At 33.7% G+C, this 120115-nt stretch overlaps 2 protein-coding genes across 3 annotated transcripts; one reads left to right on the top strand and one right to left on the bottom strand.

The window, feature by feature from the left end:
- Positions 1-7254: 7254 nt before the first annotated feature.
- LOC140433316 (hatching enzyme 1.2-like) lies at positions 7255-20891 on the top strand. Its single transcript, XM_072521346.1, has 4 exons — positions 7255-7699; positions 14521-14762; positions 18258-18391; positions 20647-20891. The coding sequence occupies exons 1-4, from the start codon at positions 7407-7409 to the stop codon at positions 20875-20877; spliced, it is 900 nt and encodes a 299-aa protein (XP_072377447.1). The 5' UTR covers positions 7255-7406; the 3' UTR covers positions 20878-20891.
- A 10006-nt stretch (positions 20892-30897) lies between these two features.
- Positions 30898-113516, bottom strand: LOC140434609 (uncharacterized). 2 transcript variants are annotated; one of them, XM_072522995.1, is made up of 16 exons: positions 113255-113516; positions 113000-113197; positions 104275-104468; positions 100768-101053; positions 99579-99718; positions 90192-90418; positions 83958-84037; positions 75662-75918; positions 72184-72472; positions 65757-71830; positions 52705-52978; positions 51775-52000; positions 47400-48143; positions 39333-39439; positions 32387-32631; positions 30898-31215 (listed from the first exon to the last, which is right to left on the bottom strand). In XM_072522995.1, exons 1-16 carry the CDS (start codon positions 113303-113305, stop codon positions 31188-31190), a joined length of 9420 nt encoding a protein of 3139 aa, XP_072379096.1. In that variant the 5' UTR covers positions 113306-113516; the 3' UTR covers positions 30898-31187. The 2 variants fall into 2 exon arrangements, with proteins under 2 accessions (XP_072379096.1, XP_072379097.1); XM_072522996.1 differs by lacking the exon at positions 32387-32631.
- Positions 113517-120115: the final 6599 nt, after the last annotated feature.

The raw sequence follows: 120115 nt of genomic DNA, 5'->3' as shown, positions 1-120115 counted from the left end.
GTCTCATTTAAAATTATCGTCACTATTACCTTACCTGTTATGACTAGTTGAGGCCTACGTCCGTTTATTCCCTCCCTCCAAATTTATAACCGTTAAAAGATATGAGTGAAAGAGTACTTTTGGCTAGCACTGTATACAACAGTGAATTCTCTAATCTTTTACAGACGTAAAAAACTTCAAAATTTGTATTGGTATAAAAACATTTAATTTAAAACTTGTTAAAAGTGTCGTCCAAAATTTATAGATGCATAACGTTTTCAATCTAGCTCAGATCATCCTCAGTGCCTTCTTTTGGTACTTGAAGCTAACACTAAAATTGCAGCGGAGACATCAATATATGGTTTTACATATTTAAATTTAAATTATAATGCTACTCTAGGTCGATGACAATGGTTGAAGATTTTAATACTTAAAGAGCAACATGTTTCTTTGCTCGACTTGAACACTAACTGTTGGTATGTGTCGTTTTAACTGACAAGAACCACGTGTTCAAGTCGAGTAAAGAAACATGTTGCTCTTTAAGTATTAAAATCTTTAACCAATGTCATCGACCTAGGGTCGCATTATAATTTAAATTTAAATATGTAAAACCATATAATTATTAATGTCTCCGCTGCAATTTTAGTGTTAGCTTCAAGTACCAAAAGAAGGCACTGAGGATGATATGAGCTAGATTGAAAACGTTATGCATCTATAAATTTTGAACGACACTTTTACCAAGTTTTAAATTAAATGTTTTTATACCAATACAAATTTTGAAGTTTTTTACTTCTGTATAAGTTTTTTAACTGTGATATACAGCCAACTACTAAGATTTTCCCATTAATTATTAATTTTCTAATCGTTGGCGCACCAACACATTCACATTATTTATCCAAACAATACTGCTCTCCTAAAATCTAGAGACACATACGTCATAGAAAGGTATACCGAAACACACCTGTACCATGTTCATAGGTGGAGCGGGACACGGAGAGTTGCACCAAAATCAAAAAACTACAAGTAATATTTTTTAGACGTCCAAAGGCTGCTATACACAACAAGCGGAAGAAAGAATGAACCTCAGCCTATGATGAGATTGATTTAGTTTCAGCAACTAGATCAGATACCTCGGCATAGTGCCTAGCAGAACACAGTACTGAGGACCTGTCAGGCACAAGCTCTAGACAGGGTTAGACTATTCCAACTGTTTCAAGTGTTCTTGATCCATTTCATCTGATCAGCAAAAATACGGCATTCTTAGTTCTACCCACTACAATTAGATCATCCGAATAGTCTAGAGCACGAAATCCTTCTTTTGAGTTTTACTATTTTTTGATAATTACTTTATTTATTGTTTTTTTTTCTTATACTTCCGATATGTATACTAACTTAAGAAATATTTTTATGCTTTGAATTATCATGTTTTTGTACAGTATTAAAAATGACTTTTGTACAGTAATTAATATTTAATATTATAATATTGTTTTAAAGTAATTGTGGTATTTGTCACCAAAACATTTTTTTGGGTCAGTTGCTAAATTAAAAACTAATGATCATTTTAATATTTTAGTTCTGTATGCCGTTAAGCTGTGATTTATCTACAAATGAATTAAGAAAATCAAACTTATTAAATCTGAATTTAAAGAATGCTCAAAGTCCTTATCAGCTGATAGAAACTTTAAAGGAAGAAGTCCTCCAAAAAGAAAGGGAACTGAAAAAAGCCGAAGAAGTTAACAAAAATTTTGAAAAAATACTTCAACTTGTGAATATATTGGGACAAGTAGATTTGTTTTTGACTGACAGAACAAAGGCGATGATTAAAAAGCTTGCTATGCTTATAGAAGCTGATGATGGAACGTTTTCCAACGCATTTAATAGACGTCATTCTGAAACAATATAAAATCGATATTTTAAATAAATGTATAGTTAATAAATTATTTTTATTATTTGGTAATAAATTTATCTAAATCAAAAGCTCGTGCTTGATCTTTTAACTTAAATACCATAACTTAAACCTCATACGTTGTTCTGTGTTATGTATCCTCACTATGTTAACTTTTTTGTTTCTATATCTTTGCTTTTATTTTTATTAATTTGCACTTCGTTTCTTATTTGTTTATTCCAAGAATTCTTAGGTTTTGATTTATCATAATTTTGTTTAATAACGTTGTTTCTATTTGTCATTCTCGTAGCTTTTGTGGTTCTCTCCAAACTCTTTAGAGTTCTTTGTGGTCCCTATATGGTTATCTCTGCAAAAATTTACCCCAAATGTTATCTATTTTTGTCACTTGCTTTTCCTTATATATATATATATATATATATATATATATATATATATATATATATATATATATATATATATATATATATATACACTCATGGGCAAAAATATCGAATATTTTGGAATTTTCCAATTTTTTTTGTAGTCGCTATTATTTCAAAATAATTTTAGATTACTGATAATACTCATATAGTAGGCTGATGTACTCAACTGGTTTGATATATGTTGATGTTTATTTTGACGTTTATTCAGTGGTTAGTGTCATTCGTACATTTTATCATAAAAATCCTTCTTCACGTAAAGGAAAAATCATACTAATTCGGTTATTTTTAGTTTTATAATTACTAATTTACTAATTTATTAAGTTTAATTAAATATTGTTTTGATTTAACTAAGTTTAAAACAAGTATCCCACCAATTCGGCACTGCGATGAAGTCCAAGTAGCACATATTGTAATTTTGTACGAGGAAGGATATGCACAAAAAGGTATCGCACGACGTCTCAGCAAAACTGAATCTATAGTTTTAAATACTCTAAAAAGGTACCGCGAAACAGGAAATTTTATACGAAGGCCTGGTCAAGGACGCCCAAGGTGTACAACCGCAATTTATGACCGATTTTTGGTTCTTAATTCTACACGAAATCGTTCATTGACATCGGTGCACCTCAGAAATGAGCTATTAAATGTTAGACAAGTTAATGTGAGTTCACAAACAGTTAGACGGAGATCAAAAGAAGCAAACTTAAAGCCCAGATGCCCCGCCAAAGTTCCACGTCTTCCCCAAAATCATAAAGCTCATCGTTTGGAATTTGCAAGAACGCATATTTAGTGGAATATCGACAACTGGAAAAACGTTCTTTTCACCGATGAGACCAGAATCCTATTATGGAAGCTAGATGGTCAAAACTACGTCTACAGAAGAGTTGGAGAACGATTCGCCAGCTGCAGTGTCGCCCAGACCGTTAGTTTTGGAGTTGACGGCATAATTCGTTGGGAAGGTATTAGTTGGGAGGTACGTACCGCACTTGTGGAAGTGATTGGACGGATGACTGGTGATTCTTACCTTTAAAACATCCTGCAAGATCCTGTTTTGTCATATGTTGGTTACATTGCATATGAAAGATTCACGTTAATGCACGATAATGCTCGACCACCTGTCGCTGCCATAGTGAGTAATTATCTTGATGAGGTCCAAATTCGAAGATTGGATTGGCCACCGTCTAGCTCGGATTTAAATCCAATAGAGCATATGTAGGATCATCTAAAACGCAGCATACGACAAAGAAATCCCGTTCCAAATACGATAGAGCAGCTTCGGCTTGCTGCACAGGATGAATGGAATGCAATTACCCAAGGATATGTCCAAAATTTACTTGCAAGCATGCTGAGAAAGATGCAAGCAGTAATAAGAGCTAGAGAGGGAATACTCGTTACTGATCATACACTTCTTTCAGTTTAAACCAGTTGTTTAAGCAATTTAAATTATCATTTAAGTTTAGAGTAAAATAACCTTATTTACCTAATATTAAATATTTATTTTTTTCACAATTTTCTCTGCATAAAAACTTAAAATTGTTCATTAAACATTGTTAAAATAAACTCTATTTTACAATAAACGACTTGTTTGACCAGAATTTATTTTGAAAAAACAAAAATTTGAAAATTCCAAAATATTCGATATTTTTGTGAATGAGTGTATATATATATATATATATATATATATATATATATATATATATATATATATATATATATATATATTCCGAAATATTTCTGTGGTTAGTACAATTAAACCTAGAGCTAAGATTAATACTATTACAAGAATTAGTATTAAACTAAACAGTCTTTCGACATCCTCTTTGATGTCTTCTTCAGGTCTTCCGAGGTTTCAGTCTCCATGAGCCCCCAGACACTGCTACACTGATAATTAATCAATGCATTACTGTATCAGTAATCTGCAATCAGTAACGCATTGGTTAGTAATCAGTGTAATAGTATCTGGGGGCTCGGGAAACTGAGACCTCGAAAGCTCTGAAGAAGACATCAAATAGAATGTCAAAATACTGTTGAGTTTAATATAAATTCTTGTAATAGTCATTTGTTCTGCTTACAAGGAATTAAATGTCCTAAAAAATCTTTCCTACCTCTTTTTGCAAACTGCAAACATCTCTTTATCAGCATTTCTAGTCTAGAAATTGCAACCACTTTTTAAACTCTTACTCATAAATTACTTTTACACCGTTTAAAAAATCTTTAAACTGCCGGGGCTAGTTCACTTCTCAGGATTCGATATTCTTCTTTCAAAGGTCAGCAACAGATAACCTCCTTCTCTGCTTCTAAAAATCCATCAAAATTAAAATTCTTCTTCCACCCTCTATTTTTCAATCAACGATCTTTTTAGTCCTTCAAAATCTCGAGTTCTCAAAAATTACTTTTCCCGGTAAACAAAAGTGACAATGGATCTTTATAATGATCTTTCTACAAACTTTCACAGAGTTTTTAAAATCGGTAGGAGGCACAATAAAACAATAACAACCGTCAACCGCTTATAATGATTATAAATTATAAAATAACTTATATACATATTATACTTCACACTGAAATATATACAAAATTCACACTGACATTCTTCATTTTCTTCTGGATCTATTCCCGCACATGCTTCTGGGTCCATTTCAGATAGAACGAGCAACGTACCGATCCTTCTTCATCGGCTGATAAGGAGAACTACTTGGTACAGTAGAAACATTCAGAATCGTCATAATTGCTTTTAGCATGTACTTTGATGGTTACATTTATTTTTTTTCTTTCCCTTGCTATCTTTGGAAGGACAAACTTTTATTTTTTGTTAATTCTTTCACTATCTGTGTGTTTATCATCATTTATTTTTTCTTAGCTTTTCCTTTTTCTTTGTTTCTTTTGCCTCCCTCATGTTTATATGACTTTCTTCCTGACTAGATGTCAGTACAGATTTTACTTCACTTTGGTAGGGAATGAATGTCTTTAGGGTTGTTTGCTCCAAGTGAAGTTGTTGCTATATTGTCTGCAGGGGAAACTGTCATCTGAAAATCGTTACCGGTATGAATCTTTGCAGTTGACGTTAAAGCAATTGCCTCATCTTGACTTCGCAGTGGTAGACTATAATTCTCCAAATCTCTTTCAGTTGTAACAGCTGGTGCCAAATTTAGGTCTGTAAATATATTGGGATCGTAAGGAACTGTCCCACATTTTTTAAAAAAGTTAATAGCAGTCAAGGGCGTTGCAGCTTGTAAGAGAGCCTCACCAAAATTTTTATAGATTTGGAAATCCGTTACCACTTTGCCTGGGTTGTTAGTAAGAAACTTTTTTAATGCCATATCATATGGCAACGCACATCGGTTGGCTGCTTCGATGGGTGAAATGTGGATGTAAACAAAAAATATGTACATGTTTCTCCCTAGCCAAATAAATTGCTTCTATGTTTTTTGTACGGCTGCCGTGTCCATCCAAAATTAATAAGATCGGATCGTCTTCACTTGGTTTCGATTGTCGAACAAAATTTTGAAACCATATTCAGAAAAAAAGTTCAGTATTTATTCAGCCACTATCGCTATAGGCGAATATTGAACCTGGAGGTGCACCAGCTTGGAGTTGGACTTTCATTCTCTTCTTTGAAAAGATTAACATCGGCGGTATGAAGATTCCTTATAATGACGCAAACAACGGCTGTTGTTAATCCACTTCTATCAGCAGAAGACTACTGGCTAACTTGTTTCCTCTGTTTATGCGCCAAGATTTTACTACTACATTTGGGGACTGTACCTAGACCTGTTTCGGTACAGTTAAAACATGCGTTGGATTGATATGTTTAGAATCCAAAGTAGCTTTATACAAATCAAAAAATTGTTTAGCATTGTAACGATTAAAAACTACAGTCCTTGCAGCAGATGTTGATTCGGGTTTACGTAATGAAAGCCTTGGATGCCGTTTTCGAAATCCGTACACCCAATTTAAACCTGCAAGTTTCTTTATTTTGTTGTATGGATATTATATTTTATTTATTTTTTGTTAACTGGAAAGCTGGGTGACGAAGTTCAAGAAAAGTAATTCCGTATAAACGCTTCTCCATGCCTAGGATATAATTATATAATTATTCCTACTGTGAAAAACCATTTTGTAGAAACCTAAATCCTTTTCGTTAGGAGAAATTCCCGTTATTTTTTCTTTGTATCTGCGAATTAACGTTGCTTTCGGAATACCAAAAACTTTACTAGCTTTTAAATAGCCCATCAACCTAGCTTTCACAGCCCGGATAGCGTTCAGACCAGGATTGTTGGTCAGTTTTTGTCACGTAATTTCGTACTATTTCTAACTGCAAAAGAAGATTATAGATGATAAAGTGTCAAGAAAATATAATCGTGCGATGTGAACTACTCCTAGTCCACGTTGCCCAATGCGTAGTACACATTCAAAATATGGAAATTAACGTAAAATTTCACAACGCATCAAAAAGCAAATCTTAATTATTAAAAGTACATTTCATAAGCGACACCAAAGTATAAAAAAGTACTACCACAGTGTACCTCCTTTTTCTTCACTTTTTATCTCTTTGACCTTTTCTTCAATTGCTTTTTGTATTTTTCTTTAAAAGATTATTATTAATAAAAATTCTTTCATTCTTTATATGTCTCAGACCATAAAAGAAATTATGTCAGATATTAAAAAAAAAACTAAATAATCAACCATGTTGAAACTATGAACTTTTTGTTTGGGCCGTTTATATTCATTATTTTTGTTCGACATTATACATTTTATAAATATTAGATAAAACAATACGTACTTAGATCGCGCACGAAGGACATAAATTAAATGCTAATCTATGTTTATCAAATTTTCAGATATTTGCTAACCTAAAACTTAAAAGTGTCTTCTACTTTTAGCGATAACATTATTTAAACTGCTTACATTTACATACCCAAGCGATTTATTCGTAACAGTTGATATCAAACCATTCAATCATACAAGAAATGTACTGAATACATAATTACTTTCTATAGTGTTTAAATTGCTAAAAATCGCAAAAACAATAGCACAATAAAAGTAGCTTAACTTAGTTACACTTAACTAGATAAATTGCTTAAGTATAACAAACATAAGTAAAAATGTATCAACATAAAGTCCCGTTTGTTATAATGATGTTTACTATATATAGTATATTAAATGCTGCTCCGTTGGATTCATGGGATGAATCCAATTCACAAAATCCTGAAGAGTTCGGGGAGTACTATGAAGGCGATATCTTCATGCCACATGGTGGAAGAAATGGAATAGTTGGAGAAGCTTTACGATGGAATAATGGAGTAGTTCCTTTTGAAATATCGGGATATTATAATTCTAAGGATTTGAATCTCATAAAAACAGCCATGGATATTTATCATAAATATACTTGTATTAGGTAAGCAATTTTGTTATTTATTTTATGGCACATATAATATTATCTTGGCATTAAGTACATAACATTATATTACTAGCATCCACAAATTGTATATATATATATAAATATATATATATAATATATATATATATATATAATATATATATGTATATATATATATATATATATATATATATATATATATATATATATATATATATATATATATATATATATATATATATATATATATATATATATATATATATAGGGTAATTGGGGTATTTGTGGACGGAATATAAAAAGTTATATTTTGCAGTTACTTATTAAGTTAGTTGGGTTTCAAACCACTTTCTTTTTCTTTGTATATATATATATACAAAGAAAAAGAGTATATATATATATATATATATATATATATATATATATATATATATATATATATATATATATAGGGTAATTGGGGTATTTGTGGACGGAATATAAAAAGTTATATTTTGCAGTTACTTATTAAGTTAGTTGGGTTTCAAACCACTTTCTTTTTCTTTGTAGATATGCATTAGTGATCTGTTAGTATGTTCTCTTTAATAGAAATTAAAAAATGAATTGAGAGTATTAACATTCTTTTTTCACATATAAGGGTCCACAGTTACCCGTTAATTTAGGAGAACTGTGACGGGGAGACTGTGATCTGCTTGGTAAACTTTTCTTTGTAGTTATTATAATGAAAAGTGTAACTGGATAAATTTCTGAAAGAAATGTATCCAAGTGTTGCTACGCCACTGGTAGTAATTAACTTACACGTCTTAAATTCTACCTAGGTAAATTCTCCAGCAAACATTCTCATGAAAGCCGATAATGTATTCAAAAGATATTTTTACCCATAGATTAACTTTCTCCGACCAATTCCAAAAATTTCCCTGTTAGACAAGAAACCAACAAAAGGTTGGTTTTACCTACCTCTGTATAGAAATATCGAAGTTGTCCCCCGACCCCCGCAAATCCCTTGCAATAGTTAGGTATTGAAAATCGGAGTTTTAGTCAGTATAACATTGTATCCCAGCTTAGCTGGTCGCTCTAGCAGATTAGTGTTTAGTTTCGTATTCGATTAAATTCGACCCATTTCTGGTTTAAGAGTTTAGACTCTCGCGTACAGTATCAAATTGTATCCCAGCTAAGCTGGTCCCTTCTTGTTTTAGAGTTTTATCTCTCGCATTTTAGTTATCGTTACATAGCTTACAGTTAAAAGCTGAACGCTCATTATAAATCAAGTATATTCATATAAAAGAAAACGTTCTTAGTTGAAGGGATAATTATTAGTAACATTTTAATCTATATCAGTGCTAGTGCAGTGTGTCGCGGACTAGTGTGGACAGTGATCGGCTGTTTTCAATAATATAACTTGCGCTAAAACTTTGGCTAGATATTAATTTAGTTGTAGTAACATTCAATTATTAAACTACGTATTGTTTAAACTGATCGTGTTCTTATTTCCCACGCCAGTGGGTGGTCCTTCAATTTGGAAGTAATTACAAGACTTTTTCTTCTTCTTAAGGTGCCGTACATTTCTGCGTAGGCGTCCACCGTACATCGTCTTGACAGGTGAGATGTTAAATGGTCAGGATTAAATAATTCTGTTTTTAGCAGCATTGCGAAGCATTTCATAGCTGTGGATTCCTGTCCATTGTCGAATATTGCGCAGCCATGACATTTTTTTACGTCCCAGACCACTCCTACCCTCTATCTTCCCTTCGAGTATCAGTTGCTGAAAAGTATATCTTTCTCCTCGTAATATGTGTCCCAAGTATGCAGTCTTCTTACTTTTTACATAACTAAAAAGTTCCCTATCCTGTAAGCCCGCTCTTCTGAGTACTTTCTCATTTCTGACCCTGTCCGTCCATGATATTCTAAGCATTCGACGCAGGCACCACATTTCAAACACTTCAAGTTTGTTAATGGAACTGGCCTTTAACGTCCATGCTTCCATTCCATACAAGAGAACAGGCCACACGTAACACTTAAGCATCGGAGGTTGAAGTCCAATTTGCGATCAGTCAGAAATTTGCGAAGCCTCAAAAAAGCATTTCTGGCTTGTTCAACTCTGCTCTTTATTTCACTCTCGGGGTCCCAACCCTCGTTCAGCAAACAACCCAAGTATTTAAATTGCCTGAGCTGTTCGATTTCTTCTCCAGAGACATATATCTTTGCGTTGGGGTAATCATTTCTACTTATAATCATTGTTTTTGTCTTCTTGATATTTATTTTCAAACCCCGAGCTTCACTTGCAAGACTTAGTATGCTCTAAATGGTAGCAAGATCGCCATCCTAATTTGTTGAACAAATGTCCGTTAAATTCTACCAGTAACTGTGGTTTAAAGTTACGAATTGTTGTTTATCCCGTACAGTATTTTCTACTAAAACTACATCATCAACATACATTAAGCACCAGAGAATGTTACCCTGTAGTTTCCTTGTTATCTGATCCAACACTCACGAGAATAAATAAGGACTAAGTACCGAGCTCCAGTATAATCCTACTTTCACATGAAATCTACCCACAGTAGTTCTAGCACTAGTTGTTGCTGCGTCGTATGTCTCTCACAATATTTACATATTCACCGGGAAATCCTTTCTTATTGATAACCCACTACCAAATCTCTCGAGTAACTCGGTCATATGCTTTCTCAAGACCAATGAATACTTAATGAGCATTTGTTTCTTTATTCGTGTATTTTTCCATCACTTGCCTTATAATTAAAATTGTATGTGTTGTAGATCTGCCTTGCATAAAATCAAAATGATTATAGGATATTTCGGTTTCCTCACTCATCTGTTTAGATGGTGTGACTAAGTAGTTTTATGTCCCTGTAGTTTGTGCATCGTTATATATTTGTCCCTCTTTAATAATTCTATTAAGTAAACCTGTTAACAAACTTGTTCTTGTCTTAAGCCCAGCGATGCTCAAACAGTCGATCGCGACAGCTTCTTGAGTCTACCGCAAAATAATAATTAAATAGGTCCTGATCGAAATATTCCAGGCTTCTGAGGCAATGTGTCTGTTTCATGTGTACCAAGCTGCGGTGACTGAGCATTATGTCAGTCCTTATTAAATTACGACAAGTAGCAGTATTAGATGCTTGATTAGATACCTTAATTATATTCTATTTATAAGCATTTACAATACAAGTATTTTCAGAAATCTACGTATTTTAGTAATCCAGTCTAGTTGTAGTAGTCGGTAGTCGATCTCTTGTCTTTAAATTATTTTGTGATAGATCGCAGACGTTAGCTCAACTGGTTTTCTGTCAAATTCTTCATTTAATATACTGTTTTTAATATACAGACTCCGTTTAATATAACCCGCATAAAGTTTAAATTTGCATCTTACAAATATTCGAAAAAGAAACACTTAAGAAGTGCGTCTCAAATCTTCAAACGAGAATAATCAATCGTTTGTTTACATTGACAGATGCCTCTACTAGATGCCTCTAAAAAGTGAGTTCTGCGCGCCGATCAAGCAGTTTAAGGTTAAGAGGCGACAGTCTTAACCCCGCGGGGACATCAACACAAATTTATACACTTACAATTTACACAGTAACATTAATTCATACGCTTACTAATATCACATTCACACACATCATACACCTTCAAATTACACAATTCATATACACATAAATACACTCGTACACACACCACACAAACATGCCACGAACACGATCAAGAGCACGAAAACAAAAGAACCACCAAAACCACGAGACACAGAATCAGACATAGACACAGAAACACATTCTACAACATTACAGACACCACAAGTGTCTATCACTATAGATGGACACGAACCAAGGTCGCAACAGTAATGGGAGCAGGCTCTGACAAAACTGCCTCCAAAATCCTGAGGTGGCCAGCAAACACACCACACCAATCGTCCAAAGCATACACAAACAACAAAAAACATCACCACTCACACCCGAACAAATCGAAAACATAGTATACACATACTTCTAACAAACATCAGCCGACAATACACCTATACCTTCAACTACACCTTCACCCATACCTCCACCTACACCAACAGACATACCCCAAAACAGACACAACACACACTAATACTACATCACACTAATATCAAAAAAGTTTTCTAGCCATAGAAAATTTTACCGAATCCTCAATGACCACAACCTCCTCGGAGATATCCCATTCAATCTAGAAATGGAATCATCCAAAAACCAGGCCATACTCTACACAACAGGTCCTATTCCCAGCATAAGAGAGTGGGAAGAGGATCTGCAAGCCATCATAGATCACAGTCACATAGCCGTATCCAAGCGAAAACCCACAGAATACACAGACACAAACAACACAACACCAAGAATACTCACCACACCAAAGAAACACAATTACAGAGCTACACAATCCTATCCCGTCCACATCCAAAGCAGATACACTTTATTACGATCCTCCACCCCAGAATCCCCGCACCTACACGCCCTTACAAACAGAAAACACACTCTCACCAACACACACTCAACCAACACCATCACCCATACATACACCCACATATAGACGCGCCACCTCTCAACAAACAACACTCACACAACCATAAACAGCCAACACACAACACAAAACACACAACAACTACCACACACGATCCGAAATTACAAAATCGAGGACATCCCCCCAGATATCTCTCAGCAGAAACCTTTCTACCGACTCATCAAAGACCTTAACGTAATCCATCACTTAGACTCAATTAAAGTCTTCCCAACCCAAAAGGCAGCTTCCGTGCGAACTATCGAACTTCTAGATCTCAAAGACCGCACGGCAAAACTAAGAAAAATCACTCGATATAAAACTATCTCCATAAACTCAGGATTCAAACCCAGAAACTCCCCCAATCCGCAACCCGTTCCAAATGATCCACAAATCTTTCATCTAGTCATTGTCGGCGTCGACAAAAAATTATCCCAGAAAATCATCGAGGATAACTTATCCGAAAATAAATTTCCTTTCACTAAAATAGTTCGCATAATTGCCCGCTCCACAAACCTTCTTCTTCTTTGGGTGCCGTGTTTGTATTCAGACGTTGGCCGTCATCATGTTTACAATTTCCTGAAACCTTTCTCTGTCGGCTGCTGCGCGAAATAATTCTTCTACTGTGGAACCACACCATTGTCTAATATTACGCAGCCATGAAAGTTTCTTTCGACCAATCCATCTCTTTCCTTCCACTTTTCCTTGTATTATAAGGCGAAGTAGATGGTATTTAGATCCTCTAATTATATGGCCGAAGTATTCTGTTTTTCTCCTCTTTATGGTGTTTATGAGCAGTGTCCACAAACCAACCCACCTCTAATATCAGAGTTTTCACGAGCTCAGAAACTAAATTCGCCGATGCACTTTCGAACGGTATTAAGATCGAAGGAGAACGGCTAAATTGTGAAATTCCAAAATCAAGCAATTCCGTTCCGGTTCGACTGAAATACTGTTCGAAATGTTGCAAAAGCGGACATCTCAGCAACGAATGCACAGAAAAATCATTCATTTGTCCTTTCACTGTTCGAAATGTTGCAAAAGCGGACATCTCAGCAACGAATGCACAGAAAAATCATTCATTTGTCCTTTCTTTGGACAACAACATAGGTCTAATGCATGCCCCTGGATATCTGATCCAAAATGTCCAAACTGTAATGGAGGCCACCCAGCATTCTCACAAAAATGTCCACACCGCAGAATATAACCCAAAGATATGAAACAAACTCAACCTGTACACTCACAAAAACAAATCCTTTCATATGACCTTTCCTCAGACATGAAATCCTTAATTTATTTCACTTCCAGGATCCTTTTTAATGTCTTTCCGAAAAGAGGAGTGACTATCCGTTATCTCAACCAAATGTCCAACACACTCTATGGGTACGCCATATGTACCTCCTGCTATAATAACTCAATAAACCAAACCCAACTCCGCACATAAACACACAACACAACACTCACATGCACAATTCCGATATACACTTATCATTTACCCACGCATCATCCAGATATCGACTTATCATTTACTCACACTTTACCTCCATCAAGCTCACAATCATAAACACATAAACACCTAAAGAAATAAGCCAACAACACACAACCAACAACTACACATAACTATACCAACAACTCTACAAACCCACACATCCACAACACCACAACACCAAACAGTGAACACCACACACACTCCTTAAGAGTCGAATTCAAATCACAAAGACAGGGGGAGATTGATTTTCTGTGGTTTACCAATCTCATTGCACAACGATACCTGATCCTAGGTGAGGACACAGCCACAGCTATCCTCCACGTGTTTAAAACCAAACAAAACAAAAGGCCAACAATCTGAAAGGACCGTTTTCCCAATGGAACTTGTACTTAGTAGCGTGCTTGGTCCATACGGCGCCCAAAAGGTAGCAAATCCTTCTAGCACTTCTGCTTTACAGCTTCCACCCTGTCTCGGAGAGCGGCAACATGAAACTCCCGTTTAACCAATAAATAAATACCACCCTTGAAGAGGCACAATAGCCTAAACAAGGTTAAAACTTTGATCGATCGAACCCCCGGGTGGTAGGAAGATCTGCCGAGGTCTGGTGACCAGCCACTAATAATATTGGTATGCCTCAAATTTGATATTGAACCTCTTTGTAAGTAAAACTAGGTAAAACTTTTAGATATTTGTGTTTGCAAAAATATACGTTTGTAATTGGCTACATGAGCTCATGATTACTAAATTAGACAATATTCTTAATTAAGTTTTTATTACTACAATACATTGAGTTTTGTAATCGTTATTTGATTTTTTTATTTAGCTTTAGACCTAAAACTAAAACGGACAAAGACTACATTGCAATAACGAATCACCAGTCAGGCTGTTGGTCTAGTGTCGGAAAACAAGGAGGTGTTCAAGAAGTTAACCTTGAAAGTCCTCAGTGTACTACTAAAATTGGAACGTCTTTGCACGAACTTATGCACGCTGTTGGATTTTTGCATGAGCAAAATCGACACGAAAGGGATGACTTTGTAACAATTAACTGGAATAATATTAAAAAAGGTATCTAGTATGATTTCCTTATTACATTTGAAATATAGATAATAAATTTTAAATACTACTTAGTTTTTAAAAACAATTCTCCTTTTTCTGAAAGTTACATATAATCTTCTAAGAGATGAGATAAAGGTTGTCTCTTTCTAGGAGGGCTTCAAAGCTATTTGTTTTATGTCTTCAGACATATCTGAATTTCTATTTTTTCTTTTGCTATAGTTGCAATAATTATTTCATCAAGATATCCATATAAGAATTATTCTTACTAAATTAACATATCCAAGTGATTGGTTAAGAACTTTCCGTTGAAATGGGTCATACAATAAACGAAAAGCATAGAGACTGTGTTAGAGGAAGATTATGCATAGATAATGTGTTTGTGTTGCAATAATTAGTGTTACAACACTAAGTAAGAAAATATTTCTTGAACACCAGGTTTACATGGATTTTATCTATCTAGAAAAGTGGTACGAGATTTTCTTCGACGTAAACTATGGGGACATATACACTTAATTGTTCAAGAACTAAGATTAGCATAAAACATTTTTTTGTTAAGATGGTTATCAACTTAAGCTACTATCTTAAGCCTTAAAAAACGACGTAGCTTTTGTATGCCTGTTTAATCTGTATGTTAAGGCTCTGCTAAATAAATGGAGCAGACATTATCCAAACATGACAATACCAATAGAAGAACACCGATTGTTTAATTAAAATTTTTATATTGACCTAGTCATTCTAGTAGATAATGCCCTCGATCTAGAATTCATGATTAACGGGGCAAATAAACTTCCGAAGAAATACAGGAAAACCATGATGTGGTAAAAACGGTGGTGTGATAACCGGTAAATCCAATAAGAAGGCATCTGAAGACGGAAGACTATCAAGGAGTTAGGAAGCAGTATATCCAAAGATGTTACTGACACGTGTAACAGAAATAAATAAAAATTGAAACTATACCACAGCACACCTTACCTAACAACCTCTCTATTTTAAGTGTAATAACTAATAAATGTTTGTTCTACTCTGTGGGTTTTTTGTTATAATAGACGACTCATTTCTGTATATTTTATTTATTACAAGACACACTAATATCACAGAATACATAATTATCTCTAAAGAGCCATAAGACCAGTCTGTCGACTGTCGATGTCTGTCCTTCATTTGAATTGTTATTACTTTGAAACGAAATGTTCATATTTGGAGCCTTATGCAAAGTGGAACTAGCTGCTGTACGATTTTCATGCTTAACTATCACTTCAGTATTATGTCTGTATCAATTGTACTGACAGGCTTTAATATGTGTTCTCTGTTTCTACGATAATGTACACCTTCAGGTGTTCTGATGAGATATGATTTTGAAAAATGACCTATTTCTGTCACAGTAGCTGGTAACCACGGTGATGATGGAAACTTTTTATAAAATAAATTTTCCCCAACAAACAGACTTGGTAGGTTTCTTGCTGACCAATCGTGATATTCTTTTACTTTCCTTTCTTTTTCTTTAACAAATTTGTTATATTTATCCCTATCAATTGTTTTCGGTATGAGTACATTTCCACTAACAGGTAATTTCATTCTTAAATTATGTGACATTAATAATTGAGCTGGAGAATAACATTCTAATGTTGTATTTCTGTATTACAACATTCCCTGATAAGAATCGGAGCCTTAAAAATATTCTTGACAGTCTGAACTGTTCTTTCAATCAAACCATTACTTTTTAAATAATAAGGACTAGAACTATGATAAGTAATATCCCAATCTACTAAAAATGACTGAAATTCCTTTGATGAGAATGGAGGACCATTATCAGACATTAAGATCAATGGTATTCCGTGTCTCGCAAATATAGACTTCATTGTAGTAATTACCTCTTTTGCTGGCGGTTTTGATTCATTGTAGTAATTACCTCTTAAGGTAAAGTCGGTATTTCATGTGGTAATAGTGGTTCTGGACTATTTGATCTATGATATTTAATACATGCTGGATACTGTTCAACTTTATTCTTTATATCCACTGTCATTCCTGGCCAAAAACCACTGTACGTGCTTGCTGAATACATTTTTCATGTCCTTAATGACCTTCATGAATTATTTCCAATATGACTTGACGTAATGACTCAGGAATTATTATTTGGTTTCTTTTAAAGACTAGTCCATCCACAAGATGTATTTCATGATTATGTATGGTTTATGATTATGTATGTATTATTATGGATGTATGGTTTAATTTCTGTTATTATCAATTATCATTTCTTCAACTTGGACCTGGAACTTCACTTCTATACCTTGAATGATTTGAATTGTGACTCTTGTAACTGCTATTTTGATAAAAATTCGAACCTGGACCATCTTTATTCTTCTCCACTTTGTATACCACCACAGCTTCTGAATTTTTATTTAACTGTTGGGCTTGCATTTGGGTTATAATTTTATTTTGAGCAATTTATAATACCTTTCCTAACTTCAGATCTACTTCTTGCAATAGTTTTTGCTTAATTGGATGGTATTTAGGATTTAAACCAATAATGAACATTTCACACACCAAACTTTGTTTTAAAATTACTAATTCACATGTTAAACTCAAATTCTTTAAACTAGTCATGAAATCCTCAATGGTTTCACCATTTTTCTGTACTCTAGTAAGCAAATAATGTCTTTCTGCTGTTAAATTTTTCTTCGGGTTACAATATTTTTCAAATCTCTCTATTACCTCTTAATTTTACAGTATCCGTGTTAACCTCAAATGACTTGTAAATATTTCTTGCATCTAGACCAATATAGTGTGATAGTAGAGCTACCTTTCTCGCATCATTTTCATCCTCTAAACCTGTCGCCCTCAAAAATATTTTGAAATTCATGCACCATTCTTTCTAGTTGTAAGCCAAATTTCCCTCCATTGAAAAAGGTTGAATTTAATTGCCAACTACGTTACTTTTTATTTTTACAACGACTGGTTAGTTCTACTCGACTGCATCTTGTTCTTCCATGTCCATTTTATATCTTGACTGTTTTTAATAATAAATCTCTTTTTGCTTTTAACACCCCAACACGCGTTCTAAGGTTATGTTCGGCTTTTGTAACTATTAGAATGACTCTTCGATATTTTACTTACTTTTTTTACTTCTGACACCATGTTTGTTCTACTCTGTGGGCTTTTGTTATAATAGACGACTCATTTCTGTATATTTTATTTATTAAGACAAACTAATACTAATACATAATTTTCTCTAAACAGTCATAAGACCAGTCTGTCGATTGTCAATGTCTGTCCTTCTCTTTCACTCCCGGTCTTCTTCTATTTGACATGTCACTAATGTTAAGGTAGGTTTATAAATATTAAGGTATATTTACAACTTAACACAACATAACAATAAATTCATACATTCTTTCACTTATCCATATGATATTTTTTAACCAACTTATTATAAGATCTTTTATGAATATGTTCTAAGAAATATAAAACCACGACTATGTTTTCTAAAATAAAATCTTTATTTGTCAGGAAGAGAAAAGAATTTTAATAAAGCAGAGCAAAATAGCGCTGAAGACTTTGGAGTACCGTATGATTTTATATCTGTAATGCATTATTCCAGTACCGCCTTTTCGGCTAATGGCAAACGTACCATTAACCCTAAGGTAAGAATTTATTTATTTATACATTTATTTTTATGTGTAGGAACCTTTGAATATATTATATATCATGATATTCATGCATTTGATCATGTGATCATCTTTAGTAAAGTTGTTGTGCATGAGTCCACGAAGGTTTCTAAGTTGGTATGACCAATTTTCGACAGATGGCGCCAGTTTCATTTCAATGAATTTCATATATTGCCGTGACAGTTCATGCTAATTTGAATTGAAACGAAAACAGAACGATGACGTATATAAGAAAAGAATTGCTAATTGTGAAATTCATGTCCAGCTCACATTAAACAGACAATATTGTGCGGTTTTTTTATATTTGAGAGCGTTTTCGAATCGTTGTGTGCATTTCATTGTGAGTTAAACTAATTTAGATAAATAATTCAATCAAACTGAATTCCATCGGATATCATCGCGAGTGGAATTAAAATTGATTTTAACAATTCTCGAATATAAATTTTTTCAATTCAAATTTTTCTGAGTGATTTGGTGATCATCGATAATATTAACATTTCCATCTTTGTGTGAACAGCCGGTTCAATTGGATTGGATACATTGTGAGATTCGGATTGCTGATTGACATCTAATAAATTCAAACGCATTTTTTACGTCTTTCTCGTACAATTATGCCTTTAAAGTGGCAAGCAATTGCAACGAGCATTAAGGTTGGAAAATCTTGGAGTCCATGCCACTAAGACCCATTCGTCTGAATCATCTGAACAACGAGAAGTAAGATTGGAAGCTGATCGAATACGTTCTACTCTGGCCCGTTCGTCTGAGAAAACTGAACAATGGAAAAGAAGGCTGCCAAATGTTTGAATAAGCACCGATCGATCAAGATGAACACAGCACGCTGTTTTAAATCTTGGTGTATTCCAATATTACAGTAATAATGATCAGTCTTCATACGTCGTCCTAAAGTGTCGTCATTTTAAAAAGGGATAACATTTGCATGAACTATAGCGCCCTCAAATTTAAGAAGGAAACGCCAGAAATGTGCTGCGCCAGTGGAAAACTGCCACAATCCGAACCGCTATCAACGTTGCTATCAGCTGTTACACGTGAGTCGAATCCTTTCTTGGAAAACATTAGAAAATATAATTCATGTTTCCAAATGGCATCGTTAGATGTAACGAACAGCGTGTGCGAAAATTACAACATTTAGAGTCCAACTCAAACCAAAATTTCATGCTATAGGTTTCGAAGGCTCTAACAATGAAAACTCCATAGTGACCGGAGAGAAGAAAATGATAAATTTTGTTGACCTCATGAGAATCGTAAAAAGTGACAAAAATCGCGCAATGTTTATTTATTTAACACCCTTATAAAAACTGACTTTATTTGCAACAAAATACAAATTATTGGTTCGAATGTGGGCCTCAGAATGAACTTGACCAAAACTAAGTTTATGACAAATATGGTCCCCAATAACCATTTAACTATTCAAGACAAAGTGGTAGAACTGGTGGAGAAATATACGTATTTGGGTCATGAAATAAGAATCAGCAGGGATAACCAAACTTGCGGAATCCAAAGATGAATTACTTTTGCGTGGGTAGGGCCAACATCCTAATTAGCCTCAAAAGAAAAGTATTTGACCAATGCGTATTACCGGTCATCACCTATGGGGCGGAAACTATGATTCTAACCAAGACTACGGCTTTGAAATTAAGAGTGGCAGAGTGGCAGAGATGAATGGTATGGTCTATGCTGATTGCTGGTAGTGATGTTGCGGGTTCGAATAAGAAACGAAGATCTGCGAAGAAGGACGAGTATTGCTGAGCTATATTGATGAAATATTTTTTTCTATAGCGGCAGATTCTTGGTAAATAAATTTATCCGTTTCCCCTCTACGATTGGGTGTTCTAGTGGGAAGCCCGGGGTAAAAGTGGTAAACTTTTTTTAATCTGTTTTGGGGTCCAAAAATTGACATTCTCAGCAAAATTTAGCCTGTTCGTATAATTTTTAGAGGTTCAGTGGCATTTTCGTCTTTGGCGACTGGAATAGTAAGTTTTATGGTTCTGAAAATATGTTATGAGCGGGAGACTAGATAAGCACTGTATATTGAATTGACTAGTAAATATTTTACAGAACTGAGTATATTTTGTCGTATTATACTAACAGTACTGATGATTATTAACTAGCAACGAAATAATATTTGATAAAGTTGATTTTTTTTAATCTCAAAAGTTTACATCTCAAAAATTTACATATATATATTAATTTTTTACTTTTAAAAATTTCAGGATAATAAAAAAGTGGAAAAGATGGGACAACGGGAGGGTTTCAGTAAAGGTGATATTATAAAGATAAATACCATGTACAACTGCCCCGAAAAAACTCAGAAACTAAACTTAACGGGAGATATTACGACTGATGGAATTACTAATAACGAAAGTAGTGCTTCGGATCTAGATCCTTTTTTACAAGCTGCCAATAGTTTATTCTCGATATTTTCAAGAAGAAGATTGTATTAACTCATTAAAAAACTAATAATTATTATCGCCTTTTTCTTATTAGATCTAGGTACTCTTATTTTGATATTAATGTGTCTATAGTTATATTAATGACACAATATCTACTATACTTATCAAAATACTCTATAAAAATGCATGATGGTTATCATAAAAGGAATAAAATGTGGCTTAAACTTAGCGATTGGTTGCGCTTAGAGGCGCAACCAATCGCTAAGCATGAGCTTGATCATCTCCAGAAACTTGGATGCACTTGAAAACTCCACCATAACACTGAATACTAAGTCCATTGAAAGAGTGGGTAAATTTAAATACCTGGGATCGTGGCTTTTTGAAGACTGGGCATCGGACAGGGAAGTAAAATGTCGCATTGAGCAAGCTCGACAAGCTTTCGTAAAATTCAAGAAGGTACTGACTTGTTCAGAGTGCTACGTGTGGTCAGTGCTGCTATATGGCGTAGAGGGCTGGAGACTCAAAACGAGGGATATAAACAGATTAGAAGCTTTCGAAATGTGGCTCTATCGTCGTATCCTAAAAATACCATGGACAGCGAAAATCACAAATATAGATGTCCTTAAAAGAATAAACAAAAAACGCCAACTTTTCGAAGCCATCAAGAAAAGGAAAACGGCGTATCTAAGTCACATCATGCGAAATGAAAAATACCTAAAATACCTACTAAGGCAAGAGAGGAATGGGACGCAAGAAAATGTCCTGGCTCCGAAACATAAGGCAATGGACAGGGATTAACGACATACAATATCTGATACATATTGCAAGAAATAGAAAATTAATGGAAAATGTGATCGCTAACATCCATTAGTGGATTTGCATCTGAAGAAGAAGAGCGCTTAGAGGCACCTGGTAGAGATTTAGCTTAGCTAAGCTTTACCCAAGACAATTTGAAAATAAACATTTTTATTTTGTTTATTCTATTCGAAGAGACACTAAAGTGTTTTTCTTCTTCTTTTATGAAAAACTTTCGCCCGAATATATAAATGTAGGCAGCCGAATTAAAACCTTATACAGGATGGAATTTGAAATACGTTAAATAAAACTTTATACAGAACGGGATGACAAAATTGCTACACAATTATTTAGCGGATTCCACGTTGAATCGTGCAATTACAACTATGTGTATATGAAGGGGAGAAGAGGGAGACATGATTATGTGGGAGACTGGATTCACTCTTTAAAATTTCAGTAAATAAGCATCCTTTAATTTATAAAACCGGCAACAGCGTAGCTGTCAGTATGGCATTGGATCTTATGTAATTTAGTTTATGTTTTGTCCCTAACCAGAAGTGTTTTCAGAATAATTTTAAGTTGATTTTCTTTACTATTTGTTTAGGTGAGTTTTTCGTATAATTTTTATTTAACACCATAATCATTCAGTTTACGTTTTGCACAGTTTGCAGTGAGTTCTTTTTGTTGTCATATTGTTATAGACTGAAATATTAAAATGGCCTCTTGGGGGAGACTTCATTCTCTCTTCGAGAGAATCTGCGTGATATGATCCCGGGATCAAGTCTCCCAGAAACTCTTTATAGATGAGTGTTTTTTATTTTATAGATATGCCACGTCAATACAAAAGGAGGGAAGGAGCCAAGAAAAAAACAACAGTCGACAGCCAGAGGATAAAAGAAGCTGTTTTAGACGTTATTATTAACGGTGCATCTCTCAAGGGAACGGCAAGTCGTTGTCAAATAAATGTTATGACATTAAAAGATACTTTCGCCGACAACGATCCTAAAATGTTGAAATAACCTTCTCTCCTGATTACAAGAAGACTCAAATATTTACAAATGCAGAGGAAAATAATTTTAAAGATTATTTAGATGTTGCCAACAAATTACACGAATGCCTTACAACCAAACAAACAAAAGAACTGGCGTACAAGTTTACCGTAAGAAATAATAAAAAATACCTGCTTCGTAGAATAAACATAAGCAAGTCAGTTGCGACTGGTTATACTGCTTTCTGAAGGGGATGAAGACCTTATCACTACGCTCTCCCGAAGCAACCAGTCTTTATAGCGACTAGCTTCAACAGAAACAATGTATAAAAATATTTCGGAAATTGAAAGACAGTTCTTGAAAATAATGGAATTGGACCAGAAGCAATTTGGAGCATGGACGAAACTGGACTTTCAACTGTCCATAGGCCAAAGATCATTGCATGCAAAGGTGAAAAATAGGTTGGTAAAATTACGTCAGGGGAACGTGGAGCAAGGGGAACGTGGAGCAAGGGGAACGTGGAGCAACAGTATCCGTTTGTTATGCTATCAACGCAATTGGAAACCATATACCGCCTTTTATGGCTTTCCCTCGAAAACTTTTCCAAGATCGCATGATTGATTATAGCCCACCAGGAATCACCGGTGTAGTTTATAAAAGTGGATGGATGACCGCTTCTAATTTTATTAAATTGTTGGAACATTTTCAAAACCATGTAAAGGTGACTACCGACAATAAATGTTGAATCGTAATGGACAATCATGATAGCCACGTTAGTCTGGAAGCCATAACGTATGCCAAAGAACACGGAATAATTTTTCTTACCATACCACCACACACGTCGCATAAGCTCAGACGTTAGACATGAGTGTATATGGCCCTCTCCAGAGTTTTTATAATAGTGCCTGTGATGATTGGATGCTGACCCAACCAGGAAGGACAATTAATAATATGAAGCGAAGTTAGCGAAGTATGCTTAGCTTACGCTTTTTCCGTAGGTTTTACTTCACGTAAAATTGAGAGTGGATTCATGGTGTCAAGTATATGGCCATTCAATTTCAATATTTTTTCTGATGAAGATTTTATGTCGGCGTATGTTACCGATAGCGAAGATCCAGAAAACAATTCCACTTTATCTACGTTTGACGTTACACAACCAGCAATAGATAACAATAACCAACCCTCCACTTCTACTGGCACTTTCACCACCCATGAAATAATTAGACCACATTCCTCAACTGGATCGATTTCACATAATCAACAACTACAACAAACATCAATAGAGTACAATAACCAGCCTTTCACTTCTGCCACTTTTACTAGCCCAGAAATTATCAGACCTCATCCTAAAGCCGGCCCAGGACTTCAACAAAAAGTAGAAAGTGAGCAATTATGAAAATTCTCACAGCGACACCAGAAAAACTTGCGCTTGAAGCTGAAGTTAGGGCTAAAGAAGATACAAAATTAGAAAAGAGCAAACGGTCAAAGTAAGAGCACTAAAAAAATAATTAAACAAAAACTTAAGGATTTGAGGGAATCTTCAAGTTCGGGGGGCAGTAACATTATCCTTCATTGTCAGTGTCTGAATATGATCCTAATAATGAAATGCAAGTAGAGACACATACTTAATATGAATCAGAAGCAGAAGGTGACACGAGTTTGAATTGAGTGTGCAGAATTGGGTAATTGTAAGTTTTTGTCACCGAAAGAAACTTAGTCCATCGTTACGTGGGACAGATAACGGGAAAAAATAACGAGGATTTTAATATCAAATTTGCCCCAAAAAGGGATGACAAAACCTTTAAGTGTTCCAGAAGAAGAAGAAGACATGGGCGAGGTCGCACGTGAACAAATTTTAAAAAAGTTACCAAGCCCGACTTTTCAGAGCTACAGTAATAACATAGGATGTTTTGTCTTTCTTAAATCACTGAGAATGGTCAATACTCAACAATAATTTGTTATTACTTTTATAACTTTTTGAGTATAATTTTCTGCCAGAAAGTGTTTATACTTTTAATAATATTATTTGTTATAAGTCATGACTGAGTAAAGTTAGTTTTAAGCATCCAATTTTTGGTTTTATTTTAATATCGTAAATCTGGGAAAGCATAATCAGGTAGGATGAAGTAGTCGGTGCGTTTTGGTTTAGTTTGAGTTTTCTTACAAGCTCTCTCTGATGACGGGAAGACCCAGAAACACGTGTCAGGGAGTGGTAAGAAGCTCGAATTAAATCGAAACGCAACCATTTTCGTATATTAATCAAGTAGGCATAATCATATACACAAGGATGAAGTCTCCTGAAGTACGGGGAGACATGATTAGTTTCTCCATGTTACTAGATTCTACAACTCATTATTTATTAGCAGTATACTTTTCGGGTGTATAATACCCAAAACTATGATCAATTTGTAATGGTCCACTAAATTATCAAGGTTCTAGATTGGTTGCAAAAAAAGTTATCTGAAAAAATGTAACAGTGGGATCAAGTCTCCCTCTTCTCCCCTATCTTCTTCTTAATGTTAGATATATGTGCTATTCTCCAACTGCAGTATAAATAGGTACTGTAAAATTATACGGAATTTTAAGCGTTTAAGAGCCGATTGTTCGAACGCTAATCAAAACTTGATTGTAATCAAATATTTAATTACAATCAAATACGTCACAGCAGCTGTCAAAATTATTAAAAATTGCTTATTATTATTATTGATTTGTAAATAAAAACATGAAATTAATATCAGAAAGAGTTTAATTATGGTATTTTAAATTAAAACACAAAATAATAAAATTGAATAAAATCAATCAGTCAACATAACCTCAAAATGTGACGTATTTGATTTTAATTGAATCACAGATTAAATATTTCATTACAATAAAGTTTTGATTAGCGTTCGAACAATCGGCCCTAAGACGTATAGAAAAAAGATCTGTTCAAGCAATACATACAAATTCATTAACATCAATGGACATAATCGACAACTAATTCACAACAAATTTTAACAGTCCAATAAATACGCGCTGCTTGTCAAGTTCAAGTTGCACAACAAATATCAGTTACTATCGTCTGGTTAGGGTCACATAAAGGAATACGTATACGTATAAGATATAGACATTCTAGAATATCAACCAAAACATCCAGAGGTGGACATATTCTCCAATCACAACCCAGTTGTTTTGTCGATGAGAGTAAAACTAAAGGCTGTAAAGAGCCCTACTACCAAGAAAATCATGGTTACACGGTGGCTCAAGCAGGACAATATACGTGGAAGTGAAATTTAAAATAAACGAGAATATAAAAAAAAACTCAAAGATAATGCGGAAATTTTATGTCTTATTTCAGTTGGAAAAGAAAGCTTCTAACCACTTAGAGAAAAAGAAGACTTTAGACAACAGTAGAAAATATTTAGCTTTTAAAAGAACGAAGAAAACAAAGCAAAAGACCTAAATATATACAAAGAAACTCGAGAGGAAAAGAGAGGTGGTTCTGCGACAGATGCAAGGAAATAGATCTAGATAAAAAGTATGATAGCTTAAATTTTCATTAAAAAGTCAATCAAAGAAACGACAGGTTCTAGGACTAGCACAAGAACGAATATCCTTAAAAAGGATAAAGGGTATGATAATTACTGATGTGAAGGAGAAATTGCGTTAATGGACTAATTGCATTCAACAGCTATTTGATGATGGAAGGGAAGAGTTATTAGAAACGACAGAAGATACCAGACCACCAATACTACGCGAAGAAGTTATCTATATCATCAAAAGCACAAAAGACGACAAAGCTCCAGGACCAGATGATGCGCCAATCAAATTATTTTTTTTTTGTTTAAATTAAAGTGTCTCGGCAACTATTGCCATTGATATTGGTACAAAGTTTATTACAATATGTTTACATCATCATTCAATCTTCGCTTATCCACTGCTGGACATAGATCTCCCATCTATTTCGATCTTGTGCCTCTTGCATCCAATTCCTATGACAACGTTTTAGATCGTCAGTCCAATGTGTTGGTGGACGACCTCTGCTTCGGTAGGCATTATCTCTTGGTCTCCATTCCAGTATCCGCGTTGTCCATCTATTATCTGTCATTCGAGCCACGTGACCTGCCCAGTTCCATTTCAGTGTTGTGTTACTCTCTCTACTGCATCAGCCACTCCTGTTCTTTGTCGTAGCTGGCGATTTGCGATCTTGTCTCGTAGTGAAACGCCCAATATAGCACGCTCCATCGCCCTTTGACACACACGGATCTTTTGAACTGTTCTCCTTGTCATGGTCAACGTTTCCGCACCGTAAGTTAACACTGGCAAAACACACTGATTAAACGTTTTTCTTTTAAGGCATATTGGTATATCAGACGATTTGAAAATATGGTTCAGCTTGCCGAAGGCTGCCCAAGTCAGTCTTATACGACGGAGAAGATCAACGGTTTGGTTATTTTTCCTATGCGAATCTCATGACCTAGGTATTTATAGGCCATTACCTGGTCTATGGATCTTGTTCCTACGCATATATCTTCGCTGACTACAAGATTTGTCATCATCTGGGTTTTAGATATATTTATTTTCAATCCCCCTTCTAGCGAGGAAAGATAGAGCTGATTTAAAAGTTCTTTGGCCTCATCTATCCTATTAGCTATTAGTACAATATCATCTGCAAACCTTAGATGGCTAAGCTTTTCTCCGTTTATGTTTATGCCCTTGTCGGTCATTTTTGCCCTTTTACATATATATTCCAAAAAAAATATTTACATATATATTCCAAAAAAAATATTTACATATATATATATATATATATATATATATATATATATATATATATATATATATATATATATAGTTTATATAAAAGTTAGGATACATTAGCTACATTTTAATATAATTACACTAAAGTTCTAGCAGTCTCTTTGAGAATTGTAGTAGACACATCCTAGTAATATGTGATGGACTGTTAAGGAGTCATTACAATATTCATAGCGAGTATGGTTTTCAGAAGACGTCTCATATCTATGAGTAAGACGAGTGTGACCTATCCCCAGCCTTCTGATAATAATATTGTCTTTTCTACTTATTTTGTGCATGGTGATGGAGGTAACAGTTGGTTGAATTGTTCGTAGTTTTGTATTTTGCACGTGCCAGTGTGTTTGTCAAGTACTTAATACTGTGTTCTTTATACTAGTCAAGATCTTGGTGAAGTTGTATGTTTTCGAGATTGTGTTTTTCAAGAAATCAAAGCAAACGTTTATTTACCATCTTTTCTAGTAGTTTGCACATTGTGCATGCTAGTGCGATTGGCTTCTAGGCTGGAAGCGTAAGAAAATAAGTCATTTTTTTCTGATTGGTATGGTAAGCCATTGTGGCCAAAGACTCGAAAAGCTTTGACTAAAATATATCTTATTGTAGAGAGCAAGCAGCTTCGAGAGAGTTGCTATCTGTAGATGTTTGATGAAGATAGACGGGATGTCATCAAGACCTGCAGACGAGTTTTTCATTGATAAGATTGCCAAATTTAGCTCTTTTTCTGTGATGGCAAGGTTTATTGGATTGGTTAGGATAAGGATAGGTAGTGACTGATTTGTAGGATACGAAATGAAGAGTTCAGACTTAGTTTCGTTTTGAAAGTATTTGGCTACCGTTTCGATTATTTGGTTATCATTTTGTAATGCCATTATCTCCATCTGTTATTTTGGGTAATTTGCGATATGTGTTTAGACCTACTATTTGTTTAATTTTTGTCCACACTTGGGCGGGAGGGGTACCTGAAGTTATGTTGTTAACGAATTTTTTCTAGGATTCTTTTTTGCTTTCCTTCAGAATTCGTTTGGATCTTGCACGCATTTTCTTAAAATAAATAAAATCTTCGATGCTACGAGTTTTGCGATATCTATTAAGAACCTCCTAGTATCCTTTTATTGTGAGTTTACAGGAGTCGTTCCACCATGGGACAGCCTTTCTTGATGAATTAATGGTGCATTTATCTATGCATTGGTCAGTCGCAGTTAGAATGCAATTTGTAATTTGGTTAAAAAGTTCTTCAAGAGTATCACTGAATAAACCCAATTTACACAGGCGATTTTTATTTGGTTTTGACTTCTGCATCTTTGGTGATATGAATTGAGATTTAAATGGGGTAGTGATTACTATCTTATTAGTTATCTGGTGTTTGCTACTAAAGCAGAAGAGTGGTTCCAGAATCGCAAAAACTTAGGTCTACAGAAGTGGAGATTCCAGACTGGATGTGAAAATATGTGGAGCTCCCTGTATTCAAGAGGTTGATGTTATAGTTACTTATGATATCTTTGATAAGTTTTCCCCTCGCAAAGGTGCGCTGGGAACCCCATGTTGTGCTGTGGGAGTTAAAGTCTTCAACTAAGATGAAAGAGTTTGGCAGTTGTTTTATGAGGTCACTTAGTTCTGAGCTGATTAAGTTATAGTTTGGAAGAATATATACACTGCTCAACAATTGGTAAGAATCATAATTATTATTTCAAATATTTTAAAAGTTGGTTGACGGTATAGTATTTTTTGATTGGTATGTTAGAAAATATATAGTGCGGTACAAATGAAAGAAAAAAAATCGTTATTTCGTAGGACGGCGACTTTCAAGGAAAAATCCTGAAACTGGTCAATTTATATTAAACAGTATGTCCGTGAGGATACCCTTTTTATATACGTTATCGGCAAAATTTTTAAATGAAAATGAGGGTGTTGTAATACATTATTTGAAAGGTCTTTTAAATGCTTAATCAGCCACATTAATATGTACAGTAATTGGTTTGCGTATAGTCACAAAAATATTATTGATGCAGTTTCAACAGATTTAATAAAATTTATTAAACGTATTGGTATAATGTATTTGGACTCCCAAAAATAAATTTTATAAAGGCTGTCACTGGTAACGAAATATCTTTTCTACCTACTTTTTACATTAAAACTTGTCAAGTGGTTAATAATATTATTAAGTATAGTAATAAAATGTGGTAATGAAAACGTGGTTTTTGTCGACAAAAGACAGTGTCTTCTTTGAAAGACGTAAGACTCTCCGCCAGTGGTATGGACTCGGTACCATGACATTATTTAAGTCCGCTGCGGATAGAGTAAATCATCATTGAAGAAGACGATACAGTCATAATGACTGATAACAAAAATGATTTCCAGAACGTAACTTTTAATGAAGTTGCAGACTCCTTAGCCAAAGAAAGCGTTACAACTGGAGAGCATATCAACAACAATTTAGGTGGTCAGGAATATTTAATGATATCTAAGAGTAATTTTAAGGCAAAATGGGAATTGCATTGGAAAAACTATTGCTCTAATAACCTCACACGATATACACTATTACATCCAAGTATTCCGACAGATTTGTGGCACCAAGAATTTGATTTTACAAGAAATGATATTATGACCATTTGTAGGCTAAAATACGGACATGCAAGCTTCCCTCAACACTTATATAAAATCGGTGTAGTCAACACCGAACTTTGTGAAACTTGCAATGTGGTTTGCGACTTAGATCACATTTTTTATGCTTGTAGTAAATTTGAAATACAAAGACAAGAACTTATTAATAGTTTATTATTACAAAAATTATACCCCCCATTCAATCTACTTTATTTGATATCATTAAATATGTACAAGGTATATAAAATTATTCTTAAGTTTATTAAAATGTGTAACTTAAAACTTTAGTATAGGTGTTAAGCTCGTTACCTCTGTTGACTCGCCAAATATTTTACCTTTTTACCTATACTTTCCGTGGTCTACACTTTCTGTCTGTGAGTCATCTTGAATGACTTCTAGGTGCGAAAAGTAATCCTCCTAGTTCCTCTCCCATCGTAGTCTTCTTTCAATTTCCAGAATTGTAGTGTATTTAGTTTAGTTAGAATAGGTTAATTTAAGTGAACTTTATTACACATTTGCTGCTGGCTGGATGGGCACTTAGCCCGATTGCCAAGAAAAAAAAAAAAAACGTAACTTTTCTTGTTTCTCTCACCATATAAGATTTTACTAAACCCAGAGTGCATATGGAATAAAATATTTTGTATTTCCAAGCTGCACTACTACTTGATTTACTCGTATGTCTCTTTTATACAGTAAGTGTAAAATATCGCCGATACTGCCAAAATATATTGCTAAATCTGGAGCGATTAAACTCGAGCTCTAACATTGTTCTATGTTATAAACAAGTAATAATATCCCATAACATAAATAATTTTATTCCAACATATCTATACAATAAATCTATCTATCTATATATCTATCATTATAATTACTTTTATTTTAAACTGACTCTATTTAAATTACATATACATAGAATAAATACAATCTACCAGTTCATCATTTAACGAATTATGAAAATTAATAATATTATCTTCTTAAATTATGTAATTATTTTCATTTAAATATTATAAATTTATTTAAATTAGAAAAATGAGCAATTAAATATAACAGAAAAACTGATTCTAAATGAAACAAATTTTGTTAAATTTATAGACTTTTGGATATTTTGTAAATTTTTTCTACTTCTTTCTCATGCGTTTTCTGAGAAGGCATTTTCTTTCGGAATCCTTTTTTTCGACGTCCCTAAATTTTTTCCGGCAGTATTAGTTCCCTATAAAAAATATAAACTGGTATAGCTGAAAGTGTAACTTGTATATATATATATATATATATATATATATATATATATATATATATATATATATATATATATATATATATATGAAAAAGTAAAAAGTAATGGCATGTCACGCAAAACAGAAAACCCAAAATGGTATATCGATGGAAGGCAACCGTATATACGTATTTCTGACTATTGGTCGTCTTCAGTACATTGCAGCCAAGTTAGAAAAGGAGCATATTAACTTAAGAAAGGATCACTACAGGAGCAATGAAAGCAATTTGTGGCATTAGAGTTAGAAGACCCTGATGGTTTCCAGGGCAACAACTAACACCAACTACGGAGGAAGCTACAGCTACCTGGGCAAAGGAATGCCAAACGTTGAAACGTTTAAAACAAATGGAAAAGAATAATGCGAGTGAATAATAAAAGTAAAAAGTAATGGCATGTCTCGCAAAACAGAAAACCCAAAATGGTATATCGATGGATATCATCCATGGTTCCATTGAAGGTGGGAGCGTCAATTTGGATGATGTTGGTATAACCTGGATGATGCGTGGAGCTGCAGAATGACTGTTCGACAGACAAAGCACGCTGAGTGCTTTTGCTCAGAATCACAGCTACGCCATTTTAGTAATATGGGTCGTCGTTTCCAGTGTAATACAAAAAATGTTCACCTACGCAGCACTGCCCAGAGTCTGACCATCTTATATCGTTGATTTCCACCATGTCGATCTTTAGTATTTCCATTTCTTGGATGGTGTTGTGGATCTTCCCCCTCAAACATATTTCGGCCATTTTAAGTACAAATTTTTCGAACATTGTACGTGCACACTCTTTCTCCGTATTGAATCGACTATCAAAAATTTCCGAATGAGCCTTAATATCGATAAAACGAAGATATGCTAATTAGCAAAAATTCCAATGTAAATTACCGTTTCTCCACAAAACGATAAGACATTAGAAATAGTTCAGAACTGCTTACATTTGGGGGGACACTACACTACTTACAAAATGATCATTATCTCCGAATGTTTTTAAAAATGATAATGGACAGTTAATTTTGTCCAACAGTTTATTTGTAATTAAGCTAATATTCCTAACGGTAGAATGGAAAACGGTGAAATTATAAACACAAACTAAATAGTGGCACTATTCTTACCGATTTTCATAAAAATGGGGTTCCTTAGTTATCATTTCTGCGCATTTCTCAACCACATTTTTTCGGTGTGAAACTACCGACAAATCATTTGGATTATACAATTTTCTTTTTTGTCTAATAGTGCTATTGTTTCTCTCCGCAACACAACTTATTTTCAGTGGAAAACCCTCGTGTAATATTGGGAGAAAATTATTTTCTTTATCTTTGTCATTCATTTCTTCCCTTTTTTTCTTATCACCGATTTTCTATAAAATAAACCAAATAAATCAAGGACGGCTCTACCATTAGGCGCATGCCCGTGCGTGCCTATATAAAATACATTGGAAAAAGTATAAAAAAATAAAACTATTTCAAACTTCTAAATCTCACATTTAAATAATAACTAACATATTCATTTTATACCATTATTCGTCTCTCTAAATATCTTGTAATATTCAAATTATATCATTTGAATAATAATAATTTAAATCAATCATTGTTTGCCTGTACACACGTATGTACCGGGTTTCTCATTATATTTTGACCCCACTTATTTTCCTTAATTTCGGGAATACAAAAAAAAGTTTCAAATAAAAGTTGTATTATTTTATCTGTACCGACCAACAATGTAGCAACAGACCAAATTTTTTATACAAGGAGTGCCCAATAAAATGCATTCAATATTTCAAATGGGACACCCTGTATTTTTTTATAGTTTTGAGTAGCCCTGTATTTCCTGATTACCAATATATAACATTGTGTAGCATTAGTTTTGTTCTATAATGGCATATGGTACTACAAAAGAGTATCCATAGGTGGCTATGCAACTGATATTTCAAAATGAAACAATTATTAATTTATTATAAACTGTCAGTCCTCATGCCGAAATGGGTTATACTGCGGATGAAAAAGTAGATATATTCTCAATTAATGAAAAAAATAATAAAAACAAGCAAGCGACAAGAAGAAAATATAGGCTCATATAGGCCCCAGATCGATAGACTCCTTCTGCAAATATATTATATTACACAGTTATACCTATAATTATCGTCATGTCATAAATGAAAAAATGTTTGAACGAAAGAAACGCTATCGTAAGAAATGATGATGAAGATCTTAATACTTTGCTTTAGTTTGAAGGTAAAAATTAAATACTTAAATAATAGATTAAATCCATAATAACATTTTTATTTTAGAAAATTTCGAAATAAGTCTAAATAATGCTACTAATACATAGAGAAAAGCCGTGCGACGATACATAGAGTTTTAAAAAAGCACAACTATAAGCCGTACAAAATATTACCGGTACAAGAACTTACCGATGTTCATAAGAGAAAGCGTTTACAGTTCTATCAAGACATGCTTACAAATTTGAACAATGATCCTAATTATTTTTAGAACATTTTATGGACAGATGAATCAAATTTTTCAATTTCAGGCATTTTTAATAGAAAAAATAGGTATTCGTGGGAACAGAAAAATAATAGAAAAAGAAAAATTAAGCACATAAAAAAGTCAGGAAGAAAATCAATAAATGTGAAATAAAGTTATTACAGTAGTGGATGAGTTATTAAATCAAAATTATACACAAAATCAATTAAATAGTATGATATGGCAACAAGATGGAGCACCGCCACATAATGTCGTAGCCGTTCAAGAACATTTAAATAATCAATTTAATGTGTGGATCGGCAATAAGGGTACCATTACAACCAAATAGTCCCGACTTAACACCATGTGATAGCTTTTTATGGGGTTTAAAAAAAAAGTGTATCTCGATTCAAATACAAATATTAACACTAACACGGCAAAAGTTCGCGCGGAAATTGAAAATTTAAATGGTCATAATAATACAATATCTGACGCATTAGAAAATTTGAGACATTGGATAGTGCATTGGAGTGCATTGATAACAATGGAGGGCACTTTGAGCATCTATTATAATCATAAATGTAGTATTATATCTTAAATGTAGTATAGTACGTCATTAATTTTGTTGACTTTCTAAATATATTTTTTTCTTATCTTAGTTTAGTAGTATCATACATTATAGAACAAAACTAATGCTACACTATGTTATATATTTGTAATCAGGAAATGCAGGGCTACTCAAAACTATAAAAAAATACAGGGTGTCCCATTTGAAATATTAAAGATGCATTTTGTAACAACTTTATTTGCCCAAGGAACAAAATTTGCGATCCATCCAAAAATACGACCCATACAGACTTACAACTAACAAATTTTGTTTGCAGATAATATTTTAAAGAAAATGATATTAGAGTTGATAGTAATTTGTAAGAAAAATTCCAAATTTTAAAGAAAGTGTCATGATTGCAATAATGTGCTCATATATAAAAATTAATGAGAAAAGCAGCTCAAAAGGAAAATGGCTGGAGCAGGTTGAACAAGAAAATTTTGAAATGAGACTGCAAAACAGTCTGGAATCCCAAAACGGAGATTTAGATATTTTTTGGAATGCTATGGCTTTTATCATAGCTTCAATACCATTCAGATTGGATGTTAAGTAAAAGATGATAGGGTCTAAATCGGAAATCGAATGGCACTGGCATGAGGATATATAATTGTATCCACGTCATGCCAATTTGTTTAGACAGAAATCCCTTCGTGAAAACGATTTCCTAATACTCCATACTAAAGTAAAATAATAAAAATAAAATAGACGGTTTAGGATTGATTTCGTTACAGGGTACCACCATTCGCTGATATGCATATTTCTGCCTCTGGACTTCATCAGAGCAAACTCATGGTAAGCTCTAACTAAACAAAACCTTCTCCGACTATAAAAGTAAATATTTAAAAAATATTTGCAAACAGACGCTGCAGCGACAGCTACTAATAAGAATATAAGTTGGAAATTGAATTCAAGATCCAACCTAAATCTGTCTTACAGCGTACCACCAATCGCTGATATGCTAATTTCTGTCTCTTGGCTTCATCAGAGCGAACTCATGGCATGCTCGAGAGCTTATGAAATCAAATCTAAACCGTCTATTTTATTTTTGTGATAGGATTTATCTGTTGTAATTGTAAATCAGAATACTCCATAGAAGAATATATATGATAAATGTGAGTCAAATATTGATAGATCGCAGTTTGGCTTTCGGAAAGCACTTGGAACTAGAGAAGCAATTTTCGCTCTCCAGGTGCTTATACAGCGGTGTAGAGACGTTGATAAGGACGTGTATTTGTGCTTTGTGGATTTTAGAAAAGCATTTGACAAGAGCAAAAATTGGCAACGAACTCACTAAAAGTGTGCAGATCAAAAGAGGTGTCCGTCAGGGTTGTATATTATCCCCACTCCTATTCAATATTTATTCCGAAGAAATATTTAATAAATGTATGGAAAATGCAAATGAGGGCATAAAAATAAACGGCGAGTTAACGAACAATATAAGATATGCCGACGACACGGTGATCCTTGCCAGTACCATAGACGAATTACAGCAGGTAATGGAAAGAGTTTATTCAGTTAGTGAGGAATATGGCCTGAGCCTCAACTTCAAGAAGACAAAGTGGATGCTGATAAGCAAGAAGCAACAGCCTGCTCGACAGTTACGGATAAGTAACATACTAATTGACCATGTAGAATTTTATGTGTACCTTGGCACCAACGTAAATGCAAAATGGGAGCAGGCCACAGAAATTAAGGCGAGAATAGAACGAACTAGAGCAGCATTTAGCAATATGAAAAAGTTCCTCATACGCAGGGATTTGTCTCTTCCCCTAAAACTACGTCTAGTTAAATGCTACATTTTTCCGATCTTACTGTATGGTGTGGAGGCCTGGACGCTGACGGAGACGCTCACGAGAAAACTAGAAGCATTCGAAATGTGGGTGTACCGACGCATTCTTCGTATATCCTGGACCGAACATGTCACCAACACAGAGGTAATCCAAAGAATCGGAAAGGAGAAAGAAATCGTTAATACAATTAAACAAAGAAAGCTTGAATATCAAGGCCACATATTGAGACACGATAAGTACCGTCTACTGCAATTGATTGTCCAGGGAAAAATAGATAGTAAGCGAGGGCCAGGCAGGAGAAGACACTCGTGGCTCCAAAATCTGAGGAAGTGGTTCGGGCTCACATCGGTCGAACTATTCAGAAGCGCCGCAAATAAGATCAGAATTGCCATATAAATAGCCAACGTTCGCAACGGACAGGGCACTTGAAGAAGAAGAAGAATACTCCATATATTTTGTGCTCCTTAATAATCCTTTAACATTTAAATAAAAAAATTATCTTTTTCGTAGGTATTACCAGATGTTAGTGGGTACGGTAAAGAAAATTCACAGCTTTTGTTATAATCGAAGTTACATGGCCCACCAAAAATTGTGTGAAATAAAAGTTGGTATAGCAAGGTTCTGAGACTACTTTCTTGTGGCACGTCTAATTTAAATATTATATTTATATGGGATTTAGCGATAATTATTGGTTGTAATGAAAATCACGTTTTTAACCAACTAATGTTTGACGTTTCGCTTTCCCTCAAAATGTATAACCAGGTTATTTGTGATTGGGTTATGTCCTTTCAAAATTGATATACTTGGCCTCGATCTTGTAGGGAACAGCATGTAAACAACTGAAAAAAATCTGAGGGAGGCATTGTTACTCTAGGGATATCAAATTCTGACTGTTTTTTCTGTTTTTTTTTGTATTATGTTTATGTAAATTGTGCAATGTAGGTTTATGTTTTGTGTATTGTGTTGCATATGAATTGTCTATAAGATTGTAGGTGATGTTTTTCCACCTCCTCGTCCTCAGCTATTGTTGGTATATTCTTATTGTTGACTTCTTCTTTTAGTGTTGTCAACCAAAGCCTGCCGAATTATGCTGAAGGGTTTGTTAATTGCTTTTTCTTCGTTAAGTAGGACGAGGGCTCGTTCTTTGACTTTTTGTTTCATATCTGTTTCTTTTATGATTATTGATGCATCTTTTCATTGTGGTCTGTGCTCATTGTCACAGGCATGTTTGTAGATATATGTTTCATCCAGATGCAAACATGCCTGGGACAACGAGCACAGACCACAATGGAATGATGCATCAATAATCATGAAAGAAACAGACATAAAAAGAGTCAAGCAGCACTAATCCTACTTAACGAAAAAAAAAAAGTGTAGCAAACCCTTCACCAGAATATAGCAGGCTTTAGTTGCCAATAATAAAAGAAAAAGTCAACAACAAGAATATACCAACAGTAGCGGAGTCATAGGAGGTCGCAAAACATCACTTTCAATCTTATACACAGTATTCAATTCACGTGAGACAACTATAATTAAGATGCAGTTTACACAGACATATAATCCAAAAAACACACAAACAGATACCCTTAGGGTAAAAACACCAACCTCAGATTATTTTAGCGATTTACCTGCTGTTGCCTACAAGATCGAGGACAAGTATGTCAATTTTGAACGGTCATAACCTAATAACAAATAACTTGGTTATACATTTTTGCAGAATTTTTTATAATTATCTTTTTTAAGAACAAATTCTAGAGTGGAAATCGAAATGTCAAATATTAGTTAGTTAAAAATGTAATTTTCATTACAACCAATAATGGTGGCTTAATACCATATAAACATAATATTTTAACGTTGAGATGAGTATCCTAGTCTAATTTTCTTTAGTTTCTTCGGAACAATCTCTCTGCCACTGTCTACACTATTTTTTCTGCTTTCCTCGCTGATCTTCTTTATATCCCTCTTCTTTTATGGTAGACAATTGTTGAGGTTGTTCTATATCGGCTTAACACCCTTAGTAATGGTTTTTTCCGTCCTTATCATCATTTGCCTGCATTTTTTTTTCTTTAGCACTTCCTCCCAGACTGGAACCGCATATAGAACTGTAGAGTGTACTATTTCGAAATACATCTTTCTTTTGTAAAAAAAACTTTTCTTTTGTATTTTCTTTTATAGGAACTAGGCCCCCCTACATTTGGCATTATCTTTGGTAAAGCGGTGCGTCGGTCTTCTCCTCAGCTCTCTTGACAACCCACTCTCCATATTTTGTGAAATTAAATCGATCATTGAGTTAAACCTTCAGATATCTCACCTCTTTCTTGGTAGAATTTCAACCTCTTCTAGGTTGAACTTCATAAAGTCCCACTTTTCTTTTGCTTTTTAGCATGAATACCTCTATCTTCTCCGCTGCTAATGCTAATTTATTTTTTTTAACCCATATGGATGCTTTGTTCAGAGCCTTATTTCCGTTTTCCATGATCCTCCAATTTGAATTATCTTCCATTACGATGGCTAGATCATCTGCAAAAGCGACTGTATTCATCGCTTGTGCGGCCATCTTTAAATGCTCTCACCCATTTCCTTACCACTCCATCACTCATAATGTTTTGTCCGTCGTAAACTTCAACAATCTCACGATGAATATCGATCTTTTTTACGCCTTTAGCACTAAGAAATCGTATAACAGCCCGTACTTCACAATCAGAATGACTCACGATTGTTGGAGGCATCTTAAACACTGGAGTAAACAAGTATATAATGAAGAATCAGACTGTAATGAGTGTAGCGCTGCGGCGGCGGAATCGCAAAACGATACTTACTTAAAAAACATGCCTCGTATTTAGAAGCTTCACTCATGTATACCTAGTAAAAGCACTGATGATGGAATAATCATTCCGAAAACGTTCTTTAATGTAGCCCGAGAGGGTTTTTTATATTATTAAACCTACTATAAAGGATTACTAAAATTTTTCATATTTATGGCTTACAGGAAATTCATTTTCTTTGTGAATTATAATATTTAGCGTGGTTTAAAATTTACACATTTTATTTTTGACTTACTGAAACCCAACTAACCTAGATCATTGTACTGTTTTTTTACAAAGCAGGTTGAATTTTTGTGCCGTCAAGTCTTTGACGGATATTAGTAAATATAAAGAAAAATAAACAACTAAAAATATACATATTAAACTCAACTTACCTTAAATTTCCGTTTCTTGTTCGAAGAACCTTCCTCAGACCTATTTGGAGTAATACTACGTCTTTTTTGTGAAACATTAGATCTTTTAACTTTTTGGCTAGTATTTGCTGCAAGTAAACATAATCTTTTAAGTATATAGACTAGATTGCCAAACAAATAACCTTTTTCTTGACATTCATTGATTCAGGTATCTAACATCTGCTTTTGATAAATTTAGTGATAACAATATGTAATTAACAAAATATGCAAAAGATTTAACGTCATTTTTACTCCTAAATAATATATAAACAATATAAGATCGCTATTTGATTTGAAATAATAAAGGTGAAGGCCAATAAATATGGAAAAGTCACACAATTTTACTGAAAAACCATAGAATAAGAAAATTCTTAAAAATTAGAGTTTGTAAAGTTATTCATGTTAATTTGTTGCTTAATTATTGCAAAATAAGATTCAAAAGTCGATTTTTTAAAAATTATTAATAAACTTTCTAAAAATGAACAAAAATAATTTTGCTTGATAATAGGGACAATATTACACGTATTCAGCTATAAAAATTTCAAGAAGTTTCACTTAACAGTTATTGCAAAATTGAAATTGTTTATCCCCGAAAGTTTTTATCTACAACATTATTATGCGTAAAATTGTAAGTGTACATAAATTGTGAAAGCATCAAATTGAAAAGAGAGGCTTACTTTTTCAAATTAAATCATTTATTGATTAAAAAATTATTGCTAAATATTGTAAAATAGGTTTATAAAAGTGCTATGATTTTAAAATTATAAACCTTTCAAATAACTCAAACGCACCAACATATGCAATTAAAAAAGATTCATTGTCCTACGACGCTTACAATTCAAGTTAGCATTTTTTTATTTCTCAATTTTACTGTTTCAAAAACTGAATTCATAAATTCAAAATAAAAGTCGTAATATCTCTGGTTCTAATCAAAGAGAATTGATGTTTGAATTTGGTGTACCTCGTTGCATAAACTTGCAATTAGTATTTTTAAAAGATATTGTTTATAACTATAATATATAAATATTTAAGTTACCTATCTTTGCGCAACCTTTTCTACTATTAATTATAAGAAAAAGTAAAATTTTGCAAAATAAATATTTATTTTAAATTGTTTAAACAAATTACTCAAATTATCTAAATGCAGTTGTATGGTGTCTGCCACGAGGTATGCCAAATTAAGATTTGAGACAAAAATTTTCGTTGATTAGAAGTAGATATATTGCGACTTTTATAAATTTGAATTTATGAATTCAGTTTTTGAAATAGTAAAATCGCTTGGCTTTTAAACGCTTTATTTTTGACGCAACATGTACGGCTCATTTTTAAAGGAATCGTTTTTAGTTTTTTTGTCTAAACTTAAACTTTTAATGTTTCCAATGGTTCTTTTTAAATTGTTCATTGTTTATAAACCAAGTCCCGGTGAATTTCTAAAAAAAAAAGAGCTAACTCTGAATACGAATACAGAAAAAATAACTTCCTATACGTTATTGCATCTGAGTTAGTTTAACTGTTTATAAGCTTAAAATCACTATACTTTTGCAAAACTATTTTACAAATATTTAACATAAACTTTTTAATCCTTAAATAATTTAATTTGATAAAATAAGCCCATTTCTTCAATGACAGCTCAATGAAAAAGCTCGAGAATATACACATTCTATGATCATTTATATTCTGGATTACCAGAAGGCATTTGACTGTATATAAATCTCTTTAAATTCTATGTGAAATATATAATGAGAAATCACTTGACAAAGAGAACGGCGGTATCTCTATCGTAGGCAAAAAGATCTCAAACCTTAAATATGGAGACGATACACCTCTAAGAATTGCACCCGAAGAAGAAATTAAACCCTGCTGCAGCTAGTGGAAACCGAAAGCAAAATATGTGGACAAGATCAATAAAGAAAAATTATACTAGAATCGATTATTCAAACCATGATATTATAACAAACAAGATATGCGCATGATATCGTAACGAGAAAAAACCAGGGAACTTGTGTTTATTATATTTTGACGATGCATCATGTGACAACGCTGTTTCATTACTATAATTATATTACATCCTTGGTTGACAATTAATTTCGATTTCAAAATAAGAAAATGCTTCCTTGTCTAGCTTTGTTGTAGGCAACTCGTCATTACATTCCGAATCCGAAAATTGTTTGCGGTGCATAAAATGCGGAACATGTCCAGGACAAGTTTACATTGACGCCTGCGCCTTGGTAACTAATCCCGAACTTATTCGGAATATGTTCAGGATACGCTACGCGAATACAGCGAGTGAATACGAAACTTGAACTGTTAATGGTAAGTATACCTTGATGCCATTTCTTGCACTAAGGTTACTTTCTGTGAAAACGTGGTTTGAAAATGGACCGGTCATTTGTAAAATTAATTAAAGAAATATATGAATATATAAAAATTTGATTGTGTATATTACAAACAAAATAAATACTGCTACAGGACATAAATTAAATATACAAGCCCGGTAAGTATATACAATGCGGATATTGTAATTATCTTTAATATTTTTATTTAGCATCCGTACTTTAAAATACATTTTACATAAAAAGAAAGTAATTTTACATCTTCACTTACATTTACATGTGTTCCAGCTTCTATTAGGTTTTCAAAAAATTTTTAGTTATTTTAAATGTGTTCCACTTATAATTACAAAAAATATGTTCCAGTTAACTACATTTAGTTACAAATTCCAGGGTTGGTTTGAGTAAACCACCCTTAGAAACGTGGTTTATCCAAGTAAACGATATATCATTAGCGTCCGGAATATATCCAAGTATTTCTTTTTTTTTTTGTAACTTAAATGCAATGAAACCGGCTAAATTTTCCAGTCCATCCAGTTCCAGGTCTTTTATATCCAGGTTTAGTGAGGAAAGTATCTATTCAGTGACAATTTCACACCGAGCGATTGCCGGTATAAGCAATCCCACACTTACTGACCAACGGCTTCGGGCGGATGAGTTGGTAAGTGGTAGGCCACCCTTTTGTCCTGGAGTTGAGAAATCGGCTTCGAAGGCGGAGGAACTATCAAGTAGTCAACGGCATAAGGATACGGAAGGGAACGGAAAACCACTGTATTAAAGGTCTCAAATGACATTCCTAGAAAATCATAATGGCGTTTGCAGAAATCCAAAGACACCTTACTGATCATGGCAGTCGGAAACCAAGATCCGGCAGGAGAGGTACACTTGAAGAATATGAGGCCTCTCAGGTCGTCAGCAAGCGAAACCCTCATAATCAGAAGGAAACCAAGAAAAGCATTGGTTTAGAGAAAATAGAAAAAGGACGAACCCTAAGACTGGCCACATGGAACGTGAAGAGTTTATATCAACCAGGTAAGCTGGACAACCTAATAGCTGAAATGGATCGCCTTAAGATAAATATATTCGGTATAAGCGATGTTCAATGGCCCGATTCAGGAAAACTAGCCACAAACAACGGCATGATGTATTACGTTGGTAACAATTATCCAAGACAGTTGCCATTCTTGTAGACAAAGCGACAAATAAATCAGTAGTTGGTGTTACTCCCTACTCAGAGAGATTGATGATGATTCAATTGCAGACATTCTCTAAAAAGATAAACATTGTACAAATATATGCACCAACTGCCGACAAAGATGAGACCGAGATAGAGAGGTTCTACACGCAATTGAACGAAATCATAAGATCCACAAAAAAAGATGATATATTGTTGGTGATGGGAGATTTCAACGCCAAGGTTGGAAAAGGAAAAGTGGACGGATGTGTGGGGGAATTTGGCTTGGGAGAAAGAAATGAAAGAGGGGACAGACTTGTCGAATTCTGCCAAAGCGAGGAGATGGTAATAATGAATAAAAATTTTAAATTACCTAAAAGAAGACTTTATACTTGAAAATCACCTGCGGATTCAGAAGACAACATTGTTCGAAATCAGATAGATTACATTTTAATAAAATCTAGATATAAAAACGCTATAAAGTCTGTGAGAACATACCCCGGAGCTGACATAAATTCAGACCATAATCCATTAGTAGGCGTAATGCAGATAAAATTGAAGAAGATCCAAAAACAAACAAATATACGGTTTAATGTCTCAAAGATAAAAGAAAAACTTATACGTCAAAGCTTAAAACAAGAAATAAATGATAACTTAAAGAAAATCAAACAAGACGTGATAAAAACAACAGATGTTAATGATAAATGGAACATGGTACAGGAAACTTTAATAAAGGCAGGAGAAAAGCTACTGCAGACGAAAATAAGAAAAAAACAGTGATGGATGACTTCAGAAATCTTAGATCTAATGGAGGAAAGAAGGAAACATAAAGGCAGGAGTAAAGCAAAATACAAGGAACTACAGAGATTGATAGGAAAGAAAATAAAAGAGGCCAAATCCACCTGGCTTGCTAATCAATGCAGTGAAATAGAGGCATATGCTAAACAGTATGATAGCTTTAACATGCATAAGAAAATAAAGGAAATGACAAATACACTGAGAAAAAAGAAAGATGCCCTTCTGAAAGACGCAAATGGAAAAATCATTATAGAAATTAAAAAAATGGAAGACATACATAACAGATCTGTTTGAGGATAATCGACAAGAACCGGAAGAAATCGAAAGCGAAACGGGGCCAGAGATCATAATAGAGGAAATCGAACAAGCAATACGAAACGCAAAAAACGGAAAAACTGTAGGTCCAGACGAAATACCTGCGGAACTACTGAAATGTCTAGACGATGAAACGCTACCTGTACTTCTGGACCTATTTAATGAAGTATATAAAACTGGAAAAATCCCACAGGAATGGTTGGTGTCCACCTTTGTAGCAGTACCAAAAACAGTATATGCCAAAGATTGTTCAGACTATAGGACAATATCACTAATAAGCCATACCCTCAAAATATTTCTAAAGGTGATTCATGGAAATGGTGATTATATAGAAAACTAGAAGATGATATGGATGATACTCAGTTTGGGTTCCGCAAGGGACTGGGAACGAAAGAGGCATTGTTTGCTTTTAATGCCCTCTCTCAAAGATGCTTAGATATAAACCTAGATATTTATTCCTGTTTTATCGACTTCGAGAAGGCATTCGACAGGGTCCGACATGAAAAACTAATAGAAGTATTGAGAAACAAAGATATAGACAGACGAGACTTACGAATCATTATCAATCTGTATTGGAATCAAAAGGCCAATATAAAGATAGAAGAACAAAAGTCCGAAAATATAGATATAAAGAGAGGAGTAAGACAAGGCGGTGTTCTGTCACCATTACTGTTTAACGTGTACAGTGAAGCCATATTCCAGGAAGCGATAGCAGATCTGGGTGATGGAATCTCTGTAAACGGAAGAATAGTAAATAACATAAGATTCGCTGATGACACCGTTTTAATGGCAGACACCCTGGAATCGCTACAAGAATTGGTAAATAGAATTAACCATTATTGCATTAGATACGGACTAAAAATAAATAAGAGAAAAACTAAATTTATGATTGTCTCAAAAACGCAACATGGAAATGAAAGATTAATGATAGAGCAAACCCAAATAGAAAAAGTAGAGACATATAAATATCTGGGAACCTGGGTTGATGAGAAAAATGACCAAAGCAGAGAAATCAAAGTCCGAATTGAAACTGCAAGGCAAGCATTTGTGAAAATGAAGACAATACTTACCAACAGAGACCTTCAGTTGCATCTCAGATTGAGGGCTCTAAGATTTTACATATTTTCTATCTTACTATAAGGAATGGAAGCTTGGACATTGAAGAAACAACACATAAGAAAAATAGAAGCGTTCGAAATGTGGTGTTACAGAAGAATATTAAAAATTCAGTGGGTTCAAAGGATTACCAATGCTGAGGTACTACGGCGTCTAAATAAGGAGTTAGAAATTATGAACAGCATAAAAAGAAGAAAACTAGAATATTTGGGTCACATAACCAGAGGAGAAAAATATGAGCTGCTGAGAATTATTATGCAAGGAAGGATCCAAGGAAGAAGAAGCATAGGAAGAAGACGCATCTCCTGGCTGAAGAACCTTAGAGAATGGTTTAACTGTAGTTCACTACAACTTTTCAGAGCAGCAGCCAACAAAGTGACCATAGCCGTTATGATATCCAACCTCCGATAGGAGATGGAACTTTAAGAAGAAGAAGACAATTTCACAATTAATTACATTGTTAATAGTAATATTAGCCGACTCTGATACATCATCGTAGAAATAATTTCATCGTTTCTACCCATTATATAGTTTCTCAATCTATACTTAAAATTCATAGTAGTTGGAGGATCATGTATCATGTTGGATGATCATCATAAAATTGAAACTAATCCTAGAGGGTCCTAATTAAGATTATAAGTTAATATATATTTTACATCAAAGAGGTTTTTTAAGTCAAGAAAAAGTCAAGCTGGAATGGAAGTAAAGAGTTGGATCCAATTTTTCTTACAGCTAATATTCTTTTCTCCATGTTATTTAAAATTTTATTTTGTTCCTTTCACTGTTTGGCACCTTGGAGTTAATAATATCAAACCAATCAAACAGTTTTGAAGAAATTAGAGCATTAAAATTAGTTGTTTTTATACAAACCTAAAACTCCTAATCTAAAAATGGCTAGAGAAATTGTGTGTGAAAATAATTTAGTAGCAAATTTCAACTTTTGACGTTAAGCACCTTTGGCAGTCAAAAAATCTTTATTTACTCTGCGAGAAATATTTAAATATAGTTTTTCATTATTATTAAGTAACTCTATTTTAAGAAACTTATTAAGTTACTGTAAAACCGGATTCGATTTAAATATTAGGCCATTTAATAAAAAACTAGAGTCAAGAAAATGATTCCTAACAATTTGATCATAAGTATGTGGCGTATCCACAAAACAAGCATTTTTTTTCTACGAATGTAATTTTCAAACCACGTATTTTGTTCATTTATATTTAGACCACTCCAAAGACTTCTATTACTATCACCCAAATATCTATTAATCGCGTGAACTTGGTATCCAATATTTTCCAATTTCGTCACAATTTCGAGCAATATGTGTTTTGTGATTTTACAATTATAATTGTAAAATATGAACACAGTAACATGGACACAGGTAGAGCATTCAACATAACGCCATCAAAGTTACCTCTGGTTTACGTCACAGGGGTGCGAGAAAAATGCAAGAACATGCGCGTTGACTTATTTTGTTTTGTTGTAGTAAGATGATTCAAACTCACTGCAAACAACTGGAGCTTTGAAGCAGTTTGAAAAGGTTAACGAGTTCAATTAACTAGGATCCTACATTAATAAAGTAGGCTCTTGTGAAACTGAAATACTAGGAGAATAGCCAAAAATGCTATGGATTGGTTATAAAAACTATGGAAAAATCGCTCTTTGTCGGAGAACACCAAAATGAGATTGGTATTTACTTAAATTTTTCCCATATTTAGTTACGTGTAACAAACATGGACAATGGAATAGGACGAGCGAAAAGGAATTGGCACTTTCGAAATGTGGTGCTAGAGGATAGAGAATATTTCGGATGTTATGGACAGAGCACAGAACAAATCCACTCAATCCTCCAAGAGCTTAACATTCAGACTCGAGTCTCCTTATTTGTGTCGAATGAGTCTTAAAGTTTTTCGGATATATTGCAAGAAGAAGTAATGATAATCTTGAGAGACTTATAAGAGAAAGTTGAAGTTTGAGAGGCAGAGGCCGCTCACCCACTCACTGGATTGCTCAAGTACAGAAAGCCAGTGGCAAACCATTATCTGAGTCCATGAGAGCAGCCCAGAAAAGAAGCCGATGGAAAGAGACAGTTGTTCGTATGGTAGAAAATCACGACACTCACTAATGAGGAAACGACTAGAGAGATAGAGAGTGATAATAAAGGTGATAATTTTTATATAGACTGCATTATTTGCATGTTAACAGAAAAATAAAAAAGCATCTTTTTGCTAGCCATATTACGTACATTACTTTAGTAGTGGGAGTAGTAGAAATAAAATAATTTAATACAACTTTGGTTTTTATTTCTAAGCTACTTACCTTTTAATTTAGGTGTAATACTTTTATTCTTCGAAGAACGTTTTTCCGTAGTTGTTGATTTTTTCTTATGTTTTCGAAGCATTTCCATCAAATTTTCTCCATCATTTAAATCATCTTGAATATCTTTCAGAACCTTCATAAATGTTTCCTTTGCCTTATGGTGACTAGCATCTCGGGCCTTGACTAAATCAGCATAACGAATTTGATCATTTGGTATTTTTTTCCTTTTTGTAGGGCCCTTAGCTTTGACAATGATGGGGCTTCTAGTATTTTCATTTTGTGATTCGTATTTATTTTCTGCACATTCTTCTCTTTTTAATTCTGTAGAGTTTGCATTGGATTTTTTAAGAACTTTTTTTAAGAAACTTTCAGCTTCAACTGGCCAACCAAAAATCTTGTGCAAGGTTCTATTTAACATTGTTCGATTAGCTTCACTGATATTATTACTACTTTCACGTTTGTTTCTTTTATGTAGATTCAACATAGCACCTAAATATGAACGGTTTCGTGAATTAGTTCCCTTTTTGGTTTTTTTAGTTCTGACATAACTCATTGTCAAATTTTTTCTGGCATGTTTTGATGGATCATGATATTTTTTCGTGAAACTTAATGAAGCTGATTTTTTTCTACAAGTGCTTGGTGAATCCTGATCATTTCTGGCACAACTTAATGGTTCATAGCCGTCTCTGGCTGAACTTAATAGAATTGAACGTGATTTTTCGATTGTATTAGATTCATCTATACCTAAAACATAATTTATAGAATACGTTAATAAATAGAATAAAAATGGTTTATTCGTGAGAGGCATAGTCCAAACATTTGTACAAATATACAAATGCAAATTCAGAATAGTAATCTGTACGGAAATCTGAGGCAATGTTTCGAGTTTACAAAAGAAATACGAAAAATATATGGTAAAAACAATTTTATTCAGATATTTAATTGGAGAATTCTATATTTAATTCGATTTCAACAGTTTAATCAATTTTCATTAAGAAAAACAGCTGGTTGCAAATGCAGTGGCAAGCATTTTCACAAAATATTTTATTACTGAGACAATTGAACAACTATGCAATCGCGTTTCAATATTAAACAATTTCAGAACAATATTTTATATTTAAAACCGCAAAATATTGTATTACTCACTTAAACAATAAATGAGATTTGCTTTTAGAAAGATTGTTTTATCTTTAAAACTATTATTATACAGTCACTAGGGGCAAACAAAAACCGATAAGAATTATTTTCGAGCTTTTTTAACTAAAAGATTTTTTTTGCAAATCGTTGGTCTTCACTTAAAGACCTTATTTTAAAAGATTACTAGTGACTTTATATTTTCTAAGAGCTAATTGGGTCAGAAAACATTCATGTCTTAGTCAGCCCTTTAATTAATACAATGTAGAAATATACATTATAGAGCAGTGGTGTTCAGACTTATACTGCATGGGATCTACCACATAAACTGCAAGCGTCCGGAGATCGACAATTATACCCTGATTTTTTGTTTGTTTGTAATTGGTCCAACCTCAGGCAAGTTTACTCCACTGTTATGAAATTTTGACACTAATGGCATTTCATAGCTTAATTAAATTATACCGCCGATTTTTTGTGTTTTCTGCGTTATTCTTTTAATTTTTAGATTTTTAGAGTGCTTTTATATAAAAATCAGTTATTTTTAAAACTCTTTAGCGACGTGTTAGTATAATATAATATTTTTGGATTACCGTCGAAGGCCGATATGATCAACCAAAAAAGAAGATGTATTTGGTAACCTCTCTAGTGACTTTCTTGGGTGTGAATTATGTCTCTTTAGTTTACTCCTCCTGGTTTAAAAACAAAGCATACTAAAAAAACAATTTTGAAAATAAAAACTTTATTGCGCCTTTCAAGTTAATCAAAAGTTGTAACTACAGTGGGTTGTAAATAAAGTCATGTTTTTCTCTTTCACTGCATATCATCCACAAGTATTTCATATGATGGTACGTAATTACGGACGGCCAAACGCAAGCATGAAGAGGTTCGTCAGTTAGCCGATTACGATATTTTGATTTCACTATCTTCATTTGGGAAAATGCAGACTCACATAAGTATGTTGATCCAAAGAATGCTGTGAGCTGCAGAGCTACCTGTCTCAAAGGCGGATATTTCTCCGACGATATGAAAGACCAAAATTTCGTATCGGTCGCTCTGGATTTAAGATGTATATCCGAAATTATTTTCTGTACCTCATTTTGGACGAAAATGATCTCCATATTGAACGTATTTCCACACCTTGACAAGAAAATGGATTAGACATGAACGTTACAATATCTGTCAGTTTTTTTAAATCAGCGAAGCGTCTTTCAAACTCACCATGAAGTGTTTCCAGCTCCGTTTCGTAATAAACATAATTTAAATGAGCGGCTACTCTTTTTTTCAACGATGGAAAGTTGTTTAAATCCTTTCTGCTAATTTGCTTAATCAACAATTTCAATTTATTGACAAAAGAATGTATTGCGCTCATCATATCGATAATTGTTTTATTTTTACCTTGTAGTTCAAAATTAAGGAGGTTCAAATGATTTGTTAAATCTGTTAGGTAAGCCAGATCATTGAGCCATTTTTCGTTTTGAAGTAGATGAGTGTCGTTCCCTCGTTCTTCTAAAAAAGAAATTATTTCGGGAAGTAGCTCCTGGAACCTATCTACAAATTTTCCACGGCTCAACCACCTAACATCTGTATGCAGAAGTAAATCAGTGTGTTCTGCAGAGTCGCCATCTTCCAATTGCGCTTTAAAAAGACGTCGTTGCAAGCTTCGCGCTCTGATTGAATTCACAATTTTTGTTGTCATCTTCATGATGTCGTCCATATTTAAAATTTTGGATAACAAAACTTGCTGGTGAATGGTGCAATGAAATGAAAAAACGATGGAAAGTCATCGTTAGCTCAACATAATGCAACAAATCCATTGTTAACGCCAGTCATGGATGGTGCACCATCTGTTGTAATACACACGAGTTTGTAAATCGGTAGCTCGTATTGTTTCTCAAAATTTATAAAACGTTGTATATATCTTCTCCGCGAGTTTTTTCTTTCAGAGACAGCGTTGTTAACAATTCTTCTTTAACCAACATGTCAGAAAATACCATCCGAATGAAAATACACAACTGGGCGATATCAGTCATATCGATTGACTCGTCAAATTGCAAAGAAAAGTACATACACTTCATAATATTACTTTTAACTTGGCTTTCCAAATCTTTGCCTATGATTTCGATACGTCTAGTAACCGTTGGATGTGATAACTGGACTTCTTTGATGGCGGACATATCTGTTTTATTTTTGAAGTCCTGAAATAACACATTCGCAGCCTCAATGAATGCTTCCTTCACTACCTCTCCATCTTCAAATGGTTTTTTATGTTGTGCCAATATATAAGAAATTTTGAACGGTGCAATTGTTGCAGCTACTGATTATTTAACAGGCCTAGTGAACATTGATTGTTCCGTCTTCAAACTACTTTTCAAGTCTTTTACTTTCCGTTTTCTAAACAAACTGTTTTGCGAAAAATCATTTTCATAGTTTTTATGCAAAGTTTTATAATGCCGTTCTAAATTTCCGCGTTTGGGTAGAGCAACGGAAGACCGACAAACAAGACAAACACACTTATCTTTCACCATAGTAAACAGGAATTCTTCTTCCCACGCATTATTAAAATGATACGTTTTACTCTTTTTCGCAGCAGTCATATCGAGTTTCAAATATTAATGTAAAGAATAAATATATTACAAAAATGTTTTACTAGTAATAACTTACTAATGAATGATTAATGCTTGACTAACAGTAATACAATGCCGATACAGCACACTCCCAGTTTAAATTTATCTGTGAATGCTGATATGCCGAATCAGCATTATCGCAACTTCCGGGTGAAGAGATAGCATCATAATTATCTCCATCATGCACGTGTGGTGAGTCAGGGTATTAAGCATTATTTTAGTTTCGTTTATGTGGACTATTATCTTCTTTTTATTCTTGGGATTTTCAGTTTATATTTTCCCATTTTCTAATATTTGCGTCTAATACAGTGCTCGGATTTTCTCCGTGAATCGCGATCGACTTCAAAAACTTGGGCGATCGACCGGTCGATCGCGATCGACTCTTTGAGCACCGCTGTTATAGAGTAACCGTTTATATAATAACCGTCGTAATACCGCTCAATGTTGCTCCACCAAAAAATTTCTCTAATATCCATTTTTCTCCTTTAAAATGCAACTGACCACAAAAAATAAATGAATTACTTAATCGGATTATAAATCAAACCTTGTTTGTGAAACGTAACCGACTGACTACGCAATTTTATAAAAAAGCGCATGAGTAAAAACTATAAAGATACCTTGTTTCATCTCAATTTTTAGTTCCGTAGTTATCTTTTTTCCGCATCTCTCAACCTCATCTTCTTGGAATGAAATTACAGACAAATCATTTGGATCATACAATTTTCTTTTTCTTCGAATACTACTATTGTTCTTATCCGCAATATAACTCATTTCGACTGGTAGTTCTTCGTGTTCCGTTGTAGGCAAATTGTTCTCTTTATTTTTTTCCTCATCACCTATTACCTATAAAATAAGATGCTGGTGAGAAAATATGTAGAAAAATTAATCTGTTTATTATATTTATCTGCTGACCTAGAGAAAAAATGCGTTTGGCCAAATCTACTGCACATATTGATTGTCTCGCCATAAAAATTTTTAACAAAAAAAAACTTTATAATAAACTAGAAGTTTTGAAAGTTACAAATATTAGTGTCCTATTGCTATGCATTATAAATGTCATAAGAAAAGAAAAAAAAACGAAAGAATTTCTTTTAGATGGAAACTTTGAAAGGCCAAAAACGAATAAATACGAAACATGAAGAAACTGAATCGAAGGTAGAAGACACGAAAAATCAATCAACATAATATATACATGTAAAGAGGATGATAGAAGACGAATGGCTGCGAAAGATATAGGAGTAGATTTCGCATAAGAAAAAAAAGCGATCTAGTCAAGATTTCTGAGAAGTGACGATGATAAAATCAATGAAAGATACTGATACTAAGAAACTTAGTAGAAATCGTAACATGTTATCACCAAAAATGGAATATAAGGATAAACTAACATTAAAGACAAAGAAGGTAAGATTTAAAATAAGAATTTAAAAGTTATTACAGTTAAGAATGTAGTTACCGATTTAAGTAAATCTAAATCCTTAAAAGAAAACTGTTAGAAATGTCAAAATTAGTTACGATAATAAATACTACAAAACAAGTTTTCGTCATACCTTTTTATTGTAAGCTGCAATACTATCAGATTCTAAAACTTGATGCACGTTTCGTAAGGATTTACCACTATTTTCTTCTTCTCTACCTTTTTTATCAGCCGGAGATAATTTGTGCACTTTAGAGGAAAGATCGTTTATACTCATATCGGTTTCAGTTAAAACTGCATTAGCTGTCTGCGGTTGTTTGAAAACATCTGCTTCTCCTTTTTCTGACAATTTTTTATCTGAATGATCTGGCATAGTTGTCATTTCTATATCATTTAAGCTCGTGTTCCTAAAAAAAAGTATATAATATAGTAAAATTAAAACTGGATCTGAAACGTAGTCTATGGATAAGGGGTCGTTCAAGTATTACGTGACACAATTTGGGAGGACCATTCTTGTAAAACGTTATGGTGCGTTGCAGGGGCGGGAGGGGAGTTCTAACAACGCGTTACGTAACATTGCTTTTTTACTTAAATTTCTTAAAAATTACTTAAAAAACTATGGTTAAAATCTCCCAAGTTGGCAATGCTTTTTGCTTATCTTCTATGGGAAATCCCTTGATTGTATTGTACAATATTGTTATTTTGTTCCTTTTGTTTATGTTTTACGGAGAATCTTCGACTGTATTGTACGTCCTTTTTATTTTGTTTCGTTGTCAGTAAAAAACAGAAACACGTTGCTGTAATGTCATCAAAAGTTGAAAAAAAAAACGTGAAAATTGACAGCAAACCCTGCAACTATAGATTGCAGGATCCAGCAGAACCTAACAAATGCATGGTATAGAACTCACGTCCGTGAATCGCAATATTTTTTGCAAGTGATTAAATGAGCCTTGAAATCTGTTTTTCAGGATTTCCTACAGCCAGCCTGCCTAATCCTTCAAATCCTAAGCAAGCTCGTGGTACCTAGTCAGTTAGATAGAAGGATCATGTAAGTTTACACCACCAGTTTTTGTGACGTTTTCCGTTGATCTACCGCCTCCACTGAAAGGATTTAAGCAGGTGCCTTCTAATTTCTTTTGCCTATCACTACAATGAATACAATACAATAGAATATGTGCAACCAGTAGAATCTATTTACATCGCACAATAGTGCAACCCACAACGACTTGCTGCCAAAATGAGCTTCTTTGCATTGTGCGCTACAATGAAAGATCGTCTGAGCTGTGGCGCACCCAGGGGGGGGGGGGGTTTGGGGGTTAAACCCCCCAGGGCATATAAAGTAAACAATATATAAAGAATAGTAGGGAAATGTAACTTGTCTTTCACACACAATACAAAAAATCCAAAACGCTGATTGAATAATTAAATTACCACTTTAAATATGTAGAACACTATAATTATTGTATAAATAGACAATAATTAATAATATTTTTCATTATATTTAGATATAGATACCTAATATTAGGATTATAAAAAAGTAGACCGAACGAGTATGTTGCGAGTAGCATGGACTGTATCTGCGGCGGCCTTGTGGACTATCACAGGTTGTATTTCTCTGCATGTGTTAGCAGTAGAAAAGAGACATATCTATGGGACAAAAAAGCATTTGACAACAGCTATAAAAAAAGAAAAAAGAGAAAGATCAATGGAAAGATGACAAGAAGAGTGGAATAACAAGGAAGATGTTGCTCAGTGGACAAATATGCTGATCCCGAGCCTAAGGGACTGGGTAGATTGTCTGTTTTAGGGCGTATCTTCATAGGTTCAGAAAGACAGATATAGAAAAATGCCTATACTGCAAATATTCCGACATTGTTGCTGACACAATGCTGGAGTGTAATAGATGTACAGTGGAGAGAAACAGAATGTATAAAGAAATACGTATGAACCCTGTGAGTGTAAGAGAAATGATCGTGAAGATGACGGGAATACGGAGGGATGGAATATTGTTCACAATTACATCCGGGCAGTCATTAAAAAGAAAGAAGAAGAAGAGAAACACCAACCGGGCTAACGGCAGAGATAAGATCTAATTACTATTTTATTGTGAATAAGTCGCAATTGAAGGTTAACATAAGTTTATTGACGTTTGAATTTTTGATCTTTGATCTTGCACTGATAACTTGTTTATAATCCAACAATTAATATAAAAAAGAATAGCGGTTGGTACCGAAGTACATCTAGCCTTAATCGACCTAGAAAAGGCGTATAATACAGTTCCAAGACTTATATTGTGGCAAGCTTAACAACAACTCACATTAGTCCATACCTTTTAGGAATAATCACAGAAGTATACAGGGATAACACTACTTACCTAAAAATCGGATATATACTATCAGAGCCAATAAAAGTAACTAAAGGACTAAAACAAGGATGCAGTATGTCAACCTTACTGTTTAATTTATATATTAAGGCAGCCCTCCAAAATTGTAAAAACCACTGCCAGGGAATGAGCCAGAATTGCGGATGATCAAGTCATCTTAGCTCAAGATTCTTATAATCTAGAATTTATGATAAAGCACCTATAGAGAGAATATTTAAAATGGTGGTTACAAGTTAGCATGAAGAAAACAGAATATTTACTTAATTATCAATTCAGATGCAAGGTTTGAAATGTTGATAGACGAGGACGTGGAAACCAAACAAGTGGAAAATTTTAAATATTTAGGTCCACTCATTACTAATAACGGCTTGGGAGAAACCGAAATTAAACACGAATTAATCAGGGACGTAAAATTGTAGGATGTCTGAACTCCTTATGGTGGAATCACCACATTTTCAAAAAGAACAAAAAAAGAATAGGGAAAACCATGGTTCAATCAGTTCTTTGTTATGCCTCTGAAGTATGGACAATTAATGCAGATCTGAAGAGAAGATTGTTGGCAGTTGAAATGGATTATTTGAGAAGAAGTGCTAGAACTCTTTAGGTCAGCTGTAAACAAGGTCAGGATAGCCTTAATGATTTCCAATCTCCGATAGGAGTGGCACAAGAAGAAGAAGAAGCTAGAACATCAAGGCAGGAAAGGAAGACCAACGAATCTATAAGAAATAATATGAATGCTACAGAAACGGTCATTGACAGAATAGAAAGAAGAGGTTCAAAATGGTTTGGACATCTATTGAGAATGCCTGACGAACGTTGGCCCCAAAAACTTCACAAATGGAAGCCCCCTGGAAGAAAAAAAAGAGGTAGACCTCGACGCTCATAAAATGAAGGAATTAGAAGAGCGATGGAATCGAGAGTTTTGGAGGAGAAGCATGCCTCGGACCGGGAGGATTCCCGGAGGAGAACGGGAATACGGCGATAGCCGTCCTCAAAATGTATTGTATTTACAAGTTGGATTAATGTCAAACGTCAATAACCTTATTTTAACCTTCAATTGTGGCAAGACCAACGAATCTATAAGAAATAATATGAATGCTACAGAAACGGTCATTGACAGAATAGAAAGAAGAGGTTCAAAATGGTTTGGACATCTATTGAGAATGCCTGACGAACGTTGGCCCCAAAAACTTCCCAAATGGAAGCCCCCTGGAAGAAAAAAAAGAGGTAGACCTCGACGCTCATGAAATGAAGGAATTAGAAGAGCGATGGAATCGAGAGTTTTGGAGGAGAAGCATGCCTCGGACCGGGAGGATTCCCGGAGGAGAACGGGAATACGGCGATAGCCGTCCTCAAAATGTATTGTATTTACAAGTTGGATTAATGTCAAACGTCAATAACCTTATTTTAACCTTCAATTGTGGCAAGACCAACGAATCTATAAGAAATAATATGAATGCTACAGAAACGGTCATTGACAGAATAGAAAGAAGAGGTTCAAAATGGTTTGGACATCTATTGAGAATGCCTGACGAACGTTGGCCCCAAAAACTTCCCAAATGGAAGCCCCCTGGAAGAAAAAAAAGAGGTAGACCTCGACGCTCATGAAATGAAGGAATTAGAAGAGCGATGGAATCGAGAGTTTTGGAGGAGAAGCATGCCTCGGACCGGGAGGATTCCCGGAGGAGAACGGGAATACGGCGATAGCCGTCCTCAAAATGTATTGTATTTACAAGTTGGATTAATGTCAAACGTCAATAACCTTATTTTAACCTTCAATTGTGGCAAGACCAACGAATCTATAAGAAATAATATGAATGCTACAGAAACGGTCATTGACAGAATAGAAAGAAGAGGTTCAAAATGGTTTGGACATCTATTGAGAATGCCTGACGAACGTTGGCCCCAAAAACTTCCCAAATGGAAGCCCCCTGGAAGAAAAAAAAGAGGTAGACCTCGACGCTCATGAAATGAAGGAATTAGAAGAGCGATGGAATCGAGAGTTTTGGAGGAGAAGCATGCCTCGGACCGGGAGGATTCCCGGAGGAGAACGGGAATACGGCGATAGCCGTCCTCAAAATGTATTGTATTTACAAGTTGGATTAATGTCAAACGTCAATAACCTTATTTTAACCTTCAATTGTGGCAAGACCAACGAATCTATAAGAGATAATATGAATGCTACAGAAACGGTCATTGACAGAATAGAAAGAAGAGGTTCAAAATGGTTTGGACATCTATTGAGAATGCCTGACGAACGGTGGCCCCAAAAACTTCACAAATGGAAGCCCCCTGGAAGAAAAAAAAGAGGTAGACCTCGACGCTCATGAAATGAAGGAATTAGAAGAGCGATGGAATCGAGAGTTTTGGAGGAGAAGCATGCCTCGGGCCGGGAGGATTCCCGGAGGAGAACGGGAATACGGCGATAGCCGTCCTCAAAATGTATTGTATTTACAAGTTGGATTAATGTCAAACGTCAATAACCTTATTTTAACCTTCAATTGTGGCTTATAAGGCTTATTCCCAATAAAATAGTAATTACTTTAAAATGCCACAAGAAAATAGCTTCAGAACAATAGATAAGATCTAGATAAGAGAAGGGAGTGTTCTAAAAATGTTGTCAGCCTTACAGTGCCCACCCTACTTTCGGGGTACGGTACGTGCGACAGTCAACTGCGCACAAGTAAGAGAGGGTGGTTTTAGTTGGTAGGCAGGATAATAGATACCTGAATCTTTGTCACTGCTATATTTAGTACGTTAAATTAAACTAAAACCCAAATTTTAGGGCCTCAAAATGGAGGTAGCATAAAAAAATTTCAACCCCCCCTAAGACAAATTCTGGGTGCGCCACTGCGTCTGAGGATGACGTGGCTCGACGAAAACTAAGTTGATGATTGTTTAATAATTCCGGAATCCTCTTCGTCTGCTCTCCGGATGTCAGTATTGAAAGAATCGGAGTAACTGACAAATCCATGGATACAGGAGTAGTACCTACAATTCCATTATTATCAACAAAATATTTAGGAACTCCCTCAGTAGGGTTACGACATACCCCAGAGCAGATATTCGATCCGATCATAACGGATCGATTAGTCGCCGATACAAGAGTAAGGCTTAAAACGAATAGAGAAAAAACATCAATACAAAAATTTTACTATTTCAGACTTCAACAAAATTAAAATAGAAAACAATTACATGAAAGAAATAAGAACAACCGAAAATGTTGAGAAAACGTGGAAATTATTTCGTGAACATAATGACCCAGATAATAGAACATAGTCTAACTAATAGATTCAATGGAGAACGGATGAAATACTAGACCTTACGGAAGAAAGGCAATACAAGGACAAAGCAGACGAATACAGAAAAAAATAAAGAAATAAAACAAAAAACACGAGCGGCTAAAGAAAAGTGAATGGCGAATAGATATTCAGAAATGGAAGAATTAGAAAATAAGCATGGCATGTTCAATTTGCAGCACAAGAAAGTTGGTGAAGTTGCTGGCCTGTATAATAAGAAAAACACTAATACTTCAGTAGATAATGCAGGAAAAGGTATTATTACATACAGAGCAATGTAAATCAAGAAGGTCCTAAAATTTTAAAATCTGAATTTCTTCATGCAATAAAATCAGTCAAAACCAAGAAAGTAACTAAACTAGATAATATCCCAGATGAACTATGTATATACTATGTATATACTACTGGTGAAATACCTGGGGAATGGCGGAAGTCTTTTTTTATAGAAATCCAGGTAAATTAGTCTCATGAGCCACACATTGAAATTTTTTTTCTTCGCATTATTCATTGCGAAAGAGACCTAGATGAAACCCAATTTAGATTTAGGAATACGCTGGGTACCCGTGAGGACTTTTTGGCTTAAATGTGCTTCTCCAAAAATGCCGCGACTTACGTAAAGATATTTATGTGGCTTTCATCGATTGCGAAAAGGCTTTCGATACGGTAAAGCCTGAAAGAACGCTGCGAGCTGTGAGTGGATGCGAGATTAACTAATGTTACATTCAAAAAGGCATCAGATAGGGATGCATTCTATCCCTACTGATATTTAATATATATTCGGATATAATTTTCGAACTGACTTTGCAGGATAAAGATTTTGGGAGTGAAAATTAGTGGTGAACTGATTAATAATATTAGAGACGCTAACGACAGTTATCTTAGGCGTTAGTCTGTAGGGTATTCAAAAGTTTACGCATCGTGTAAAAATGAAAGGATGAGAAATGGGTCCAAAAATAAATTTTTCTAAGACAAAATTTATGATTTAATTCTACAACTCCATGACAATGCTTCTCTACAAACCATTGAGAGAGCTATCATTTTAAATATTTGGAAGCTATATGAGAGACCAACTAGACCCAAGTAAAGAAATCAAGTGCACAATTGAAGCAGCTCGCACAACGTTTCGAAAAATGAAATCATTCCGTGACCACAGCTTAAACCTAAAATTACGCCAAAGAATGATCAAATGCTACAATTGGTCAGTGTTGTTACATAGCACCGAGGCCTTGGCTTTAAAGGCTAATACGACCAATCGTCTAAAGGCGTTTAAGATGTGATTATATAGTGATCATTTATAAGAATGACCCGAATACCCTGAACAGCGACGCAGACCAACGAAACTGTGTTAAATAGAAGGAAGATGTCATCAATGGCTCAAGAACATTCGCGATTTTATAAGAATACGCAGTGCCGAACAACTATTTCGATCAGCTGAAAACCGTCATTAATTCGCCAATTTACCACTTTCTACAAATTATGGTTTTCATTTGCCCATTGAGCGAAAACTGAAAATTATAAATAGGAACAGTTTAGAAATATTTGGTGTCTTCTTGGCTTCATTAAAAAATCGGATAAAAAGAGCTAGACAAGTTATAGGTACTTTTTTGTTTATTTTAATTCAATTTAATTACAGAGATTGATTTTAACACTGTATGTTAACATATGAAGGGTACAGGTCCATAAAGAGCTAAGTCACCAAATGTTTACTTCGTACAAAAGGAAGTTTAAATTGTAAAACCAGTTATTGATAAATTATTGATGGTAATCATGAACCCTGTTAATTAGATCAGTTGCTTGGGTAATGAGACACACACAAGAAATTAAACTTATATTGATATTATGCAAAATAGAACATAAGCTTTAATTGGTCAAACCACCAAACATTATTGGCCTAAAGTACAAAAAAAACAAGTTAAAATAACAAGTAGACAAATTATTCCATTAATACGGAATAATTCTAATTCTTGGGCAGGTTATCAAAAAATTGTTTTGCTTCGTCACCAAAGAATCGTTTCAAATATTGTAGGCATTTAAATTTTTTAGCCGAGATTCCCAGGAGGAATCCCAGCTTGTTGTTTGGAGTTTATTAAGCCCATATTTTTGTCCGGTTCCATTTTGGAATGCCCACAAATGGGGAAAGTAACTGTAACATAATCAATTCTACGTATATTGTGTACAATATAATGCAAAAAACGAAACATGGTGAAATTTTTATTTTACCCCTCACACGAGTCGCAGAATATTTCAAGCTATCTTACTTGTATATCGATAGACTTACTTTTTTCTGTAGATAGAATGTGGATATTAAAGGCATAAACGTTCAACTGGCTCTTATAGTAAACATCGTTTGTTGTTATATTTGGGATACTGAGATTTTTTCCAAAATCGAGACAAATAGCTCCGTGAGTCACAGAGGTTCGACTTTTTTTCTTCGCAGCCCCTTTTCTACTGAAAAATACCTCAAGCTGTCTTTTGTGTACAATATTTTGAATCGTAAGCTGGCGTATTTTCTTTGCAAGCGTTTATTTTGACCAAGATTGGAACTGTTTAAAACATCAGACTGAAGAGATTTTATTTTCTCAGAAACTCATCACAGGAACTACACGTACCGGTTCTGGGATATACAAAGGCTATGTTAAATTTTGTATTAAAGACTGTTCGGTAAGACTCATAAGATAAAGAAAAATGAATTTGTTTCGAAACTATCTTACCGACTCGTAAGATATTTTCATAGAAGGGTTCAACTCGCAAAATATTTTGAACATCTTTTTTATGTTTAACTCTTCAGGTAAGTATAATTTTTTACTATCATTCACACTGTAGTGGCTTTTCCTGCCTTTATATGTTCGTATATTGCTGCAAGAACGTGGGATTCCAATTCTCTAGGATGGTTTTTATTTTCTCCCTTTTTATCTTTAGGGGCGACTCCAGTCATTTTTAGTGAATTTTGTAATATCTCTAATTGTTTTTCTTTATTCCATGAATAGACATAAAAGCTTGTCTACAAATATTTATTTCTTTTAAGCTATTTTCAATGCTAAAACGTACCCTGTAAGAATATGCAGCACTTCTCAAATTTGCTTCGTCTTCATCTTTCCTAGACCTTCTTCGGCGAATAGGGAGTACTGTAATCAATCCACATAAATATGAGTTCTGCTCATTAATAGAAGTCATTGTGTTCAAGTTCTTGAGTAAAGTTATTCTTGTTTCTTCAGGCACATTTTGAAAACATTGTTTACGACAATTACAGGTTGCACCTACCTCGTGACTCTGCAGTCTAATTTTTTTCATGACATCTCTCATTTTGTGGTGCTTTCTCCTCTCTTTGATTCATTCTGTCTAGGCACTACTTCAGTATTATTTAAACTACTATTTTTTTCTATATTCATTGTTATTTACTTTAAATCACTTGGAAAACAATGAAAACACTAGCTTAACCGACGAACCTAACTTTAAGCTGCGCGTATTAGATCAACGTCTATCAGCTGTTTATAAGGACTTTATCCTTTTAGGACCTGTCTGATGAGGACTTGCTCCCTATTGGCTGTGTATGCGTAAATTATAATTAGAATTGCACGGGAACTAGGCCTTTTAGGACGTGTAACAAGCCGCTGACCACTATGTTAAAATTGCTACAAGATGGTACCACTAGATCGATTTATGAAAAATTGCGACTTGTACCCTTTTGGACCTGTAACCTTCATATATTTTTTTTAATATTTTTTGTCCAGTATATTAATAAATAAATAAAAATAAATAAATATATTTAATTTAAATTAATATATTAATAATAAAAGTTAGGTGGTCCTAAATGTGGCACCGAAAAAAGAAGATGCAGACCTCGTGATTATATTTTTAATTTTTGTTAAGAATACGATTTTATTTTGAATAAAATGTTTTATTTCAATTACGTTTCCGTTTCTAACTGTATTGCCAAATCAACAAATAAATATGTTATTGTATTTTAAGAGTTTATTATTAAAACAAGTTAAAATAGAAGAATGCATGTGAATAAAACAAAGGGATAAATTCGAAAATTTGTGGAACGATTGCGTCAAGTAAGAAAAACGTAAAAAATTGTAAGATTAGCAGTAAAAGTTTATTATTCCGAGCTAGAAATATCTCGTTTTATTTATTATTACCGCAAAATGCGATTAAAACAATAACAAAGTTATTTTACCAATTTTCCGGTATTTTTTGCAACATAATTGTTACTTTTACGTAAAAATGGTCACTTGGTCGTTACGTAACTTTTAGGTAGGGGGAGGGGGTACAGAAAATCATTACGTTGCGTTACATGGGGGAAGGGGTCAAAAATCTTGAAAAATTTCGTTACGCAATACTTGAACGCCCCCTAAGCAGTAAGGCAAGATATGGAGGATTGCGGCTCGGCTTGCGGCTTTCTCATTCCATAGATCCCTATCAGACGAGCTTGTACGCTCAAAAAATCTAATATAGATAGAAGTACAATAAATAATTGCTTAATTACAGTATTTTTTGGGTTGGTTATAGTAGCAGTTCCTAACTGTCATTTGCACACAATTGACGTATTATTTTTTAAATTACTTAACGCCCACCCTTGGCATGTTAGCCATTTGGTGGCGCGCTGACCAGTATAGACGAGCCGTTTCTCGTAGGCGATCTTCATCCTCCTCGGGTGGGTCTGTTTTCAGGGCTGGGCACTCTGGAAGGTGAGCAGCATCCATCTGGGGCTGATCACATAGTGGACAGTTGTCATTTTCGCGGACGCCGATGCGATGTAGATGGGAAGCCAGGTAGTCATGCCCCGTAGTTGTTCTGAACACGGCTACACTAATGGGTCTCGGTAAGTTGCGAGGGATTGGTGACTCTATTAGGTGGGCCCAAGATTTTTCAGCACCGGCTTGTATTTGCTGCTCTTTTATCTTCGCTTTGATTCCTCTTCTAATGGTGGACTTTGCTGATGTGTACGATTGGAAGCTAGGGGGCTGTGGAAGAGTAGTGCCTTCTTTTGCAAGTTCATCCGCCGCTTCATTTCCTTCAACACCGACATGATTAGGGATCCATTGTAGAGTAATAAGCCACCTTTTTTCCATCAAGTTCGATAGTTGGACGCGGCAAGATATTGTTTTGGCACAGTCGGTGTATCGATTTGTCGACAGGGCGAGGATTGCGGCTTCGCAGTCGATGAAGAAGGCAACTTTTTAGGGGTGTTGGAAATTCTCAAGATTTTTTGCAGCTTCATGTATAGCAGCAATTCCGCCGTCGTAGTTGGTGAGAGGGGCACCCACAGCTATAGAGCCTTTAAAGAACGTTGAGACATATCCTGCTCCTGTTCTTCCCGAGTCCGACATCGAGGATCCATCGCAGTAGATGTGGAGCCACTCATGTGCTGGGTACTTGGTGTGTATCGTCTCTAGGGCGGCTTTCCTTAGGGCAATGTCTGACGATAAGTGCTTCGGGTCGTTATGGTTTTCAAGAAGTAATTCTGTGTTTGGTAGACAGCGGGCCAGTGTGGTTTGCGCTGGGAAGGGGGCGGCTTCCGACAGGACAATGTGGTATTTTTCCATGATTTGGTTTGCTACTGTAAGCGGAGTGGTTTGTGTTTTAAGACGTGAGGCTGCTTGTCTATATTCGTCTTTGCCTTTCCCAGAAGGTTAACACGTGTTGCTCTCTGCGGCATTGTATTGGTTCAATACCGGTCTGGGCTTCCATTAATGTAATCGGTGTTGATTTTGGAGCACCGGTGATGACGCGAAGGGCAGTGTTCTGGGCGACTTCAAGCTTGGAGGTGGTGTTTGTACTCGCAGTCATTGTAGCTTCACTCCCATATTCTAATATCGGCCGGACATAGGTTTTGTATGTTGCTACCAGGACATCTTGCGTGGCGCCCCACTTTGTTGCTGTGAGACGTTTGAGCAGTCGACATCTCTTTGTGGCTTTCTCTGCAATGTCGTCGATTTGAGGTTTCCACGTCATTTTCTTATCTATGTGCACCACCAAGTATTTTGTTACGTCCTGTCTTTCCAGATCAACTCCTTTATACGTCAGCTTGACAGCAGTCTGTTTTGTTGAAAGGCTAAGTACTTGATATAAGGTTTTGGTTGTACTGACTGTTAGGCAGTTTTTATCCGCCCATTTTTCTAGATTTTTCAGAGCCTGGTTCATTACTCCCTCGAGCGCTCTCAGACTGCTACTTGATGCCCATATTAGGAGGTCATCAGCATACAGGAGAGCTTCCACACCAGGTGTCTTTCTAATCATTTCGAGCACATCGTTTATCATTAAGTTGAACAATTGACAGCTGATGACAGCTCCTTGTGGAAGCCCTTGTCTTTGCAGTCTGAATTTGGAACAGTGGTTGTGAAATTTGACTCTCTTATACCTTTCCCCGAGAAAGGATTTTATCCAATTGAATAGTTTGCCGTCAACTCCGGACTTCGCTATCTTGTGTAACAGCAAACCTCTCCATACTGTGTCGTATGCAGCTTTGAGTTCTACTAGCACTGCTACTGTTGACATCTTACGGTGGAAAGCATCCTTGACTTTTTGGGCAAAATCGACCACATGGTCCATGGTGTTCCTGTGTTTCCTGAAGCCAGCTTGAGCGTCGTCAATCAGTTCAAGATGGGTTAAGGCTCGGTTTAGTCTGCCCAGAACCATTTTTTCGGCTACTTTGCACAAGGAGCTTGTGAGGGATATTGGCCGGTAGCTATCAGTCAGACTCGGGTCTTTTCCTTTCTTTAAGGTGGGTATGACCTCGCTCTTCCTCCACTGACTTGGGACTCTTGAATTCCATGTTAGGTTAATCAAATTCAGAATGGTGCCTTTGGCTGCGGCTCCCAGATATTTAAGCATTTCCGGGTACAACTCGTCAATCCCTGCTGCCTTTTTCGTTTTTGTGTCAGAGAGAGCCGCTTCCAGCTCCAACATCGAGAAATCTTCTGAACAGATGTCGTTTATACTTTGGCTCATCCGCCGGAGAGAGGGATAACGCAATAGTCTTGCTCTCTCCCTCTTATTTATTTTAATATTACTCACTTGAGTGTAGTGCTTACAGAGTTCGTTTGCTACATCGGCATGTGTAGTGAGTTCTCTAGCCATGCCTCTCATTGGCATTTGCTGTTGCTTGTTTCCATCATTGTTTAGGGTAGTAACGAACCTGTGCGCTTTGACGCCGTCTTTTCGGAAATCGAGCTTAGCAAGAAAGGATTTGAAAGCTTCTCTTTTACCTGACTTAATGGCTTGAGTTATTATTATTTTTTAAATGATATTTAATATAAATGATTATTTTTTGGGTGTTAAATTTTTTCTATACATTTTATTTAATTGAGAATAAAATATACATAAGTCGAAATAATTCTAAAACTATTGATACGGAATTTCTAAACACTTGGTTGTAACGTGACAAAGAAGAAATGTCATTCATGACGTGCAATGGACTTTAAAGGAAATAATGTATAATTAAAATAAAGAAATTCTGAACTATAACGGATATATTCCAAATCTAAACACATGTCTTACCTGATACACATATCGCCATTTTCATTTTGTAAACTTGGTTCTACTAAATTGATTTCGTTGTGATCTATCATTTTGTTGATTTTCATTATTATTCTTGATCGATTTGATCCCACATCTAGCTCAGAATGTACTTCGCATTCATTTTCAGAATTCGATGTTCTCGTTATATGTATTGCTTTACTTATGGGACTTTCACTTTTTTTATACTGTCCTAAATCATCACCTATTATTTTTTCTTGCACATCTTTGTTCGTGTGTATTACTTGGGATGAAATATTAATATCTACTGTAGATGTTTGTGTACCACTTTCGTCTTCTGCTAGTCCATATTTTTCTAGACCAATTGTTCTAGATAACAGTGATTCTTTACGTTTTTTTAAAGCATCTTCAATCGGTTTTGAAACTGTTTTTTTCTTTTGTATATCATAGCCATAACTATCTAACAACTCTACTAGTTGATCAAAAGACGGTCCTTGTTCGATATTTTTTAAATCTAAATCGATATCACTAACTTCAGAAGTACGTACTGTAGACTCCTGCATTATTTTATCATCATGAGTCATTTTATCATCATGCATTTGTTCTCCGTTTATTTTTTCCGAGATTTTTGCTTCCGATTGAACAATGTGTAATTTTGCAGGTGATTTTTCTTTGTCACATAATTTTTCTTTTATCTTTGGATCAGAAAATGATAATTGATTCATAGTTTTGTTCAATATGAAATCCTGTATGACTTCATCATGATGCGGTATCATAATTATTTGAGTTTCTTTGGACTTTTTCTGTGTTATTTTTAGTTTTTCTTTTTCATTTTTCAATTCTTTTTGGTGCTCTAAATTATCTCGCACTGCTTCGACAGCTTCTGCTATGGTATAATTCATTGTATTTTCTTTGTCCACTTTAGAAGTGGATAATTTTTGGTTCCATTTATCATTAGCACCGGCATCTAATAATTTCATCGATTTATCTTCTACATTTTTAAGATTCACATCATTAGACATACTTTGTGCCTGTTCTTGCTTACGGTTTTCTGTGACCTCTTCAATTGCTTTTGAAATTGTTTTTTTCTTTTGCACATCACAGTCAAATCTCTCTAGTCTTACTATTAGTTGAGCAAACGTTAATAGTTGTTCGGTGCTTTTTAAATTTAAATTGGTATCATTAAATTCAGAAGTTTCTACAGTAGTAGACTCTTCAACCACTTTATCATCATTTGTTGTTGTGGTTTCAGATCTTACTGGAACAGTAGTTACTTTACGGGTTTCAATTTCTGTGTCAGATATTTGTTCTTTTACCGATGGATCAGAAGATGATGGATATTTAAAAGTTTTGCCTTCTGTGAAATCATGTATGCCTTCATCATCACTTGGTATCGTAGTTTCTGTTCCTTTTAAGTTTTTTTGTGTTGTTTCTAGGAAGTCGGAAGTAGTATCAATTAATTTTTGTTTTTCATTTTGGTTTCCTACTTCTTTTTCGCGTTCTAAATCATTTTGAATTGATGTTTCATGTCTTGTATGTTTCGCTACACTCGCTTCTGTTGAAATATGAGTAGAAACTTCCTGGTTCCACTCATCATATAGCATTATAGCTACATCACCTAATGGTTTAAATGATTTCTCTTGTAAATTTCTTACATTTAAATCATTATATTTATTTTTCTTTTGCTGTTCACTTTCAAAACCCGTTGATTCCATTTTTATCGGAGAAACAGCAAATGCTTCTAGTGCTGGTTTTTTGTTTTCTTTGTTAGATTCGGAAATGTTTTCTTCAGTTGCATTAAATATTGATACTTTGACAGGCGTTTCTCTCGTATTTTGTTCTTTTAGGAGAGACACAGTTTGTATAGGTTGTATATATTCTTCGTTGTCCAATTTATGCTTTTGTTTCAAAATGCCAGTACGTCGAAGACGTTTTGTTTGCGATGATCCTCTTGGTTTAACTATTTCTTCTACAGTTGTGTGTTTTTTCTTTTCTCGTTGTTTTGACTCTTTTCGCTTCACTTTTTTTGTCGTTTTAATACAAGTTGAAAGTTTGGATGACAAAACTTTTTTCCGATCTCCTTCATTTTCATCAATAGTGGGAAATGTTTTTTGCTGGTCCAATATTTTTAATTCCTTCTGATGGAACTTTGAAACATTTTTGGAATTTTGCGTTTCCCTCACATCTGTTACTGCTAAAGATTTTTCTACACATGTTGAAATCTGCGTTTTACCCAAGTTTTCAGAAACGTTTATTTCGCACGTTGATACGTTAGGTGAAGCGGTGAGTGTATGTGGTGAAAAATACTTTGAATTGAGTTCTTCAGTAACTGTGTTTTCAGGCATGATTTGCTTGTTAACTAAAATCCTCTCCTCACACTCAATAGAACTCTTTCGAGAAGCACTTTCATGTTTTCCACCATATAATGAGATTTTGACGACCGGTTTTTCTTTTATATTTTGTTCTTCTAAGGCAGAAACATCTGCAGCAGATTGAATCTCTTTTTGGTTTTCGAATTTTCTTTCTCGTCCTAATTTTTCAGTGCACAGAAGAGATTTTGTTTGCACTGGTGTGTTAGATTTTTTTATTACTTCTATTTCTTCTAGAACAGAAGGTATAAATTGGTGTTCTTTCGCATTTTTTGTGGTTTTAATTTCAGTTTCATCACTAGTGGGAAATGTTTTTTGCTGTTCTAATGTTTGTTCTTTTACATCTATAATTGAGTTTTTTTTAGATATTGAATTATTCGCTTCACTCTTGTTTTCAGAAACATTTATTTTGCATGTTGATACTTTAGGTGAAACGATGCTTGTAGATGGAAGACAATAATTTGAATTGAGTTCTTCAGATACGATTTCCTTGGTACCTAAAACAATTTCCTCGGACTCGACGGGACTCTTTTGGGAATCATATTCATGTATTCCATCAAATACTGATATTTTTACAGACTTTTCTGTTGCATTTTCTTGTGTTAAAGCAGAAACAGCTTCAAAAGGTTGAATTTCGTTTTCATCATCAAACTTATTTTCTGGCCCTAAAATATCTGAACGCCGGAGATGTTTTGTATGCACTGGTTTTTTAGATTTTATTTTTATTGCTTTTATAGCCGGAGCAACTTTTGTTTTTAATTCTTTTCCTTTAATTTTTTTTGTAGTTTTAATACAAGTTGAAAGTTTGGATGACAAAACGTTTTTCCGATCTCTTTCATCTTCATCAATAATGGGAAATGTTTTTTGCTGGTCCAATATTTTTAATTCCTTCTGATAGAACTTTGATACATTTTCGGAAGCTTGCGTTTCCCTCACATCTGTTACTGCTAAAGATTTTTCTGCACATGTGGAAATCTGCGTTTTACCCAAGTTTTCAGAAACGTTTATTTCGCACGTTGGTATATTAGGTGAAGCGGTGAGTGTATGTGGCAAAAAATACTTTGAATTGAGTTCTTCAGTAACTGTGTTTTCAGACATGATTTGCTTGTTAACTAAAATCCTCTCCTCACACTCGTTGGAACTCTTCCGAGAAGCATTTTCATGTTTTCCGCCATATAATGAGATTTTGAGCGGTTTTTCTTTTATATTTTGTTCTTTTAAGGCAGAAACATCTGCAGCAGGTTGAATCCCTTTTTGGTTTTTGAATTTCCTTTCTCGTCCTAATTTTTCAGTGCACAGAAGAGATTTTGTTTGCACTGGTGTGTTAGATTTTTTTATTACTTCTATTTCTTCTTGAACAGAAGGTATAAATTGGTGTTCTTTCGCATTTTTTGTGGTTTTAATTTCAGTTTCATTACTAGTGGGAAATGTTTTTTGCTGTTCTAATGTTTGTTCTTTCACATCTATAATTGAGATTTTTTCAGATATTGAATTATTCGCTTCACTTTTGTTTTCAGAATCATTTATTTTGCATGTTGATACTTTAGGTGAAACGATGCTTGTAGATGGTAGACAATAATTTGAATTGAGTTCTTCAGATAGGATTTCCTTGGTACCTAAAACACTTTCTTCGAACTCGACGTGACTCTTTTGAGAACCGTTTATTTTAAATGTTGATACTTTAGGTAAAAAGATGCTTGTAGATGGTAGAGAATTATTTGAATTGAGTTCTTCAGATACGATTTCCTTGGTATCTAAAACAATTTCCTCGGACTCGACGGGATTCTTTTGGGAATCATATTCACGTATTCCATGAAATACTGATATTTTTACAGACTTTTCTTTTGCATTTTCTTGTGTTAAAACAGAAACAGCTTCAAAAGGTTGAATTTCGTTTTCGTCATCAAACTTAGTTTCTGGCCCTAAAATATCAGAACGCCGGAGATGTTTTGTATGCACTGGTTCTTTCGATTTTTTTATTTTTATTCCTTTTAGAGCCGAAGCAACTTTTGTTTTTAATTCTTTTCCTTTAATTTTTTTTGTAGTTTTAATACAAGTAGAAAGTTTGGATGACAAAACGTTTTTCCTATCTCTTTCATCTTCATCAATTGTGGGAAATGTTTTTTGCTGGTCCAATATTTTTAATTCCTTCTGATGGAACTTTGAAACATTTTCGGAAGTTTGCGTTTCCCTTACATCTCGTATTGCTAAAGATTTATCTACATATGTTGAATTATACTCATTACCCAAGTCTTCAGAAACGTTTATTTCGCACATTGATACATTAGGTGAAGCGGTGAGCGTAGGCTGCACAAAATAATTTAAATTGAGTTCTTCAGTGGCTGTTTTTTCAGATATGCTTTGCTTGTTAGCTAAAATCTTTTCCTCAAACTCAATGCTCTTTCGAGAAGCATTTTTAGGTTTTTTACTATACAATGAGATTTTCATCGGTTTTTCTTTTATATTTTTTAATTCTTTTCTTTTCTTTTCTTTTAATTCTTTTAAGGCAGAATCCTCTACAGCAGGTTGAATCTCTTTGTGGTTTTCGAATTTCTTTTCTCGTTCTAATACATCAGTACACAGAAGAGGTTTTGTTGGCACTGGTTTGTCAGATTTTTTTATTACTTCTATTCCTTCAAGAACAGAAGGTATTAATTGATGTTCTTTTGCATTTTTTGTGGTTTTACTTTCAGTTTCATCAATAGGGTGAAATGTTTTTTGCTGTTCTGTTTGTTCTTTTACATCTATAACTGAGATAGACTTTTCTCCCGATATTGAATTATTTGCTTCACACTTGCTTTCAGAAACGTTTATTTTGCATGTTGATACTTTAGGTGAAACGATGCTTGTAGATGGTAGATAATAATTTGAATTGAGTTCTTCAGATACGATTTCCTTGGTACCTAAAACACTTTCTTCGGACTCGACGCCACTCTTTTGAGAATCGTTTATTTTAAATGTTGATACTTTGGGTAAAAAGATGCTTGTAGATGGCAGATAATTATTTGAATTGAGTTCTTTAGATAGGATTTCCTTGTTACCTAAAATAATTTCCTCGGGCTCGACGGAACTCTTTTGAGAATTATTTTCGTGTATTCCACCAAATACTGATATTTTTATAAACTTTTCTCTTGAATTTGGTTGTGATAATGCAGAAACACCTGCTAAAGGTTGACTTTCGTTGTCGTGGTCAAATTTACTTTCTCGCCCTAAAATATCAGAACGTCGGAGATGTTTTTTACGCACCGTTTTTTTCGATTTTTTTATTTTTATTCCTTTTAGAGGCGAAGCAACTTTTGTTTTTAATTCGTTTTCTTTCGGATTTTTTGCTGTTTCAATACAAGTTGAAACTCTGACTTTTGTTGGATCTCTTTCATCTTCTTTGACAGTGGGACATGTTTCTTGATGTTCAAATGTTTTAAATTTCTTCTGATCAAATTTAGATATTTTTTTCTGAGCTTGGATTTCTGACACATCTGGAGCTATGGAAAACTCTTTTTCAGATGTTGAATTATCTGCTTTATTCAAGCTTTTAGAAACGTTTATTTTATACGTTGATACTTTAGGTAGAACGGTGAGTGTAGGTGACAAAACAACATTTGAATTGTGTTCATCAGTAACATAGTTTCCAGAGATCATTTCCTTGGCATGTAAAGCCATTTCCTCAAACTCAATGGATTTAATTCCATGTCTGGAAGTGACATCTGGTTTGTGGTTTTTTGTGATCTAAAAAAAAATATGATTTAAATATTTTTTACATACCAGTCTTTTCATTGACGTTCTATATAATTCTACTTAAAATAATTTTACACAAATGCATGTGTTTTCGGAACAATGGGGATAGGTTAATCACGAAAAGACTAAGAATAACTTTTCTTATAATAAAGAAGTGCAGTAATAATATTATTGTGCAGTAATAATATTATTGTGCAGTAAATATAACTATTTCGGCCAAATTAGCTCAAACGAAAAATTAAACAACGTGAGTGAGCATGCCAACCTGTGCGAGCGTGTTTGAGAATTTAAGCACAAGATAAAATTGAAATACGAACTTGTCTGGTACAGCATAAAAAACTTACCTCATTTTGTTTTATCTTTGTTTTGGTGCTTCGATTATTTTTAGAACTTAATCCTTTATTACTTTTTGGTTTACCTACTGCCTTTTCCCTGCATGATATTCGATACTGATCTATAATAACTTTCTTCGATTCAAATTGTTCCGTCGACTCCGACGTTGTTGTATCCGTGTCCTCGATCGCCATTGAATCTTCGGCTTCATTATTCGATTCTTCGAAAGATATTTTAAGATTTTGATTAGTTGTTTGATGGCTTTCGGATAAATATTGCTCCACAGGTGACTCTTGAGACCTAAAGACAAAACCTTTTTAATATCGAGAACCTTAGAGAAGATTATTAGCTATTTCTTAATTAGCATTTAATTGTTTACAATTCGTTGTATCTGTTATTATAAGAAATACCAACAAAAACTTATTTACACAAAAATTAGTTACAGATATATAGTTTTCCATAACACTCCACCGCATCAAAAATATATTTTGTTAAACAAAAGACCCTGTATTTTATTTTATATTTAAAGTTCGCTTCACTTTCTCGTTACAAGAATATAAGTTGTTGAATCGAAGCTTCTATACTGGCATTGTATTATTTTGTTCTCTATAGTAAAATGTTGAGGCGAGCGCCATGGACCTAACGCCACAAGATGGCATCGTTACGGGTAGCGTCACAAAATTGCGGTTCTTCACATTGATTCACTACTCTCAATCAATTCGTTTCTGCAGGTTTAAATTAAAAACTGCATAAAAAAAACGAACAAAATACAGACATTAAATGAAAAGTAAAAAATTAAACGTATATCTGTCAATAAAACAAAGTAAAATAAATATAAAAATAAAAGATCGATACTAAAATTCGATTCGTAACGATTCTCGAACGTCAAAATTTAAAGGTCATAGAGGCAATCCAATTAATAACAATATAAAATCATCTGTTTAATAACACCCAATTTCATAATAAGTTTAAAGTGAACACTAGATAAATTAAAAGTCCACTTTCAAGTGTAAATTTCAGTTTCATAATATGACCAACTTTAAGTTAAACGGTAGAAATCTGTCAAATAACTTATAACTATACATTATAACCTCAAAATTCCGACAATCGTCTTTGTATTGCTTCAAGTTTGTTTAAAATGTTATTTTTTCAATTTTTCAAATTTGAAATGATGCTGCAAAATTCTTTAAGTTCGGAAAAATAAACAATCTGCGCTTTCCCTACTATACAGCTCTCAGAAGACCTACCTATTGATCTCATATGACTGTTAAAAATGAAAGTAGAAGGTTGAGTCTAGAATTAAATATAGCAAATACAAAAATCCCTTATATCCAATATATATATTACGTATATATAAAGAATAGATTATAAACATCAATATTTCTATCTGGGATCATCGATTACAAACACAGGGACACTCCAGGAGGAGATAAAACATAAAGATCTCTATGGGAAAGATGACCAAAATATGGAAAGACTTCAATATTTCAAAAACCCTAAAAATGATATTGGTCAACTCATTAATATTTTCAGTACCGACATATGGATGGGAATCTTGGACACTAAGGCAATCAGAAAGGAGAAAGATATATACCAGTGCAATGTTTGCTGGAGAAGAATGTTGCGCATTCCACGGACTGACCGTAGAACAAATAATTCTATTCTAAACGAACTAAAGATGTGTAAGAGACGCTCCGGTAAAATCGAACTATAACAATTAAAATATATTACAGAAGTCATGACGTCAGGCATGGATAAAATGGAAAGAACATCATTCAAGGGAAGGTAGAAAGCCGAAGACCATGCGAAAGATCTTCATAGAGATGGATTGATCAAATTACAGGAAGTTACAAAAGATCTATGCATTATATAATAGAAATAACCATAGACAGAAATCTATGGAGGCAGACCATACAGGATATCACGATGACCAGGGACCACGACTGAAGAGAGGTATATATCCTACGAAATATATTAAACGAATTGTACGGGTATAAAACCATAATGAAACTAGAGGGAACAACAGATCAATTCAAAAGTTTCTTTGTCTTCCTTAAGTGCTTTATCCTCCAAGAACATTGGCAACCAGTCGCATGATCTTTAGTTTGTAAGAAAGCGGACCTAAATTGTGTTGTGGGGCTTACTGCATACCACTGGTGAGTTTCTTGAGTCAGGATGTTCTTGGTCGTCCAGGTACACGTTTCCCGTCTATTTTTCCTGAATAATTACACGTAGTAAGTCACATTTAGGATTTTTAGGAAAACTGCTTCTCAATGACACTCGTCACTCTATTCATTCACGATATCCTCAACATTCGGCGATACTCCCACATCTCGAAAGCCTCAATTATTTTACATTTTGTTTCACGTTTCCATGTAGCAGAATGATGAAGTAATAATCGCATTATTCAGTGAATTCTTAATGCTCTGTTGGTTAGTATATTTTGCATCTTCTTAAATGATGCTCTGGCTTACTCCACTCTGCGTTTTATTTGCTGAGATAAGTCCCACTTTTTGTTCACCCAACAGTCCATATTTGTATGAATGTACTCTATCGACCATTTCTCCATCTATCCTGATGTCTGTTAGATTGTTAGATCTATTTTTGTTTTTGCTGATGACTAGCCGTGTGGTTTTCTTTATACTCACTTTCAAACCCTATTTACTATAGTCTGTTACCGCTGATAACGGTTGCTAGCAAAACTGTGTCATCAGCATATTAAGTTGTTGATGATTACTCCGTTGACAATTATACCTTCTGTTTTGCCTTCCACAACTTCTCCGAAAATCTTTTCTGAATATAAATTAAACAAAAGCGGAGAGAGCACAGGTCCCTGCCGAACTCCTTTAATAATACGAACTTCTTCGGAGTTAATTCTAATGTTCCAGTACAAACCGGTTATTATCCGAATGTTCCTTCCATCCAGATCCATGTCATTCAAAATAGTAAACAAAAAATTGACACTAGATTCAGAATTAAAATCTATAGCAAGAGATTGAAAGGCTTGCAAAAATCTGATAAGGAATTCCAGTTGAAAAGGGTTAAAAAATGAAAGAAAAAAAACTAGGTTTCAATATTTTTATGTGTTTTGTTTTTCTCTAATTTATTTACCACTCATGTTTCTTTTAGCTTTTTTGGTTGCGAAGGTTAAATTATCTATAAAAGAGCATCTATTTTGAGTTACTAATCTTTCCGGTAACCGTGAAACCTTTCATCTGGATTTACGTTGGCTTTAAACAGTTCCAGTACTATAATCATTTTTAATAACTTAAACGGTCCAAAATCATCATTCCTCAACTACAAATTCTATTTTCAGTTCCAGATAAAAAAGCACACTGTGAAAGGTTAGACGAATAAGAGGAATGATATATTTTTGTTACTTGTAAAAACAATTTTTACAAGCTTGCTTCTATTTGATTGTAAGACTTTTAGGTATATCTCTTAAAAACAATTTGCATAGTAAAACTGTTAAAAATTAAAATTAACTACCTTATCAATTTTTTATAAACAACTGAATGGTCAGTACATCTTCCACCAAATATTCTGAATGGAGGTAAATCTTTTAATGGTGATGTCCTGTGTTCACTCAGATCCGTACTAACGTGGTGTTCTGTGGTGGTAACTATAGAAATGCACTCCATAACTGATCCACTTGAAGTAAGTAATTTTTTTGATTCATCTGTGGATATATTTTTCGATGACATTCTGCTATCATGGATCGTCGACGCAACTGGATTCAATATATCCTAAAAGAAAATACTTTGAAAATAAATATCAATAATTAAAAACATAAGTTTAATAATTAAGAGAAGAAAAATGTATATGAACGATAATCTGGACTAGTAGTGATGGTCATACCAACATCCTTCGTAAAGTGAAATCCTTAGTCTTGACATTTAAAAAACCCAAATGAGTTTGCTATTTACTCTAATGTATTTAATTTCTTAAAATGTATTTTAAATGTTATTCTAGAGACGGGTGGAGAATTTCAAAAGGGTAAAAAATTATTTTTTTAAAAAGAAGCTATAATTAAAATCAACTGTATATTTACACATTTGTGCGTGTTACTCAAGTGACGCTAGAGGACAATCAGACTTAAGAACTAATATTGTCATGTCATTGTAACGGCGTATTTTATTTTTATTGTTATTTGTATTTAAAATACATATTAAACTAATATACAGGGTGACTTTCTTTTATTACGGCTAATTTACGGAGTATATAAAAAATTATTAATGATGTAAATAAAAGTAATCTATAATTTAAAAATATTTTCCATTATACAAAGTCAGATGGAACAACGAAATGAATCCTATATTATATTAATTAAAGAATTTTTGAATATTTTTCAGGTACAAGGTTTTATATGCATAAAGTTGACAATTTTCGAAATATTTGTACAATTTTGCAAAAATGCTAATATTTAAAAGGATGTAGTTTAAGTTTTAAATGTAAGAAAAATGGGTAAAAGTATAGAGAACGTTCCGGTTAAGTTAGCTACAAATGAAAGAAATTTTTGTATTTGGCAGTGTTGCCATGTCGTTTTAATAAATCGCAAAACGGCATGCGATATAATATTAATTAATTTAATTAAACATGGAAAACATAAAATGGTAAAATAACGAGTAAAATAATATATAAATCACTATAAATAATAAAGTTAGGAGGTGAAAAACAAGTTAAATTCTGCTGTAATGATTTTAATATATATTTTTACTTTGTTATTATCTTCCAATCTGGCAACTAGTATTTTGAAGGTTTTGACACTATTGCCAAATTTATCCGCTAATCTACCAAATGGCAATTACAAAATTTTTGTCTAATAACTAAGTGCAACTAATGTCGAAAGAAACAAATATTAATTCGTTCATGTTTTATGTAAATTAAATTAAAAACAGATTCCATAATATAATATAATACTGATTCATCATCATTTTGGCTTTACAACCCTGTGTGGGTCCTAGCCTCCCCAAGAATTTTTCTCCAGTCGTCCCTATCCATCGCCTTCCTCCGCCAAGCACGTATTTCCATATTTCTCATGTCTTCATCGACGTTATCTAGGAATCTTGTTCTGGGTCTTCCTCTTCTTCTTTGACCAATAGGTCTATCAAGGAGCGTTTTTCTAGCTGGGTCGGTTTGCTCCATCCGCATTACATGGCCTACCCACCTCAGACGTCCTATCTTTATGTGTTTTACGATATCTGGTTCCTGGTATATCCTATAGAGTTCGAAGTTGTATCGTCTTCTCCAGACACCATTTTCATTTACCGCTCCATAGATGCGCCTTAGTATTTTTCTTTCGAAACATCCTAACATGCTTTCATTGCTTTTTGTTAAAGTCCAGGTTTCTGAACCATATGTTAGGACTGGGCGTATTATTGTTTTGTAGAGTTTTACTTTTGTATTTCTTGATATAACTGTAGATTTAAAAAGGAGATTAAGCCCAAAATAGCATCTATTAGCCGTGCAAATTCTGCGGTTTATCTCTGCGGTAGTGTCATTTTCAGTATTGACGAGCGTTCCCAGGTATACAAATTCGTTAACTGCTTCGATGACGTCATTTTCTATAACAAGTGGCCGTAGTGTTTGTGGTTGCGTACCTATTTTCATGTATTTTGTTTTATTGGTGTTTATTATTAAACCCATTTTTGTAGCCGCTTCCTTTAATGCTACGTACGCCTCTCGTGCTGCGTTTTCCGTTCTCCCAACAATATTGATATCATCAGCATATGCTAAAATTTGCACAGATTTGTTATATATTGAACCTGAATATTATATATTATATATAATACTGATTACTGGTTACAAAATAAGTTGGTGAGATAAAGTACAACATAAGCTCCCTAGAATCACAACAAAAGATAGGGAAGGGCAAAAGGCTGTTTAAATTTTAATAAATTGTGTTTGTGTTTTCATGTATGTGCCGTCCAAAAATTTAAATTCTATATCTTGATATATACTCCATTCGCTTAGCTTGGGCATATTTTGACAGATTCATTGTCGGAAACCTATAACACAACAATTCCTACTTCTCAGTATTAATAGCTCAAGTATCCTACTATTGCAGACTTCTTTCTTTAAAAAAAGAAGAATTATCCTAAATAGTGAAAGTGTATACGAAACCCATCAAAGTTTGGGTAGTATGTATTAAAAAAATATATTTTAGTTGTTATAATTTAACATAACTATTTATTATATGGTGCAGATAAATAAATATTGATTGTCGGTAATTCGCAAAGTTCTATTTTATTTACTATTTAGTTTGTTTATTATTAATATTGGCTATGAGTACGTGTGCTTGGTTGTATAGTAATTTCCAGCCACTTTTAGTCTGTCAAAAAGTAACTAACTTCGTAAAAAAATAATTACTAAATTCACTAGATAGTTCGCACCGAGTATAACAGCTATAATAATTAATAAATATATAGAAAAAAAAACATCTCACTACATATTGACGTAATAATCATATATAAAATATAAAAGTTATACATTCTGGGGTTTGTGCAAATGGATTCCTAGGATAGCTCTTGACGAATAAGAGGGCGAATATCAACACGTGCGTTTGTTTACAGTTGGGAATTTGCTGAACGAATGTACTTCAGTCAAAAAAATTTTAGTTGAAATTTGCGTTCCACCATTCAAATTTTTACTTAATTTAACCAAGAAAAAACTTAAATTATCAATGATACCAACTTTGCAAAATTGTCAAAAATTCTTATCCTGTTGCCTCGTTATTATTGAAGAAAGAATAAAAAAAGAAGAAAAAGAAGATCATTTGTGTCACTTTTGGTGCTGTCTTTAATTTGATTTCAATATTTTTTATAAATAGTGATCATTTTTGTGTATTTTGCGAATTTATTGTCTGATACATTTTTTCAAAAATCACACACTATATTTTATATAAGTACCTATATATGATAAATGATACCTACACTTAGGTGGAATTTAAAACAAAAAAAATATAAAAATAAAAATCCTATCAACACAAAAACATCGACGTATACTCTATATACACTAAAAACCATTATACTATATACTACTTTATACTACAGAATACGGTAAAAATTTAACCTTACATATGTCAATATATGACAAAGGATGAATTTAAATGCATGCGCCAAGTTAAAATGTTTGCTTAAGTCGTCATAGTAGGTGACTTGAGCTTCAGCAACAATATTTGTACTTAAGTAAATATTTTTAGTTGGTGGAACGAAGCCCAACGGAATTAAGTAAAAATTGTTTCTTAAGATCAAATTTCCACTTAATCACGTTGATGGAATTGGCCGTCATTTCCCATATACTGGTATTATGAACTCACATTGGCAACCTTTTCATCATTCAAGTTATCAGTTAGGTAAATATTATTTAGATTTATAAAATTAGATTATAATTTTTATGATTTTTGTTTGTTATATATTAGTTATACATTAGTTTGTTATATATAAATAATAAAAATTATTATAAAAAATCTGTAAAAACGTAAAGCTATATATAGTTCCTCTCTAAATATCTACAAAACGAAACACGCTAGGTATACACAACCCTATATCAAAAGAACGGTTGTAATATTTTCTACAAAATACAATACTAATATACAGGGTGTTACATTAAAAAAAAATTAAAAAAAATTTGTATTTGAAAATAGTGATCCGACTGTATATTGTATGGCTACATGTCAAAGATATTAAATTATTTAAAAATGACACTATACTAAAACTTTAATATGTCATTTATCTTACCATTTTTCTCAATAAAAGTGTAAATATTTCGAAAATAATAACCATAAAGCCTTATACAAACTCTTCATATTTTTACAAAATATATTTAAAAATACTTTAACCGTTTTGGTGTTGCTGTCGCTTATAAGCGTCGGATGATGACTTCCGTAGGTGCTGCCGTCGCTTATAAGCGTAAGTCACATTAATATTTTGTATACGCCAGTTTGAACGCCATGTGTGTATTTAAATTAAAGTGGCATCCAATGTTTTAATAAATAGTGTGTTCTATATAAAAAAACATAACTTTGGATCATTCCGTTGTTCCGACCGACCCTACATAATCGAAAATAATTTTGTCATTCTAAACGTCTTTGATATACATAAGTTTCGTTATAAACATTTTTTATATACTCCATAATTTAGACGCAATAAAAGAAAACCAAAGGTTTGGCGCACCCTGTATATATGTAAGTGAATATTTAAAGTTATTTAACCACTGGAAATACGAAAAAGAGAAGCAGTCCCAATATACAGTCCATTTTATCGCAAGGTGCCATTTTTATAAGGTTTTAACACCTAATAAAGTGGCTATTTGCAAATGCTCAAGTTTTCACTCACGATGGTTTGATACAGTGGCAGATTTAGTTCATGGACCGCCGGGGGCTAAGTCATACTATACCGCCACTCTCCAGTAGGTATAGATGCGTCTTAGGTTAACAATTCATTAAAACTAATTCAATATTATTAGGTAATTTATTACAAATCTACAAAAAAGCCACAAAGACACAAACTCACAACTTATAAAGTAAATTAACATAATTATTTACAAACAAATTTTCCTGGACTTCCTACTTGCAAACAGGTCGATGATTTTATTAAAATATAATTTTGTAAGCAGATCTTTATTAATATTTAAAACAGCGAACGAATTTAATGTTTCTTCCGTCATCGTATTTCTCAAATAATTTTTGACCCGTTTTAAAGTGGAAAATGATCTTTTACCAGTTGCGTTAGTAACCATCAACGATAAGAAGATTCTTAGTGCTATTTCTACGTTTGGGAAGGTTGCAATTATATTATTTTTATGCAAAAGCTCCACCACAAAAGTAGCACTGTGAGTTGTTGGATTTTTATACCCAACTTGGCCTAGTAGTGACATTATCTTCTTCTTTTTCTTCAGCCTTTATTCGTCCGCTATTGGACACAGGCCTCTTCCATTTGCTTCCATTGATTTCTACTCTTGGCAATTCTCATCCACTGCTTGCCCGCGACTTGTTTAATATCATCTGCCCACCTCTTGTGTGGTCTGCCTACTCCTCGCCTGTTCTCTCTTGTTCTCCAGTTTGTTAATCTCTATGTCCGTTTTTCGGGATTATCTCGGGCAACATGTCCGACCCATTGCTACTTGAGCCTTGCTATACGTTCTGCGATATCAGTAATCTTTGTTCTTTCACGAATGTCGATATTTCGAATCCTGTCTCTCAAACTAATCCCTAACATGGCCGTCTTCATCGCTCTTTGGGTTGTACTGAGACACATTCACTAAATATATTCAAGAGAAAAATATTCACTAATACCGACGCTTTGTCTGATATCACGTTATCCTCTAAAAGAGGTAGAGAAAATAAAAATGAGAAAGTGATGGCAAGATCTTCATAAACTTTTCCTCTAGATTTTAGATTATTTGTCAAATAATCAATTGTTTTATACAGCACTTGGGTTCTAATCTTATTTTGCAGTGTAAGGATCAAACTCTAATTTTGTTTTGCGACTTCTAATCTCTGCAGTATTCCGTTTGTTGTAATAAAATTCATAAAAAGACTCGTAAAAATGTTATAATGAGCTATACAAAGACGAACAAGTATGTAAGTCCATATTTGCGCCTTGTAAAGATTTTACTCGCTAGGTCAGTTCTTTCCAGTACTTCGAACCAAAAGGCAACATAAATACCAAATTCTAACGTAGCCATCTTTGCTTGTAAATTTTTTGCTTGACAGTGAACTAGCATCTTCTCGTCGTCGTTAGAGGATAACTCTAAAAGTGCTTGCTTTATATCTTGATAGCATAAATTAAGAGCTTTTAATGCATTAAATCATCCTGACCATCGAGTCACATTAACTTTTTTTGGAACAAATGTTGTATGTCCACAATTTTTCAATAGATCGGTGAGTCGTTTTCATCTGTGTTTTGATCAATAATATACTGAACCGCAGCCTTTTGAAGCATATTTTTCAATATGTTCTTTTAAAAGAACATATTGAATCCAAGGTAGTTGCCATTGATAGTAGAACCAAATTTTTAATCGGTTCCTCTAAAAGGTAGTCCCCTACTAGCAAAGAATTTTATGACACTAACGACTCTTTGTAATATGTTTCGCCAATATGTGGTCTCATGTTCAATCTGTTGCCGAAGAGAATTATCGATCTTTCTCATACTCAATGAAATTTCTTGAAATAAAATTTTTAAGATGTTCTAAATGAACGACTGACCTTTCATGACTGCCACATTTTTGGATTCGTTGGATTGGATGGACATTGGATCGTCTTGAAAAGAAGTGCTCGTTGGTATCCTTAATATTATCTTACCTGAATTTGGCAAAAAAAGCTGAATCTTGGGAGTTTTTTTTTAATACTGCATTTAATTTTTGTTGTTTTTCTAACTTTTGTCGTTTCCAAAATGCACCTCCTTCCTTTCCGCTCATTTTTTAGAAACGTCACGAAAACACTTCACTAATAAAAAAGTAAAATTTGAGACCAGTCTCGAAAACTGCGCTAACACGACTGACGACAGGACGTGTTGGAGCCGGACACGCCACAAGGATCTAGGGATCCCACCTTAAATTTTAACCTTTACCATGCGAGATGCGCTATGCACCATTACGCAGATGATTTTAAGACTTTGACATTTTTGTTTCTCCTAACCTAACCTGTATCTTTTACCGATTAAAAAAGGAGATCAATGCTCATCATATTATAACGTTATAACCACAGTATAAATAGTCTATACTGTGTTATAACCAATAAAAATAACCTTGGTCCATCCTTGGCCGTTTTCTTAGGTTGTTCAAAATTTCTATAAATATTTTGAGAACGATTTCAAAACATCAAACTTTGGTTAATTAAAAAATGTGATTTTCATTACAACCAATAAATTGTGGCTTAATCCCATATAAACATAATATTTAAATTAAAAAAGAAGTTTAAAAAAGTTTCATTGTAAAAGATTTTGCTATTATATTTAGTAGTGGGAATAAAATGTAAAGAAACATACAAAAAACCAGTAGAAGTACTCAATGTTTGTCAAATAAAACAAGAAATTGGCTTTTTGAAAGAGGAAAGAAAGAATTTTGGAAATTAAGATAATATATTATGAATGATATGAAGGATAAAATTTTCTTTTAAATTAAGAATTAGCTGTAAGTTTTTTATTTATGAGATTTGCTAGTCATCATTTTAATCATAATTTCGATAAGACTACATAAATGAAAGATTATAATTGGTTAATTAAACATTTAGCTTAAATCTAGTTTTCAAATAAATTGTCAATTTATTATTTCTTGAAAACACAAGCCAAAATTTTAAAATTATAATATGCGTAATGGAGCATCGCGCAGATCGCATGGTAAAGGTAAAAATTTAAGGTGGGATCCCTAGATCCAAGTGGACACGCCGCCGCAAGGTGCAGTGGCTCTGGCTGATTTCCCGGAAACATGAAACGTGTTTTTGTGCGACCTGCTACCACAGACACGGATCTTATCGGTGACGAGACGAAGTTTTATTACCATGCTATTTCAGAACATCAACCTCATAAATTTGAAATATCCACATATAGAATTAAAACGTGATGTACCGTCTCTCAAAATTTACCGCCGGGAGCTAATAGTCTCATAGCCCCTCCTTAATCCGGCACTGGTTTGATAAGACTGAAAACGGTCAGATACAAGTAATTTTTTAAATATACCATTTACACCAGAAGTGTTTACTCCATTGTAGGTTTTTTTAAACAAAAAATATTTTAATAAATAATTACACACCACTAAAAATGTACGATATAAATGTTTTACTTACTATAGTTAAAGATTCTTCAGATTCTTGATTTAAACTTGATGATTGTTCTATACTTTCATTCTCCGGTGCAGGAATGATATCTAAAACAATTTTAGATTGCAATTATATGCTGCCAATCATTATATTTGTATTTATCGCCTCTATAGTATTAATTAGATACGAGTTTTATACAATTAAAAAAAGAAAAAAAGGAACATAGACGACCTAGAGGGTTATCTTTTAAAATTAATATAATAATTAAAATGTAACTGTTACATTTATTGAGTTTTTACACTTATATTATTATGTGGCTGCATGCATCTTTTCTCAAGTTGCACTGATGAGTGTACGCTATAGCAGAAAACGATTGGATGGATTTTAAAAAATCCATTTTGCGTAAAATATATCTTTTACAAAAAACAGTTTTTATATACTTTTTTGTATTATCAAATATAGTTTTCACATTTAATACATGAATTTCAAATAGAAGATCAAACTACAAGGAAACAAGAATATGCAGCTCTAAGAAACAAGAAATAGCAAGGCTATTTTTTACATAAATAAAGAACATACATATCTGTTTTTTTTTCAGTACCTTTTAGGCACCCAAAAAAGTACTTATATAAATATTTTACAAAAATAGAAGCTTTTAGATTTAGATTTAGATTTTAGACTCATAGATCATGTTGTCCTAATAGACCACCATCGTGTGGTCATGTAACTTTTAGAAATATGTACTTCCATCTATCGGCTGTGGATTAAAGTCACGTTCGAACGTTAGTAAATAGGAATCAGATGGCAGTGTCTATTGTGATAATTTCCAGAGTACTCATATAAAGTTAGTTTAGGCTAATAACGTGGATAATATGTAATCGCTCATAGTGTTTTTGTATTTTACAAGTGATTCAGTTATTGGACTCTGGCATAATTTCTGTATTTTACAAAAGATTTGATTATTTCACTCAGGTAGGTAGGTGTAATATTATAATAAGTTCGGGATACTTATAAATTTTTTTTAGTACTAAGGATGCCTGTGAAAGGAAAATACAGCGTCTGCAAGCTCTACATGATGAAGTTCAGATTGACGAAGAGATTTAGAATTCTGATAAGTCTATGCCTGATGGGGACATAGAGATATTCAGTAACCACGGAACTGATTCTGAGCTAGAGACGGCAGGGGCTGCACAACAGGCAGTTAGCTGTGGCAGACAAGAATGCTACAGAAGGTGACAGGCAATTATATTACTATGGTAAAGATGGAACTAAATGGCTGAAACATACACCTTCTAGAGCAGTCCATACTAGAAAAGAAAATATTGTTCAACATTTACCAGGCACTATTGGTGTTAGAAGAAATGTAAGTACTCCGATGGAATCATGGAATCTTTTATTTAGCAATATCGTTAATTCTGTAGCACGCGATACGAACCTACATATTGGATCTAATTCTACAAATTCCAAAAATAAACGAGATGTCAAAGATACATCAATTTCAGAAATGTGAGCATTTCTTGGTTTGCTTTATTTGGCAGGACCAGATCATGGACCTCGAAAAAATTTAGAAGAATTTTGGGCGGGAGATGGATTAGGAAGCGAAATATTTATTGCGACTATAGCAGAGAGGCGATTTAGATTTCTTCTAAGAGTTATTCGCTTTGACGATAAAAATACCAAGGATGAAATGTAGCGAACAGATAAATTGGCTCACATAAGAGAGATATTTGGCACATTTGTTCAGAATTGTAAAAGTTATTATTCTGTAGGTGAGTACGTCACTTTGGATAAAATGCTGTTCGCTTTTCGAAGCAAATGTAATTTTCGAATGTACATACCGAACAAGCCCAAAGAGTATGGTACAAAAGTGTTTGCCACCGTTAATGCTAGAACCTTCTACATAAATCATATGGAAATGTATGCTGAATATAATGTTACACTGAGAATGTGTCAACCGTTATCAGGTTTGGGAAGAAATGTACTTCTTGTCTAGCTATCGGGGAACAAATATTAGATTGGCTATTGTAGGTACTTTAAAAACCAATAAGCCGCAATTGCCAACCATTATAACCAACGCACAAAATCGTCCCGTGCAATATTCTGTATTTGCTTTTGGAAAACACATGATGGCTTCGTCCTATGTTCTCGTAGAAAAAAAATGTCCTCTTGGTGTCTTCTTTTTATCGTGACGACACAGTTGATCCAGTTAGTGGTAAGCCAGAGAAAATTTAATTTTTTAATTCCACAAATGCGGTGTAGACATCGTTGATAAAATGGATTCTTAGTATGACGTTTCAAAAAATAGAAAACGGTGGCCGTTAATAACTTTTTATGAAATATTAAACGTTTGCAATATTAACGTTTTTTTCATTACTAGATTCAATAATCCAGATGCAGAATATAGCCAAAATAGGAAGCTATTTATAAGAAATTTGGGAATGGAGCTAATAAAGAACGTATGGGTTCCAGAGCTTCGACGTCAGGTTTACATTCATATATTCAGTATGCAGTTGTCAAATACAGCAACTCTAAAGCTCTATCAGATCCCGCTCCCAATAAAAGAGGCAAAAAATGGAAAACGAGACATTTCTGTAAGTTTTGAAAAAATAGGTTGTACATGAAACATATTGTAGAGTGTTGCACAGACTATGTAGACAAAATCACGTAAAATTATTGTGTTATCAGCGGATCAATTTGTACCAAATAATGGTTTGTTGGTCTTTGAATCAAAAAAGGATGGCGATTACCATGCAGATGTGAATTCTGATGTGTTAAACTGGATCCGAAATATTCTGCCAAAATTAGCAAAAAAATCTGTAATAGTTACGGAAACGCTTCGTACCAGGTTATCACTTCAGGATCCTTGATCCTTTACCAAGTTAAAATTCTCCTTGTAAAACTCGGCTGCACCGTACTGATGACGAGAAAATAGTCAGAAATACGTATTACGGTTGCCTTCCATCTTATATACATATTTTATTTTTTTTTTCATTATTGCGAGCTATGCCGATACTTCATATCTTTAATTTACTATGAACTCGCATTAATCTTTTCTTGTTGTTTAAAACGTTCTAAACGTTTGCCATTCCTTTCTTCAGGTAGCTATAGCTTCCTCCGTGGATGTCTTAGTTGTTGCTCTGGAAACCTCAGTCTTCTAACATGATTGCTACAAATTGGTCGCATTGCTTCTGTAGTGATCCTTTTCCAAGTTAACATTCTCCTATAATAATTTCGATCCACTGTACTGATGGCGACTAAATAGTCAGAAATACGTATTTACGGTAATACGACCTTCCATCTTATATATATATATATATATATATATATATATATATATATATATACATATATATATATATATATATATATATATATATATATATATATATATACATATATATATATATATATATATACATATATATATATACATATATATATACATATATATATATATATATATATATATATATATATATATATATATATATATATATATGTATATATATGGATATATTATAGTATATAGCTTGAGAAATAATACTAAGAGTAGATAAACTTAGTTTTAAGGCTGCTGCAACACGCTAAAATACATAATAAAACATTGTAATACAAAATTAGGCCTGCGTAGCGCAAGCGGTAGGATGCTTGCCTCGCAAGCCGGTGGTCCGGGGTTCGAATCCCACCGCCGGCAAGAACATCTAGACATTTTAAAAATGTGTATAGGCCCCAGGTCGACTCAGCCTGAATAAAAATGAGTACCTTGGGTAAAACCAGGGGTAATAATCGACGGTTGAAGCGTAGCACTGGCCATGTTACCTTCCTTGTATACCGTAGGCCCTAGATATAGCAGACTACCCTGCTATACTCTCAAAGCCGCGACAGCGGTATAAAACGGGAGACTATTATAATACAAAATTATATATTTTAAACTCTTTAAATTTCCTTTGTCCTAGCATTCAAAGGTAAAAGGGGCCGCCATTATTTCACTCATGTTCAAAATAATCTATTAAACAAGCAACCAGTTCTCGACGACTATTTAGTTGTTTAGGCATTTTAGCACACACAAAAATAATTAGTTTTTAAAGTCATTAAGCTATATTAATTTATGTATTTATAAATACAGTTTATTAAAGTTATATATATTTATTGCGAATCAAATTGATCAAAACCAACTTATAAGTAAACAGACTTAGTATAAAGTTATAAAGTATTGACAACTCTGTAGTGTGACTGTCCCATGTTTGCCGCCTCACCATCATATTATTGAAACGTGAAGTATTCCCGTATAAATGGCGTAAGATTGTGTAATCTATTTAACTAACAATCATTTTTTAAATAATTAAACTTAAACAAGTGTTGCATAAAATTTAGATTAGTAATAATAAGAAATGTTTTTGTATATTTATTCAATATCATTCTAAAATTCCGAATGTAATCACGATTACATTTTTCTTATTATAATACCATGTTGGGGCCTATGAAAGATCGAGCAGCTCAGTACGGGTCTGCTCAATCAATGGATACAGGTTGTATATATATATATATATATATATATATATATATATATATATATATATATATTATACCTATATATATATATATATATTATATATATATATATATATATATATATATATATATTATATATATATATATAATATATATTATATATATATATATATATATATATATATATATATAATATATATATATATATATATATATATATATATATATATATATATATATATATATATATATATATATATATATATATATATATATATATATATATATATATATATACTCCTCAGTGTCGAGTGACAACCGGTCTTACCCTGTGTGGCTGCTTTTATACTCGCTGTATGCGCGGGAACGGTATGCGCTGACGTGGTCTGAACTGACGAGGCCTGAGCGGTGTGGGGGGGAGGTCGCTGAAGCAGGGGTCGCCATGTTGCCGGCAATCGTTTCGCGTCATCGCGCGTGTTCAAGCTGTTAGGCCGTTTTTCGATTTCGATAGCTTCACGAATGATTCTCGATTTTAAGGAGCGGATGGGGGCGATGGTTTTTGCTTTTTCGAAATCTATTTTGTGGCCTGTTTGAATATGATGTTGGGCTAGGGCTGAAGTAGTATCGGAATGTTTGACAGATATAGAATGTTCGTAAATACGGTTATGGATTCGTCGGTTTGTCTGTCCGATGTATGTACGTGGGCAACTGGAACAGGGTATCTCGTAGACACCATGGTCTTCATTAGGGATTTGGTCTTTTACGGATCTGACGAGATTGGACAACTGGAGTGAGTAGTGAAGATGGTTTTGATATTTAGAGGAAGAAGAGTTCTACTGATCTTATCAGTGACACCTTTAATAAAAGGTAGAAAGATTTTGGGTTGATCCGGCGGCAAGGTTTCTTTTTTGGATGGAATGGGGGTTTAGATGTTTTTGAATGCTCTTATTGATTTGGGTTTTGTGGTAGCCGTTTTGTAAGAGTGTTTGCCTTATTGAATTAATTTCGGATGACCTATGATTGTTGTCGCTAAGTCTTATGGAACGAGAAATGAGAGTGTTGACACCTGAATTGAGTTGGCGTGGGGGGGGGGGGCGGAGGGTATGAGTGGGTTTCCGGTACACGGAATAGGAAAAACTGTGAGGTAAGTTTTTCTGAATAAGAACATCAAGGAATGGCAAAGACGCTTCAGACTCAACTTCCATCGTGAATTGAATACTAGGATGTAATCCATTCAGGTAAGAGAGGAAGAGATCTATATATATATATATATATATATATATATATATATATATATAAATTTTGATTGATATACGTAATATTACACTTGAAATTTAGGACAGCGTTATTTGTAATATTTGTGCTACCCTCCAGGTTATTTGGGGATTAATGTGGCTCCCAGTATTTCCACAATACTGCATAAAATGTGAATAAAAATACTGAAGGCCTAACAAATATGTAGGAGAGAGAAGAAGCCTTCCTTTGATATACATATGTAATACGGTACTTTCGGATCAATATTAACTAAGATAAAATAGTGGCTTGATGAAATACTTGTTTTATATACTTAGTTGAACTCTTCACTACCTCTTTTATTTGATACTTCACACCATTATAATTCGATAGGCCGTCCAAGCAAATCTTAAAAGGCGTCAATAATGACGGACCTTCACCAAATAGACCTTACTTGTTTAATCCCTTTTACTTAAAAAGCTTTACGAATAATAAAATTTATATAGGCGTACATACCTGTTCTTAAAATTTTTATATTTTCGTTTGTCGGTATACGATATTTGCCATCAAAAAATTTTCGTAATATACGTCTGTACAAATTTTCATCAGTTATTTCGGATTTTGTTGTGACTATCGTTATATACCTAATTGTATTTCTCGTTTCCTGATAGCTTGTGAGTGATGATAGACACGGGCCATTTATTTTAATTTCAAGAAATAACTTTTCTGGTTCTTCTGGTTTACTACAAAATCAAAGATTGCAAATAGAAAATGTATAAAATATCTTTTTAGTATTAAATTCCGTTTGAAAATTATTGTAAGCACAGCTTTTATGACAGAGCTCATAATTTCCAACGAAATATCATAAAGCAATGAAGAAGATTTTAAAAATCATTCTTAGTCTATAAGAAGAGAAGTCTTATAGACTATAGTAAATACACTCTCTGCAAGTGAAAGAATAATCGTCAATGGGAAAATAAGTCATAGATAACATTCGATATGAAAATGATATTGTACTGTTGGCAGAACATAGGAAGATTCTTAACTTTTGCTAGAAAATATGAATAAACATTGCAATAATTATACAGTATAGATTAGATAGATTCATATAAAAAAAACTAAGTATATGATTTTCAATAAGAATCCAATGTATTATACAAACATTGACAAAAGATAAATAAATAAGTTGCATCTAAGTATAATGTGATGTTGGACACTAGATTGTTAGGAATTATTTCCGTTTTCTCCGAAGACAAACTTAACACATTTAAAAGAATACGTTTTATTTACGTTTAACCCATATTCTAGTATATACAAACTTTTGTATTAGGTTAGACCACCTGACTGACTCAACAAATCTAAATATAGTCGTCCTCATAGAACGCAAATGTTCAATTTATATCAACTACTGTACTCGCTACTCGGATTTATTGTTTTGCTAAGTGTGTGCTTGTGTAGTAAGTGGGTTAACAAAAAATTATTTCTAACAAGAAATTCCTTGTTCCCGATAAGGAAAAGGAACGTGGATATTCCACAATAAAAAATGAAACAAGTGACTAAAACATTGAAATACGAAAGCGTATTGAAATTGCTGAGTACACTTTCATTAAAATTAAAAAATTGTTTAATAACCAAGATATAAGTTCTCCTCTACGAATAAGAATGTTAAAGCACCTTAACATACGTAAAACTGTGAATCCAGGAAGAGCATAAACTTGTGGAAATGGATCAACATGCAGTAGCAAAGATTATTGTTCACGCCTCTATCCAATTCGAGTTTATTTATGCATTTTACAATCCGGCAACATAGTGGCGTAGGGAGATATATTATGCCATATGTGAAGATAAGGCGAGTCCCTTAAGGCACCCCAAAGACGACAGCGGCACTCAAATACGAGACGAGATCGGTGAATTAGCATTCAGAGCGAGCGGACATAATACTTAATAAGCGTTTATATATTGTATTGTGTAATTCAAAATAAAATCAGTTTTGTTTTCGCACGGAGTTTGATTATTAACCAGCGGCACAAGCGAAGTGCATATCAAGCAAATCCATGGTCTATTCGAGCCGAATCATCAAATTCTTGTGTTGAAACAGTGTAAATTCACCGAATTCCGAACTCATATTTGTGTCATCAAATTAGCGGGCGAAATAGTGCATTCATAGTGGCCCGAGCGCGTTATAGACTGTCGAACGTTAATCTTAAGACAGTTACATAATTGGACAACTGTGGGTTTTAAAATCTGTGAAGACCTATTATACGAGTTGAGGCATATCCTTGGCGCCAGGAGGCTAGGGCTGTTAGAATAAACATACAATATTTTGGTGAGCATATGCATTTCACATTCCCTTATTTATCAGTCTTTGTACCTTTATTCTGCACATGTGATAATTCTGAGAACGTTAGGGTCGAATATCAAGCGATTTATAATCTGTTTCTGTTTACTGTTTAATTCATTATAAAATTATGGAGAATTTAAAGCGAAAAAGGGGCGGTTTTAAATGCAAACTCACAATATTTTCGAAATTTATATTAGCGTTAAATGATAAAATAACTAAGGGTGAAACGATTTCAGATTTAGAAGTATTACAGGCTATTGAAATGGTAAATAATATAGAACATTTACAGGGCGAATTCGATGAAGTTCAGGGGCAAATAGAAAATACGGTTCAATTTGAATTATTAGAGGATGAATATACGGAGCGCGAAGAATTCTATAACAAATATTATTCACAATTAGCGGTAGCGCGAAAAATCATTCGCGATAATCAACAAGTAGCTTGTATAGAAAGCGATAAAGCAAGTGAGCGCTCTAAGAATTCATATACAGGGCATTGTATTGAGCTTAAACCTATCGAGTTACCAAAATTTGATGGTAATTATAATAATTGGTTAGATTTTGCAGATCTTTTTGAATCTTTAGTTAACAGAAATGAGTACTTAGACAATATAAGGCGTTTTCATTATTTACGAAGTTCATTACAGGGCGGTGCGGCGCAGGTCATACGAACATTAGAGTTTACCGCCGAAAATTATGCAGTTGCGTGGAAATTAATTAGGGAAAGGTACGATAATAAGAGATTATTAATTTCCAATCATATTAATGCCTTATTTAATATAGAGCCAATACATAAAGAGTCATCTAATAGATTGCGGCAATTAGTTGACATTTTTTCGAAGCATTTATACGCGTTAAAGCAGCTAGGGCTACCTACTGATTCGTGGGATATACTCCTTATTCATATTATTTCTTGTAAGTTCGATACATCGACTTTACGCGCATGGGAGAATAGCAAAACACATAATGAAATTCTTAGTTTTGATGATTTTAAAACGTTTTTAAAATCAAGGGCGGACCTCTTAGAATCTCTTGAGGTAAATCAAACTGAAAAACAAAATACACGGAATATTTCTCAGGCGGGCGCATATTCACGGAATACGAAATATTCACATAACATTCGCGGTCTATATTCATCACAGGGAACTTTAAATAAATCGGATAACACACAGTGTTGCCCTATTTGCAAAAGGGAACACAACATTTATCAATGCGGCGAATTTTCAAAACTTTCATCTAGGGACAGGTTTGATAAAGTAAGACAGGTCAATCTTTGCACGAATTGTCTTAAACCTGGACATTTCTATAAGCGGTGTAGACAATCAACATGCAAGAAATGCGCGTCAAAACACCATACGTTATTGCATCCAGATAGATCAAGCGAACAGAACGCAGCTTTAGTTCATCAACCGGTAGAAAACGCGAGCGATATACGATCTGCAGATAATATACAAGGTAGTTTAAAGACTACCAATTTGTCAGTTTCGGCAGTTAGCGCTGCAGATCAAACTATACTGTCCACAGTATTAGTTAATATTTTTGACGGCCAAGGTAAGGCATACATAGTGCGAGCTTTGTTAGATTGCGGTTCACAAAGCTCATTCATAACCGAAAATTTATGCGATAAACTTAGATTAAAAACGACAAGCGCGAACATATCAGTCATGGGCATAAATAATACTGCATCTCCCGTTCGATTCAAATGCGAAATAAATATACAGTCGCGTAGCGATATAACTTTTCATAGAACTTTAAATTGTTTCGTAATACCAGAAATTACGGGGTGCGTGCCGGCATCTGAAATAAACATTAGCGATTTGCGGATACCTAAACGTTTAAAATTAGCGGATAATCATTTTCATACACCACAAAAGGTCGAATTGTTGATAGGAAGTGATCTATTTTGGCAAATACTGGCCGCAAACAGAATTAGTTTAGGTAAAAATAAACCATTCATGCAAGAAACAATGTTTGGCTGGATCATAGCAGGGCCGTATATCAGCCAAAACAAAGCATCAGAAAAGCGAATAACTAAGTGTAATTTCACAAACACAATCGAAGTTACAGAACAGCTAAGTAAGTTCTGGGAACTTGAAGAGGTTTTCAATGGAAAACCTGCACTCTCGGGCGAAGAAATTGCATGCGAAAAACACTTCGAAGATACGGTGAAACGCGACGCGACAGGCAAATTCATAGTATCATTGCCATTCAAGGAATCGATAAGTTCACTCGGTGATTCATTTTGTCAAGCAAAAAATAGATTTTTAAATCTCGAGCGTAAATTGAATAAAGATGCCAATCTTAAAACTCTTTATAGCGAATTCATCCAGGAATATAAAGAATTAGGACATATGAAAGGTTTATGCAGAATTACGGAAGCGGCAACAGACTTTAGGGTAAATACTACATTTTATTTTATGCCACATCATCCAGTTTTAAAAGAAAATTCTTTGACGACACGTTTGCGCGTTGTGTTCGATTGTAGTGCGCCAACTACAAACGGCATTTCATTAAATAGTATTCAAATGGCCGGACCAACCTTACAAAATGATTTACTCTCCATTTTATTGCGTTTTAGAACACACTTATATGTAGTTAGTGCGGATATAGAAAAAATGTACCGTCAGGTATTGGTTGCAGATGATCAAAAATCCTTACAATGTATCTTATGGCGAAATAATCCGGAAGAACCGATTGAAATATTTCAGTTACAAACAGTTACGTACGGTATGAAATGCTCTTCTTACTTAGCGATTAAATGTCTAATGACATTGGTAGAGGAGCAAGAAGCTAAAAATCCTAACATTGCTAGCATTATTAAATCCGATTTTTATGTGGACGACCTTTTGACAGGTTTTGATTCAAAACAGAAAGCGCGCGAAGCATGTAAACAACTTTTTGAGGTCCTCAAAGGCGGAGGATTTACATTGCGTAAATTCTATTCAAATGATCCTGAAATATTAAGAGATATACCGGATAATTCAACTACGGGTTCCGTTATTCAATTCGGTGAAAACGAGAAGGCGAAAACTTTGGGATTATTGTACTCACCGCAATCAGATACTATGTTTTATAGCATAAGTTCATCTCTAGGCCATATAATCACAAAGCGAACTTTATTATCGGACATAGCTCAAATTTTTGATCCCTTGGGTCTATTAAGTGCGTGTACCATCATAGCGAAAATTATGTTACAACAACTATGGCTCGAGCGTCTTTCATGGGATGATCCCATACCGGAGCATTTAGCAAATAATTATTTACAGTTTAGGAATAAATTAGGAAGCTTAAACAATTTAAAAATACCTCGGCATGTTATATGTTCTAGTAAGGTCAAACTAGAACTTCATGGATTTTGCGACTCCTCAGAAAAGGCATACGGTGCTTGCATATTCATTAAATCTACCGATTTGTTAGGCAGGTCGTATTCATTCTTATTATGTGCAAAAAGCAAGGTTGCGCCCTTAAAGCCAGTTACTTTGCCGCGTTTAGAGCTCTGTGGAGCAGTAATTTTATCGCGTTTGACCAATAAGGTCAAAAATTCATTAAATGTGCAATTTGATACGTGTTACCTCTGGACAGATTCATCGATAGTACTTAGTTGGTTGAAAACAGCAGCCAATGCATTGAAGACGTTTGTTAGTAACCGCGTAGCAGAGATCCAGGAAACCACTTCGTTTGCGCAGTGGCGTCATGTGCCAGGCAAGGATAATCCTGCAGATCTAGTGTCCAGAGGCGTGGAACCAGATAAAATAATGGAGTGCAACTTATGGTGGCATGGACCGGAGTGGATCATGCAAGATTCAGATAAATGGCCAAATTTACAAGTTGTCCCCACTGAAACAAGCGAAACGAGGAAAAACATAAAGGTTTTTACGAATAAACTTGATGAAACACAGAATACGGAAGTATTTTCATTTGAGCGCTTCTCTAATATTTTACGTTTAAAAAGAACCGCTGCATATGTGTTCAGATTCATCCGCATGTGTAAAAATAAGGAAAGAACTTCTGAACCCCTTTCTTTGGATGAAATACATTCTGCATTTAATCGTATTCTAAAACTGTGTCAATCACAGTCATTTTCTAATGAAATAAAGCATTTGAACCAAAAGGGATCTTTAGATAAAAACAGCAAACTTATAAATTTATCTCCATTTCTTGATGATCAGGGCATCATGAGAGTAGGCGGGCGTTTAAAGCATTCCAAATTTACATATGACAAAAAACATCCCATCATTTTAGCGGCAGATCATATAGTTACATCGCTAATATTTAATCATTTTCACAAGGATCTTATGCATGCTGGTCCTCAGCTTTTACTTGCAACTATAAGAGAAACTTTCTGGCCGTTATCAGGAAGAAATTTAGCGCGACGTACCGTACACAAATGTGTAAAATGTTTTAGATTAAAATCTAAATCCATTCAGCCTATAATGGGTGACCTACCTGCCCAGCGTCTCGCAGGTGGCCCACCATTTATTGTAACAGGTGTAGATTATGCGGGCCCTTTCTTAATTCGCGATAGAAAGGGTCGAGGTTGTAAACTAATAAAGAGTTACATGTGTCTTTTTATTTGTTTTTGTACGAAGGCCATACATTTAGAATTAGTTACAGAACTGTCTAAGGAATCATTTCTGTTGGCCTTTAAAAGATTTATTGCGCGAAGAGGCAAGCCTCAAAAGATGGTTTCCGACAATGGAACCAATTTTATAGCAGCTAGTTCGGAGTTAAAATTGTTAAGAAAATTTTTAGAGCAGCACACTCCCGCGATAAGAGAATCCTTGCTAAAGAATAATATTTCGTGGTCCTTCATACCTCCCTATTCTCCACATTTTGGCGGACTGTGGGAAAGCGGAGTAAGAACAGTTAAGCATCATTTGCATAGGGTTTTGGGAAACGCGCACTTAACGTTCGAGGAATTTTATTCGTTGCTTGTGCAGATTGAAGCTATAATAAATTCCCGACCGATTCATCCTTTATCCTGTGATCCAAATGATCTCTCCCCATTAACCCCTGCACATTTTCTCATCGGAAGACCACTTATTACCAATCCAGATCCAGATTTGCGTCATGTTCCAGTTAATCGGCTCTCAAAATTCCATATTCAGCAGCTTTCTCAGCATATATGGGAACGATGGAACAAAGAATACATCTCCGAACTACAAAAACGCACGAAATGGACTACTACTAACGGTGAAGTTGCGGAAAACACGTTAGTGCTCATAAAAGAGGACAATTTACCTCCATTAAGGTGGAAGTTAGGTCGCGTGATCGAACTTTTACGCGGCAGTGATGGTGTAGCCAGAGTTTTTAGGATAAAGACAGACAATGGTATCATAACTCGTTCTTTTTCCAAGGTGTGTCCGCTACCCGTTTCGGACTAAGTGTAGTTTAAACATTTGAACATTTAGCATTAGCAGACGATTTTGTTGGCAGTGTTTGCCAAGGCGGGGGCCATGTTCACGCCTCTATCCAATTCGAGTTTATTTATGCATTTTACAATCCGGCAACATAGTGGCGTAGGGAGATATATTATGCCATATGTGAAGATAAGGCGAGTCCCTTAAGGCACCCCAAAGACGACAGCGGCACTCAAATACGAGACGAGATCGGTGAATTAGCATTCAGAGCGAGCGGACATAATACTTAATAAGCGTTTATATATTGTATTGTGTAATTCAAAATAAAATCAGTTTTGTTTTCGCACGGAGTTTGATTATTAACCAGCGGCACAAGCGAAGTGCATATCAAGCAAATCCAATTATGAATTTAAAAAACTAGCACCAAATATACAAGAACTCTGTCACTGGTAACGAATTGAGCAAATAACAAGAATAATATTAATTTTGGTGATGATAACAAGAAAAAAAACGAAAATAAAGTAGGTACATAAAGCCGGGTACACACATGCCAATAGGCCAGTAACTGGCAAGCATAAAACACATTTGCTAGTAATTTGCATGCCAGTAGGTCTCTTGCCTATACTGGCAAGGCGAAAATGCAGGGTAGATTTTTACACATGCCAGTGCTAGTAAACAATCGAATGGTTTTACTCTAACACGGGCTATTTTATTTTTATATAGAGATGATTTAGAATTCCAAAGACACTCAAATTCTCTATATATAGCAATAAATTGGATGGTTTTTTCATCACCCAAACGAAACATTTTTTAAATTAACGAGTTTAAAAATAAAACGATTAATTTTTATCACCAACAAAACAAATCTGACAATTCTCTGCTAGCTACTGGAATGCCCTTAGCGGTAGCGCGCGTTCATACATGGCAGTGACACTCCCCACGCATGCGTCTTGCATCTTACAGCGTGCTACTAGCAAAAAAAATCAAATTCTTTGCGATTAGCTAGCATGCCAGGAACTAGCATGTCAGTTAACGTACACGTTTGCCAGTTTGGGGACAGTAGCTGGTGCTTGCTAGGTACTGGTATGCCATTGTGCTGGTAACAGGCATGTGTATCTCCGGCTAAAGGTCTAAAACCGGGTAGACACATGCCAGTAAATTGGGAAAGTAGCTGTCATGCCAGTTGCTGGCATAGGCAGTAACTGGCAAGCAGAAAACACATTTGCTAGTAATTTGCATTGCAGTAGCTCGCTTGCCTATACTGGCAAGGCGAAAAGCAGGGTAGATTTTTACACATGCCAGTGCTAGTAAACAATCGAATGGTTTTCATAAGTACCTGTTTTGTAATTATTAAGGTATTCGGAATGAATTAAACAAGCTAATATTGCTGATGACCACGGATATTGTTAGAAATTTAATAATGAATCTGAAGCGGAACTCAAAAAAAAGAAAAATTTGGGATTTGGGTGTGTAAGCATTGTCGCGGACATTTTATTTTTATAAAGAGATGATTTAGAATTTCAATTCTCTATGTATAGCAATAAATTTGATGGTTTTTTCATCACCCCAACGAAACATTTTTTAAATTACCAAGTTTAAAAATAAAACATTTAATTTTTATCACCAATATAACAAATCTGACAACTCTCTGCTAGCTACTGGCATGCCCGTAGCGGTAGCGCGCGTTTACACATGCTAGCGACACTCCCCACGCATGCGCCTTGCATCTCACAGCATGCTACTAGCAAGAAAAATCAAATTCTTTGCGATTAGCTAGCATGCCAGGAACTAGCATGGCATTTAACGTACACACTTGCCAGTTTGGGGACAGTAGCTGGTGCTTGTTAGGTACTGGTATGCCACTGTGCTAGTAACAGGCATGTGTATCTCCGGCTTAATAATCGGAGAATAAAAAAGAAAAATACAAAGGAAATTAAAAAAGATACACTAAAAATAGTACAATGGAATATTTTGTACTCCTTCTAGGTACTGTGTTACGATATAAAACATTATCTCTGCATCTCCCATCTAAAAGCATAACGCACAATCTCCAATGTTTAAACGCGTTTGGTCAGTCCTACGACTTACGAATCTCTATAAACGAATTTATACTTTTTATTGCATCTTAGTTTTGTACTACAAAAATTTTGATTTCAGGTTATGGTCTAATAATACTAATCTAAGAAAAAAATAATATACTTACTTCTGTGCATATGCAATGTCTACATTTGATACAAACAGTGTTATCATTTCCCATATTTCGGGTCCATCATCATCCTGTTGAAGTTGGTACCACGAAAGAGCTTTGTGCCACAAATTAAAATAAACATCAAACCCTTTTTTCTAAAATCAAAAAAACGCCATAAATTATTACAAAAGTTATTTAAATGTATATATTTAAAATGGCGGTAATATATAAAATGGGTATTTTTTTCCATAATTTTAAATAGTTTGTGTCAATATATTAAAAAAGTGACAATTAAAATGCAGATAAACGAAACGAAACCACTTTCGATGGTAAGTCGATGCGTCCACGAGATACGCACTATCCTTCGGTAACACCACATTTCGAATGCTGTTATTTTCTTACTGCTTGTTTCAGTACATGTGTTTGCCTCTACTACATATAAGAGAGCTGTATTCTCAGCTTTCACATAACAGTTAATTACTTGAAGTCTAAGCAGTATATTAAGGTCCAAATTGCACAGAACAGCTTTCACTCTATAAAAATACTTCCAGCTTTGAATATATTCCATCGTGTATAATGTATAGAAAAATCTTCATTACATGGCTCATTCAACTTATAATCCTGTAGTCTTCGCATTTTTTGGGATATCTTTTCTTTGGTAGTGGTATGAATATAGAGCGCAGACAATTATCGGGAAACTTTCGTGTCTGGTAAATGGTATCGAACAGGTTTTATGTAGGTTCGATATAGTCATCTTCTAGCAGTTTGAGGATTTTTCCATATATTTTATCAGAACCCGCAGCTTTATTATGTTTTTATTCTTTGGATGACTCTATCGATTTGATGGCTCTCCTCCTCTACTTCCTGAGATATTATGTTGCTGCAATATTAGATTACATCTCATCAACTGTGAAAGATCAAAAATTCAACAATCGGTAACGGTCATGGAACTAGTACAAGATACAAATATATGTAGCGTTCCAGACATACTAGGGCAAGTACTTCTGGTTATTTGCTGCTAACCAAAATCAGGTTAACTGCTTATTTTTACATTACGTAATGTCCAAAATTACGATGACGCCATAACATTGAAAACGATATTCTTTTGTTAACTATGTAAATACAATTTACAGAAATTATTTCTTATTAATTATTAATTATAGTGCAAAAACAAAAAATAATAATTGAATAAATTGCAAGTTACCTCAACTGGATTAGAATATATGTTATCTATGATTATATCAGTACACAAAACAGTAAAGACTTTGTCATATTTTGCATTCAGCGTATCCAAAAATTTTTTTATGTCTTCATCAAACGTTATGGCCTTTATTTGGGAAAACAGACTGGTCAGTTCTTCGGATTCGGGTATTAATTCTTTTAATTTGCTGCGAATAATACTTTGGCTGTACATACGGAAAATTGTTTCCAATATTACTGTTTGTAACTCGTAATCTGCACACGAAGTAATACTATCCATTAACTTAAACCTGAAAAATTAATTTGAATTTCAGTCATATCAGTAACATGTTATATACAAGAAAATGATAGTGTTTTTAAAAATAATGTAAAAATAAAATTAAAAAGTATTAATGATTTCGCAAATATCGTATTTTTAATAAATTAAAAAATATATGAGGCTACGTTAATTGGCTTATGGCTAATGACTTTACTTGTCTAAGAGCTTATCGTTAAAAGTGGCAAAAGGATTCTACACAAAAAAAAATCCACAAATATGCATTATATCATTATGCGCCAACAATCAAATCTAAAAGTTTTGGACGTAAGGATGTATTGAGGAGCGAAGTATGGATCGGATCATCACCTAACCATGTTAAAAGTGTTAAATCTGTTAAATACCGGGAAAATAACAGCGACCAACAATATGAATAAAAAATGGCCGGAACTATGAGTGTAAACAAATATAACTTTTAAAGTCTAAAGAATGTATCCACCTAATTTTTGTACAATCATAGATTGGCTACAAAACTACAAAATATTAGAAAATAAAACAAGACAAGGGTGTTCATATAAAAACTTTTCGAAGTGACAACGGAGAAGAATTTTGTTCAAAAGAATTTGAAAGATATTTAAGTGTAAATGGTATTATACATTAAAAAAACCAATTCCGACACTGCTGAACAAAATGGAGTATCCGAAAGTTTGAAGCGGACAATTGTAGAAAAGGTACAGAGTCTCTTGTTTGAAGCTAATCTTGAGAAAAAGTTTTGGGCTGAAGCTGTAAATAGAGCTGTTTACTTAAAAAGTAGATCTTTGGCTTCTGGTTTAAACAAAGCACCGTTTGAAATATGAACAAATATTAAACCTGATGTTAGTGGCATTGAAATATTTGGCAGCGATGTGATGGTACACGTTCCATAAGAAAAAAAGTCAAAGTGGGAGAAAAAGGCTATTTTGCATATTTTAGTAGGATATGCTGAAAGTAGAAAAGGATACAGCGTGTATAATCCAACCACCAAAGAAATTATAGTAAGCAGAGATGTACAAATTATGGAAGACATAAAAGAAAATTAATGGGAAAATCCCAGTAGTTGGCTGTATATCATAGTTAAAAAAACTAATACAGAAGTAAAAACTTCAAATTTGTATATTGTTATAAATATAAAATGTTTTATGGAGACCAATATTGACAGTGGCATGATTATACCACGTTTTAAACCGCTCTGTTATTTTTCAATTTTTAAATGTAAAATACGGAACAAAAATTTGATATCCTTAAATACTACCAACAAACAATAGTGCAGTGTTAATGCCAATCAACTCAACCCGACGTGAGTAACAAAAAACCTTTATATAAGATATTACAATAGTAAATATAACCTATACAATTCGAATCAAGTTCAACCTACTGAAACTATCTCAAAGAACTACTCAAATGAACCTTCCGAATTAATCGATATCCTTAACTTTATTCATTGTTACTCTCACAACTCTAAATTAAAAAACAACATTACCAGATTAAAGAAAAAACTTAACCCCACTCACACATCTTCAACGGAAGAGACCGAAAAATCCGATGGATAAATCACCAATCCTTCAATGGAACCCAAATGGGTATTTCGCTCACCTCGAATCACTCAAACTATTAATTCAAAAATATTCTCCACTAATACTGTGTATACAAGAAACTCACTTCAAAGAGAATTCTATAATAAACCTAAAAAATTATACTCCTGAATCTGAACAAATTAAAAGATGTCATAGAAATTGTCGGCACCACCTTACCACTCCCACTCAAACGTTGTGAACAAGTGATAATAACTCGACTACGAATAGGACATACTATAACAACCCATATTCACTTAATAAATAAAGAAGCCATCCCTTTCTACCACAACTGCAAGACACAAATCACTGTGAAACATATTCTGTTAGAATGCAAAACATACACCCAAGAAAGAAGAAAAAATAACCTCTCTATCAACATGAAGGATCTACTAAGCTGCCAGTTCAACGAAGTGCTGAAATATTTGAAAGACATTAAATTTTACAATATTTAATAGAATATATTTACCTAAGTTATATATACATTGTAAGAAATTGAATACTTGTAATTTGTGTTTGTACCCCCTGCTAATAAATCTTAGTAGTTGATGCAGGGTCATTTTTGTTTAAATAATAAAAAATGTTTTATTAAAACTTGTTAAAAGTGTCGTCCAAAAATTAGAAATTCATAACGTTTTCAATCTGAATCAGATCATCCTCAGTGCATTCTGTTAGTACTTGTGGATAACACAAAAATTGAAGTGGAGACATCAATATGTGGTTTACATGTTACAGTTGGTCTGTGTCGTTTGAACTGACAAGAACCACGTCACGTGTTCCAGTCGAGCAAGGAACCATGTTGCTACAACCAATGTCATCGACCTAGGGTCGCATTATATTTTAAATTTATAATATGAAAACCAGATATTGATGTCTACACTTCAATTTTTGTGTTAGCCACAAGTATTAACAGAATGCACTGAGGATGATCTGATTCAGATTGAAAACATTATGCATTTCTAATTTTTGGACGACACGTTTAACAAGTTTTAATAAAAAATTGTATATTTATACCAATATACAAATTTGAAGTTTTTACTTCTGTATTAGTTACATAAAAGAAACTCTAGATTCACTGGGGAAACAAAACAAAGATAATGATGAAACTGAGTCTAAAGATAATGATAATATTTTTAGTGGCGAAGAATCTAGCTACTATGAAGAAGATAACTTAAGTGATAAAGACTTTGAAGTGTCCAATTTACCTGAAACATTACAAGAAGTACACAGAAAGTCAGAACGAGTAAGAAAAAGAAAAGACTTTGGTGAATATGTAACGTGTATCTATGCGAAGACAAGTGACATAGATGATGTTCCGTTAACAGTCTCTAAGGCATTGCAACGTCCTAATGGAGCAAAATGGAGAGAAGCCGTGATGGACGAAATCCAATCTTCCAGTGACAGCAATGCATGGGATGTAGTAGATGTCCCAGAAAATGATAGTGTAATTAATAATAAGTGGGTATTTAAGTTAAAGTGTAATAGTGAAAACAAAGTTACGTATCGTGTAAGACTAATAGCTAGTTTCATTAATTTTTTGATACTATTCCTAATTTGCAGTACGGCTCTATAAAAACTTTTTACAATTCAGAAATAATAAACACAATTATATCGAAATCAACTTAAGGAATTAAAAACAACTTACAAATATATGTGTGGCAACTTATTCACTATACCATGTCTCACATTCCTTGTACAATCTGAACTAACGTCATTAAAAAATCTGAGTAGCTCCTTTTTTACACACCAATTCTCAGTATTTTCTTCTAGAACGTAATCAAAAATGATTTGAGTACCTTCTTGTAAAAATTCCTCTTTAATTTCAGTGGAAATCATTTCCTAAAATGTGAAATATAATTTAAAAATATTAGCATTGATACCGAAATGAAAGGAATAAATGAAAACAAAATATTTCAGTCATAATATTACATATGAGGACTCTAGAAGTAAAGGGGTATAAGTGACATTTTTGTAAATATTAAGAGAACTGCATCACTAAACTGGAAATCTTTCATTATATTTGGAGGTAAAGAGATCTAAGCGATAAGTCTACCAGGTGCTGCTTTCTATCGGCAAGTTACTTAGCCTTCAAGCCAACTATGAGTAGGTTTTGGGAGAGGAGAGTTACAAGTGCATGTGTACCCCTATTCCACTGTGTCAGGAATACTTTACTCCTAAGTGCTGCGTGTTACGGTATTAAAAACTTCAGTATTTTTAAGAAGAGTTCGTTTTGTTTCTTTGCGGAATACGAAGCCAGTGATAGAGGATTTACTTGCTAATGCGTTTTCACCACCAAAGCAGACTGACAAGAAAGGGATTCGGAAACCAGATAAGTGGAAAAAACAGTGCTAAAATATAAATTCAGGTGAAGCTTACATGGACAAAAAACACAATACTCATGAAGCTAAAAATTTACGAGAACTTGAAAATCATCATTATTGGAATAAATATACCACACGAATTAGGACTTTAAATTTTTAAAAAGTATTGAGCATTGAGCACTGGAATCTCCAAAAGGCTTTTCTAAATCGATCCATACAGGCTGGCCCTATAAACAGAAAAAAAACTAAATGCAGTTAGCAACAAAGAGGAGGTGTCATTTATTTATAATTTAGAAAGTTTTAGAGTATGTAAACAGTTTATAATAAAAACTCTTGATGTCTCCAACAAACGTTTACAAAATGTAGCTGAAAGCAAAAAAAGTTACCTCAGGCGTATCATGAATAGGCATGTCATGATATTTTTCTTATAACATATTACGTACATATGTAAAACATATGAAAAAATAGTGACAATTACTTCTAGTGTATGTTGACGAAACCACTGATTCGTCAGGAAGATATTATATCGCTCATTCAAGTTAGATGAATTATTTATTAAATAAAAAATAAGTATATTTAAAACAAAACTATTTGGTAAACTTTAAGATTCATAAGTTTTGCTTGTTTTTGTACTTCAAATATGAATAATAAAGATATATTCACCTATATTTACTTTTATTTACATAAATCATCATAAGTGTGTATAGTATGTACATAATATGTATATATAGTATGTACTAGGTACATAACTTCAATATGTACTGGGTACGTACCTTCAGTGCGTACTAGGTACGTACCTTCAGTATATACTAGGTATGTACCATAAATTGGAAAATGTACGTCTTATGTACGTATTAAGTACGTACTTCGTACAGCAAAGTACGTACATTATACATACTTTATGTCCCATCAGTACGTACTTAGTTTGTCTTATGTACGTACTTGTGCTTACTGGGGAGTGCTAAATGGTGAGAGTAATGACAGTAACCAGTCAGCATAGCTGTCACCAGGGTGCAGGCTAACTTCTCTTGACACAAGGTAAAGTTATGGGCTAGAACTTAGACAAAGAGAGGGCTAGAAGGTGAAGTTTTAATAAACCATGAATTCAAGGCTTATGGTTTTATTTAACTAGAGTTATATCTTACGTGGTGTCCGGTCGGATCGGAGTTAAATCTAGTAGTGATTTTTGTCTAGGAAAATGGAAAATCAATTTAAACCACCAGAACCCCTTGTATTAGATGATGGCAATTTGGCGACAAACTGGAAAAGGTTCTCTCAAAAATTTAAATTTTATATGGATGCTACAGACTTAGATGACAAGTCTGAGAAAAAGAAATTTGCAACATTCTTGAGTTTACTTGAAGATGATGGATTAGAATTATTTAACACTTTTACACGTAGTGTAGAAGATGAGAAAAAGTTGCAACCAGTCATGGACAAATTTAAAAAGTACTGCTCCCATAAATCAAATATTATATATGAGCGGTTTAAGTTCAAAAGCATTGCCTAAAAAGAGGAACAAGATTTAGATAGGTTTGTGACTTGAGTTAAAGAAAACAGTAAAAATGACTAAATATAAAGATCGCAGGACGACATAATTAGAGACAGAATTGTTATTGGAATAAAAGGCAAACAAACATAAGAAAGTCTTCTAAGAGAATCCAAACTGACATTGCAAAAGGCCATTACAACATGTAGATTAAGTGAAAGCTGTAAAATTCAGGCACAAGCATTTGCAACTGAATCAACAGTGGATGCAGTTAGGACAAACAGAGTTATTTCACAAAAAGTATGCAGTTATTATGGGTTCAAGTATCGAGGAAGGAAGTGTCCTGCATATGGTAAAACTTGTGACTATTGCCAGGGTAGGAACCACTTTGCTGGAGTGTGCAGCAAGAAAAACTCAAACATTATAAAACAGAGAAAATCAACAAACAGAAAAGAAGTACATGAAGTAAAAAACCAAATGAGTGGTAGTGAAGGTGATGGTAGTGAGCTATATATCAGTTGTGTCATAACTTTGTGGTGTTTATTGAAATCTGGAAGCTCCCAGATGGAAACAGAAAATTCAGGTAAAAAAGTGTATAGTAGAATTTAAGTTAGATACTGGAAAATAAGTAAATGTTCTGGCTCTTGAGTATATACAAAATCTTGTATAAAAAAATTAAATAAAATCAATGTGACAATAGTATCATGGAAGTGAAGATTTTAAAATAAAACCTGTGGGAGAAATTATAATGTATTGCAAGGTAGGGACTGCAAAAGTCACAGCCCCATTAAGAAAACTAACAAAACTAGATGTTCTTTGGCACTGGACTGACATTCAAGATTAATCTTTGTTTCAATTAAAACATTTGCTGATAGTATCACAAGTGTTAACATTTTTGACCCCTCTAAAGAAATAGAAATTGAAACTGATGCCAGTAAAGATGGTCTAGGTGCCTGTTTGTTGCAAGGTGGCCTTCCAATAGCATTTGCATCGAGTAGCTCAAGTAAAACTGAGCAAAAATATGCCCAAATCGAGAAGGAAATGTTAGGAATAATGTTTGCATTTCAAAAATTCCATTATTTTGTGTATGGTCACGAAATGCATAAATATTTATGCGTAATATCTCCACGCTTGCAAAGAATGTGTTTGCGGTTATTGCATTATGACTTAAATGTAGTATATAAACCTAGAACATATCTGTACATTGTACATACATTGTCACGGGCATTTTTACAAGAAGGTGGTCTAAAATCAGATGCTGAATTTCAGTTTGCAGTTCATGCTGAAGTAAATAATGTAGCTATGTCTGATGCTAAAAAATCAAAATTTAGAATAGAAACCCAAAAGCATGAACAATTGCAAACTGTTATAAACTTACGTATACAGGGATGGCCAGAACACCAGCGTGATGTTCCACAGATAGTTAATATTTTTTTAAGCTGAGAAACAACTTATCTGTCTGTGATGACTTGCTATTTTGTGGCAACAAGATTGTTACTCCTAAAAGCTTAAGATTTGGAATGTTGGGGTTGGTGCATGAAGGTCATATTGGTATTGAGAAGTCAAAAGCTAGAGCCAGGCAAAATTTTACTGTAGAGGAATGAGCTGTGATATAGAGGCTTATATAAAAAGTGTAAAACGTGTGAAAATTTAGACCAAAGCATTATGTCCATATCCTTTTACCAGAACATCCATGGGAAAGAATTGGCATTGAAATTTTTACATGTTATAGTATAAGTTATCAAGTAGCTTATGATTCTTTTTCAAACTGGATAAAGCTACACTCAATAAAAGACAAATCTGTTTTTTGTGTCATTCAAGTTTTAAGGTCAATTTTTGCTACACATGGCTCACCAGTCTATATATGTTGTGATAATGTGCCATTCAATAGCTTTCATTTTAAAAATTTTGCCAGAGAATGGAATTATCAAATTGAATTTAGAAGTCCCAATTTTCTACAATTAAATGGACTGACTGAGAAAGGTATAGCCATTGCTAAAAGTATGGTTAAAAAAGTAAGGGTAAAAGGTGTATTGATTACAGTTCTGACATTGATTCGGCACTGTTAGAATATAGGAATGCGCTCCTTAAACACATTGGTTATACTCCACAGCTTTTAATGAGTAGACACTGTAGAACTAAGTTACCAATTAACCAAGATGTGTTAAAAGAACAGTTTGTCTAAATGTTAAAGAAAAATTAAGTAAAAGGAGAAATATGTATGTGAAAGACTATAACCAGGGTGATAGGGATTTAAAGTCTTTGGAACCTAACAAAGATGTTTTTCAGGGTTGCCAGATGATTTTTTTAATTCCCTAGAACTTTTGCCAAAGTTTTCCTAACAACTTGACAACCATATTTAGCCTAGAATCCTAGAATGTAAGTTCTTACTACGTAAGTCTGACGTCAGAATGAGCGGGAGTTTTAAAAACATTTCCAAACATTTCTAATTTGTGTGTATTTGTCACATAAGAAGTTGGAAATATTGGTTTGTTTAATTGTTTGAAGAATAAATAAGGACTTTTGGTTATGGACGTTCATTCTGTGCGATTGGTATTACTTGTTGTTCGTGAATTTGTGAGGTAAGAATATCAAAGTACTAAGATATTTTAGTCCAGGGGGATCCCCGTCGTAATTCGCCGTTCGTGAAATACCACCACTATAGTCACCGACAGGGAATCACATGAACAGTTAAATAAAGAGAAACGTGAAACCAAAAATCGCCCGAGGCCAATATATACATTAGCTCAGGTGGATCCCCGACGTAATTCCCAGTTCGTGAAATTCCACCACTCTAGTCTCCGACGGGGAATCACATAAACCGAATTCAGTGATTCCCCGAATAATACGATTTCCAAGCAGATGATATATATGTACATTTTTGTAAAGTTTATTAAATTTAACAGATTTTTTAAAATAGTCTTACAAATATTTAAGAATTCCCTAGATTTTTCATAGAATTGAATAAAACTCCCTTTTTCCCTAAGCTGGCTCAAAATTCCCTAGGTATAGGGAAAATTCTCTAGATCTGGTTACACAGGTACATTGTACAGTCAATGCCAAAGGAGGTGGGAACTGGCACAAATATCACAGCACGAAGCCCCAAGGTCATATATCTTGAGAGATGAGCGTAATAATATTGTTTGTCACAACAGAGTAGATATTAGAGAATCTCTAAATAAATTTAAGTCACAGCCATCTGTAATACTTACAGATACCAATGATGTAGATTCAGATTAAGAACCCTCATCCTCAACACAGCTGACAAGGGCAGAATTACCCACCTCCATTGACATCGAAAGGACTGTAACTAAACAGTAAAATATTTGCAGAACTAGAGCAGGTAGAGTTGTTAAACCACCTTTAAAACTAAATTTGTAACAAGGGAGAGATGTAATATTTTGTACATAACTATACAATGTTAAGGTGGTTGGAGTGCTAAATGGTAAGAGCAATAACACAATGACAGTAACCAGTCAGCATAGCTGTCAGCTGTCACCAGGATGCAGGCTAACTGCTAACTTCTCTTGACACTAGGTAAGGTTATGGGGGTGTTATGGGCGATTAAAATATGAAATCAAGGCTAATAAATAGTTTTATCAAAGAATATAGACGCATATATGCGTAATAATATTGCATATATGCGTCTATATTCTTTGGTTTTATTTAATTAGAGAAATTGCACTAAAATTCAAGTTAACCACTAGATTTATATCTTACAGACACTGGAAAAGTTATTTTCCAAAAATATGAAACAATAATTAAAAAAAAACAATGGTTTTCACAATTTTACTAAGGTAGTTGAGGTTCTTGTTGGCAATTTTTGCGAAGAAATAGATTTAGAACCAAATATTTGTGTGAATTTAAAATATGCTCCCATTACATTCCTTGATGTAGAAAGAAACTTCTCCATTGACAAATATATGTACACAAATAAGCCATAAGTTTTTATTGGAAAATTTTGACAAACATTTGGTCATCTATTGTTTCTATAGTTCTAATGAATAGTATTTTATTTTTTTACTACTTTCATTACAGTTAAATAGTACATTACAATTACCTACTTAGTTGTTAAATTAATTTATATTGTTTTATAATTATTAAAACAAACATAATTAATATACCATTATTAAATATATGTTTCCATTGATAATATGCATATTTTCTAAAAGAAGTGCATATTTAATACATATATTTGGGTAAATTAGTGCATATTTTTCACTGTTTTTGCATATTTGCCTACATCTAGTAATGGCAATCAATGTGGGGGTGCAGTACCGAAAGGAAGAATGGGATAGTTACATTAGCAGAATATGAGAAAATAAAATAGTTAGAATAACCCAAGATAAGTCACTAATTGGAAGATTGGTGACATATCTTGGACCATAACAAGCTTCCTTATTGGACATGGAGCTGTTTCATGAAGACTTAAGCTGCAACTTTGTCGCTTGCAGTTAAATTCTGAAACAGTCAACCATATCTTGCAAGACTCCAGGGTATTAGATTGCAGGTTTTCAAAAAAAATTAGGACTGTAGATAATCTGACCATCAACCACACAACAATAGAAAGTATAAATATGTTTAAATATTTAGGTACATAGTTAACGAAATATTCACACAAACAAATTGAAAAAAATAATGAATTTGCAAGAAACCCATTCATTTAACTGAAGAATATTTAGTTCATATGCATTATATAGACTGATGATTTAATTAAAGATAACAATGCAGGAGAACTTAAGATGGACGCCAAATGTTCTGTCTGAAAATGTAAAGAGTAGTATACTTACAGCTGATTAGAACTTTCTAGAAACACGGCTAATATGTTCAAGATAGTGAAGCTCATTTTGAAACTTTGATAGGTGAAGGAAAGCTAGAAAGAAGAACAAAAACAGAGTACCAACAACATTTATTTAAAGATGGTGTTAGTACTGCAAAGATAACTTTGGATAGTAAAGTGATTTTGAAAAGTAATAGTTTTAAAAGTATCTAGAATCAGCAATGCGGAAATCAATGAAGGTGTTATGAGTTAAGTGACAGAGAAACAGTCAAGGGTTTTGTGATAGAAAGATTCCAATAAAGCTAAAACGTAAATTCTGTAAAACAACTAATACATGTAGCAGAAATGGACAGAAACTTATATGGATCAATAGGGTGACAAAAAAAATTGAATAAAAACTAAACTTATTTGGGGAAGTCTAAATGTTGCACCAATTGATGCTAAAAAGCCAGCACTTATTCATATGAAGGATCACTGAAAAGTGCTGAAAAGAATAACAGGAATAGGAACAAACAAGGTCTGGTGTCAAACAGCTGTTATAAGTTGTCCTTACCTAATGTTCTATTTACAATATGTTATCATTGAATATTCAAATAAAATAAATTTGTTATACATAAGATTTTATAGGACCTTAATAAAAATTGAAACTAAACATATATAAGGGATTTATGAAATGAAATATTGTGATTTAAAAAAGGTTGGAAAATATACAGAGTTTGTTAAAAATGTTTCAACAATCATATTTTTAGAGTTATTAATTTAATGATATGGTTTACTTATGAGTGTTTTCCATATAAAGATTATAAAAATAAGTTAAAATACAAATTAAAAAATAATCTTAGTGTACTTATACCCTACAAAATATTGTAATTAGGGCTTTGAATTTTGTCAGTTGGTGAGTTAATTACTCCCACACACAAGAATTCAAAGCAAATATAACACAGTTTAGCTCATTCACAACTTTCTACTTTACTTAAAATACAAATGAACTAACATAAGAAACCAATTAACTTATAATCTACTTTACTTATTTAGGAGTATTTACAAGAAAAAAATTGAAAACATTTACTACAAACTTGATACGTTAGTATAGTTAATGTTATTAATAATCTGTTAATGGCAGTAGTAATAAAAATTACAAATCTGTACAAGTTTAGACCTCATATAAACCAAGTAACGTTTTTAAGTTTTTACTTAGGTAGTCTTAAAAATTTCATAACTGTTCAGCTGCAATTAATGAAAAAAAAAAAGAAAACAAACTAGCATTATCTTCAAAGCTGTCACAGGAATATTAAATACTTAATAATGAGATATCAAATAATTTTCTAATTGTAACTAATATATTTATTAAATATTATTATAATTCATGGTATTTTACTTTGTATTCAGATTGTGATTGGATATGAAGCTATATATTTTAATTAGATATAAAAATCACAGAGAAAGCTTAGCAATACTCAGCATCCCAATGTATTTCTGCTTATTTAAGACAATTTATGTTACAAAAATAAAACATGTAAGTATTGGGTAATAAAATATTTTTATTCAATCTAAATTTTCAAATTTTTGTTATAGTGTGATGGATATTAAACATTTTAAATAATGGGATTTATGAAATAAGAATAAAAAAATTATTACCTACTTAAACGAGGAACACTCAGTTCTTGGAAAATATATGATTTAAAAAAAAATAAATGACTATAAATTTTCTGTGTAGGTATCTAAATTAATGGAAATTGTACTAAAAATGTAAAATAAATTAAGGAAGGCTTATACATACTTTAACAATCTCAAAATATTTTCTGGTCACAATGGCTTGTGTATAATAGTCCCTGCCATTGCCAAACATTATAACTAATTCTATGTATTTTAGAACACATGTTATAAATGCTTTGGGCTTAATTATTGGAGATATATTCCCCAATCTATCAACCCCTACCGATAATGAACTTTCATTTATGGTATCTTCCTGTAGAGCCTAAAATTGATTTATATTTTTATCATCATATTTTATTATACTGCAATTAATACTTACTTTTTGTATATATTTTATCAAATTTTTAAGATCTGCTTTTACAGATACCATTTTAATAATGGAAATAATAAAACCAACTAGATTTTTTCAGTTGATGAATATATGATTGGTTTATTAAATTGTCACTGATTACAACTTCATTGTACTTATTAAATTAATACTTTTGTACAATACTTCATAAACCCAGAATTGAAATATTCTACTATTTCTACAATATTAAAATTAAAAATTAAAACTGAAAAGCTGACAGGTGGTCACAGCAATTTTGATTGTCTTTTGTTTATATTTTTTTTGTTGGCGCGTAATTTAAAAAAATAGCGCTTCATTTAAATTGTATACTTTCAAATATAAACATCATACACTGCTGTATGATCTTCTAGAAATTATATTATATGCAAACAGAATTCTGGGATTATTACAATACGAATACGTTATACCTATAATTTTTAAATACATTTACATTATATACGCCAATATTTTAACTATAAATGTTAATACTTGTTAAATATTTCTTTTCTTTAATATTTTTGTCTTTTAATAGTTGCACACATCTTAGATCTGGCAGTTAAAACATAGATCTGGCAAATGTGCAAGGAAGTTTGGATGCCTGTGTTGTCACTACAGGTGGTAACATTCACAGGGCATAAAAAGAATATGAGTGTACTGTGATAACATTTTTCCGAATTCAGAAACTTTAAATGAAAAATGCTAAATTATAGTAGCTGGTCCTGAACAAATTTTGATTTGGAGCAAATGCGAGATGTAATAATACAAATTGCAATGATAAAATATTTCTAATCACGTCACGTTTGAATTTTGTATGTTAGTTTAAAATAATGTAATATATATTCTAATTACCCCTGCAACACGGTACTGTAAGTTGCCTACTTTTGGCGCAATTTGGCTACCTAGAATAAATAATGTGACTGAATAAATTTCTCTACATTATTTGTTTGCATTTTGTTTTATTCTACTTTTGGATTAAATAACTAGATAAAAAAATGAATTAGGGAAAATTCTTGTTATGATTTATTTTCTTTTGTTATTCGTTATTAGTTTTGGGGTCCCTTCTTTTGCAGGATTTTCTAATCATTAGAATCTAATGTCTTATTATATATTATATGCCATTTAAATTCTTGTTTGAGGCAGCTACGACCGGGTCATAGCCATAAATCTAAAAATTGATGCTTTGGGTGATATATTGTCTTGACTATGAATATATCTCTTTCTTTAAAACAGTCTTCAAATTAATCTTAAAATGTTGGTAGGTAGTTCTGTTATTTTTTATTGTTTTTTTTACACCTACTTAATTTTAGATATTTACCAGACTTAATTTTTATATATTCTACTACTAACTTAAACGGAATACCACGTAATACCTATCCTTCGATATTTTTTATTCCTTTGTAAATATCAATTGTATGTACTTATTGTATCGAATGCTTGTTTAATACATATGTTTAATGTATGTAAATACTGTATGTTTTAATACATACAGTATTTATTTGATATATAATTAATAACAATTTTTATATTTTCGCATGAAGACCATTAAAATGCCTTGACATTACACTTGCTCCATCAAAACATTGGGCAATGAGTTTAGATTTGTGATCACATGTCTAAGGGCAATTCGACACGAGAATAAACAAAGTTTTTGCACTCCGGTTCGAACTAACCTCGAAGAACCACAAAAATCATTCTACTAGTTTTCCATCGAGTTAGAATCTAGATTCTAACTCGATGTAGTTTTCCAATGGACTTACCATATCTAATAATATTGCTGCATTGTAATTTCTGGGCAATATTAGTAGAATCATCTATTTGGACCGAAAAAAATTGGATTCATTGATTTCATGTTTTACGTACCTATTCGTCTATTTAAAAATAAAATTGATTATCTCATTCTGGATGACTTTGAATTACGTGTAAACACGGGTGATATTTCTTTGTAATGGTCCTGAATATCTGTAGGATTTATGGTGATATAGGCTTGTAAAAGTTCCTTAAAATTCCCATGGCTTCTTCCTGATGTCCACGAAAAGGTAACTCTTGTTTGGTTAAAAAGAGGATTGCCCGGATTAGTAGTTGCATATACCTTCCATTATTCCATTATAAGTCACCTTCTCTGAGGTTTCCATCCATCATAGCATTTCCTATGTATGTTTTCCATCTTGTAGCAGGTCTTCATCTCCGTCTTCTTCCAGTTGCAGTCTAATATTCTTTTCGGCCACCTGTACTCTGGCATTCTTTGTACATGCCTGTATCACTTCTTGCTCCTTCAGGGATGTGACTTGGTCCAGATGCTTTAATATTTTTGGCTTGCTGTATTGCTCTTCTGACTACTGACTTCAGTATACTGAGACCTGTAACTGGTTGTTACAGGTAGTATGTGTATATGTAGTATATTCTCGAGAAGCATAGTCACAAAGATCAATGATGTATCTCTCCCATTGTTTGCACTGTTGTTTGTGATCACAAATTTTTCTGTCTGCGTTTTTAAGTACGTGAGTATTTTTCAGTTTTCTAATTTTGGAGGTATATTTAAGTTTGTTGTTTGGGTTGAAACTGTCGTGAGTTTTTTGGAGGTCTTCTATTTCTTTATATGAGTTCACCAGCCAAAATTGTTTGGCTTGTTTAATGTTTTTACGAGTTTGTTGATTTTACAATATTTGTTAATATTTCTATTTTTATGTTTCTGTCGAACTTCTGTCAGTCATACGAAATTTAAACGTAAACTAAAAAAAAAAATGAAAGAAAGAAAGTACTAGCAAATTTAAAAAAAAAATCCTTTTCTTAAAAACTTCATTAAATGCAAAGAACTAAATGCTCGCATAAAAAAAATTGAAACTAAAAGCCAAAGTTAGGTTGAGTGGCATTCCAAATTAAACAAATAAATTTGATCTAGTCTTATCAATTCTAATCTAGTCTAATAAAGCAAAAAAATTAACAGGAAAAAGTCAACGTCCCATTGCATCTAAATAGAATATAATAGTAGGGGAAAGTGGTACACAGTGATACGTGGTTCACAGTGAAACACCGAGATTTATTTTTAAATTTGGAGCCCTTGTAAAGCGCATTTGTGAAATCTACAGTTGTCCAGTAGAGTTGAATGTTGTTGTAAGCGTTCACGTGCGTGGAATAAGTTTTGCGAATAATAATTGGATTTTATGTTTTTGAAGTTATACTTCTATACGCGCGCTCCACGTTGGAAATTTGTATGGGAGTGAATCTGTGAAACCATTACAATGGTTCACATACATTGTACATATGTAAGATAATGAGTAAGAGAGAGACAGAAGATATATTTTCTCTCTCTTCCTCTCTCGAATATAAAAATGTTCCTTTTGTATATATAATTTAATATTATATATAATATATAAAGATATATACATATAATAAAATATTTATTAATATTATTATTTATGTGATATGTTTTGTATTATTTATTAAATGTTCATAATTATATTATTCTTTTGTATTTCAAAATAATAATCTCAATAAATCACTGTATGATCCAGAACTATCAATTTTGAAATACATTTGTGTTATGTCCTCGGTGGTGTAGTAGTCAGTATCCCCGCCCGTCACGCGGGAGACCGGGGTTCGATTCCCAGTCGGGGAGGACTTTTTTATTAATATTATTACATTATTGTCATTTTTAAATACTTATGGATATTGCATTTTAATTTGTATTGTATTATTATATATGGAATTATGTTGCACTGTATTGTAGTGTATTTTTTTATGTATATTATTGTCATTTTTAAATACTTATGAATATTGCAGTTTAATTTGTATTGTATTATTATATTAATAACAAAATAAACAATGAATTTTACTGCAGAGTATGTGTAAAAAAATTTTGCATTCAACTCCTTTCATACATATATGAAAATAAAAATATACATTTTCATCAAAATATTGATTCAATCCTTCATTGTTAGTAAGTTGTTATTAATTCTGTTTCTCTTTCTGCTATGTCTTACCTATAGAATTACATATGTAATGATTGTGCAGATTGACTCCCAAATAAATTTGTAACGGCGAATGCGTGTATAGAAGTGTAACTTCCACCGGCAGTCCCACTGGACTGCCACACCCGTTTTTTTTTCAGGTATGTAGTAACTTAATAAGAGTATTGTTCTGAAGCTATTTTCTTGTGGCATTTTAAAGTAATTACTATTTAAATGGAAATAAGCCACAATTAAAGGTTAAAGTACATTTTTTGAGAATTTCTAATTTTTTATTTTGAGAACGATTTCCGAAGTGGAAATTGAAACGTCAATAAACGTACTTTAACCTTTAATTGTGGCTTATTTCCATTTAAATAGTAATTACTTTAATAAGAGTAGTTGGCATGTATTTTTTATTTGTTAACAGCCGATTTCAAGCATTCTTACTATTACAATGGCATTTTACCTATGTAATAATATAACCTAAAACACAATTTGTAAAATACTGACTCGCACAGCAAAGGTTTAAATGTTATTGTGTGGTTAACTTATTGGTACACACTCAAACAGTGTTATGTGGTACACAGTGATACACGTTTCACTGTGTACCGCAATATTATACATTAATATTATAAATTATTACCAACAATTTGTTATTTTGGTATTTCAGATGGTTAGAAACTAGAAAGCAAACGCCTAGGAAAATAGGGAATACGTCTGCAGATGTAATGGCTGCTGCCACAAAGTTGGTATTAGAAAAAAATAATCTCTACGTGGAGCAGCCGAGAGTTATAATATTAGTTTTGTAACTTTACGACGATATGTGCTCAAAAAACGCAATAATCTTAATGCAGATATAAAAATGTCACCCAATTTTTCGTTCGACAAATTTTTATAGAGGAACAGCAAGTATATTAATACCTGCAGTAAAATGGCATATGGATTGTCCACAAAAGAGTACAGAAGGCTTGCGTAGGAGATGGCGGATATAAACAAACTGGTTGTTCCTGAATCTTGGACAGAAAACAAGCAAGCTGGGGTTTAAAAAGACGAAATAATATTAGCATTCGTGAGCCGGAAACCTGCAGTTTACGCAGAATCACTTTGTTTAACCCACACAATGTGAGAACATGATTTAATCACCTACACCAAATATTTGAAAAGAAAACTCAAGTAGCTAACAAGAAACGGGTACTAGCACTGTGCAAAACCCCAGAAAAATTGTAGTTCAAAAGGGTTCCAAACATGTTAGTCAATGTAGTAGTGCTGAACGTGGAACTCTAGTAACAACTTGCGCAATCATTTGTGCTAACGGCACATACCTTCCCCCAGCGATGGTAAATCTGAGAAAATATTTCAAAACTCACATGGTAGCTGGAGCACCTGCGGGTACACTGGGATTAGCAACGCCCAATGATTGTATGACGGCCTAACTCTTTTCACACGTTCTTGACCATTTCATATAGCATTCACATAGTACACCTGATAATATCTCCCTATGACAATGATGAAAGCCATATATCAGTTGCCGTTATTGAAAAAGCTCGAGCTGCAGGTGTGACAATTTTCACCACATCTCCACACTGTAGTCACAAAATGCAGCCGTTAGATATATCAATCTTTAGACCATTCAAAGCACATTACAATGCTGGTATTGATTCTTGGCTTTTACGATATCCTGGAATTTCCATGACTATTTACCAAATAGCCGAATATGTTGGAAAAGCTCATGCAAACTCTTTAACTCCTTCCAGTATTTCCAGTAGAAAAGTGGAATTTATCCATTCTCTAATCTTTGACGACACAGACTTTTTAACATCAACAGTATCGAACCGGCTACAAAGGGAAGATGTCCTCGATTATAAATTACATGGACCTGCCACCTTACAAATTCGTAAAGAGCCTACACCAGATACTGAACGTGCTGGATCATCTGGCGCACAACTTTAGAACGAGATTGCTCCAGAAAAAAGTGAACCTGGACTATCTAACATAGCATTTCAGCTAGAAATAACTATGGATAATAAACTTCCCACATGTTCTAGTCCAGAAAATTTCAGAGGGTATCCAAAAGCACCACCCCGTAAAGCTAACAGAAAAGCGAGGTAAAAACACAATTATTACTGACACATCCGAGAAAGATGCGTTGATAGAGAAAAAAGAAGAAAAGGGAAAGCACTAATTAGTAAAAAGGTTAAAGATCGTTTAAAAGAATTCCCTACAACAACCAAATTAATTCAACGACAAAAAACGGAGTGTGACTCCAGTGAAGAAAGTGATATCCAACTAGCCGACTCCTCAGATGATGATGATAATTCGATTCCTGAACAACCTGATAAAGAACCTGATTATTTTCGAAGTGCTAATAAGGGCGATTTCGTGTTGGTACGTTTTTCTAATAAGGTCCACTATGTTGGAAAGCTACTTACCGATGTTAATGGCCAAAATGATTATGAAATTTCATATTTACGAGAATGTGAGAAAATGGGTGGTTTTTTCCCTTTCCTCCACCTGCCCCAGCCTGAGTTAGCTCTAGTGAATAAAGTTGATATAAAAATGGTTTTACCTCAATCAGTTTCCATGAAAAATCAACGCTTGACAGGAGATTATAAATTTATTATTGACTTTGGATCGTTAGATGTTCGATAAGTAAAACAATTTTCGGTGTTAAGTTTTGTTTATTTTTTTCATTATGTGAATTTTTAACGAAGTTCGTCCTTAGATTGTTAAGAAAGAGTTAGTGTAACATACTGCTTTGAAAATTTTCCTTTTAATTAAAAATAAATTTTTTGAACTCAAAAACTTTTTTTTGTTTCACTGTGTACTATCGTCCCCTACAAGTCTATTCACAAGAATCGGTTGACAAACAAATACATGATTTAAATGACTCCAATTAAAGTGACTA

This window comes from Diabrotica undecimpunctata, chromosome 2, assembly GCF_040954645.1.
Source record: "Diabrotica undecimpunctata isolate CICGRU chromosome 2, icDiaUnde3, whole genome shotgun sequence".
Lineage (NCBI taxonomy): Eukaryota > Metazoa > Arthropoda > Insecta > Coleoptera > Chrysomelidae > Diabrotica > Diabrotica undecimpunctata.
The sequence above is the reverse complement of the archived record's forward strand: the minus strand, read 5'-3'. Positions and strand labels throughout refer to the sequence as shown.

What these genes read in the sequence shown, in the direction of transcription:
- LOC140434609 (XM_072522995.1), bottom strand. Translation starts at nt 113,305, where the DNA reads ATGGTATCTGTAAAAGCAGATCTTAAAAATTTGATAAAATATATACAA. An exon ending in GACATTGCATATGCACAGAA is followed by an intron (nt 90,419 to 99,578) that starts GTAAGTATATTA and finishes TTGATTTTGTAG; the next exon opens with TAAACCAGAAGAACCAGAAA. An exon ending in AATGGCGATATGTGTATCAG is followed by an intron (nt 52,979 to 65,756) that starts GTAAGACATGTG and finishes ACTTTTTTTTAG; the next exon opens with GAACACGAGCTTAAATGATA.
- LOC140433316 (XM_072521346.1), top strand. Translation starts at nt 7,407, where the DNA reads ATGTATCAACATAAAGTCCCGTTTGTTATAATGATGTTTACTATATAT. An exon ending in CATAAATATACTTGTATTAG is followed by an intron (nt 7,700 to 14,520) that starts GTAAGCAATTTT and finishes TTTTTTATTTAG; the next exon opens with CTTTAGACCTAAAACTAAAA. An exon ending in AACGTACCATTAACCCTAAG is followed by an intron (nt 18,392 to 20,646) that starts GTAAGAATTTAT and finishes TAAAAATTTCAG; the next exon opens with GATAATAAAAAAGTGGAAAA.